Source organism: Ursus maritimus, unplaced genomic scaffold, assembly GCF_017311325.1.
Source record: "Ursus maritimus isolate PB19 unplaced genomic scaffold, ASM1731132v1 scaffold_24, whole genome shotgun sequence".
Taxonomy (NCBI): Eukaryota; Metazoa; Chordata; class Mammalia; order Carnivora; family Ursidae; genus Ursus; species Ursus maritimus.
The window spans coordinates 15,734,016-15,857,336 of NW_024424897.1; the positions used below are offsets into that span (position 1 = coordinate 15,734,016).

At 42.3% G+C, this 123,321-nt stretch overlaps 1 protein-coding gene and 1 non-coding gene across 4 annotated transcripts; one reads left to right on the top strand and one right to left on the bottom strand.

Moving 5' to 3' along the window:
• Positions 1–15,812: 15,812 nt before the first annotated feature.
• TLK2 (tousled like kinase 2) lies at positions 15,813–121,610 on the bottom strand. Of its 3 annotated transcripts, none has more exons than XM_040640431.1 (21): positions 121,475–121,610; positions 119,876–119,958; positions 81,281–81,352; positions 80,998–81,067; positions 79,960–80,003; positions 71,351–71,518; positions 57,632–57,727; positions 56,327–56,419; positions 51,001–51,111; positions 49,780–49,916; positions 44,635–44,787; positions 42,304–42,370; positions 40,940–41,037; positions 39,335–39,416; positions 35,229–35,320; positions 30,232–30,321; positions 26,563–26,732; positions 25,221–25,359; positions 20,847–20,958; positions 18,939–19,046; positions 15,813–16,913 (listed from the first exon to the last, which is right to left on the bottom strand). In XM_040640431.1, exons 1-21 carry the CDS (start codon positions 121,608–121,610, stop codon positions 16,740–16,742), a joined length of 2,295 nt encoding a protein of 764 aa, XP_040496365.1. In that variant the 3' UTR covers positions 15,813–16,739. The 3 variants fall into 3 exon arrangements, with proteins under 3 accessions (XP_040496365.1, XP_008691805.2, XP_008691807.2); XM_008693583.2 differs by lacking the exon at positions 121,475–121,610 and adding an exon at positions 79,131–79,226 and having other exon boundaries at positions 119,876–119,972; XM_008693585.2 differs by lacking the exons at positions 79,960–80,003; positions 80,998–81,067; positions 81,281–81,352; positions 121,475–121,610 and having other exon boundaries at positions 119,876–119,971.
• Positions 101,644–101,750, top strand: LOC121105114. Its single transcript, XR_005837544.1, has one exon. It is a non-coding gene; the product is annotated as a U6 spliceosomal RNA (small nuclear RNA).
• Positions 121,611–123,321: the final 1,711 nt, after the last annotated feature.

Below are 123,321 nucleotides of genomic sequence, written 5' to 3' on the forward strand. Positions count from 1 at the left end.
CACTGTCCTCCTAGAGGTGGTCCCAGAGAGAGAGAGAGAGAGAGAAAGAGAAGGCCCCTCCTCCGGGCCGGGGGAGGGGGGGCGCGGTTATCCCTGAGGGCAGAGTCTGGATCTTTGTCTCCCCTTAGCCCAGGTGAGCTTCAGGCAGTGACGGAGACTCCTGTGTCCTTCTCAGGATCCTGAGTCTCGGAAGGAGGGGCAGCAACGGCCACCACCACGGAGGAAAAAGGGAAGGGCATCCCCGGCAGAGGAAGTTGTATGCAAAGGCCGGGGGTGGGGCGGGGGCAGAGAAGGTTCAGAGGAGATGGGGCAGAGCACAGCGTGTTAAAGGAGGACCCCGGGGGAAGATGTGGGGGCCGGGGGAAGTGGGAAGAAGCTGAGGTTCCAAAGCCATCATCTAGCGACACAACCAGAGGAATGAAGGGGGGGGGGGTAGGGCAGGGCTGAGGTGAAGCAGACAGCATGGGTCCTGCCAAGCAGGATGGGAGGGGTCTCTGCACCGTCAAGGGGCCAGGAGAGGACAGGGAAGGGCAGGAAAGGAATGAACCCCCGGAGTTCTCCATCAGGTCACGTGTGACGTTGGGGGCCAACTCAATCTGTCCTCTAAGTGACTGGAGCTGGCTGACGCTGGCAGGTCCCCAGGGTCAGAGATGCCACGATGTGGCCTTCATCCAGCCTGGCTGTTTACGGACACCACCCCTAGCTGAGGAGGAACGGGATCTGCAGTGCCCAGGGTGAGATCCAAGAGCTGCGTCACCACGGCCACGGCCCACCCCACCCAGATTTATAGGATCCAGTCATGGGAAGCGGCCCCTCCCATCTCACGAAGGACCAAACAGGAAGGGACACTTCCTGTCGGCAATGCCCAGGCCCTCTGAGTCCAGGGACCCCCCACCGGAGGTGTAGGCGGCGGTGGGCTCAGAAGAAAGACCACCGTCATCCCGGCTGTCAGTGTGGCGCAGGCTCATCAAACCAAATGAATGAACCCAGGAATCCCTGCCCTTTGGGAAGCCGGGGGGCGGAGCTGGGGCTGGCTCCTCCTCCACCAGGCCCCTCAGTCAGCTGCTGCCGGATGCCTCCTCAGAGGGGGCACCTCAGATGCGCTAAGGACGCCTAGCGGGGCTTGGTCCCTGTGTCTTGGGCCCAGTGGGCCTGGGGGGAGAGACGACACCCTGACAGCCACGGTATAAACAGAGGGTTGCCCACTCTACCCGCTTCCTAGGGTTCCTTTGAGGACACACGGAGAGGATGTTCTAGAGGGCTTAGAGCTACTGGAGAGAGACCCATCAAGCAGGATTTTCCAGCCCTTCCTAACACATACCCTGGCAGTGTTGAACTCACAGAGACGCAGCGCGGTCTGGTACTGAAGAGTTTGGGCTCTGGAGCCACCCAAGAGTTCAAATCTTGCTTTACCACCCTCTGGTGGTGTTGGCAGTGTGGTCTTGAGCAAGTGACTTGACGTCTCGCATCTTCTGACTGCCAGTGTGTGAAATGGGTGGGAAGGGGCTCCCAGGTTGTGAGATACAAGCACCGCTGCCCGGAGAGCACCTGGCACGGCTTCCCGCACAGGGATAATGGCCACTGCTGTTACCACGTCATCCCTCCGCGGGGGGCAAGGGGGCTTAAATCAGTGGTGAATCCACACGAATCCTCCCCTGAGACTTTTACGGTATTTCTGAAATCATCTCATCGGCCCAGATCACTGCACCACGCAAACATCAGAAAGGCAAGATGTCTCTCATGTGAACGGAAGGGGACAAAGACCTGGGCTTCCTCTTCCCCTGCCTGCACCCCACCTTGTCCAGGTGATCGGGGGGGTGGGGGGGGGCAGCTCCCAGCACCAACCACAGCTCAGCCACCACCCCGGCCCTGGCAGCCCTGGCAGCCCACAGAAGACAAGACAGAGCAAGGAAGACTGGGTTTTGGGGATGGGGGGATAAGAAGGCTCTGAACTCCGTGAATCACCAGGGGCTGGGCCGGAAGTGCAGGCCATCTGTCTGGCTGGCTGACAGTGGCCTCAAGTACCTGCTGCCTGTCAAAAGGAACGCCTCCCTCCCTGTCCTCTAGACGGCAGTGCCCGTCCCCACAGGAAGATGTCCCAAGGTCTTTTTGCACCTCAACCTGGATACCTGATCCTCTTTCCAATCTGCACCTCAGTCCCCTGTTCAGTAACCCCAGAGGTTCCCCAGGGTTCCCACCACCAGTCAGCAAGTGGCTTTCCCGTTTTGGCCTCCCAGGCACCTGGCCAGCTTCCCTTTTCACTTGAGCTTCTCCTCCATCCCACTCAGGAACCCTCCCCACCAGCCCAGCAAGCTTCCACATCATTCCCAGACAGCCTAGTACACCTTCCCGATCTCCCTCTCTGCTCCCCTCCCTGCCTCTCAAAGCCTGGTCCACCCAGCCTCCCTCCAGAGAGCCCTGGTGACCTTTTGCCCCCCCCCAAACACACAGTTTCTCCTGCCTCCAACACAAGTTTTTTTTCTCTAAGGATGTGTCTTACAGTCTTCTGTACCTTCCACCCTCCCCAAGTCCTTGGTTCAGCCTTGCACAGTGAATGCCACAAAAACAACCCAACGCTGCACTTAACAAAAAGGTCTTCCAGCCACTCTTTGTGGGGCACCCTTTGGAGGTGGAGAAGAGATGGATGCTGCCGTCACACACCACCAAGGGGGGCCAACCTGCTGCCTCACCGCCCCCAACGTGGGGGTGTCGCCCTGCCCCCTACTCTCATCCCACGGGGCTTCCCTGCTGGTGGTCAGAGAGCCACCCGCAGACACCCTGAACCCCGGGGTAAGTTCTGCCCCAGCAGCACCGGCCTGCCAAGCCCAATCCCTCTCCCACAAGCATTTCCTGAACTGTTCAGATCCAGTAAACTGATACTACCAAATTCATCAGGTACAGGGGCTTGAGGAAGGAATTCAGCCTCAAGGAGCAGCACTCGGGGCAGAGGGAACAATGATGTGCCGGGGCGCACTGGCAGCAACTTCTCACTCGTGTTACTCAGCAGCCGCACCCCTAGCTTCCTCCCTGCCCATACCTACGCTTATGGGGGTGATCAATGCAATACCGCTGGGAGGGGGCTCCTCCGAGGCTGTGGGGGCTACAAGTCCTGAGACACAGCCCGAGGGGGGGCCAGGAGAGGGGGAGACCAGAAGGTAGAGGGGGCACTCCAGGCCTCCTCCCAGATGGGGCCTCTCACCACGCATTTCCAGCTCCCTCTGTCAAAAGCTCCATGGGGGAAAGGGCCGAGTCAGCACTCTAGCCATGACTCTCCCAGGGCCTGGCTTTAAAATGTGCTCCGGGGCTCTTGGAATGGCCATCCTCCTCCGGCCCTCCCGCCCTGCCTGTCTTCCCAGTTCCTTCACAGAGAAGACATAGGCAGGAGGGCGGGAGGCAGGGGGACCGCCCCTGGCAGGGGGACCACCGTGTGCCTTGACCTGCAGTGGGTAGGATGATACTGCCTGGTTTGCATCTAACATTCAACTCCAGGTGGGTCTGGAATTCGGCGGAGGAGGGGGTCTACATGAGAATATGGGTCCCTCCAGACCCCACCACTCCCATCCGCACAATCGGGCAAATACGTGTCTTGGTCCTCTACGTCACGCCAGGCGGGCCAACTGAGCGAGCATCGGCCATGGCTAGAGAGCCCGGACCCTCCAGGGGGCTGTTGGGGTTTTGCACAAAACTGGAAACACTGCACTGACTGTCCCCTTTCACTCACCCCCGTCCCCAAATTAAACATCCAGCAAGACGAAGCTGGGCCCAGCGCTGGGGCTGTAATAACGACACTCCCTGGCGCTTCCAGCTTGGAGTCCTGCAACCCCCCCCTCCGGAAGTGGATCTTTCCCCTTTGCTCTCAGCTTCTTGCTGAGGGGTCTGTCTGTCCCCACACGTCACTGTCACCCTCTGAAAGAGCAGCCGAAAGAGAAGGCACAACTTCAGTTTTTTTTGTTTCTTTGGCTGGATTTTTGCATCTTTAGCAGCTCTTTTGGGGCGCAAGTTCTGTCTACTCTGGAGGGGTGCCAGTTTGGTCAGAGCCACCCACACACCACCACCACCACCACACACACACACACACACACACACACACACACACAGCGCCCAGCTTGTCGCTGCATCCTGGGGGCACGAAATTGCCCCACAGAGCTCCCTTCAAACAGCGCGGCTGCCACATGCCACAAGCTGTCCTTGAAGGCCGAGTGTGGAAAATATAAACAGCCCCGAGATGCCAGGAAGGGCAAACAAGCCCAGACGAATAATTCGAAAACAGCAATAACGCACGGGTCCGGGGGCAAAGCAAGGAGGCTGGCCTGGAGGGAGATCCCGGACGCACCGAGCCTCCGGTTTCCCCGGACGCAGGTCTCCCGGCCCAGCGCAGCGCCGGCGCCGGGTGGTCCGCGGGTGGGGACAGGCGCGGGGGTCCTCCCGGAGCCCGCCCTCTTCAACCGACGCGGCTCGAGACCCCCGGGCTCCCCTCCCCCGCCGCCTGCCACATCTGGTTCCACTCAGGTCCTCCCCCACCTCCAGGCGCGCTCCTCCTCCCCTCTTCCCCCCACCCCGCTTCCAGAAAAGCGGAGACGATTTTTAAAAACCCAGTCACACACACACATACACGCACGCACGCACACACACGAACACGCACACGCGCTTCTGGAAAAAGAAAAAGGAGGGAAAAGTCGAGAGCGGCTCGGTCCCCAGCGCCCACCCCCCCGCCCGGCCCCCGAAGTTGGCCAAGTTGGCAGCGCCTTACCCGGGAGGGCGGCGGCGTCCCCGGGGGCGCCGGGGCGGCCGAGGTGCAGAGCCCCGAGGAGCAGGACGCAGCGCAGCAGGTGACGAGGCCAGGGCGCGGGGGCCGGCCGGCGGGGCCCCATGCCCGCAGCGCGGCGCTGAGGGGACGTGGGGACGGAGGGCGCACGGGCACGGCGCACGGTGGCAGCGCGGGCGCCGGGCTGTGATGACCGCCCGCGAGGGGCTCGCGTCTTCCTCCGGTCGGGACGAAGTGATGCCTCCCGGGGAGAAGAGGGGAGGAGGAGGGAAGGAGGCTGGCCGGGTGGAGGGAGGGCGGAGGGAGGAGCGCAGAACCCGGGAGGAGGGTTTGAGGGGCAGAGGGGAAGGGAAGCGGGCAGCGTGGGAGGGGAAGGGGAGGAGGCGCGGGCGAGCGCGGGGCCGGGGCCGGGGCCGGAGAGAGAGAGCGCCAAGGGGGAAAGAAAGGGGAGGCGGAGAGGAGGATCTGCGGGGTCGACTAGGACCCCGGCGTGCGCTCTTTCTCTCGCTCTCGGTCGCCCTCCCTCTCCCCGCCGCGCCTTCCCTCTCTTCTCAGTCCGGGCTTGGAGCCCCAGACGCTGCGTCACAACTCCCCGGCTGGCGCGGGCGGGGAAGCAACTGCAAAAGTTTCCGCAAACTTCACGGCGTGGCGGGACCAGGGCTGCGAGGCCCGGTGGGGCGGCGGCGCGCGGCCGACCCAGGCAGCCAGACCCCGGCCGCGGGCGTCCCCTCTATCCCGCCTTTCTGCGGCCGTCTGCAGCGGGCGAGCATCCGCTACCTTCACGCCTAGGGGACCCCTCCCCCGGTCCAGGGGCAGAGGGGCGGAGCCCAGGGCTCGGCCACCGGGGCGAAGATTGGGGGAGGGGGAGGCAGGGCCCCTGCCATGTGCCGAGCGCAAACACTTGCACGTCTTGTTGTAGCATTTCGTGACCCCGGGGTCAGCGTCCCTGGCGCAAGAGGGGTGCAGTGCTTTTGCTAGTTGGGGCTGTATCCAGAATCCAAGGGAAAATCTGTGCACTGAACGTCCCAGCAGACGGACATCCTCACTCTCACTAGCAACCAACCATACTGCTGGCCGGTCGCAAAGGACCAAATGGAAATTTCATAAAAGGGAAGACAATCCACAGTTATTCCGTTATTATGCAACAGGTCACCGCAGTGCAGAGCACTGGGTTTCGAGTCAGGACGTTGGAATCTAGCCCCAGCTCTACCTCTGATTGCCTGAGCGGCTCTAGAAAAGTCCTTGAGATCTCTGGGCTCAGAGCCCAATTGAGACATTTAGAGACCCTAAATACAAAGGAGATTCACGTTCTCCCACCACCAGCAATCAAATAAAAACACTATGAAACGGTAATAACTTTTATTGTTTCCTGTGCTGTCCAGCTCTGTGTTATTTTTGGAAATAACACTCAATTTTTTCCCCTTCCCTTTTAACTACTTTTGCCTTGGATAAATCTTTTCCCCATCTCTGCAATAAGGGTGTGGGGGCCAGAGATGCTCCTTTCGCTCTATCTTTACTGGGCTGAGATTCTTGGCAAATGTCAGTTCAGAGGCTGCAGGGCCCCACAGTGAGCACCCAGTGAAATCTGCTACAGCCCCCTGGAAAAGATTCCTACTATCCATGATTTGGCCCTAAAAAATGGTCAGCAGCCAGGCCAAGGAAGCCCCTGACACTGCACAGCTGGCTTGGGCAAGTCTGACAGAGCCAAGTCCCTTCTGGTGACTGTGGCCTCATTGCCCTTTGGGACACATCTTGGTGTGGCATGTCCCCGGATCCCAGGACTCTGCAGGTGACTGGCCATGCTGGGGCGGGCTCCCAGATCATTCTCTTGGCCTCTCCTTTCTCACAGTCCTGTTTTCTACAAGGGGTTTGAGACCTGGCCAGCTTCACTAAGTGCTCTTTTGCCCTCCTGAGAGCCCGAATCATAGGATGCTTCTTCTCGAAGTCATCTTATAGGCTCCCCCTGCTCACTTATCTCTGGCTGTGCTGGCCGCAGTCCTCACCAAGGGGCCCCCTTGCCTCTGAAAGGGAACTCAGGCAAGGCACCCAAGGAGCCCCCCAGGTTCTGCAGCAGGATCGGATCTCCCCTCCCCACCATTCCCTCCCACCAGCAGGGCAGAAGCCAACTACCTGACATCACCAGTGAATCACATGGGTCGAGTCCACTACTGTGCGGTCTGCACAACACACAGGGTCTGCAGCACACAGGAAGTGCTCTCTCATTTCTTCTTTCACCCGTTCAACAACCACCGACCCTGGGCTAGCTGCTGGGGAAGCAAAAATGAGCCAACACAGCCCTCCAAGAGTTTTATTTAGTGGGGAGAATCGACCCAATTTTTGCCATATTCCAGGCAGAGAAGACGGCCACTCAGCGGCTGCGGAGCACAAGTGCATTGCGCTCACAGGGACAGATGTCTGTCCAAGTCTCTGAGGCCCTATTCTAGTCTCTGCCGAGCGTGAGACTTCCTGCTCCAGCGTGTCAGGGTTACACGCTGTGTTCTGCTGACTGTCTGGGCCCCCATCTGCGGCCACCATCTGTCTTAGATCTTGAGCTCGCAGGGCAGAGAGCTGGGCCATGTCTGGGCCACTCTCCCTGGAGAATCCAGTCATCCCCCACTGCTTAAAGATCCTGCACACCATCAGCTGTCAACGGGACAGGGTCCAGGTCTGCGGGAGTGGCGGGTGTCCTGAGAGGGCTGGGACCCTTCACTAGCACCCAGGCCCTCATCTACTTCCACAGAAGGGCCACTGTCCTCTGTGCCTACGGCTTCCTCCCCATTCCTGTCAAAGCTCAGCTGAACAGCCACTTACTACTATGCGCCAGGCTTCGGGCGAGGTGCGGGGCACTTGGGGAAGTCTGTGACCTGGTCCAGGAGGTTTCTGCCAGGCTAGTAGCTGCTGTGGCGGAGTCGATACTGAGAAATGGCTTTCCTTCAGACACTGTTAGCAAGAGGCACTGTGGGTTTGCTGAGCTCGTAAAAACCAGTTTAGGGCAACAATTCTAACCCCGTTCTGAGAATTAAATGTTACTTATAAAGGGATGGCATAGCCCCTGGATAAAGATGCCCAAGGAATGTTCATCCCCTCCCCCGCTTCCCATCTTCCTTTGCCACTTGAACATCAGGGTCTCCCCCTTCCTTATCTCCCAGCCTGCCTGCCCCTCCACTTGCCCAGCACCCCACTGTCCATGAGAGCTGCACGCGTCAGTCTGATCAGGACTGCAACATTGGGCACTTTCCTTTGCTGGAGAGAACAATACAACCTCTCTCCCTGTCTTTTCATCTCATATTAAATGATATACAAAATTGGTATTCTGGAGCGGAACCAATCCGATAGAAGCAGCTCAGCGTTTACTCGGGCCGGCTCACAAATGCATGCCCGTAAATAGCGAAGCACGGAGCAATGGGATGAATCTAGGCCTGGGGGCTGCGGCTTCATTGGAATTCCCACGGTCGTTTCTCTCCACGTGTCCCTGCGCAAGTCGCTTCTCTTCGGAGGCCTGGGGCCCCGGGATGTGCAAGTTTTGGTGTCATTACTCACTGTGCTTCGGGCTCCTCTCGCTTTAGTCTCTTCTTCCCTAGTTCTGGAGCTCAGCAGCCTCTCCAGCCAGGGGGTGCCCAGGGTGGGTAGAGCCTGTGGACAGCCCCAGCAGGCCAGGCCTACAACAAAAACTTAGAACACAGCACAAGAAGAACGCAATTGGACGGCAATGGAGGATAGGAGGATAGAAAGATGTGGTCAGTCCTGACCCAGAGAAGGGGCTGTGCACCCAAAGGGGCATCTGAGATTTTCCTCACCCAGAACGTTTCCAAGCCAGGGGCTGACCTCTGCTGTTCCCACCATCTCTCCCCTCTCCCTGGGCTCCTCCCACAGCTCAAACTCTTGGGTCTCCACTCAGGCAATCTGCCCTTTGAGTCCATGTGGCCACCTGCGTGTCTGCAGCACAGAAGATCTCCGAAGGGATGGGCTGAAGAGAGAAGGAAGGAGGCAGGCTTGGGATTCAGACAGACCCAAGGTTCAAGGTTTGGCTCCTTTTTTGGAGATCACTGAGAAGGGGCACCCTGCTCCCCGGAGGGCCACTGAGTTTGAATCCACTTGCTTTCAGGCCAACACCTGTTGGCCAAGACCGTTCCTGTAAAGGGACTCCAAGTCCCAGCCTTTTCTTTCTTGAGGGGTTGAGGACAATCACCTCATGACCCCTCCAGGGAAAGCATGCTGTGCAGACTCCCTCGCCAGGAGCTGCGGACTGCCGGGTGGAGGAGTTGCCATAGATGGCCCACAGCCGTCGCCGGGGCCTTGTGGTAAGCTCAGAGCAGGCGGGCTCGGGACTGAGCCAAGTCCAGGCTGCGGGCTGCAGCACGGGCCACAAATCCAGTATCTCCAGGATCCTCGCTGGCTCCGGTTGCGACTTGGGAGGCTTTAGCAGGTCAGGAGCAAGCTGGCCAAGGGGGTCCAGAGAGGAGCCAAGGTTGGCCTGAGGTACCACAAGGCAGTAGGGCTGGCACTGAAGAACCAGTTGCAGTTGGATGGGACGTAGTTCCCAGAACCCTCGGCTGCCTCAACCGGCTGGTGCCAGGGCTGGGGGGAGAAGGATGCCACATCTTCCTGTCTGCTCTCAAGGGCCTCTCCCAACCTGAAGCTGCAGTTCCTCTGAGCCTATCCTTGCACTGACGGTGGGGCTGAGCCAGTGAGGCCTACCGTGGTCCAGGGCTCTGGCTTCCGCATCTCCCTCTTCAAAATGTCACCTAATGCTGTTCCCTGGTCCCTGACTCCCTCTCCCCAACTCAGGAAGGACAGGCAGAGGTTTTCTCAGTATTCGACCCTCCAAGAACAAGACGGGGCCCAGTCCCGGCCAACAGCCTTCTGCAGTTTTCGCTGATTCTGGCCTGGAGGCAGAACAGGTGGGAGGTGGCTCTGCAGATGCAGAACCCATCCCTTCCACCTGAGGGCCTGGTGGAATCGAGCCCCTGACCAGAACGGAAGCCAGGCGGCTGCATCCAGCTGGCCCGCCCTCCCACCCCGGCTCCAGGAGGGTAGTCCAAACTTCCAGAGCCCCGAGTGACACAGCAATAAGGGTGGGTAGTGCCCAGCATTTAAAAAATGAAATTAAACAGAAAATATCAGAGTATGTTGCACATGAGCTAAATTCTATTCTGTGACATATGTATTGGGTTGAGATGTTAAGTGTTCCTCACTGTGGGCTGCCATCAAACAAAAAAATATATATTTGGGGCGCCTGGATGGCTCAGTCAGTAGAGCATGCAACTCTAGATCTTGGGGTCATGAGTCTGAGCCCCATGTTAGGTGGAGAGATTACTTAAAATTTTTTAGTATTTATTTTTTGAGAGAGAGAGAGAGAGAGAACACGTGTGGGATCTGGGATGGGGGCAGAAGCAGAGAGCTTCTATATTCTGAAGCACGAAGCCCAACGAGGGGCTTGATCTCAGGACTCTGAGATCATGACCTGAGGCAACATTAAGAGTCAGACACTTGACCGACTGAGCCACCCAGGAGCCCCTTAAAATTATTATTTTTTTTAAATATTGCTGTTGAAGACCTGGAACCAGCTACGCAGGCTCCCCGGCTGGCCCTGCTCAGCTCTGATCTGCTGCTCAATCCCAACTTCCTCCTCGGGTCTCACATCTGAGGTCCTCACCACCACCAGTGCGGCCCTACCCCTTCCCCTCCTGGACTCCATGCTTCAACAGACCAAACTACTTTTCTTTCGACAGGCCCTAGGCTTACCGAGGGGCCGGTTCTCACGGTGCCAAGTAAGCACACACATGTGACAAGGCACGAGGTAAGGGAGACGTGTACAGAGTGATGTGACAGTCCAGCAACAGGCAGGCTGCAGGGGATACCTGAGCTGAGTTCTTAAAGACGGTCAGCCGGCCAAGGCAAGTGAACAGCATCCGCAAAGGCCCGGAGGTGTGAGAGTGTGGGCCTGCGGGGAGAGGTGTCAGAGGGGCAAACATGCACTATGCGAAAAGCACAGGAAGTGTGAAGGACCCTGTCTGGCAAACCCCCACCCCTGCTCATTCTCTTCAATTCTGCCAGCTTCCAAAGCCCATCTCAGCTTCATTTCCCCAACTCCTCAGGGACTCCGGCTTGCTCTTACAGAAGTTACCAGCTCCCAGCTTTCATTTATTACATTTAGCTTAATTATAACCTTCCTTAAAGCAGGAGCCGAGTCTGATGTACTTTCCCCTCCCACAGCACCTAGCCCAGCATATTCTGAAGAGAAGGCTCTCAGGGTGTTGCGAGTAGTGGCACGAGGCTTGCGGAACCGCCAGAGCAGCGCAGCGTGCGAGCACCCGCCTAACCACGCGGCACGTTCACAGCTGGGACCCGACGCAGTCCGCACGAGGGGCTCTCCTGCTACCTCGCTCTGGACCCACTTGTGTCTGGTTACTGTGGGACGAGGAGCAGGGGTGTCACGCAGTCAACGCGTTCTGAGTCTAGATGTAAAGAACCAATGGCTCCTGAAATTAGTTTGTGAGGAAAGACCCTCCTTTGCATGTTTTGCAGTGGCATGCCCTTCTGAGCACGGAGCCAGGCTGAAGGGCTCAGGTGTGGCTCTAGAACAGGTTCCTTCTAGAGCAGGCCAAGAGCCTCACCGGGGACCTTCTATATCCTGCAAACGTCTCTCCAGGGGCCCCTGTAACATGGAGGCAGCATGTAGAACACCCTCTGCCTTCTACTTTTTTCAGTTGTCAACAGCTTCACATCTCCCACCCCCTCCAAGCCTCACAGCAGCTTGAGGCGGCCAAGGCAGAGGGGGCCATTCCTGCCTGTCCGTCAGGACACCGAGGGACAGGAAGACAGAGCTGGCGAGGGCTGGGGTAGGGCGGGCCTTTCATTTCCTCATCTGTAAAGACGGCACGGTCAGATCGAAGTGAAGCTGTGCCCCCACCTCCCTACCGAAGTCCCCCTGGCCCGGGACTGCAGAGGCAAGGCGGGTCTCCAGCTGGTCTCCAGACTTCTAAGGCTAGCCGTGAGGGAGTCAGCTGGGAACCTCACCCACACGGCAGTCTGCCCAACGACGGCTCTGAGACTCCACCTCACAAAATTTTCAAGCTCGTAGTCCCTCCCCATTCGATCCTGCTCCACCTACCAGTTACCAAATCTCTCTGGGACTCAGTTTCCTCATCTGTAAAATCAGTGAGATTCCCCTACCTTGTCTACACTGAGGCTGTGAAGCAACGAAGCTGAAACTTCCCTCCGAAGCACCAGCTCTAGAGCCCCTTCCCGTTGCTGATACTGCGCCCCGTGCCCCACAGTGGCAGGTGCCCGGAGGCTACTGAGGGCTGAGGTTACCCCAGTTCTCTGGCTAGGCACTTCCCTCTAGACCAGCCAGCCAGCCAGTCGCTCTCTGACCCCTTCACACCATGGGGGTCTCCTGCCCAGTGCCACACACACACACACACACACCCCTTTGCTGACTCCAGCCTGTCTCGGGCCCCTGCCGAGCAACCCCAGCACAATAGGGCTCTTGTATTCCCTACCCCCACCAGGTCCCAGCCTCTGGCAGGTTCCCCCAACCCACCCGCAGAGCTCCACAGCAGCCAGAGTCCCTCACCACTCCCTCCTTAACCCTCTTCTCCCTGCAACCTCTCCGCTCTCTCCACCCTCACCCCTTCCAAAGAGCTGCAGTCCCAGGCTCTCCTCACCCCTGATTCAGGGTGCCAGGCTGTATTCACAAGCCCACCCAGGTCCGACCCAGGTCGCAGCTCCCTCCTGCAGCTGTGGACCCTTCAAGTAAAAGAAAAACGTGCTAAGTTAATTCACAATAAGGTACCGGTGAGTTGATATGTATTTTAAAGAAGGCCAAGGGTGAAAAGCTTTGCCCAAAGGAGTGAATGATTCTTGAACGTACTGGTAGATCCCAAGGCTCCCGTATAAGGGATGTGTGTTGTACGGGCACTCCCGAGGTTCCCCATAAAGGAGCGTACGCGTGACACTGGTCCTAAGACAGCCCAGAGCTTAAGACAGATTTTTATCCCTAACACAGAAAACAAAACCAAGTTGTCTCTGTTTCCAGCTGGGTGAGTTTTAGACAAGACCTGACCGCCACCCTCTCCACCTGCCCCACCCTGATAGTTAGGTCAGCAGGACTTGTGACCTCAGTGCTCAAGCCACCTGGGAGACAGACTGGGGGAGAGGGCGCTGAGAACGTGAATTTCTAACAAGTTCCAGGTGATGCTGATGCCGCTGGCCTGGGAACTACACTGGCCTAGAAGATGCTCCTCCCAGATTCAGCCAGAAGCAGTCGTGGATCCAGGTAAGAGGAGACTGCTGACCTCATAGGACAAAGGTTGATAGGGAATCTCAAGCCAAAGGGGAAGGCTCCTGTGAGGTCTGCATCACTTCCCCGGGGCCAAAGGATCTCCTGACCACCTGGCAAGTAGAAGGGCTCTGAATCTCCACCAGCAAACTTGGGGGGTTCAGGCCCAGCAATCCTATTTACTGGATCTTGTGATCTTTCTGTGAAGCACACGTTTTGATTCCTCTCTCATGTGCCAGGCACTTTATTATACCTACTATTTCCACTCCTTACAACCATGCAAGGAGCGATCCCTGAAGCTTGCAGAAGTAGATTCTGAGCCAGACCTACTTCTAAAGCCCAGGCTCTTAACTTCCAGGTGATTCTGCCTTAAGAAATGACAACAGAACAGCTAATTTTAGGAAGCAGAGACTCCCCATACCTCAACTAGTGTGTGCACCACGTCTCTCCCCCACTTACCCTGGGGCTGATTTCAATTACAGATAGAGCGAGCTTGGGCATGTAGAATGATGAGTAAGTGGGACGGGGGAGGGGCAGAGATTCTCAGAAAGCAAAACTCACCAAGGTGGGTCAAGCGAGGAGCTTACTTCTAGCTCTAGGATTCTGGGAGATGACTATGTTTAAAGAGAATTATTTTCTAAGTTAAGAAACACAGGAGCTCCTTGCTTGCTCATCTTCTCAGCTGAAGGCAAACCTGTCCACACAGCGCTAGAGGAAGGAGGGCGGCAAACCCTCTAAGGCAGGGAGCAGGTGTGCCCGGGTCAGCCACAGAAGTGGGGTGCACACGGCTCTCAAGAGCAAGTCTCCACGTAAAGCTGCCCATCGTCGGATGTAGAAGGCAGAGCCCAATTCCTGCTCATCAAAGACCTGTATTCCTTCCCTTCCTGGGGCCCAGAGCTTTCACCCCTGGATCGTGAGCTGACGGTTGGGCCTTCCCTATCCTGCTCCCTGCAGTCTTCCCACCCACAAGCATTAGTTATTGGCACATCGGAGGTACAAAATCAACACGCTGCCAACATGCCTTCAACGTCCACCGGGACGCAGTCAGCTGTAGGATTTCCCTACGTACCCGCCCCTAGATGCTCAGAGCCCCGTTTGAAGCTGAAGAACTAGAGTAAAATCAAGAGGCTGGGAGATTCACTTCTTAAAACTTATTTTAATATCCTGCCCCCCACCCCAAGTTGGGAAAGTCGAAAACAGTCTGGCTGGGTTTAATTACAAATTAATACACATTTTTTGTCATAGTGTAAAGTAAATCAATTGTGGCAATAAGGGATTGTCCTTGGAAAAAGTGAAACCCATATTAACAAAATATGTCATGGAAGAACCCCACTTAGTGATTTCATTGGCTACTTAAAAATCTAGAAGAGGTCAGCATTCTGCATGTTCTCTGAGGCTAGTCCATGTAGGGAAAGAGGCCTTGCCCAAACCCAAGCAAGCCCAGTCAGCTCCAACCAGGCCCTAGACCCAAGGGAAGCGAGGAGAGAGGGCATACCTTCTTCAGGATGAGGGCAGAAAAGGTAGATCAACAAAGTCCTGCGGCTCCACTTACAAGCCCGTGGGGAGGAGGAGGCAGGAAGTTAGAGGGAAGGCTTAAAGATGCAGCATTCTTTCAACCTTAAAAAAAGAAAAGTTTGGGGAAAAAAAAAAAAAGGTCTCGCAAGATCACTGAATAAGAGAACACAAGGAACAGGACTTAATACTCCGAGTCAGTCTCGACGCCTCCATCTCTTCACGTGTGCACACACCATCCCTCCAGGGCGCTCAGCCTGTGAGACCCTGAGGGACTCTCTGCTTAACAGCTTGAAAGTCACGGTTAAAAAGGTACCACGCACGTGTATTAACACTTGCGATAAAATGGAAATCTGGAAAAAAAATGTATCTGTGGTAACTTGGAAAGCTGGGGGCTCCGAGGGCTCCAGGGCTGACTTCCTCCCATTCAGAGTTCCGCAAGACAGTACCTACCCGACACTGTCTCTCCATCTGGGATCACTCCATCTTCCCCTAAGAGCACCTGGCACTGAGGGCTGTGGGGCAGGGCAGGGCCACAAAACCAACACAGGTGCCAGCAAAAGCATCACCAGTGACATTTCTCACGCGTGAGAGAAAGACTAGAGTCATGTGAGAGCTCTCTACCCTTCCTGACTTCCTTCCCCCTGCCCAGGGAGCTCGCACGCCTGAATGCTGCATCTTTAAATATTTCTGGCTGAGCCCTCTTGCCACATATGTCAGTAACATTCCAAGCTGGCTACCACATGCTCAGGCTCTGGCCTCCTCCCCTCTACTGTCGAGCGCTCTGCTGTTTGAAGGGCACGGTGGGGCCACGCATCTCCCATTTCAGCTCCATGTTCAGTTGATCACACATCTCAGAAATAACCAAATGTTTAAAAAAAAAAAAAAAGTTCCAAAAGAATGTTCATATTCAAAATACCTATCTCCCTGCAATTCTTTTTTAACTCCACTTGATCTACTGAAGTGAGTCAGACAAAGCCTGTGTGCACACGCACACACAGACGCACACACCAGCACACACCCACAAAACTGAGAGGGCTGGAGGTCGTTTCCTGCCAAAAGATCTAACAGAGGAAAGCTTATGAGCTGATCAAGTTTTAATATCGTGGTTAACAAGAAAGGTACACCAGTCAGCAAGCACAGAGACCGTGGGGAGGACCTCCCGCGTCCTCATTTGGCTCCCCGGCCCATTTTCTGCCTACCTCTGGAAGAGTTTTTGATAGTTACTACATTCAGAGAATCCAAGAGGACTGCATGGACAGATGAACCTTTATTTAAAAAAATAGCACTTCAAATAAATTAAAAGGGACAACCGTCAAGTGTTCAAATTGTGAAGGAAGAGTTGAAAACCTAGAGACTCCAAGCTGCGGGCTTCTAACCTCGTTCTTTGTCCGACGGCAAAGCCCCACACACCTCAGTCCTCCCACTTGACGCTTTCCCTGCTGAGTTGAGGGAAGCGATTGCAAACAGGAGACCAGACGGAGGAGAAAGCTGCATCTGACTGGAATGAACATTGCCACGTACTTGCTAATACGGGTTTCACTTTATGACCAAATGTATTCTTCCAAAAATAAAAAAAGGGGGGGGGAGGGAAGCTGCATGTTTTTAAAAATTGAAATTATTTAGGGATAAAACACTAACTCTAGTGCCTTTAACGGGCAATAGCAACTTTTTTCCTCCGAAGTCAAACACCATCCCCAGCTGAGCCTTTGTGCTACAAGCTTTTCAGGAGATGTTACCTAAACTTTATTAAAAGAAAAGAACAAGTTTAAATATAGACACTGGACTAGCCCAGTCTGTATTTTCAAGTCCACATTCTTCATCTGAAGCACTGCATCAGGGACCCCCCTGAGTCTGCATGTTTTCAAGTTCACAGTACATGGAACCAGTTTTTCTTTTTAATTTTTTCCTCACTCAGAGCAGCCACACGCAGTGGCCGTTGACGCCGGAACCTCGGGCGGGGCCTTTTCCTACGAGGCCTGGCCAGAGCTGCCCAAGGTTTCTCCTCAATGAGAATCGATGCTGTCATGCTCTATGGATGGGAAAAAAGCAAGAAAATAAAAGCACCTGGTACAGGTTTCATGAGATCCATTCGGATTCGCTATGTCCCCAACCCGCTGCTGAATGCCATTTGTCCACTCTGTGTGTGCTGAACAGTTCGCGGCCTAGGAGTGGGTCTCAATTCGAAGAACTGTTATTGGACGCCCCCGAGGTCGACGCGATAGCAGCTCCAGCAGGGCTACTCGTGGAGACTGACTTTCGGATGTGAGGCAGCAGGTAGGGGTCACAGGCCAGCTGCTGGACATCGATGCGGTCCTCCTTTCGGTAGGCTAAGCATCGTCGAATAAACGCCTGAAAGGAAAGGTTCTTGAAGAAGCTTGAGGCAGATAATCGTGGCGCTCCCAGAGGGAACCCTGAGGCTCTGTAGTGGCTGCCAGGGTCCAGGCCCGGAGCAAACGTCTTCTACAGAGCAGGGGCTCAGGGCCCTTTCCGGAAATCACCGGCACACCCCGACAGGACCAGGCAAGGAGACGCACGGGCAGCAGCACCTCTCTCTGGCCATGGACTACTTCCTGGAAGGAGGCAGCCAAGCCATTCCTGAGGGGCAATGGGGCATGACCTGACCTCCAGATACCCCTGCCCCAGAGCACAAAGACCAACACCAAAACCACTCTCTCTGCCTCGGCCGGCCTCCCCAGGCACGTGTACCTTACAGTCTTGCGTGTACAAACCATGGCCTCATGTGCACTTTCTACTTCCTGAGGAAGTGAAAACGGTGATGACAAGCCACCACCACAGGCAGGGTGAGGAGACCCACACTTACTAACACTACAGTGTGTCACAGAGTGGTAAATGCTTCCCCTGTGTATCTCATTCTTCCTCGAAATGATCAGGGACACACCTCAGTAGTAAAGGAAACCCTGAACAGGGCTTGTCTCCCCAAGAGTACCGCAGACATAGAATCATACCATGAGTTGGGTTTCATTCGGAATCCTAATTTACTACGAACATGGAAGTTTCCTTGTGCTAGGTACGAAGGCCTACACAGGCTCAGTTTCTACAATTCTTATCACAAAGGCCCTTAAACAGATGATCTGTCTTCTACTTCATAACCAGATAGTTCTATTTAATCAGAGTCTTGTAATTATTTTAAATAAATGAAATGATTTTTAAGAATCTAGAATGTCATTATTACCACCCTCAGGCCATACTTTATATTCGGGTGATGACAATGTCGCAATGTAGGTCCATCAACTGTAACAAACGTCCCACTCTGGTGCAGGATGCTGACTGCGGGGAAGGCTGTGCCTGTGTAGACACAGGGAATACCTGGAAACTCTTTACTTTCTGCTCAGTATTGCTGAGTCTAAAACTGCTCTAAAAAATATAGTCTAACAAAGTCTATTAAAAAAAAAACCACACACACCTAAAACATGAGATATAATGATTTTCTTTTTTCCGTGTTTAATTAATAAACAAAAGTATAGCAACAATCCTGGTTTTCCAAAATCAAAAACACCTATAGGTAGCTGCCTGATTCAAGTATTTGGAAGAGAAGAATAAATTCACAGAAATACACTTAATAATCCTTGGCCTTTAAAAACGAACCTTTCTTAGTGAGATGTGAAACAGGAGTTAAATGGGTTACCTCGGGTTGGCTAGGATAGTTACTGGTCAAGTAATTCCACCTTGCATTTTCTCTCTACACAGCCGCCAGGGCACGCTTTTGAAACAGCAATCAGATCACACAGCTGCCCTGAGCGTCTCCCATCTCAGTTCCCCAGCTGTCCTGCTGCCTCTCCTACTGACCACCCTCCCCTCTGCCCCGCCTGCTCCGCGGATCTCCTAAGCTTACACTTAACAGCTCAGCTTCACGCACTCCTCTGCGTAGAAGATTCTTCTCCCAAATCTACACACGGCTCCCACCTTCACACCATTCAAGACTGCTCAACAGGTCCCTCCATCACTGAGGCTGTCCCTGACCAGGCCATCAAAAAAGGAGTTCCCGCCCCTCCGTCTTCTTACTTGAATTTATTTTTCACCATCTGAGATGAATCTGTTGCTAGTTATTGTCGGTCTCACAGTTATTGACAATATCACAATAACTACAGTTATTGTCTGTAGTCCATTGCTACACACTCGCCATTCCCTCTCTACGACCTGGACAGTGCCTAGTACTCACCAGGCACCCTGAGTACCTGTTGTAGGAGGAGAGCGGGAGAACAGGGTGGGGGCTGGAGAAGTACACATTCCGAAGGTAGGAGGAGGAGGTTTTGAATGGTTCCTTTTATACTGATAATCCATCCACTATTACCCAGAGAAATAATACAGAAAGCAAAGCAGTCATTTCCTGCTGGCCAACGGGTCACAACTTACCTTTGCTTCTGGTGTTACTACTGGCTTTGGCGGGAACTGCACTTCAGTAGCTTTAAGAATAGTATTTTCTTGTAAAATGTCTTGCTGGGACTGGTTGTGGCCAAAAGGCTATCATACAAAAAAACGAAACAAACAAAGGTGGGCCTCTGGTTAAAATTAAAGAGAACACAATTCAAAACCATAGGGAAGGGAAAGAAGACATGCCTCAGTGAGAATTGCTAGAAAGAACTTTGGAGATGGTCTCCTCTCTCTTTTTATAGGTGAGGGGTGGAAAGGCTCAGAACTTAAGTAACATGCTCACAGGGCACCATCAAGGTTAAGGCAGAGCTGGGACTGGAAGCAGCATCTGCCATATCACAACACCTCTGTTCAGCTTTGCTTACAGCCAAGAAAAATAACATTCCAGCAGGAACCAGCAACTTCTTCTACTCTGATACCTGTAGGCTTAGTAATACATACATGCACCACCAGCAGACCCAAGACACAGGTAAAGAGAGATGGAAAAGGAAATAAAAGAGAAGGAGTAAGTACAAGGTGGGGGCGGGGGGAGAGCTGGGGCTATTTAAGGGCTTCATCTGTGCCCCAACGTGCCATTTTCTTTTCTTTTCTCGCCCCCCCCCCCAAGATTTTATTTATCTGAGAGCAAGCATGTGCACGCATAAGAGCACATGGTGGGGGGGGGCAGCGCAGAGGGGAGGGGGGGGGGGGGGGGCTCCACCTCATGACCCTGATATCATGACCTGAGCCAAAATCAAGAGTCAGACGCTTAACCGACTGCACCACCCAGGAACCCCAATTTTCTAATAAATTCTTAAAATATAAGTTCAAGTCTAGTGTCATCTCTACAGCACTTGTACATAAGCTCTACCAACACTATCAGCAGCACTTCCACATTATCAGAGAGTATAAACAATAATTAACTCCTCTGGGGGCGCCTGCCTGGCTCAGTCAGTAGAGCACGTAACTCTTGATTTCAGGGTTGTGGGTTCAAGCCCCATGTTGGGTGTAGAGATTACCTAAAAATAATAATAATTAACCCATACAGGCTGGTTCTGAATAGTTTCCCCATATTAGAGAGGTAAGATAAAGAAACAAAGACCAAGGAGAAGTTAAAGAAGAAGGTGAAATCTGAACAAAGAGCTTGGTCTGGGGATTGTAATAAAAATACTGAGAGTCCAGGGGAGTTGCAGAACTCCCAAATGGACTTATACCCACAACCTACACTGTCGGGACCACTGACAAACTTCAGTTATTTGTAAGACACTGACAGCAAAAATATAAGCATATACGCACTGGATCCTAGTATGTATGTTTATTAATAAGGCTCATAAGGAAAACACAAATGTGAAAATTCATTAGGTATAGTCTACTACCTAGGTTATTATGCGTCCAAATGATCTAGCACCTTGATCCAGAGGTAACAATGAATATGTCGTAACACCACACCTCCCCAGGGGTGTACAGAAAACAGAAAATAGAAAGCATGCTTTTATTAATAACAGCTTTAACTAATGGGGTGGCTGGGAATAAAGAGCCCTATAGCTATTTCAAGTTTCAGTTCTTGGGACCTTAAAGAATGGCTCCTGGGACGACTGTATACTTTAAATAAACTATTTCACATAATTCCTTGTATATATTATCAGAAACAAAACATATCCTGGATCTAATTGAAAACAACAAAAATGCATGTTTTCAATAGCCCAGTGGAATTCATTAAGTACTCTAGGGTTGAAAAGTTCTGCTTATGCATAAAGCTTTTATTACTGTCTGTATTTTCTTCAAACCACAACTTTCAGGATTCTATTCTGTATAACCAAATGATTAATTCCAAAATAACTGACACCATGCCAGTCTATACATGCGGCCCAAGACAGACATCAAGCCACCACATCTGACCTTCTTCCTTACCTTCCTTCCATAAAGACACTGGTAGAAGATCACACCCACTGACCAGACGTCAACTTTATTTGAGATCTTTGGTGGCTCTTTCCCAACCACAAAACACTCTGGTGGTAAATACCTGGGACAAAAGGAAAATAAAAATTCTTAGAAAAATGATTGTATAAATTAAGGACATGTACAAAAAGGCAAAGTAGAAGACCTTGTAAGAAATAAAAATATCTGAACTTTAACTGAAATTTTGCCAAAAATGCAACTTGGGCCTAGCCGGGGAAAGTCCGTGAGAAGACACTCTAACTTAAGGAGGCAGTCATGTCCTAAAAGCCTTAAAATACACTTCTCGACTCACTGAGAGAGAGGCAAATATTCCCCCAGCCCAGCATCCTTTCCCAGGGTTGTGCCCTAATACAAGTGTCACTCAACAATTTCCAAAAAGGAGAGACAACACAAAAGAGGTTCACTCCCTTTTACGAGAGCTGCAGCAACAAACATCAAAATGCAACCCAAAGTGGCGCGGGTTTGCTTTCGCACTGGCTAAGAAAGACGACTGTCTCTAGAATAACTATCTGTAAAGTCAAATGAATTCAGGACCCCATATGAATCTCTGAGGGGACAGGCTGTCTGCCTTCTTAAAGTAGCCTGCTTGCAAAATCTGGACTGGGAGTAACTACAACCTATAATAAATGGTGATATTACAGTCCAAATTATCAAAGGTATTTTACATCTCCCACTTGAAGAGTGACCAGGGGCTTACTGGAAGTCTAACAAGTAGGGGAGAAAAAGCCCAACAAACTAGTAGTTAGCACAATTCAATCCTCATCTGAATTCCTTCCCTCCCCACCCACCCCTGGCCTCTGAAAAAGACTAGCTGGGCAGCCAACCACACCAAATTGTATGGTGTGGAAGGTAAGCGCCTCTTGGCATTTAGGAAACCAGACAAATATGCTGCCACTCACTGCCTGGGGCCTTAGCCATGGCGCAGCTGGAAGGCAGCATTCTGAAGATAACAGATCGATTTCTGCAAATTTCATGCTGGTAAAAGCAATTCTGTGAAAAATTCTTTATTTTAGACCCTGCTGTGCTTCTGGTATAAAAATTTAAACTTACAACTTGAAGGGGGCCACAAGAGTTGAGAGGCAGAAAATATTTGATGATGGACTTTTTTCTTTTTTAAAAGAAGTTTAGTCTCACGTTCTTGTTTCTTATTTATTATTTTTAACAGACTTTTTGGGATGATTAAGACCACTGACTTACAATATTATTTCACAATGAAAACTGTTAGCCAAAACATACACTGAACTTATGAAGAGGGAAAAAAAGCAAAGAAACAAAAACACAGGAAAAAGAATAAAAAGAACAGCTCTCCCAAATGCCACTAAAACCTTCCTGAACCCGACTTTTCATGGTTCTTGATTCTTCAACATACACATTCTAAATATGATCTTGGATAAATAAAAAATAGAAATCTGATTCCAAAATGATCATTTTAATGTATTTATAACTCTCTTGTGGCGGTGGCAGAGAAAGACAGAAGTTGTTGAATTTATCCAATGCTGAATAAATATTCAGAGTACAAAAAACCTGAATTAAAAAAAAAAGACATTGCCACTGGATAGTACAAATCTGGAAAATCACTTTCTAGGTCTCAGTTGCCCATGTGTAAATGGAGAAATAAACTAGTTCTTCACTCAAATAATACTGAAAATAATAAGCACTCTAATTCCCTATCAAGGACTTCAGGAGAGAGAAGACAGTTCTTTGACACTGCGCTAAATTGTGTTTAAAAACCAAGTTGCATATCCTGTCACGATAAAAATCGTCATAGAGAAGATTCTCAAGGTCTAGTCTACAGGTCATTTATTTAGTAGTATTCAGGGTGCCTGACTGGCTCAGTCAGTGGAGCACGCGACTTCTTTTTTTTTTTTTTTTAAAGGAGGCTCCACTCGGGTGTGGAGCCTGATGCGGGGCTTGAACTCACAACCCTGAGATCAAGACCTGAGCTGAGATCAAGAGTCAGCCACTTAACCAACTGAGCCACCCAGGCGTTGCAAAGCACACGACTCTTGATCTCAGGGGTGTGCATTCGATCCCCATGTTGGGTGTAGAGATTACTTAAAATCTTAAAATAAAAGTAGTATTCAATGGAGAAGAATTCTACAAATACTGCAACAGCCAAAAATACTGCAAACAGTCACCTAGAATTTGTCGTGTCTTCCCGTCCTGTTTGTATCTCTGAGGACATCACAAGAGGATGACATAGGAGGAGGGTGATTATGACAATGCTTCTACCAACATGGAGACTTTGTAAACTTCACAGGAACCCACGGAATTAATTAACTTTTCTCAGTAGCCTCCCTCTCTACCTCACCTTTTATTATGAAACCAATCTTCAAATATAATCTGAAGTAGAAAGAACAGTAAAATGAACCCCCAAGTAACCATCACCCAGTTTCAATAAATATTAACATGGGGCCAATCTTTGTTCGGATACCTCTTCCCCCCTCCCCCAACAAATTACTTTGAAGCAAATTCCAAACATAATTTTTGTTTAAATTGCAACCACTAAATTTTTAATAGCTCAGCAAATATAGCAATAGGTAGCAACAAGAGAACTAATTTAAATGTTAAAAGGCTTCACTTTTTAAAAGAACAAGCTACCAAACAAAAAGCTAAAATCTAAGTTCTAGTGAATTTATACAGCAGAGGTATAGACCTGTTTCCAGAATTTTCAACAACAGATATTTTTGTATCATTTAGTGACAGGAACACTAACCCACAATAACCACCATAGTAAATAAACACTGTAAATGTAGCTTCTATTTTAAACCTAGAATCTCAAAGTTTTAATTTAGGGACTGATTTTCACTATAGGTACCTTCTAAAAAATAAGGAGCAATGAAAAGTAGAAATTTTGCGTACGTGGTGTTTTTCCCAGGATTTGATGGTTTCTCTAATATACATAACTTACATCTGATCAGATTGATGAGAATAGAGCTCTTCTCGTGGGTTGTGAACGAATTCCCCCTTCTCTGTCTGCTTCCAATCAACACCCTCATTCCCAGGCAGTCACTATTCTGCTAAAGCCCAGGGCCCTCCAGTCTCAAAGATAAGAGATCTGACCAACAGGGGCGCCTGGGTGGCACAGCGGTTAAGCGTCTGCCTTCGGCTCAGGGCATGATCCCGGCGTTATGGGATCGAGCCCCACATCAGGCTCCTCCGCTATGAGCCTGCTTCTTCCTCTCCCACTCCCCATGCTTGTGTTCCCTCTCTCGCTGGCTGTCTCTCTCTGTCGAATAAATAAATAAAATCTTTAAAAAAAAAAAAAAGAGATCTGACCAACAGACCCCGGTGTTTAACAGCATGTGTAACCCCTCCCTCAGGTGCTGCTGGAGGCTTTCTCCACGTTGGAATCACACGTCCAACATGCAGCTTTGTGTTACCACCTCAAAAGTGAAAAGCAAGCTCCATTAACACACCTTTACAATCACAAAGTTAAATGCTTAGGCTGTAGGTATCTTTTACGGTTCTTGCTGTCGAAAGGAATACTAGGCAGAAGTAGGAGAGGTCACAGAGCTAGCCGGGGTAGGGTGGTTGCAGGGAGATGGGTGACAACAGATGGAAGATATGTGGCCCAAAATCTTTTAGAGCATGGCTGAGGAGATGGATAAATTTCCTAGCCACGATGCTTTTCTCCTGTTTAGATTTCAAGGGATGCTGTGGTTCTTTTACATACTCATCTTTCACAACCCCTCAGTTCTCGACAGTCCCCCATCGTCAGGCAACTCCAGAGATGAATCCCTTATCCCATTAATGCATAAGAAGAGACCTGCAATGGGGCACCTGGGGGGCTCAGTCGGTTAAGCGTCTGACTCTTGATCTGGGCTCAGGTCGTGATCTCAGGATTGTGGGACTGAGCCCCGCGTCAGACTCCGCACAGGGTGTGGAGCCGCTTAAGATTCTCTCTCTTCCTCTCTCCCCCCATCTTCTCTCTCCCTCTCTCGGAAAAAGAAAAAGAGAGAGAGAGAGAGAGAGAGAGAGACCTGCATTTGTACCAAAAATAATTTAGGGCCATTCTTTAAATACGCATGAGCAATCTCATTCTCTTCCTACTCCATAGGGCGAGCCCTAGGAAGAAAGACACAACTCCAACGCCTGGCCATACATGACCTCTCTCAATGGTATCCAAAAAAGGAAAGAAAAATTAATTAAATAAAAAAAGTCAAACTGCTGGAAAGACAGTAATATTTGGGGAGGAAAGTCTACTTTGGTTTACAGCATTTTTGCCTAAGACAGGATGTAGACATTAATGATTAATTACCAACACTTCAGTATAGCACAGCCTTATCTCCGCCAGCCATCCTGGCAGATCTCCCGGATACCTACCAGTAAGTACCAGCACCTTGTGACGTTAGCTCCATGCCATCCACTGAATTGTAGCTATCGTCATCCATAATCTTGGAAAGACCAAAATCCGTGATTTTTATCTCTCCACATGCTGTACCATTTACTAAAAGAATATTACCTAAAGAGATGAAAACCTTCGTGAATAAAAAGAGACTTAATTAAGAGAAAAGTTCAAGGTAATAACAGACAAGAAGGGGACAATTGAACTCGAACTCTTGCACGTAATAGCAAACATCTAAATTCCTGGAATAAAATGGTCTGGACTCTGGATGCTGGAGGAGAGTCCTCAGCGCCTGGCTGCAAACTTCCATTTTCCAAGAATCACCTGCTAGATGTGCCAAAACCACCACTATGAGCAGTGGGAAAAAAATAGTAACTCGCCAAAGTAAAATATCACTTGGACAGTTGGTCAAAAATGGTGGGAAAGTTTCATCTGAACTTTCAGTAACGATCTCTAAACAACCCTGTTTAGAACAGTAGTTTCAGGACAAAAAAAACACAACAACCACCACCCAAAAAAACATACAAGGGAATCAAAGCTAGTACCACAGTGCCACCTACAGCTCGTACGCCGGGAGAATGTATTGGACCCCATCACACAATGGCCATCGTTTTAAAAATTACTTTGTTGTAATGAGTTTTTTAGTCATTTGAACTGTATTAGAACATTAAAGAATAGTAAATAGTGAGATTTAATATGCAGCTACCAGGAGAGGAAGGCAGAGTTAACAACTGTGCCCACCAGGCGGTAAATGGGAACCATCTCCCGAGCACCCAAGCCCAGGCGGCGCCAGCTGTCTGCAGGGAACAAACGCAGACTTCTGAACAACAGCCCACGATGCCGACAACAGAAAACAGAGGTAAGGAGTCTAACTGCCCTCTACTGCTCGCTGAGGTCTACCGTACAAAAAGATGAAGAACTGTTGGGGGTTTAATGAAATGGGAGGCACACCTGCAAAATAACTCGTTCATTTGGAGGCACTTATCAGAGAGACTTGGAGGAGAGGAATGGCTCCGTAGGGTGAGTAATGGGAAAACACAAAGCTGAGCCTGCCAGAGCAGTTCCTTCTAAATCGGGCTGACGTCATGACCTGCCCTGGCTCTAAAGACAAGGGCATTGTTTCTCCCGAGCATTTAATCCAACTCCCCATCTCAAGCCCAGGACTGCCGGGCCAGGACTCTGTTCGCACACCTGCCTGGGCACAGCCAGATGCTACTAGGCTTCCAGGCTCCCGCCACATTCTCTAACTTTGTAAAATTACAAGTCACTTTGAAGACCAGAGAAAAGCCATCAATACGGTCACCTAAAAGTTAGACATACCTGGTTTGAGGTCATAGTGTATGATGGGAGGTTTTATTTCATTTAAGTACTTTAAAGCATTCACAATCTGCATGATAATGGACCGGGCCTCTTTCTCCGACATTAATTTGTGCTGTTTCAGGTAGAAGTCCAGATCATTTCCCTCACAGTATTCTAATACTGTACAAAACCTAAAGACAAATATAAACCGACATTTGACTGTGGGAAAGAGCAAGCAGATTAAGACTTCTTACACCAGCCCCAGTGAAAACTTCAGGTAATTAGCTTCTTGCTCTGTTGTTCTTCATTCGTTAAAGTCCAGTTCTATTCTTTATTCAGTAGTAGCTACCCAAGTGGCTGACAGGAAGGAACTGCATTCTCCCCTGGTGAAGAGCCTTCACACCCTCCACGCTGGAATCTGTTGTGCTACAGTTCATCCATGACACACGTCTTAAGTCCAGACTATATGAACACCGACTAGAACTGTATATGTATGTAAGCTAGACACCTTTCCAGAAGGGTCTCCTACACATATCCCTGCCGTGCTCCAGTTCTAAACGAGCATACTGTGGTCAAGGACACAATTCTCAATGCAAACATTTCATATGACCCCGAGGGCTGACAGTAAGACAGAATCTATGGTTCGCCCAGGTCCCAAGAATTGGTTTCAGGTCATGTCTCATGGCACTTTGGCACAATACCGTACTATAATCTCTCCTTGCTAAACACAAGGTGTAAAAGAACTTTTAAAAGCACAGTATTGGGACGCCTGGGTGGCCCAGTTGGTTAAGGGTCTGCCTTCAGCTCAGGTTATGATCCCTTGCACCCCCCCCCCCCCCCCCCCGCTGGCTCCCTGCTCAGTGGGAAGCCTGATTCCTCCCTTCCCTCTGCCTGCTGCTCCCCCTGCTTGTGTGCTCTCCCTGTCAAACAAATGAATAAAATCTTTAAAATAAATAAATAAAAGCACAGTACCTGTGGTTCTAACAAATGTGTTATTACATAGTATGAGTTTCTTCCCTCCACTTGTATCAATACATCATATAGACCCAAATTTAAAACTACATACCATTTGTGGCATTAAGGGTCATGTGTCTATCTTCCAAGGCAGTTATAAACCAAAGTAAGGCTTCCTGAATTTGAGTATTCCTGAGAGATGAAGACCTTTTAAACTATCCTAAGCTGTGATAATGTGGGTGTTATCACTCAGGGTCTAGTCAGGAAATGAAGAACACCCGAGTATTTAAAAGAGAGGTTTTAATTCAGGGCACTGATCACATGGATGATGGAAGAGCTGAGAGGGTAAACTGGCCAGTGAGGCACCCCAGAGATCATCTAGACAGGAAGCCATTAGCACCCTCGGGCCAGAGGGCCAGATGGTGCAACCAGAACTGAGGGTTACCAAGACAGACTGGAGTCACAGTGGGGGGGGGGGGGGGGGGGTGGGTGTGGGTGTGGGTGTGTCTGTCTGTCTGTCTGTCTACCCCCACTATCTTGGTCTCCTGAGCGGCTGAACATAGCTGAACAACTGACTTGGGAGCCTGGTCAACAGCCTTCAAGGGTCTACTCACTGAAGACGCAGAGCAGGGGAAGGGTGAGGAGCAGACCTGAGCACAAACAGGCTCAGGACTAGCGTTATGGCCCCCTGGGCAGTCTGAGGCCTTCAGAAAGCACCGCAGTGAAAGGTGGACACACGCAGTCCTGTGGGATCCCTGAACTGAACAGCTTACATTTCTTATGAAACATACTCGGGCACGCTAGCACCCTATTTGAGGATAAATACCAAAAATTTATAGATTCTCTGATCTGAGACGCAGACTCTCATGCTTAGTCAATGTACTCTTTGACCCAAGTGCAAGCTTAAAATAAAATCTCACTTTAACACCCCAACAACTCTCAGATTTTCTAAAATGATGGTGAAAATTCACCATACACACAATAGGAGGAACAAAATAAACTTAAGAATAGCACACAACCAAGTCAATTCCTCAGATCAGTTAAAAGTGTATACACAATTCAAAATTGCAAATAATCCAAGTCCTATTTATTTTTGAGATCTTTTTTATACTTACATTTTGAGGGGTGGTGGTGGCCGGGGGTGTGGGGGTGGTCTACCTAGTATTCAAATAATTTACTCAAAGCAAAAAGGTAGGGCCACCCTGTGGAGACCTGTTCTCTACCTAGATATCATCCATGCTAACCACGCACTGACTACGCCAGGTTCGAGGGCCACCCTTCTGGAAAGAGTACATCCCTGAGCAGGTGGAAGAAGGGATCGTTCGCATTTCCAAAGGGAATTAAGGTCTCCCCCTTTTGGGAACATTTCTAAATGTGGGACGGTTCTCAGCATAGCAATCCCTGAGACAGCTGCTGTCTGGAATAGGCCAAAATGCCTAGAACCACCCTGCAAGGCGAAGAGGAACACCTGCTGGCCAGACCCTATGGTATGTTCTCCTGACTCAGTTCAGACCCCTACAGAGAAAACGTTTCCAAATGCTGAACTGTTTCTAAACCCCCGGAAAACCCAGAGGTAATGCAGTTCACCTATACCAGGTAATAAGACAATGCCTAAGAGTACTAGGGATCTCAGGCAAGTCCTTTAACTTCCCTGGTCCACAGATTTCCATCTATACAAGTGAGAAGGCTGAACTGAGATCCCTTTAAACCTCCAACCTCCTACATGCCTGTGAGGCTCTATTTCACATGCAGCATCGAGTTATGCCTTCATTTTTGCCACATTCATTCCCATTCTATGATAAAATCACATTGCTGGTCCTTCCTTGAAAGGCCCATCACTGTCCATCAGAATCTGCAGCTGGGGCAGAGACTCTCGGACAGTCCACACTCGGTGGTGCGTGTCAGAGGCAGCTGGCAGCAACTTGTGACAGTTACCAAGAGCTGAGAGTTAAATTTTCAGGAATTTTATAAGCTGGATATTAAGCCACCGGTAGGATGAATGGACAAACAAAAGGTGGTATATTCGTACAATGGAATATATTTGGTCATAAAAAGGAACGAAGTACTGATCCGTGCTACGCTAAGGATGACCCTGAAAACACATCTTGTTAAATGAAAGAAGCCAGTCATAAAAGTCCATATACTATGAGTAATTCAAATGAAAGTCTAGAATAGGAAATCTATAGAGACAAAAAAAAAGATTAGTGGCTGCTTAGGGCTGGGGGCAGGGCGGGGGGGGGATAGGGGAGTGATAGCAAAAAATATGGGGTTTCTTTTTGAGGTTAGTGAAAATGTTCTAAAAATGACTATGGCGATGACTGCACATATGTGTGAACATAGTACGAGCCGTGAATTGTATACAAGGGGTGAGCTATACGGTATTTAAATCCTATCTCAATAAAGCTGGATTTTTTTTTTTTAAGTTAGTAGAGTGAAACTAGACATGCTGAGAAATTCATTATCACAGAAACTGTCGAATACTATGAATTAGCCCTATCCGCTCCCCACCGAGCTGGTTGTTAAACGTTTACCAGCACACCATCACACATCCTGTGGCCAAGAGATGTACTGCTGGCCCCAATGTGAATTCACACAGGATCATCTGCCCAGAAATAAATGCACTTGGTTCCCTCAGAGGGTATTTCCTCGACCCAGATTGAAACTCTATTCCATGAGTAGTCAACACACCACAAGAAACCAGTAGCAACTGCTAAGCTAAAATGGCACAGCACTTACGAGTCAGTGTCCAGTGAAAAGTAATCATACAGCTTAACTATCCTGGGATGATCCAGTTCTTTGTGAATCCGGTATTCCCTACATGCATGCCTGTAAACAAAGTGGAAAATTAACATTTTGTATTTTGGACTGTCTTTCAGACCTCTTCAAGGATACTCCTACATATTCTCTCACTGCTCCCTGTTTCTGCCTGTGCATTCCAGTCAGGTCTGGCTGGCCCTTCTATCCTTCCTCATCCTGTTTTCTCTACTGGTGTCTACTAAGCGGTTGAGAAAATAGCAGGTGCTCAAATATTTGTTGAATGACTAGAAGCCAACCCTTTAGCAACCTTTTATCCCTTTCAAGTTCATTCTATCACAGTCTCACCTGTTTGATATTTATACCCACATATCAAAGCTTTAAAATTATACAGATAGCTTTTTCTCGCCCCTCAAAAGCTGATACTTCATATCTATAAATGTTTATATCCTGGGCTGCATCAAGGAGATCGATTTTGGCACATAAACTCCTTGGGTAAAAGGGTTACAGATTACAGAAGGCAATCAGCAGTGCTTTGTATTTGCTTTAAGGAGTCCTAGCTCCTCACAAAAAGAATTTAAAGGGCTATCAGCTTTACTTTCTTCTAAGAAAATGTGAAATTGATAAGAAATTATGGAACCCAGGGTGCCTGGGTGGCTCAGTCTGTTAAGCATCCAACTCTTGATTTCAGCTCAGATCATGATCTCAGGGTAGTGAGATCAAGCCCCATACTGGGCTCCACACACAGCGAAGAAGCTGCTTGGGATTCTCTCTCTCTCTCTGCCCCTCCCCCTCGGTGCATGCCTGCGTGCGTGTGTGCATGTGAATGCATTTTATCTCTCTCTCTCAAATAAGCAAATCTTTTAAAAAAGGAAATCACTGAACCCCAGTTTTCCTGGAATGAGAGTTTACATATACGTATTAACATTTTTTTTTAGTGCTTTTCCTATTTGAAATGATTTAATAAGATTAGGAACAAAAACAAACTATATAATCTCACGTATTCGTTGAATTTTAAAAGAATTACAGAGCAAGTTTATTCAATATAATTACCAATAATTTTTGAAGTATTTAATTCTTATTTAAAAAGAGAGCAACAGAAAATTTTTATTTTTTAAGTAAGCTACCACCATTTAGTTTGGGGCATTTTCTTATAAGGCAAGAGTCAGAAAAGAGAAACTTTCCAGAGTATGGTAAATAAAACTAAGTTGATGTTTTCTGAAATTGGTATATTCCAGTATATCAAAGATACACAGAAAGTACTCAACTAAAGAAAAGCTGAGGAGACAACCAGGGCAAGGAGGAGAGAGGAACAGGAATATAAAAGTAATTAAACATGTTTTTCCCTGATGGAAACTGTGCTTGACAAAGCTTATTTTTCAAGCTGCCACTTTTGGCGATTTTTTTGCTTCTTCTGACATTCATCATCTTTATGTCTTTCTGAAAAAGACTTGCCAGCACTTAGGCAGAGCAGTGTCAGGACACCCACTATACTGGGACCTGGAAACCTGGCCCTGAGTCCCAGCTCTGCGATGTCGCTTCTCTGGGCTTCCCCGTGGCTGCGCAGGACTGGAGGTTTCAAAGGCTGCTTCCTGGAAATCCAGGCCTCCAGAGACCCGGTGCAGACGCTGAGCAAATGTAGCTGTGGCCCAACCCCTCATCCCACCTAAGCAGCGTCACACCTGTCCTTTCCAAATATTAAGATTCCATGTAATATTTCATTCAGTAAAATTAAAGTGATGCTGTTAACAAAAACCCAGTTTAGAAAGCTAGGGACTAACTAGATAACCATTCAAGTCATTTCTTACACTAGCACACTAAAACTGTATACTTCTCTGCCATTGTTTTAACTTTTTAATTTTGTCATACATTTCAGAGCAGAGACCAATTTCTGTGTCAAGGTACAGAAAATACAGGAAACTAAAGGAGGCAAGCATTAAGAACCAAAGGAAGGGTCATTCGAAGTCCTGGTCAACCAAGGGCATTTGCTGTGATCGGTGAAAGCATTCCCTCCACATCATGTCGGGCTCTAAGCCCACTTCTCGTGCTTCATCAGGCAAGCCAATGGCTCTGCCGCGTCCCTCAGATGCTCAACTTTTAATTTAACCCAAGGGTTGAATGCACTGAATACAGAGCCCTGAATCAGAAACTGGAAGAAATGTATCCACTAAGGTGTCAGTTTTTTACTCTCTTGTAAGTGGATATATACTTAGACTTCCAAAATGATTCTGTCCTAAAAACTTACAAGAGTATCATACACAAGAGTATACTAATTCAGATACGATTATTTCTGTGGACAGCTTTATATGAAACGTTTCCTACTGTGGAGTTTTTAATATGTTATTTGGGGGAGTTAAATCTTGTAATACGAATGCTTTAATAATGCAAAAGTAAAATAATCGATTTGCTTTTTGTTTGTGAGGGAAGGAGAGGAAAGGAGGTGCAGAAGAGAACTCAAAATTAAACAAAACAACAACCTTTGAGATCTTCCTTTTTACCCAAATGTCTTGATTCCAGATGGGACTGGGAAGCCACTCCCACGACAGGAAAAGCAATCAAAGACATTACTATGCAGAAGAATAGTAGCATTTTCATATTTTATACTGTTACCACAACACTCAAGTGTACCTCTTTTTAGTTTAATACTGAATTTTTAAAGCACTCTCTAAAATCTGTTATGTGCTTGATATAAGCCTTCTTTAAGTTCAAAGGAGTTAATGACATTTTGCTAATTCACTATTATCTATATAGCCTGTTCTCATCAGTATGATTTCATATCAAGCAAAATCTTTCAAAGCAAGGTGGAGATACTTAAGAATTTCTCCCCAGGCGTGAATGGAAGTCACAAGAACTCTGCATACGCACTCCCCTGCAGATATGGCTCCACAGAAGATCCCTGGGTGCTATGATTCCCACCTCCAGTGAGGAAACAAAGGGGTAGGCACCACTGCGAGCCTGGAGCTGGACCAGTCAAGAGCTTAGAAAAATGAGACAACCTCTTCATTTGCTCTACGATTCTGCCTGGTAGAGGAATGTGAGATAGATCCCCCATCTCTCCCCGCTAGCACTTGAAACAGCTTGCCGAATGTGTCACGGAGGTACACGGTCCCGGCTGCAATCCCTCACTGTTGCAAAGGGCTAAGGCAAGCAGCACCCCCCGCCCTACAGTTACTACAGTGTTCCTTACCAGAGTTCTCTTTCGGGCCAGCCTAAAGGCTGGACACAGACCAGGCAAAGTATGGGTAAATCCCGGCACAGGAACCATTTTCTCAAGGCTGACCAAGGCTGGCCCCTCATGAAGTCAGAGTGGTCAACGCACACACGTAAGATAGAGAACAGGCTCCAAGGACAGCTCAAGAGCATTTTTAAAGAGAAGCACGTATAGTTCCAACAGCCTTATGCACTCTGAGAGTCTCAATATAATGGGGACATTTCCCATTTCTAACTGGTCAGAACGACATGTGGTTTCCTTCCCTGGAGTGCTCCTGGCATTCACTGTGGCATGCCATTCGTCCCCGCACGCCAAGTGACTGGAATGTACTTCTAATAACGTAACAGCGCCTCAGAAGCATCTGGACTGCAGCTGCCTGTCACGTACGATACACATGCAGGGTGCCACGCATCCAGTACACACCATCCCTTTGCCCACATCTGCTAAGCCCTATTTCTCTTAATGCCGTAGGAACCTCCGCTTCTCCAGTGCTGAGTGCCACTGCCAATCTGCATGGAAGAGGAAGAGGTCCCGGATCCCTGGTGAGTAATAGGTACACAGCAGGAGCTGTGTTGGTCCATGCCCCAAGAACCAGCTGATGATGCAGAAATGAGACTTAGGAGCCAATTACAAGGCTACTTCAAACTCCACTGCTTTTTTCCCCTCCAAAGTACTATTTATAAGAAAAAAAACAAAACTGCTTTTATAGAAAGGAGGTGGGTTGTTTATATCAAAAAAGGCTGTCTTGGGCGCCTGGGTGGCTCAGTCGGTTAAGTGTCTGCCTTTGGCTCAGGTCATGATCCCAGGGTCCTGGGACTGAGTCTCACATCGGGCTCCCTGCTCAGCAAGGAGCCTGCTTCTCTCTCTGCCTGCCACTCCCCCTGCTTGTGTTTGCTTGTTCTCCCTCTCTCTGTCAAATAGGGGAGGGCTGTCTTGTCTCTTCAGGGTTAGGGCATGTCTAACTCAGCGTCTGTACCTACAACAAGGAAACAACTAAGCCCAGGGAGGGATCCTAAAAGCAAATTAGGTATGTGTGGCCTCCAAACCAAATGAGCCATGAATTCCCACGTTCTGAAGCTTGGGGTGGGGGAAACAAGCAAAACCTGGTATTAGTAGATCCAAAAAATTCACACCTGTACATGTAATAATCATACCTTCTAAAGAAGTCACCCCCCCCTCCCAATACGGCGGAGGACGGCCACTGGTAGCATTCAGAAGACAGGCAAGCACAGTAAGCAGGACACTGAGCACGGAGAATTCTGAGAGGGGAAACTGTGAGGGGGAGGTGAGCACAGCACTGAGGAGCTGAAGGAGTCAAGTAAGCACCACTGAGGTACCCCAGGTGCCCCCCACTGTCTCCTCCATGATGAAATGACTGAAACAGCAGGAAAAAGTCCTGCCCAAAGCTCCCCAGGATCCCCAGGGCACTATCATCTGCTCTCCACAGACAGGCAAGATGGTTTCTGAGGCTTTGCTTGTTTATTGTAGCTAATGTTAGACACACAATGGAAAGGGAGGTTAAAGAGCATGGGTTTTTGATTGAGGGAAGTCTAGATTTAAATACCAGTTCAGCCATTTCTTAACTATTACTCGAATTCTGTTAAGTTCCAGTTTGCTCATCAGTAAGATGGAATAGTTACTCTCCTAGGACAGTCAGGACGAGTAAATGACACCAGCACAGCAACACACGCACCGCTGTTAACACAGGGCCCACACTGCAGCCGCCACCACTGAATTCTGACACATCAGACACCCTGGCGTCACTTACTTGTGGTAATTCTCCTTTTTCTCATCTCTCCAGTTTTTATTTAACTGGTGAATTTTCACAGCTACATATCTTTGTTCTGTTAGATCAAATGCCTACAAAGAAAAGGAATAAGTTATATTCTGGATAAAAGCTAACAAGAATTACAGGCAAGTAACCGATTTGAAGCTTCTGTTTAACACATGGATGTACTCAAAACCCAAAATGCATTATTAAATACAAATAGCCATGGATGACAACATATCACGTACTTGTTTCAGAGTTACAACCATCTTCTTAAAACTTGTGATCAGATAATTTAGAAGTCTCCAGACGCACTGGCACCAAGGGGCTTAGAAAACAACCCAGCACACACCACAAACAGCAAGCCAGCCTGTGCCTTACCAGTCCCTTCCAAACAGTTCTCTCTGCGGACATCACCCGCCCCCTCTGGGACCCTGCTCCCCCAGGCTGTATCTCACCCCTCTGCTGACATTGGGACTTGGCATGATTCACTAGTATTAAGTCTTGCTGCTTTTGAAATGCTGGGGACACAGACGACCTGCTCCAAGAGAAAGAACCCCTCCAGATACACCTTTTCACTATGTTTGTTTAGAAAATAACCTCGTAATTTTTTATATTGTGTTTATTAAAATACAAACAGAAACAAAAAATAGTTCCACCCATATATGATGGGTAAATAAAAAGCAGTTTTTGATCCCAACAATGTCTGAAATTAGTCACACCAGGTCACGTCTCTAGCACCGTCCAAAGAAAGGGACAGACTTTCCCCAAAGACCACCACAACTGCCAAGTCCTCCATCAGTGAGACAGTGGTGTATCATAGAGGGAAGAAGGGAAACAGGTGGGTTTTTGAGGATGCTGGGTGTAAATCACAATCTGATAAAGTGAGTAGTATTTTAATATAATAGGAAATTTCTCTTATACAAAAGAATTAATTGAGGGATTCCTTTAGAATGAATAGTTTTTCTTAGTTTTTCAAGTTCAGAGGAGAAACTTAATACTTCAGTTCTAACACTATGACCATCCATCTGCCAGGTTCCATGCTGTAGGAACAGATGAAGGTAACAGGCATAGGAAAAGTCCATGAATAGTGATGATTACTGTTCAACGGATCTTTAAAATGTAAGCTACCTCTAGGAAAGCACTAGATGCAAGAGAGGGCTGCTTATAAAAGAAATTTCCAATTTATACTAAATTTAAACCAATAGTTTTTAAAATATAAAAACCACACAATTCAAACAGAATATCTCACAGAAATGGAAATTCTTAGACTCTGAGTCCACCTGCAAGCTTGTGTAACGTCATGGCTTTACAGCAGAGGACCATTTCAAGCCAGTACGAGCCAGATCAAATAGCACCTAATTTCTAAGAGCAGTAATGATCCTACGAGTGTCTTTTTCTCTACCCACCACACCATATTTCTGAACCCAAGACACTGTGATCCACCACTCATGTAAGAAGGGCTTCTGGAGAGTGGAGAAGAGCAAAAGAACTACACAGAATGTACACAACATTGGAGGAAACATCTACATTTCCAGAATGTGAAAAGGTTTAAGGAACACACTAGGGAAAAAACAGGATGAAGAAATCACTAACTACCAACTTGGGAAGCACCAAGAATGAATTTTGAGGTTTTAAAAAAGGAGGTGTCTCACTTCTGGGTTTACAGACAAAAGAATTAAAAGCAAGGCCTCCAAGAGATATCTGCACACGCACGTTCAAAGCAGCACTATTCACAACAGACAAGAAGAGGAAGAAACTCCAATGTTCATTGCCAGATAAATGGATAAAGAAAATGAAGTATGTATGCATACAATGGAATATTATTCAGCCTTAAAAGAAGGAAATCCTATCACAAGCTTCAACATGCATGAATTCTGAGAACATTATGCTAAGTGAACTGAGCCAGTCACAAAAGACAAATACTGTGATTCCATTTATAAAGGTATCTGAAAGTAGTCCAATTCACAGAAAATGAAAGCAGAACAGTGGTTCACAGGGGCTGGGGGAGGGCAAGAGGAGAGCTGTTGATTAATGGGTAAAGTTTCAGTTTTCTAAGATAAGAAAGTTCTGAAGATCTGTTTCACGACAACATAAACACACCTAACACCACTGAACTGTACATTCAAAAACAGTTAATGATGGTAAATTCCGGGGTTTTTTCTTACCACAATTGAAAAAAAACGTCAAAAATAAAAAATAAACTAAGCATATGATTCAAGAATGAAAACAAAAACAAAGAAAAGTAAAAGGAAGGAAAGACTAATAGGAAAAGTTAATGAAAAGAAAAATCCAAATTAAACAGTAGACTTGATCAACAAAATAAAAAGTTGATTCTTAGAGGGGAAAAAAAACCCACTGACTAACCTTTCTGACCTATCAGTCGATATACAAAAATAAACATTTCATTTAAAAAAAGAGAGAGAAATAACTAAGGTATGGACGGTATTTTTAAATCAAGGTGAAATAAAAGATTTTCCAAAAAAATGAAATTATCAAGAGACTTAAAAAAGGAGAGAAAATATGAATAAATCAGTATTTGTAAAAGGAACTGAAAAGGTAGTCAAAATGTTTTCCTGTTCAATGACATCCACCCATGGGATTCTGAGTCTGCTCTAGCTTTCAAGGAGCCAATAATTCCTATGCAATGCATTCCAGGGCATGGGAAAAATATATATACATACAGGCACAACTTATTGTGGATAACTAGGACACAGAAGCTAGACAATGCTGCCCACACACAAAAGACAACTATGGGCCAGTCCCCCTTACAAACATAGATCACAAAATATACTAGAAAATCAAGCCCAAGAGTCCACTAAAAATAATATTCTCGTTCTGGAAGTGGATAGTGATGGCAGTTGCACATTATGAATATACTTAATGCAACTGAACTGTACACTTAAAATGGTTAAAATGGCAAATTTTATGTATATATCACCAGAGTAAAAAATGAACATTAAAAAAAGGAAAACTGTTGAATCATTATGTTGTATGTCTGAAACTAATATAACATTGTGTGCCAACTACACTTCGATGAAAAAATACACACACACACACACACACATATATAGGCACAACAGTTTTGGAAAATACAGTTATTTTTTTTATAACAATAAAAGGTGGGGGATAGGGGCGCCTGGGTGGCTCAGTCAGTTAAGCATCTGCCCTCAGCTCAGGGCACGATCCCAGGGGCCTGGGATCGAGTCCTGCGTCAGGCTCCCTGCTTAGCAGGGAGTCTGCTTCTCCCTCTGCCTCTGTCTTTGCCCCTGCTTGTGCTCTCTCTCTCAAATAAATAAAATCTTAAAAAAAAAAAAAAAAAAGGTGAGGGATAGAACTAGTTTTTACTGTTTTTATCTGAAATGAAAACTAATTATTTTGTCCAAAAGATTTCCCATACATAAATTCATAGGGCATAACGTAAATCCCAACAGTGAAGGCCGCACCTCAGAAGGAGGGACTTCGCAGGGCCATGTAGTAAAGACCATTTAATAAACGGATTCTGCAGATAAAAGCCCAGTGCCAGAAACACCCAGAAACTTAAGGAGGTCGTGACTGGTGAACATGTTATTGATCTGCAGCCCACCGGAGGCACAGCGGTCTGAACGTCACTGGCCCGGATGAAGCCAGGACACGCCTCCGGGACGCCAGAGCTACTCAGCACTCCGACTGAGAAGACGAGAACATTTTAAAAACAAAAAGCAGGTTTTCAGGTAAGAATTAACTTTAACACATCTATTTTGTTAAAAAAAAAATTATAGGATAAAAGTGACACATATTTATTTCTAACAAAGGTAAGTGAGGCAGGAGGTACAGAACCAGAATAAAAACCACCACCATTTCACTATCCAGAAAGGAGTCTTTTTCCTTCCTGGTTTTTTTTTTTTTTTTTTTTTTTTTTCAAATTGAAAATAGGGCAAACTACTGGATCCTGCCTTAGTCACGTAAGTTTACTGGAAGCAGTTCTTCCAAAGATACAGGTTCTAAAAGTTTCTGAATTTTAACAAATAGGTACAACCCACAATTACCATGATTCCTAACTTTCTCCAAGTTGGTGATAACCAAGATTCAATCCTTCGTCTCTGTGCCCAGTTTCTTACACTTACCTTGTAAACTTCACTGAAACCGCCTCTACCCAACAGATGTAACAACAAGTATCTGTCATTGAGCGTTGGGTGATCTTTAAATCTGGGGAAACAGAGAACACAGAATATCCTGAGTTTCAGGACTACACAATCTCCCGTAAATCTCTCACATGCTACACACATGGTTACAGCGGCTGCTGCTAGTTCGGCAACCACACGGACGCAGCGAGTGAACGCGAAGTGAGCCATCCGGGGCAGGGAGACCACATGACGACAACGGACAGCACTGGCTGTAGAGCCACAAGGCACAGGCCACAACTGGACCTGTGACCTTTGCTGACCTTCCTCCCCTTCTGAAAGGTAGCTGGGCAACTACCATCACCATCCACTTGCTGTAAGAGGATGGGGTACAGACTCCACCGGATCGGGGATTTTCAAACTGTGCTACCCACTCCCTCCAAAGTAGTCAAGAGTCACATGTTCCCACCATTCCAAAACGGATACGATAAAGTCCCAAGATATTTCACAGCGCCTTACAAATGGATTCGATTATTAAGGAAGTCACATGTCCTATGTGCATTCATGGTCTCTCTTTAAGACAGTTTCACGATGTAACTGTTTCCCCCAGAGGATTCCACCTTGTGTTGTTTTCTAACAATAAGATGAAGAAAGGAGAGATGCTGGCAAAAATAGTTTCACAAATATGTCTACCTAATTCCTGATCTTAAACAGCCCCACTATTAATCCTGAAACTATTCTAATTCTGAGAAACTGACATGCTTGTAGAGAAAGGCGACATGAGTGTGTGGCGGTTAGCTCTGGAGCTGTTGGGTCACATAGTTACAGGTCCCTGGTCAGGCTGAGTCTCACTGGGCCACTGCGAAGATGAGATGAGAGCATCAGGCACGTGGCACTGTGCCTGACACACGCAGAGAGCCCAGTCATGGGAACCGCTGCTGCCTGCCACTTCACAGGAAGAAAAGGCCACGGCTCACACTGGCCAGACAAAAATACAGAAGCTACAGCTATGTCCAAAAAAAATCACCTTTCGGAGTCAGAAAAACGTGGGAAGGAAGAGATTATGGACCGAACCTACTTCCCACTTTAATCTACTTCTCAGCTGCAATCCTCTGAAGGACTTATAAAAAAGGTGGGCATTCATCTACAATTAACGCACTGACCCTGAAAGTCTTGTTTAAAATCTCAACGCCCAAATGGCCCTTAAAGGTCATTCCAAAACCAGTGCCATCTCAACCCAGTAACCTTCCACGACACCACACTGTCACCCATGCTTCCATTCAGCAAGGCTCTGCAGGAATCTGAATATACAATGTATGCCAACCACTTACAACTGCAAAGCTATACTGTTTTAGTGACCTCTACTTGTGTAAAAGCACTGTAATACATGTATAGATACTATTTAACATATAAATCTTAATATATTTATATATATTTAACCTAAAGCAAATCATAGTTGTGTTCACAGACCGTATTATACCTTGCAATAGAGCTAAAATACACCGTGGAATCATTTACCCAATTTATAGTAAGCAGAAACCTCATTCTTGACCATTCATGTCAAAGTGTACAGTAGTTTCCAACCCAACATACCCCCAAGTTGCTTACTGTGAATTATCTTCATTATGTATCCTTTTTAGTTCCCTGATATGTAGATTTCTAACCCTTTCTAGCCTTTCCAGCTCTGCCTGGATCTCTGCTTCTTCCTAAAGTGAAAAGGAAAGAAATAGCTCAGAACACAGGACACTAACTTCTCAGAATCTCATTTCAAAACAGCAGACATTTCTCTTTTGAAAAACGAAGGGAAAATGTTTCTTTTGAATTGAAAAAGATTTTTTTAAGAGCTAGAATTTTAATCATAAAAAACAAGCCCACAGCAAATATTAAATAAAATTCAAACCATACAAAGAAATACAAGTAAGAAAAAAGCCCTCTGCTCCCCCATCCCTCCTCTCCACCATGCCCATTCCCCAGATGAAACTGCTGTTAAGTGTCTTGTGTAAATTTCCAGAAATGTTCTCTGTATTTACATATAAGCACACAATCATCTTCTTCTTCTTCTTTTTTTAACAAAAATCAGATTCTCTATCTGGTTCTGCTCTGTAAGTATGGATCATGCTTGGTGCCTTAAGTTCCACTGACTTAACAAGATCGGAGAACCCAGTGGGAAAGACAAACACACACCAACAGCAGTTTATTAAATGCTTATCGACCATCATGACCATAAGCAGCATCTACCAAAAATGTATGGGCTGCTAACTTTAGGAGATGAGCAATCTACATCCAAGAGGCCTCTGTGAACACTGTCAGTAAGAATTTTTATGTGGGTGCCTTTGTGTTACGATATGGCTGGTACAAGACCTTCTTTTCTTAGCCAGTTCAGATGAGAGGTAAGAGCTACTATGTGATTTAAAATATCCTAAGAGTTTTCATATCAAATCTGAACCATCTGCTAGTACTGTCTATTTAATTTTTACTATGAGGATAACTGCTTATGAAGCTTTATGACATATACAGAATTATCTATTGGAACATCATTGGTTGAAAAAGTGCCCCCATTGGGTGGCTGGAGTTGACTCAAAAACTGAAAGACATTCCATCATTAGAAATACAAGAGGGGCAGGGTGCCTGGGTGGCCAGCCGGTTTAGCCTCCACCTCCTGAGCCTCTCTGCCTCTTGATTTCGGCTCAGGTCATGATCTCAGGGTCCTGAGACTGAGCCCTGAGTCAGGCTCTGTGCTGAGCGGGGAGTCTGCTTGAGATTCTCTCACTCTCCCTCTCTCTCTGCTCCTCCCCCCGCTTGTGCTCTCTCTCTCTCTCTCTCTCGAACAAATAAATAAATAAAAATAAATACTGGATGTGAGAGTGAGCTTAACTAGCTCAAGATTTCTGCAGGTATGTCAAACCATGACATGTGCTCCAATACCACATGTAAAATAATTTCTCCAGACATATTTTTCTCTTTACACTTACCTTTTTAAGATGACCTAATCTGAGTTTGAAGATTTCTTCTTGTTCATGGTATTCTGCTAATGTTAACCTGGAAGATAATGGTAGAAATCCCAATAAATTATTTGAAATCGTAGCGTGCCTATTAAAAAGAGAAATGCCAAAGCACGTTATATGGTATATTCAGTCTCTCTGTTAAAATATCTAAAATTATCTTGCAATCCTTTGACAAGAGAAAACGTCTGTGATTTATCAGATATGACAAGAAAGGACTGCAAAGCCAGAAAAAATGAGAAAAATAAATGAGTTATATTTTTATGTTATTTATGAAATGAGTTTTGTCCATACAATCTCAGATGAAAATCCACTGGGAGAGGTAGACAAAAATTATATGCCTAAGTTTTTTTTTTTTTTTGAAGGGAAAAATAATAAGCCAATGGATTTGACGATTTCTGATAACTCTTAGACTTTGCTACTATAATAACAAGGAGAAGAATGACTTGGTGGAAGAGTCCAGGATTTGGAGTCTGAGGGTCTAGGGTTCAAAGTGCAACTGAGGCCACTGGCCATGTGATCTTGGACAAGCAACTTAAACTTAAGTCTTAGTTTCTTAAAAATGCAGCGAGTAATGATCCCCATCTAACGAAGCTGCTGTGCCCATTAAATGAGAATGTGAAATAATCCATAAACTGTAAAAAGGTATTTAAACACAATTCTCAGAGGGCTGACTTGATGGGTGATCACTTATTCTGTGTTCCACCTACCCCAACTGCACCCTTACATCTTAAGGATGAACATTTAAGAAGTGACAGCTCACTCCTCCAACCTCACTCTCTCCACACTCTAGAAGTAGACACATACACCTCAAAGCTTCTATCCTAAATAGCAGGAGAAAGAAACAGCTATTCTATCAACCAGGCAGGGCTACGAAATAGCCTCTGAGATCTGACTAAAATAAAATAAAAAGAATAACAAGAAGAAACGTATCCACTACGGCTGTTACACCTGTCTCTTTACAGTGACAGACATACTTACACCAATTAATCTATATCACACCAGTAAAAAAGGGAGAAATGAAAAATCATAGCTAGGGACTCTCCCTGCCTGAAATAGGTTCGATACCAGGAATGATAATGTGACTCACTCTAAGGCTCCAGAGGAATGTTTTTGGCTTCTGGCCAAAGGAATGAGCCAAGTCACAGATACTCTAATTAAAAACTGGACTGAAAGCCTTCTAGTCTGGATTTGACACAGGACTCCAGATGGCAACTGCTTACTGACACACTACTGGCCTGGACTGCATTCTAATTATTGTTCTCTGGCAAGGAAACAGCCTGTGCCTTCTATTACTCCTAAGCCAATGGTCTTATGCACTAGCATTTGATAATTTTCAAGTAATACTGGAGAGAGAGTCCCTTCACAAAATACGGGAGTGACAGCAAAAGAAGACAATGATCAGATTAATGTGTACAGCATTTGCCCAGAAAATCTTTCAAATCTGGGCTCCTACTTGGACTTTCTGAAAGGAAATGTTTTAAATTTAGAGTCTAGTTTTAAAATATTTATTTATAAGAATGAAGATGCTTCCCAAGCTTATTTACTGTGTGTATTTTTATCACTATACTAAGTGTAATTATTAGTTTATTCATCTGTTCATTTCCCCTAAATAAACCATTGAGCTTCTAGGGCTAGGGCTGTATCCTTTAGCTCTGTATCCCCAGTCTCCAGAACATTTAACACAGATTTATTAAATGAATGTCAAGGAAGAGGCTTCCCCGACACATCGGGTATGTATGGAGTGAGTACTGGCATTAAGCCATCCTTCTCACTGGAATGGGATGTCATGGGCTTTTAACAATGGTGTAGTACAAATATTATTATACTTGCGATGGCTCATGGGCTAGTATGTTTTTGAGAACTGATAAGAAAACATAAAGGCAAAAGAACATATTTTAAATAGGTAAGTAATGCACAGTAATATGTAGGTAATCCCCACGAGATGATACCAATGTGCCAGAACCCAGAACCACACATACGCAACTAGTGTATCATATGACTACTACGGTGACACCACATTTGTTACAAGAGTGGCCAAAGACCATGACATCAAGGTAAGCGACATTATTTCTCCCGCTCATTCGGAAATACCTAAATGAGATCAGGACTAAGAAAATGAATTAATCTTACATGGTTTTTATATATAAGTTGTGAATAAATCCATTAATGTAACTAAAAAGAAAGCTAATGCTCTGGAAATCCCCATAATGTATCATTTTGTCCAGTGGCACTCAACAGGACATCGGTATTTGGGGGGAGAGTGCAGTATCTCACAGTTCACGTTAATAGAGAACATACGTTTCATTTTCAGCTCCGTTGGTCTTGCTTTTCCTCTGTTTCTGCTCGTTGGTTGCTGGAGGGGCCTGTCCCATGGCAGGAGGTTTCCGCTTCGCTAACATTTTCCGTTGTCTTTCTATCTCTTCCCTCTGTGAATTTATCCTTTCCTGCTGCCTAGAGATAGAAAAGATGTTGCACAGAAGAAGGTCAAAAAATTGTAACATGGTTGCAGAATAAACACAAATATCTTGATGCCTATGTATTTGATAGACTTCAGAAAAAACAAGCCCCTTTAAATCAAGTAGAGATTTGATTTTAACTTCTAGTTGAAAAGTCAAATAACTGACGACAAAGGTTTTTTTTGGAATGAGTCTGTACTTTAAGACAGTAATTATGATCATTCTCAGACCAGGAAAGTTGGCAGGAACAATATTCAATTTCCATTGCAACCTTACTTTCTGACTCAAGGAAGAATTAATTTCTTTCTTTTTTCTTTTTCTTTCTTTCTTTCTTTCTTTTCTTTCTTTTTCTTTCTTTCTCTCTCTCTCTCTCTCTCTCTCTCTCTTTCTTTCTTTCTAGATTTGATTTATTTGTCAGAGAGAGAGCAAGAAAGTACAAGCAGGGGGAGCTGCAGAGGGAGAAAGAGAAGCAGGCTCCCCACTGAGCAAGAAGCCTGATGTGAGACTCATTATCCCAGGACCCTTAACTGACTGAGCCACTCAAGCGCCCCTCAACTAAGTTTTTCAAAAACAAGTACATTCAGAGATAGCACAATGAGGCCTTGCAACTTGTAAAAAACTCCTTAGGGAATGCGACATAAAATGAATTCATAAAAAAACATATATAAAGATTCTCCAGACATCGCTACACCATCATCATTAGAGGATTTCCTAATAAGTCTGAATTTTCTATAATAAACCCATTTGCAAATTAGGAGTCAGTAAAAATACCAGTATAAGAAAACCACTTTCTCTTGTGTATGCCTAACAGATATTAAGGTTTGGAGACCTGGCATACTAAAAATATACCAAGATTTGGGATTGACCATTTAAAAGACTAAAATCTTTAAATCACCTACCCTAGTTGAGAATCAAATGCTAGCTCCCTTCTCCTTCTCTACCATGCTTCTCCCACCTCCTTTTCTTGATCCACCTTCATTTCTGCAGAATAATGGAATCTAAGTTTTTAACCTATTTTCAAATGAAATCTATTCAACCCTCTTCCCTGAACACTTTAGTAGTCAGTCTCTTGACCTTCCCTACACTCAGTGTATTTTCCTTGGAAGAATGGCAACCAGAAAAACAAGACCATATTCCAGGGTAGATGCCCACAATTTATGCTCCCATATCTATAAGGACAATACTGTAAGCAAGAACATCCTTTTAACCAAAAAAAAAAGAAAAAAAGAAAAAATTAGCAGTGATCTATAGAGAGCTCCTGAATATCCCAGATAAGAATTTTTAAAGATTCCCCAAATTTCATGTTCTGTATCTACTGTAAAATGGTATGGACACCCAAGGGAGATCTGTCATTTATAGAATCAACCAAGAGTTATTTTTCATCATGGTTCATGTGACCAAGAATCAGATGGTTCTCAAGAAATCACTTTAAAATGGGATTCTGGGGGTGCCTGGGTGGCTCAGTCGATTAAGCATTAGACTCCTGATCTCAGCATCATGAGTTCAAGCCCCGCACTGGGCATGGAGCCTACCTAAAAGACAAAAAAAAACACCCCTGGGTTTCTATAATTCCTTATACACCAGAATAAATACCTGGACTACCATTACAATGCTAGGAAGTTTAATTTACTCCTGCTGAGAATTCATATCTTACATGACCACAATTTTGTATACAGGTCAAATCCCATTACTTTAATGTTATTTCAATATAAACAAAATCTTAATAAAGAATTTCTTCCCTGTCTGAGGAAAGCATCATAGGAACCTAACTGGAAAGTCAGGACCTTTGAGGAGTGCACTAACCACTCTGCATCTAGACTTTCCAGTCTGCTCTTCTAATCTGCAGATTCTGGACTTGAGCGGCGGCCCAGCCAGTTCTGCTCTCTGCAGACTAGCCAACTCCCACAACCCAAACCCCTCATCTATCCTGTCAATACTGTTTCTCCTGCCTAATGGTGATTTTGTGCAAATCAGTGGTTTTCATAAAGTGACAGACTTTTCATTTGTCTGAAGTCAAGGGCAGTTTCTTGACTTCAGCAACAAGGATCTCCTTTCTGTCCTGAATGGGGTTTCCTCCAATTCTAACCCAAAGTTTTACATATCTTCCTCTCCCTAGAGTTTACTTGTGTCACTAAATGTGTAAATGTATGATAGAATTTACCACCCCCCAAATTCTCTAATTGCCTAATATATTCTACATCCTTCACGTCATCTGTTTGAGCTTTGTGTTTCAGAAATCTTGACCCAAGGCCAGCATACACTTTGGCTCAGTATTTAATGGTGAAATTTACATCTGTTTAATAAAACATGAAAACCATACCCCTCATCAATAACAAATTTTTTATTGCCTTGCCACTGACTGAGACTTTAAGACTTACTCATATTAGAAAGAGTGTACTGAATAACCACAACATGTAACATAACTACAATCTCAGAATTACTTTTTCAACAGGTTCAAACATACTTGGAAAAGGAAAAAATTGCTAACCTGGCCAAAAGAGAATACAATTTTGGTATGCTTTCCTACTAGCTGTTAATCTCCTATTTTAGGGAATTAATAAAGATCACTTGGAAAGAGCAGAGAAACAAAGTAAAAACCAAAAAACTGCACTGAGGGTCCTGTTTAGACTGTATTTGATTATCTAATTTTTAAATGTTCTGAGGTTCGTCTCTTCCCATAAAACCTAACACTGCTACCTGGTGTTCAGCTACTTCACCCCCAAATTATGTATCATGGAGTTTGTTATACACAGAAAATAATCATTTATGAGGACATCAAATACAGCCTTTACAACTGAAGAATCTCAACTTCTGCATTAAAAATGAAAGGGAATTAATTTATTAAAGTGAAACTCTAGTAGACACTAGCCAGAAATAGTTTCCCAAGAAAAAGAGATGGCTGTTCTGTAATTTATATCACCTAAAACCATGAAAAAATGCTATCGACCTAGGAGGAACAATCCCTAGTTAAGGATCTCATTTAGACAGTCCCAACTGCTCTGATGGCTCTACAGCAAAGTCACCATTTTGTACTCTGTGTATGATTTCCAGAACCTTCTGGGCCTCGGGGGCTGCTTACAGAGTAAAAAGATAAAATATTGCTATCAGCTAAGACTGTGAGCACTTCTTTAAAAAAAGTAATTACATTTTATATCTCTATACAAACACACTATCATTTTCAGTCAAAGTCTTTAGACATTTTACAGACAGCCATCTAAAGAGTAACCACTGTCAAAAACTGGCAGCAGTCACTATCACATCTGGGACTCAATCGAAGCACTAGGTGGCTTTGGCCAGTACTGGGGGTATATCTTTGGGTGCCATTCTAATGAAACTGGATGGTGTGCCACTTTCAGGGCAATTTGCACGTCCTGGTCAGGGTGTCAAGCCTCCATGTGGCAGCCATTTCCACTGCCCTGGTGCATTTCTGCCCTCCCCAGCCACCTATGCTTAGCACTTCGAGTGGATGTCATTCTGAGCTTCTGGCACACGGCTTAACTCAAAAGGTTTTGTTTTTCCTCCTGGGTACTGTATCTTTGACTCAACAGCTAGCCTCTTACCACACCAAATTATACAAACTCAAGGTACGTGTGTGAGGCAAAGACATACCTAAGCCAAGTGGAGGGTAATAACTCACATGTAAAACAGTGGCTGCTCATGTGCAATCCAGAGGTTAGCATTATTAATAAGATCAATATCTGTACTTTATTTCAGGTATAAATTTGTTATTTTTTTATGTTTCATTACTATTAAAGGAGTCCCAACACTCTCCAATTACTGCTCAGTACGTTACTTCAGCAAGGAAAAAAGGAAAAGCAGTCTATGGAACCCTCCAACTCACAGTGACCTGCAGATCAAATGTTTGCAAGCCCACGATTAGAAACACAATGCCCTACCCCCAGTCTCAGATGGAAATAATCTAACAAAAAAAGATATACCAAAAGACACTATAACCTAAAGATATACATATTTTTTAAGTCCAAAACTAGTATTAGCTATTTACACAGTTGGAATTTTAGGATTTTTTTTTTTTTTTAAAGATTTTATTTATTTGACAGAGAGAAACACAGCGAGAGAGGGAACACAAGCAGGGGGAGTGGGAGAGGGAGAAGTAGGCTTCCCACTGAGCAGGGAGCCCGATGCGGGGCTCGATCCCAGGACCCTGGTATCATGACCTGAGCTGAAGGCAGACGCTTAACGACTAAGCCACCCAGGTGCCCGGAATTTTAGGATTTTAAATGTTAATTCCCTCCTTGAAGTAAATACTTAAATGTTTCAAACTGAAGTTATGATAAAGTGAAAGAGTGCTCAAGGTCCCAAGCTGCTGACAGACACACACTGTGGCTGGCTCCCAGCCTGACCACTGGCTCAGTCCCTGCCTTTAAGGGAGCCACTGTCTCAAATGACTGGACACCGTCTCCTTAAAAAGGGCCTCAGCGGCATATCCTACAGGGTTCTTCTAGGGTTTTACTTTGTTTTATACCTAACTCAGGACATTCTTTCTTAGGTCCTTGCCCATTTCATTTTTCTATATGCTAACTCCTCATGAAAATCCATTACATAATTCAAAAGATAAGTTCTAGATTTTTTCTTAACTTGAGCAATTGATTCTTTTCTTTTAAAAGATTTTATTTATTAATTTATTTGAGAGAGAGAGAAGCAGACTCCCCCCTAAGCAGGGAGCCCAAGGTGTGGCTCCATCCTGGGACTCCAGGATCATGACCTGAGCCAGAGGCAGATGCTTAACCGACTGAGCCACCCAGGCACCCCTAATTCTGATTCTTTTAAAGTTTAATGTAGAACTCATTTAGTATTTCTCTGATTACTTGTGTCATTTTTTTCCAGGACTTCACCTCATTCCCTACGTTTCTTTACATATGTAGGGACTAAAGCTGAAAGACTACCACAACTAGAATTTTTAATGACTACAATTACAGAAAACTTAGAGCAACTTTTCAACTTCAATTTACTCACTGCATTCACTTACTTGATAAGGTTCTGGAAAGCATAACCATCTGTCCATTGTTCAGTAAAAGAGGCCCCATGTCGAACAGTGGTAAAGTGGCCCAATCTCAAGCGGTCTTGCATGCTCTTATCTCTACACGCCATCTTCTCTTGTTTTGACTTAGGGGAAAGGACAAATAGAAAAGAACCTTATTCTCTGATGAGAATTCAGAGATATAGCATGGTGTTTACTTTCTGTACTTTACTGATCCAAGTTTAGTACAACTGGCTGACCCTACATGGTCTTCAGGAAGTACCCTAAAACTTTAAATATGTTCTCTGTATTAATGGAAAAAAGTGGTTTCCTGTCTATAAAATTGATGAATTAAAAGCTGAAACAACATTCTCCTCAGTATCTTCGACATCACTAAAATAACCTACTTCCCTTTTACCAATGCTCCCTGTCTTCTTAATGGCATTCCAAAGATTTCAGCAGAAGTAATCACCAATCTGTGGGAAACCTCTGGCTTATAATAATTTATTTCATTAGCAGCGCTGCTATATTCCAATAGAAGATTAATATGTACTAGGGCTATAATAAAACTTTCAAGAAATAGTTACTAATAACAATTAAAGTCAAGTCACAACTAATCAATTACTATAACAAAGGAAACATCAGCCAATTAAAGTAGTCGCACGTAAGTATATGTCAAACTTAATTTTTTTAAAGCACAAAAAGCACTTAATTATCACATTATTATATATGTAAGTTACTCCAAATACCGTCTCTAAAACGGAAGGGTAGCTATTGTTAAATGTCTGCGATAGTAATAGGATATGCACTTCAAATGACAGGATGAATGTAAGAATGTAGGAGAGAGACACTGCAAATAAATTCAAGTAGGCCACGCTGTCCCTGTCCAATCAACATCACACTCCAAGCAAGGCACGACCAGAAACAATGCCCCAAATGATCACTCTGGATGCTTGGACAAGTGTCCATGTAAGAAAGAATTCTGATGGTCAAATCATAAGACGTCTTCTCCTAAAAAGCCCTACTTTAACATATTTTCATCCCAGGTAAGGAGTAAGGAGCTACAGCAATGCCACACCCTGAGCATCTGGAGATGCAGGGTTCAGGCCACCACGACACTCACCTTTTCTTTTCTTTTCTTTTTTGGGCGGGAAACAAAGCAAAGTTTATTGAGCAATGGCAAAGTGACAGTACAAAGCCCCCAAGGAGGGAGGGGATCCCGACACTCACCTTTTCTATAAGGAGTTTCTTGCTCATTGTCACACACCGATTTAATCGTTCTTTGTACTTCTCTAGCATCTTTTGCTGCTCGTCAATCTGCCGCCTCAAATCGCAGTTGGCCTTCAAGGGAAAACGGTTTTTAAATTAGCTCCAAGGAAGATAGATTAATACAAAAGCAGCTTTCAGGGAGTCCAAACATAATTTCTTATTGCTCAATCAAAAGCAAAATTAAGGTTCAAAGAGCTAAGAGTAACTAGATTTAAAAAACAAATACTTTATTCCTTCAGTCTCTCTTCACAAACTTATCTATTGAGAAAAGCTGAATTGTTACTACAAGCGGGCATGTTTTTCTACTGACCATAGTTTACTCCTCTCAAAAGGCAGCTATAGGTAAATCTAGTCTCTCATATATAATAACTAAACTGACGCAAAATAAAAAACCTACAATTAACGAAATGTTTAAAATACATTCAGAAGGTGATTAAGCACTTTACAGCACTCACAGAATACTTACAAAGGAGAATTAAACACAAAAAATTACAGAATTTTTAAAAAACCACATAACATTCTTATGTTCAATTGCTCTTTGTTTTTCTATTCTTATTTCCACAGAGAAAGAGACATAAATTTACATAAATGTTTCTTACCAGAGAAGCCAGGCACACCCGTGCCCACATAAGACAGAACTAACAAACAAGATGAATACGAGGTCCTGGTTCTCAAGAATGCCAGAATGTAAATACACAGTTAATTCAGCTGTGGTCAGAAGGATGGGCTAAATACTTTGAAAAAGTCAAACCTCCTACAATAACAGAGAAGGGAAGAACCACTAACCCAAGGTCAATTTTGACTTGCAATTTTTAAACTTATTCTTGTATTAACAAAAGATCTCTACTCTTTCAGCAAATAAATGCTACTTTATAATAATGTGCTTGAGTTGTGAAAAAAGATTTGGTATTTCCCAATCAAATGATATAAGTGTTTCTGAAACATAAAAAGCACAAATGGAAGATGTAACAGCATACACAATTTTTGAGACTTAACAGCTTCGTTTTTAAAGTGACCAGTGTACAACAGCTTCCATCTCCAATTTCTACTCATATGTATAATTTCTATCAGTTCTTTGTATAGAGTTCTATGGACCATTATCAAAGGCAAAGTGCAAGTACATTGGGGTAAATGTGACTAATTCATAATAAAAAATCTATGGGGTGCCTGGCTGGCTCAGTTGGTAGAGTCTGCAATGTCTGATCTCAGGGTTGTGAGTTCGAGCCCCATGTTGGGTATGGAGATCACTTAAAAATAAAATCTAAAAAAAAAAAAAAAAAAACAGAAAAAGAAAAGAAACTGTAAGACAAAGACTATGTAATGTTTACATAAAATTCAATCTCCTTTTGGAAGGTGAGGATTCCCTTAAAATCCATAATCAAATGTATGGACTCAATCTCTGACAGCTTATTTAAACTTTTAAGAACTCTAGGGGTGCCTAGCTGGCTCAACCGGTAGAGCATACGCCAACTCCTGATCTTGGGGCTGTGAATTCAAGCCCCATGTTGGGCGTACAGCTTACTTAAAAAAAAAAAAATTAAATTTTAAGGGACACCTGGGTGGCTTAGTCGGTTGAGGGTCCAACTCCTGATTTCAGCTCAGGTCATGATCTCAGGGTCGTGAGATCAAGTCCCATCTCAGGCTCCACACTGGGCGTGGAGTGTGCTTAAGATTCTCTCTCTCCCCCCGCTTCCCTCTGCCCGCCCCCCCGCACCACCAGCACTGCTTGCACGCACTCTCTTTCTCTCTCCCTCTCTTAATTAAATAATACATTTTAAAAAAGATTTTAGTTATTTGAGAGAGAGAGAGAGAGAGAGAGGGAGGGAGAGCACAGAGGGAAAGTGAGAGGGAAAAGCAGACTCCCCGCTGAGCGGAAGCCCAAAGCGGGACTCAATCCCAGGACCCTGAGATCAAGACCTGAGCTAAAGGCAGATGCTTAGCTGACTGAGCCACCCAGCATACCAAAACACAAGAAAATTTTAAGAACTCTAAATTTTTGTGGTTCTCTAGCACTAACAACTTTGTATTCAGGTTTAAAACAGCACCTGCCTATAGCCTCCTGATGCAGCCTTATCCAACATCTCACCAAAATGGAAAAATCCAGCAAACCACCCATGCCTGCCTGAAAGGAGACATTAAGGAGCGTTCACTCCCTGCCCCTCCAGATCAGAAACACAAATTCTAATCAACTTGAAAAATATGGCAACTGCCTTTGGTGTCTTCCTTTCTGACGTCTCCATTCCCTTGGTATTGTTCTACAGCCAAAGAGAAGACTACAACCTTCAGAAAACAAGGGAGTAGAAAGTGGGTAATGGTGAGTAAAGGTAGCATACTGCTTCCCAGAAAATGAAAGCAGACAGTTTTTCAAATTCAAAAAGCATACTAAGTCAGGATTCAAGTTTTTCATATAATCCATCTTTTCAATCTTAAGAGTCAGGTGACGAAAGATGATGAGCCCATGATCCTTTTTCAGTCCAGCAGAGCTTCTCTGGACAAAACCCTGTCAGTACTGAAATTGGGCTAGGAGCTTTTTAAACCCACAATCTACCTAATTAAAATCTTGGCAATTTGGGGCGCCTGGGTGGCTCAGTTGTTAAGTGTCTGCCTTCGGCTCAGGGCGTAATCCCAGAGTCCTGGGATCGAGTCCCGCATTAGGGAGCATGCTTCTTCCTCTCCCACTCCCCCTGCTTGTGTTCCCTCTCTCACTGGCGCTCTCTCTGTCAAATAAATAAATAAAATCTTTAAAAAATAAATAAAATAAAATAAAAATAAAATCTTGGTAATGCAAGCAGCACCCATATGAACAAGAACAGGAATAAGAGCAACCCCAAGCAAGAACATATGCTAACAATGAAAGACAGAAGGTAGGTACTAACTATGCCTCTCCTCATTGAAAGATGGAGTAAAGGAAACAACCAAAGAACAGACTTAAGTAAAAAATACTTCTGAGTAAGGAAAAAGAACATCAGCTTGAGAACGATGAAAATGATCTCCCTAAAGAATCAAAACAACATTTCAGAATACAGCTTGTCATATTCCATAAAACACAAAAAGACATGGTGTCTATGAAATCAGAGCCAAAAACCATAAAGAATGTACAGCGTGGAGTAAGAAAATGAATTAGGTAAGGGGAAAAAAGCAAGTACACTAAAAATGTAAATAATAGAATCAAAATTGACATAAGATACAGTAAACAGCAGAAAATATAAGGAAGACAGACTAATGTTTAATGAGATTCAGAAAAGAAGGTCAATCATATTAAATAAGACTTGAAGTGATAGAAATAAAGGGAAGAGATCGGGGATTCAAACCAGAAACCAAGGAAGAGGCCAACGTAAGACAGAAAGAGGCAAAAACTAAGCATAACCACACATTTTCAGAATAAAAATTTAGAGACCCATGTATAGATGTACCCTGGCAAAATTTTCTGAAATATAAAATAAGGGGAGAGACCGCCTATAATCATCACAGAAAACAGATTACAGTGTTTGTTCCTTTGGTCACAGTCTTCTCAGAAATAGTAAATGCTAAAAAAAACAGAAAATGTAAAAGGTGCACACACATGTGTATGTATGTGTTACAATAAGGTGAGAGGAGAAGGCTAACAGGTTAGGACACAAAAAGAATACCTTTTATATGGGAAGGCAAGAGAAAGAATTCAGATGTACAAGGAAACAAAAAACTTAACACTGATATATCCTCCTTGAAAAATAATTACTTAAAATGTATTCCAGTCAACTGAAAGTAAGAAGACAAAAACTGTGATGAAAAAAATGTACTGCGAATAAGTTTAACATGTGTAACTAATTACTGTAAATTAGGTCATAAAACTATAATGTAAGACTTCTTCTTATCTAAAATATTAAAATAATGAATGATGATAGTCTAAAACATCAGATGTTACTCAGACCAGGCATATGGTTTAGATATGTGCTCAATTCCAGGTTTTATAGGAGGGAGTCAAATACACTACTTTTTATTATATTTTGATAATTACAGAAATAGAGGTAAAATCTTCTGGAGCGAGATAATCACAAATACAGTGACTTTTATTATCTTTATTAATAAACATTACTATTATTGTTAATAAACAAAATCCTTTCTTCAAACAGTCTTACCCAACAAGAAAGAAAACCTGCAGATCTGCACCCAGCTGTGTCATGGGAGCCCTGGAGGTTCCTCCAACAGAACCTTCAGGGCCCCATGGAGCCAGCTGGAAAACTACTGCATTAGTACAAATGATGATCACACCTACACCTTCTAAATCACTGCAGAAGATTAAATTGTTAATTAATTTTATTTAAGATCAGTAAGACTAATTTATACATGCACTTATATATGTGTGTGTGTGTGTGTGTGTGTGTGTGTGTGTGTGTGTGTGTATGCCGCAAATGGCTCGAAATTACTGAGGGAAATGTAACAAATGTTTTACTCGGTTAAAGGAATTACGGGTGTTGTATTTTTCAGTATTCTCTAAACTCATTATAAAGAACATATACTGCTTTTATAATAAAAAACAAAGATTTTTAGAGAATGGGTTAGTCAATATGCTAAACTGCATATTAAAAATTTATTTTTAAAATATCATGCTGTATTTCCTAGAAGTATCTTTTAAATTCCAGATTAGGGATTTTTGAAGTTTTTCTTGTAAGCACAAAAACCTTCAGACAAATACTTATAAAAGACACAAAATGCAAATGTAGGGCTGAAAAGTACCTGTGAAATAGTTTTAAAAATACAAGAATGTAATTTCTCTGGAATAAAAAAACAATATTTTATGTTGTTTCTCACAGTTCCAGATGAAACACAATACTCCATATATCTATTTCTCTAGTGTATATTTAAATATTAAAATCCTAAACATAAGATTTCCAATTTAAAGACAGAACTTAGAATATCGGTTTGGGGGCGCCTGGGTGGCACAGCGGTTAAGTGTCTGCCTTCGGCTCAGGACGTGATCCCGGCGTTATGGGATCGAGCCCCACATCAGGCTCCTCTGCTATGAGCCTGCTTCTTCCTCTCCCACTCCCCCTGCTTGTGTTCCCTCTCTCGCTGGCTGTCTCCATCTCTGTCAAATAAATAAATAAAATCTTTAAAAAAAAAAAAAAAAAAGAATATCGGTTTGATCCTAGTTCCTATTCAGATTCCCTCAGATTAAAGGAAAATATCCAAATGTTTATTATTTGTTATTTGGTGACAATAATTATGATAATATGTGCATAATCCAAATATACGTAGTATCAATCAGTGCTTGTCGTAAAATCTCTTACCACATTTTAATACTTACTCTTAACAAATCATCTATTCTTCCCTCCTTCTTTTCTAAGTCAGAATTCTTACTGTTTTCTAGTGCAGATATTTTTTCTATTGTGAGGTCAGACTATACAAAGAGAAAACAAATTAAGATTAGTCTCAAAATATTACATGTCATTATACTTTTCTCATTACTTTTCTGGGGGAAAAAAGTACTTGCAAACATAGATAGCCTGGAACCACATGGCTAAAGAAATTAAATCGCTTTCCTCATCCTATTTAAGCCTTATATTTTGCTACACCTGCACTTCAAATACATATTAACTCTGGTATCAAATACATGAATTCTCAAATGATTGTGCACTGAGCAATACAGAAACATACTACTCTAGAAATGAAACTAACTTTGAATAGAAAAGGAGTTCAGAGGAGAGAGGACCCAAATCTCTAAAGAACTAATACGCCACCTAGTGGAATCAAAGAACAATAAGAAGGGGAGAAATGGTTTTCTGAATCAAGTCTGTTCAACTATCCAAAAGCTCTCATTCAAATAAAATTAAAATCTGCTCCTGAAGGTTGTATAGCTCTTAAAATTAAAGAAATTCTCCTAGATTGCCAAGCATCTTGTCTTGAAGGCAACACGCTGCCAAGAGACTTCAAGAAAACACAGTGTACTATTTGGCTAGTTCAACACTACAGAACGGAGGATGTATCCACTATCCTTTTCAGATACTAACTTTGAATGTTCACAACATTCCCTAAGTTAAAGAGTTTCTGAAAACTCTTTAAGGAGGGAATTATGTTGGTGTGCCACATGTTAAAGGAGTCTAGCTAGGTCTCGTCAAATAAGGAGGTACAAGGAATAAATGAACTACTTTCATAAAGTAGGGAATTCACATTCACTGAAGTGCATTAGAAGCATTGCCCTACTAAGCATTTTGTATACATTGTCTGAGAGAACTAGATAACCAACCACATTTTACAGATAATTTGCATTCAAGAACTGAGGCCCAAAAAGATACTGTAAGTTGCAGAGCCAGGATTTCAACCCAGGCCTAGAGGTCTCCACAGTAAGTGCTCTTTCCTCACTCAATACCATGCTACAGTATAAGGATTTCTCTGCAACACACCAGATTGGTAAAGAAACACCTCAAAAAGTTAAAGCACCTTCCAAAAGACTTTAATACTCAAAATGCAAGCTCTGAGTATAATACACACAAATAATGAGGTAAAGTTGGAGAAATAAAAGAAAGACAAAAAGAGGACTCATAGATTTTGTATGTGGTTAGCAATTATTCCTAAGCACATCTTTGCCTCTGTATATTGATCACCGACCTACCTGGGTCTGTCTGTGCTGGATGGAGATCTGTTTTTGGGAGCTGCCGGAATGCTCTGTGTTGCCAGATCCCGTAGAGGATGGACTGTTTTGCTGAGCCTGTAATAAAGTATATCAACCAATCACTAGAAAGTTTTGCATCTTTCTCCACAGACATTTGTTTTGTTTTTTAGATTTTATTATTTTTCTAAAAGCATTGTCTATACCCAATGTGGGGGTCGAACTCACAAAACTGGGATCACGAGTCCCAACTGAGCCTGCCAGGCATCCCCCTCCACAAACATTTGTATGAATGCAAACAATTATATAAAACAAACTCCTTGGGATGAAAGTCAGAAGTCAGGGCCGTACAGCCAAGATGAAAGTAAAACAATTTAAATGAGAAGCAAGGTTTAACATGATAGCATGGATCATGTCCCTGTAAATAGTTTGAAGTATCAAATGTGCCCAAATGAATTTTTAAATACGTAAATTAGAGAAAATTAAAAATTATTCCTGTAATAACATGTTTTCTTTTCTTTTCACTTATATGGCAATATGCTCTTGTCAGAAAAGGCTGGTAAAGCATCCACTGCACAGGGGAGGCCTGGGACTCTGGGCAGAAAGAACTGTAACTACTATTCAGAATAATCTAAATCCATAAACATTATCCATGAACACAGTGGTCCAAAAATCCAGGATGATTTCGAATATTGTCACTTGCTGACTGTAACTCAGACGCAAGTGATAGGGCATTCTAAGACATTTTAAAATTAAAAGGCTTAAGTCTTAATACAATTTAACTATTTAGGAATACATAATCATACTCCCAAAAGTCCTTTTTACTTTTTTAACATTTTATTTATTTGAGAGAGTGAGAGAGAGATTGATGGGGATGGGGATGGAGGCAGAGGGAGAGGGACAAGCAGACTGCCTGCCTTAATGCGGAACCCCATGTGGGGCTTGATCCCAGGACCCCAAGATCATGACCTGAGCCGACGTCAGACACTTAACTGACTGTGCCACCCAGGCACATTGCCCCCAAAATCCTCTTAAAAACAAGAATGAACCTAACACGATACAACCCATCACAGACATAATCAGGAAATACTGGATATTCTGAGGATTATGGGCTAATGGCAATACACCTACTGCTACAATCTATCAGAGAATGTAGTGTTTCCACATGTGTGAATTTTCTGATACTTTCTATATATTCCTTAAACTATTTCTCTTATTCATTAACATAGGACCAATGTTGTGCCCACTACCTACTGAGTAACTACTGCCCACTAACTGCATCACTATGATGGTCACAGGCCAATCCTTATAAAACCCTATAAAGTAGTTATTATTATTTCCATTTATAGATAAAGAAAATGCAAATCAGAGTTATTAAGCAACTCTGCAGGGTCACAGAGCTAGTAAATGGGAGAATTAAGGGCTACCTGTATCCATAAGAACCACTCTCATGGGCCACAGCAGACTGACCAGCTCTCATTAACAATTAGGGATACTGTCCCAAGCAGGCTTGTACGTAGGGTAGGCAGTATTATCTGCATTTGCATTCATTCATTCAACAACTGCTCACTCCCTATGTCTAAGCACTATGTTAGGTGTTAGGGACACAATGACCAAGTTAAACAGACACAAAACCCACAGGCCCAGTCATTATTCTGCCTTAATAAAGTTCATAATCCTGGAGAAGATTTATTAAGCACTCAGTAAATATCTGTTGAAAGAAACTGTTAAATAAATAATCATATAATAAACACAAAACTCCAACTGGGGTAAGTGTCGTAAGAGTATACAACAGGGCACATAATCTAATCCAGCGTCAGGGATGAATTCCTCAGGGAAGGAGTAGTATCAGAGTTAAGATTTGAAGGAAATAAGCAGTCAAGAAGAGTAGGCCGTCGGATCATTCCTGGGAGCACATCGTGAACACAAAGAGAAGGGAGAAAACTGATGTGGGGATCAGAGAAGTAAAACGAGAAAGCATCTCACAGAGCCTGAACGTGCAGAGCCTGGAAGTGATTAAAGCCGTGAGCAGAGCCCGGTGTAGCGAAGGCCACAGCACTGAAAATGTTCTTTACTCTTTATGATGCAGCAAACCTTTTTGTTTACTTACTAGTTAATAAGGGTCATCATCATGAACCTCAAGTATTACACTGAACTACTAGCATTATCTCCTTCAGTTATCATTAGATTGCTCTTACAAGCCTCTCCTTTTAAAGTGTATTTCTAAGCAAATATGACTGTTACAACTATAATTATAATAACACCCAATAAGCTCATGGCTGGGGCACCTGGGTGGCTCAGTCCACTGGCATCCAAGTCTTGACTTCAGCTCGGGTCACGGTCTCAAGTTCGTGAGATTGAGATCCCACCCGACCCACTGACAGGGCTCTGCGCTCAGTGGGGAGTCTGCTTGGGATTCTCTCCCTCTTCCTCTTCCTCTCCCCCTCCCCTTAAAAAAAAGAATCACATGACTGACTAAAAGGCTATTCTATAATTTCTAGGTTTTGGTGTACACGCTTTGCTAAAATGCCTTCTTACATGTGCTCATTTCTGATCCTAAGTTCTCTTCCGGCAAATGGGGGGGCTAGAATGTAATTCAGTGGGGCGTTTCCAAATTAAAGCTTTCTGTAAAAACAGATGTACAAATAGCCCAATGATAAGTAAAAATGCAAAAAGTTAGCTGAGCAAGTGCGACACGGGTTAGGAGGTGGCAAATCCTCATAAAAATGAAAATAATACCTTCAAAAGGTAAAAGAACTACAGAAATATAAGGACCTATTATTGTGACAAGTGAGTCCACAGTAGAGAAAAATGCTCTAAGTCTGATCATTCATTCAATATTAACTGTGAGCCTCTGTGCCTGCTCCTGGTTAAACTCTAGAAATGCAAAACTGGAAAACAAAGAGTTTACAGTCTCCCCAATAAGAAGAGAAGTTGCTGGCCTCGCTAAGCAGGCCACTGTGGTTGTAAATTTAGTCCAACCCCTGCCTTGCAAAACACTCTCCCCAGATGTCTGTATTCCTTATTCCTATCATATAGGTAATATGGTTTCAAATTCATGACGGTAAGCTGGATCTCCAAAGTCCTACCGATATGCAAAGGTTGTTTTTTTTTTAGTAAGGGGGGGGATGAGAAGGGACAGAGAGAATCTTAAGCAGGCTCCAAGCCCAGCACAGAACCTGATGCGGGGCTCAATCTCACAACCCTGAGATCATGACCTGAGCTGAAATCAAGAGAGGGATGCTTAACTGACTGAGCCACCCAGACGCTCCTGATATGCAAATATATTTTTTAAATGAAATCATAACAGCACTAAGAAACAAGAGTCATGGATCAGAAATATTTTAAAACTTTAAATTTTAAGAAACATTCAAAAGTAGCTGGGTTCAAATCAACAGAAAAAGTGAAATAAAGTCATAGCTCAAAACATCACCAGTGAAACAGGCTGGGTCCTTTCAAGGGAGCTCCTGAAAACTTTACACTGAGACCTAACATTTGCAAAAACCAGGAGTATCCATGTGACAATTACCACACAATTTAAAACCTATAAGGTCCAGTAAAGGTCCCCTTTGATCCCCCCTTGCATACTGAGGGGACTGGATACTACTAACTTCTGACAGGACAGAGCACAAGAACAGATGTCTTAAACAAAACTGGAAAAAAAAAAGTAAATATTTAAAAATGAAAAATAAGTGGGTCCAGGGGAGGGATGGCTCCTGATGTGAATACTGTGGCTTGAGGGAAAAAAGCAAAGAAAGTACAATACCCCTACCGTCCACAAGTGATATAATGGAGAAAGAAATGGAATGTACTGCGAAGAGTAAAAGAGTTTACCCATCAAAACAAAGCCCTCCTTATTTTGATGCTTGTGGAGGAGCTGGTCTTTCTGCCCAGAGTCAACCGGACACTCAGACCTCAGTCAGCCCTCCCACCCTTTGGGGAGCAGCACGATGCTACTTGCACAGGAGAACACATGCCAACAACCTCTATTTACCACCCTAATTCATTCAACTAAAGCCAAACACACATTTTCAAGAAACCAACAGCACAAATGGGAAGATACAACATAAAAAGACAAAGATCCAAGAGAAAACAGGTAATTCAATTAAAACAACTTTAAAAATAAAAAGTTCAAAGAGGGCCAAAGGATACTACAGCTATGAAAATGAAAAAACAGCAAAGAATATGAAAAATAAACTTAACAAAGTAAGACAGATTAGCTAAATAATAAAATGAACACAGTTGAATACAGAATCGGTCATCTGGAAGACAATGTCAAGAAAACCTCCCAGAAGATAAAACAGAAAGTCAAACAAAGAAGGAGAGAAAAGTTAAGAAATGTGAACAACACAGAGGCTCCAAAACACAATCTATTAGGCTTTCCAGAGGAAAAGAACAGAGAAAAATAATCAAGGAACAGTAAAATAAAAATTTCTGAGGTAAAAAGTATGTTTTAAGAGTAAAAATGCCTAATACAGGACAAACAGCATCAATGGAGAAAAAAAAGAGTGGAGAGACTTCAAGAACAAAGATGATATACTACACGATCATCTCAATAGATACAGAAAAAGCATCCAGCACTCTTTCATTTTTTAATTCAAATTCAATTAATTAACATATAGTATATTATTAGTTTCAGAGGTAGAGTTCAGTGAATCATCAGTGTTATGTAACACCCAGTGCTTGTTACATCATGTGCCCTCCTTAATGTCCATCACCCAGTTACCCCATCCCCCTACCTCCCACCCCTCCAGCAACCCTGTTTGTTTCCTATAATTAAGAGTCTCTGATGGTTTGTCTCCCTCTCTGATTTCATCTTGTTTTATGTTTCCCTCCTTTCCCCTACGCTGTTTTGTTTCTTAAATTCTACACAAGTGAAATCATATAATTGTCTTTCTCTGACTGACTTATTTTGCTCAGCATAATACCCTCTAGTTCCATCCACATCCTTGCAAATGGCAAGATTTCTTTTTTTGATGGCTGAGTAATATTCCATCATATGTACGTACGTATGTATGTATGTATGTATGTATGTGTATACACACACACGTGTGCGCCCACATCTTCTTTACTGATTCATCTGTCAATGGATATCTGGGCTCTCCATAGTTCGGCTATTGTGGACATTGCTGCTATAAACACTGCGGTGCAGGTACCCCTTGGGATCATTAATTTGTGTCTTTGGGAAAAATCCCTACTAGTGCAATTGCTGGCTCGTAGGGTAGCTCTATTTGCAACTTTTTGAGGACCCTCCATACTGTTTTCTAGAGTAGCTGCACCAGCTTGCATTCCCACCAACAGTGTAAGAGGGTTCCCTTCCTCTGCAACCTTGCCAACATCCGTCATTTCCTGACTTGTTAATTTTAGTTATTCTGACTGGTGTGAGGTGGTATCTCATTGTGGTTTTGATTTTTATTTCCCTGATCCAGCACTCTTTCATGATAAAGACACTCAATAAACTTAGAATAAAAGGGAACTTTTTCAACCCAAAAAAGGCACCTCTGAAAAAACATACAGCTAACGTAACACTGTCAAAGATCACATGCCTTCCCCCTACAATCAGGAACAAGACAAGACAGGATATCCACTTGAACCACTTCTGTTCAACATTCTATCAGAGGGCAACTAGGCAAGAAAAAAAATAAAAGTCATCCAGATTGGAAAAGAAGAAGTAAAACTATCTCTATTCACAAATGACATGATCCTGTATACAGAAAATCCTACATGAAAATTATTAGAACTAAAACACAATCACAACAAGATTACAGGATGTAAGATCAACATATACAAATTAACTGTATTTCTCTAGCAATGGGCAATCTGAAAACAAAATAAAATTAGGAAAACTTGCAATAGCAACTAAAAGAATGCTTAGAAATAATTTTAACAGAAGGGCAAGATCTATACACTGAAAAAAGCAAACATTAAAAGAAAATAAAGTGACCTAAATAAATGGACAGTTATCTCATGTTCATGGAATATAAGACTTAGGAGGGCAATACTCCCCAAATTAATCAATAGATTCAGCACAACTGACATAAATCCCAGGTGGTTTGTTTGTGGAAACTGAAAAACTAATCCTAAATTCTTAGGGAAAGGCAAGGGATCCCACGGCCAAAACAATCCTGAAAAAGAACAAAGTTGAAGGAATCACATAGCCTCATTCCAAAACGTAAGTACTACAAAGCCACAATAATTAAGACTGTGATTCTGACATAAGCATAGGCATACAGACTGATAGAGTAGAATTGAGAGTCCAGAAATAAACCCCTTACATTTACGGTCAACTGATTTCTGGTAAGAGTGCCAAGACAATTCAATGGAGAAAGAACAGTCTTTTCACACAAATGGTGCTGGGACAACTGGATATCCACATGCAAAAGAATAAAGTTAGACCCCATTCCTGATACCATACATAAAAAAATAATACAAAATGGATCACAGACCTAAATATAAGCGCTAAAAGGACACTGAGAAGAAAGTACAGGAGTAGAGAGGTTCATGACCTTATGTTAGGTAAAGCCTTCTTAGCTACAACACTAAAAGCAAAAGCAGCCAAAGGAAAAAAAAATAGATAAACTGGACTTTTTCAAAATTAAACTCAAACCCTTACAACAATAAAAAGACAACCCAATTTAAAAATGGGCAAAGGATTTATATAGACATTTCTCCAAAGAAGATATACACACGGCCATAAACAAATGAAAAAAAATGCTCAATATCATTAGTATTCAGGAAATGCAAATCAAAACCACAATGAGCTATCCCTTCACACCCACTAGGATGGCCAGAATCAAAACAACAGACAACAAGTGTTGACAAGGATGTGGAGGACCCTCACACTGCTGCTGGGTGTGTAAAATGGTACACTTGCTCTAAAAAGCAGTTTGGCAGTGCCACAGAAATAGTTACCATATGACCCAACCCTACTCTTCAGTATATAAATAAAAGAATGACAATTTATGCCCACACAAAAACTTGGACATGAATGTTAACAGCAGTATTATTCATAATGACCAAAAAGTGGAAACAATGCAGATGTTCATCAACTGACGAAAGGGTAAAAAAAGCCTGTAACCAGCTAAACACCAGGACTGATTATATCTTTGGATATACATCCATGAAAACCCATGAGGCCAGAGTAATCAACGAAGAGGAAGTTATTTGTCACCATTTCATACAGCTATTACTCCTTACTTTAAAAATTAAAATTTTATTTATAAAACTAAAATTGGTAATTAAAAGGTAAGAAACTAAGCATTTAACCTGCCTTTCTAGAGGCACTATATGTCAATGTAGCCAAATAGGGCCAGATGATGAGAGGAAACTTCTATTTTACATAAGAATAGATACCAATAAACGGTAAGTGTGATAACGTTAATTCAACTATCTAGGAAAATGTTAGTATTTCTTAGAAAATGCCTGTTAAGTTATTCAGAGATAGGAGGGTCAGGATTTCTGAAATGTACTTTAAAATACTTCAGCATAAAACAATATAAAACAAAAGCACATTTTTAAAAAAATCAAAACTTTTAAGAACATCTTATATAATGTTAAAAGATGTAGCTTTCAGGGGCGCCTGGGTGGCTCAGTCATTAAGCGTCTGCCTCCGGCTCAGGTCATCATCCCGGAGTCTTGGGATCGAGTCCCACATGGGGCTCGCTGCTCAGCGGGAAGCCTGCCTCTCCCTCTCCCACTCCCCCTGCTTGTGTTCCCTCTCTCGCTGTGTCTCTCTCTGTCAAATAAATAAATTCTTAAAAAAAAAAATGTAGCTTTCAAGGAAATAATAAATTTGACATTAAGAAAAAAAAAAAAAGAAGATCCAAAGCCCCTGACAAGTAGAATTGTCTCAGTGGATCAAAACTGATCAACGAGGATGGGTTTTTCATGAATCCAGTAAGATCACTTGGGAGTTTTGCTCTGCCTAATATGAAACCATAATAAATGCTCCTTATGTGTTTGCAAGTTTTAGAATAATTTATAAAACAGAAAATTAGTTAAAATAAAATAAAATAAAATATATAGTTAAAATAAAAAAACCCAATATTACACACATACAATGTGACAAAAACTAAAAAACTGAAAGATAAGAAAGCAGCTGGATGATAGTTTGAGTATGTTAAACTCATCTCCTGTAACGGGGAGCAGAGAGATCTTACTTAAAGTTAATTAAATAAGAGGTACATTACTTGAAGTTAAAATGGTAAATCGGTAGAAAATCTAAAACTGTGAATAGTGGTTACATCTCTGTCTGACAGGTGCAAAGGAAAAGACTTTCACTCTTCTCCAACACTTTAATTTTTTGTGGGCCATATCCATGTACTATTTTTACAATTTAGCTCGGCGTGGAGCCTGCTGAAGATTCTCCCTCTGCCCCTCCTTACCCTCAAAAAGTGCCATATAAAATTATGTTAACAATATGATTTTAAACATTTAAAGTATCAAACTCAAAATATTCTGCCACCTGCTACTTTTATTTATCAACTCATATCGAGACATCTTTCACTGCTAGCATAAACAATTGACCCTGGAATAACAGGGGTTTGAACTGCCCAGGTGCACTTATATGTGCATTTTTTTTGGTAAGTACAGTATTGTAAATGTATTTTCTTCTATGATTTTCTTTTTTTAAAGATTTTATTTGAGAGAGAGAGAGAGAGAGAGAGAGAAGGTGCGGACGTGGGAGGGGAAGGGGCAAAGCCAGAGAGAGTGGGACGAGCAGACTCCCAGCTGAGTGCAGAGCTCGAAGCTGAGGTTGATCCCAGGATCCTGAGATCATGATCTGAGCTGAAGTCAGACACTTAACTGACTGAGCCACCCAGGCACCCCTCTCCTATGACTTTTTTTAAAGATTTTATTTTTATTTATTTGAGAGAGAGAGCACAAGTGGGGGGTAGGGGCAGAGGGAGAGGGAGAAGCAGACTCCCCAGTGAGCAGGGATCCTGATAGTGGGCTATTCCAGGACCCTGGGATCATGACCTGAGCCGAAGGCAGACGCTTCACCAACTGAGCCACCCAAGCGACCTCTCCTATGATTTTCTTAGTAACATTTTTTTTCTAGCTCACTTTAAGAATACCCATATACAATACAAGTAACATACAAAATATGGTTGACCAGCTGTTTGTGTTTTCAGTAAGGTTTCTGGTCAACAGAAGGCTATTAATAGTTAAGTTCTACGCAATCAAAAATTACACTGCATGATTTTTGACTGAACCGGAGGTGTTGGTGCCCCAACCCCCGTGTTGTTCAAGGGTCAGCTATAGATACCTTGGGGCACCTGGGTGGCTCAGTTGCTTAAGCATCTGCCTTCGGCTTAGGTCATGATCTCCCGGTTCTGGGATCCTGCCCTGTATCAGGCTTCCTGCTCAGTGGGGAGTCTGCTTCTCCTTCATTCTCTTACCAACACCCCTCCCCCCCCACCCCATGCAAACTCACTCTCTCTTAAATAAAATCTTAAAAAAAAAACCCAAAACCCTATATATACACCTATCTCACTACTTCTGTCAACTGTGTAGCATTCCTCTAGACCTTTATGAAGGATGCCTTTATCAATTCATGCAACACAGAATTGCCCCATTACCCCGGGCGTGTGTCAGGGTAGATCCTGTTCTGGCATTGGAGATACAAAAGTGAACAAAGCAAAGTCCTTGACCTGATGGAGTTTATATTCCAGTGGGGGAGGGGGGGAAGAGTCAGACAAAGAAGTAAATTATAGCAGGTCAGCTGGTGATAAGACTAAGGAGAAAAACAAAGTAGGACACAGCAGCTAGGCTCTGTGTGGGGTGGGCAGGGAGGAGTTGCTCTTTCCTACAGTTAACTACGGTATGCCTTTCTAATAGGGTAAACTGAGGTAGAGACTAGAGACTGAGAGGGAGCAGGGCATGCTTACTTACTATGGGGGAGAAGAATGTTAAGGCAACACCAAGTGCAAAGGGCCTGAGGTAAGAACATGCCAGGTACCTTTGAGAAGGCAAGGTAGCCAGTGTGGATGGAATCCGGTAGAGAAGGGAGAGGGTGGTAAGAGATGGTACAATGGGAAGAAACAGCCCATGCAAGGGCTTTATGTGCCATTTTCAGCACCTTTGAGCAGGTGTGACTGAATCACTCTGATCTGTTGAGAACAGATTAAAAGGAAACAAAGGCCGGAGAAAAGAATCCAGCTGGGAGGCTAGTACCATAACTTCAGCGGGAGACCATGGTTTAGCTGAAGTAGCAGTAGTGAAGGGATTAGAAGTGGTAGGATTCTGAACATATTCTCAACAGTAAGTAATTTGCTGATGGATTTGTAACGGGGATATAAAATAAAGAGAAGAGACAAGCATGACTCCATGGTTTTTAAACAATTTGAAGGAGAGTTGACCGTTACTGAGATGTGGAAGGCCTTGGAAGAAATGGGTTTGGAGCAGGGGGACAGAATAAAGAATTCAGTTTTGGACATACTAGATTTGATATGCTTATTAGACATAAAGAGGGGCGCCTGAGTGGATCTGTCAGCTAAGCCTCTGCCTTTGGCTCAGGTCAGGATCCCAGGTTCCTGGGATGGAACCCTACGTTGGTCTCTCTGCTCAGTGGGGGGCCTGCCTCTCCCTCTCTCTGCTGCTTCCCCTGCTTGTATGCCTACTATCTCTCTGTCAAATAAATAAAATAAAATAAAATAAAATAAAATAAAATAAAAAAGACAAAGAAAAGACTAGTGGCACCTGACTACATAGGTTTGGAATTCAGGGCAGGGTTCTGGGCTGGAGATACAAACTTGGAAAAGCTCTGCATATGGGTGATAATTAAAGCAAAGAAACTAAATGAGATTACGTAGAGAATAAAGGTAGACAAAAGTCTGAAGCCTGAGCCCTGGGGCACTCCACTGTTTCGTGGTCTGGGAAATGAGGAAGAACCAAAAGAATGGAAGCCAAGAGAAGAGCATGTGCTTGGAGAAGGGAGTCATCAACTGTGGCTTATGAATCACGCGGGACAGATAAGTTCTGAGAACGATCCCTGGGGTTAGCAGTGTGGAGGTCATAGATACCCTCATTCCAAGCTCCTCTGAAACAGTGGTGAAGGGAAAATGCTTCCAATTTCTGTAATTATAAACAATACAATAAACATCTTTGTATAGTTTTACTGGAATGGAGTTTCTGGACTCCAGGATACATATATTTAACACTCAGATACATTACCGACTTGTCCAAGTGACTGTACCAATTCAGAGTCAGTATAAAACTTGCATGTGTGTCTAAACTGTAACCTACACTGAGGATTATCAAACGTATCTGTCCTTGACACTTTGATAGGTCAAAAGTGTTACCTGGTTATGTTCGGCATTTCTCCATGGCTGACGGTAAGCATTTTTCATATTATTAGTCATTTGTCTTTTTCCCCTGTAAAACTGTCTGCTCATAGCCTTTGCCTATCTTTTTGGAAACTGCTTATCTTTATTGACTCACAGCATTTCCCTTTTGCCTTCTTCTTTCTCTGTATTACTAAGCTTATACCCTGGCTGGAACTACAGAGAAGCAAAGAGATTCAGAACTGTACCAAACCATTTAGGCCTTTCTTTTCATACTTTCTTTTCTTTTTTTTTTTTTTTAAGATTTTATTTATTTATGTGACAGAGAGACAACCAGCGAGAGAGGGAACACAGCAGGGGAGAGGGAGAGGAAGAAGCAGGCTCCCAGCCGAGGAGCCCGATGTGGGACTCGATCCCGGAACGCCGGGATCACGCCCTGAGCCGAAGGCAGATGCTTAACCGCTGTGCCACCCAGGTGCCCCTTTTCATACTCTTTCAATGACAGGACGATCATTTTCTTACTCTTCTCTGCCATCTCTCTTCTACATGAGAACAATCCGGCTGTAGCATCTGCAACTCCTCTGACAGCCTGAGTGTACTAGCTGATAGGACTGAGCAGGTGGTTATCCTGCTCAGTCACCCAACCCCAGCCTGCATGCCCATACCTTTTATGGAAGTCTTGCTCACATTAGGGGACTGAGTTTTGCTGATCAAAATCCTGTGTGCTTTTTTTTTTTTTTTTTAAGATTTTATTTATTTGAGACAGTGAGAGAGAGAGAGGGAGGGAGGGTGGGAGGGAGAGAGAGAAGCAGACTCCTTGCTGAGCAGGGAGCCCAATGTGGGGCTCAATCCCAGGACCCCAAGATCATGATCTGAGCCGAAGGCAGACACTTAACCGACTGAGCCACCCAGGCACCCCTCCTGTGTACTTAACCATATGCCTGTCATATAGTGGGCATTCAGTAAGTATTTGTGCAATGAACAAAGGGAACTCCCCTCAAGGGAAATGGAGATAGCTTTTAAGGCAATAAAAGAATATAAGGACAAATAAACCTCTGATTATCCAAGGTTTTGCCTGAGAAAGTTAGATCTGAGATGAAGATTTAATAGTCAGTGAATAGTAAACACACAATGTAATTCATACGTACACACACAGACAGACACGTTCTCTAGAACAATACTATAGAGAACCATGACATTCTCATACCAACTATGGCATACTGCTGTCAGGCCCACCCACAGGATTATATTGGTCAATTCTCCCATTTTATGTTGTGTTTCTTTTGCCACCCACGGATAAAATTATACTGCCTTCACACACAAAAAAATTCCTTTGATGATTAAAAAATTCTGTAAATTTAAAAGTTGTAATGTTTTCTTGAGGAAAAGCAATTAACTGTAAGAAAGTATTCCAAATGGTTCTCTATCTAATTATTTCAAAATTTTCATTTCCTTTCCTTAAGGCACCCACCATTCTCATGGCCTTTAATACACAACTGCATGTGGATTAATGACTCAGAATCCACAAAGCAAATAAAGAGGAAATTTAGGTTGTAAGTGAGGAAAATGGACCAGCAGAAGAGAAAAATATTTGGATCACTGGTGATATCAGCTCTGAAAGAGGCCCCTAAAAATGGAATAGGGAAATGGGGCTTTCTTTTGCTTCACACCATCCATAGTCGGGCACAGAAATAAAAAAAAAATAACTTTTGAGTCAAACTGCATTATAATTTGGCAAATACAGGTAGGGTCAAATTTTCATAGTACTCAAATTCTTGGTTCTTTAAGGAGAGAGAAAGAAGCAAGATGAAAACAGCCAACCAGTAGCCAAATATTCCTGGAAAAAGTAACTGTGAAGAGGTGAGAAAGGCAAGCATACAGGTCACCCAAATACCACAGAGGGAAAATGACTGGCAAACATGCTACAGAATGCCTGCCTACATGCTAAAATTTTACTGACCTGAATACTGCTTCAAATAAGTGATGCCTGGAGTTTGGAAGTTTTGTTTTTGTTTTTTTTTAATTAGACACGTACTTTGGCTGTAATGGAATTCGATCTGTACCTTCTTTACTTCTCTGTCAACCTAAAACCACATTTTCTTTCCCGATACGCTCAGACTTTTTTTTTTAAGTTTATTTGCTTCTTAAAAAAAAAAAAAAAGATTTTATTTATCTGAGAGAGCAAGAGAGCACGTAAGTATGGGGGGGGGGGACACAAGCAGACTCAGCACTGAGCTTCGAAGCCCAACATGGGCCTTGATCCCACGACCCAGAGATCATGACCTGAGCCAAAACCAAGAGTCGGATGCCCAACAACTGAGCCACCCAGGCGCTCCTGCTGTGCTCGGACTTTAGGAAAGCAGTCTCTCTCAGCCCCTTGTACCAAGGGAGCTACAGGGCAACAAGGATCTGCCATCCACTCAGCCACGGTACTCACCGAAACGAAAGTGAAGCAGAGGCCAGCTCCCCTCTGTGCCAGCTGCTCCGTGTCCAGCCGAGGTTTTGCGAGCATCACGGACATCAGGGTGGGCAGAGCAGACTGCTCCTCTGACACGTCCTTTGCAGCGCTGCCATCTAAGCCATAGAGGGGCTGTTCTACTCGCCGCTGGAAAACATTAAACAGAACACACAAATTACATGAGAAAGAAGACCTGAAACTGCCAAAACATATAACAGATTAAAACACAGTTATCGAAAATAAGAGTATTTTGAAAAACACCTTCTCTGAAAACGAATGTGGAAAGCATAACAACAGTATCACTGGACTGTAACCTATTTATAAATCTGAGTTAATATCTCACTCGAACTCTGTAAAATTACATTTTAATTGCTCTTTATTTGCATAACTGCATTTGCAGTTTACTTTGTAGACTTCAACAAATCAACTTCAAAATACCCTCAAACCTACAAAAGAAATGTTATTTCTATCCTGTAGGTAAATGAAGATTAAGACAGTTGTCCCCTAATTTACAGGCAGAGTTTCACTCTCAATTCTATCCTCACCACACTATACTTAGATGCAAAAATCAAAAATAAATACAAGCAAAACAAGCTCCATAGAACACTAAAAGAATAATATAACACAATTATGTATGGTTTATTCAAGAAATGTAAAAATGGTTCATTATTAGCAAATTTACTGATATAATTCATTACGTTAATGGTAGGGGAAGGAGAATCAAGATTCTTCCCTTTAGGTGCCAAAAAGGATTTGCACATTGTTGGGCAACTTTTAAAAAACAAGAACAAATAACATTGGAAGTATCCATCTTTAATACGATAGAGTATTTTTTCAGAAATCAACATAAATTAATGGTGCCGTACCACAGACACTTCCATCAAGGTTAGGAAAACTAGACGGGATAACATGCTAATATCACAAATATCTCAACATTATTATAGACGGTTTAGCCAATGTGATAAGGGGGGGAAAATGAGGCATAAACACTGGAAAATATTAAAGACTGGAAAGTGTCATTTTTGGATGATATAACTATTCACAAAGGAAACTAAGCAAAACAACAAGAGTTCAGTAAGATGGCTGAATTTAAAATAAATATACAAAAATCAATTGCTACCCCATAAACAAATAATTAGTATCAGAATATGTAATGGAAGAAAAAACAGATTCAAACTCTTCAAAAATCTATAAAATAGAAATAAGTTTAGAAATAAACTTAAGAAATATGAGCGTTACATATAAAGAAAAACCACAGCTTCACTGACAGGTGTAAAACATGACCTACACAGTGATACCACGCTCCTGCATTCAAATTTTATAGATGTCAAATCTTTCTAAAAGCCAATGCTTAAGGCTTTTTGTTTACTTTTGTTTTTCTTTTTTTTCTTTTTTTTCTGCAAGAGAGAGTGTTATGGTGGTGTAGCGATCACAGAGGTTAACTCTTGCTTTCTTTTGGGGGGTTGTTTTTGTGGAATTTCACACATTAATTCTGAGGTTCACTTGGAAAAATAATCAAGATTAGCCACATAAGTTTTGATAAAGAAGAGCAGGGAAACTTGACTAGTTATTCAAACATACTACAAAACAACATAACTCTATCAGTATAATACTGGTACATGAACAGACCAATCAATTAGTGGCACAGAATAAAAAACTCAAGAAACAGACCCATATAATACAGATATACAATTTGCAATTAAAGTGTATTTCAGATTAGTGGGAACTTTTTAAAAAGATGGCAGGATATTTGCATAGGTATTAGAAAAAAGGGAAAAGTAGACTGCTTCCTTATACATAAAAATCACAAGAAAATATAAACAAGTACTTTTATGACTTCCTAGTGGTGAAGGACTTTTTAAACATGACATTAAAAATGCAAACCACATAGGAACATCTTAGAATAACACAAAACCAGTAAGACATAAAGGAAAAACACTGATAAATTTGACTCCAAATTTTTTTTACCCAAATGGCAAAAGTCAACACAAAGTTTAAAGACAAAATTACAAACAGGCAAAAATGTTTACCATATAAATGACAATGAGTTAACAATCTTAAAAAATAATGTGTTCCTACTCATCAGGAAGAAAAAACCCAAATACTCCAATAAATCAATGGCAAAGAGCCTATATACGCATGAAAAGAGAAATCCAACAGGCCATTAAACTAATGAAAAGACGTTTAACATCACTAATGAAGAAATGCAAGGTAAAACAAGGTATTCTTCTCACTGACAAAGACTACTACACTAAACTTTAGTATTAAGAGGACAGTATGCAGAAACTGGGACCCACAAACTGCTGATAATCTGCTAGCAATTATGGGATGACATTTTAAAGTATATTCTTTGACTAGGAATTATAGTTTGGAAATTTATCCAAAGGAAAAGAAATGCCTAAGTACACATATATAAAAAAGGACATTCATCACAGCACTATTTATAGGATATAAAAATGTTTACAGGATATTGGTTAAATAAATAAGCAACAGAAATGAGGAAGTCAATTACATGAACATACATGTATACATTTATGCCCACTAAACTCTTTAATAATAGTTCTTCTGGAGAAGACTTTCTATTTTACCACTTCTGAATTGTTGGACTTTCATAGTCAGCATGTATTCCTTCATCAGGAAAAACTACTTAACATTTTCATTTTAGAAAATAAAAGTAAAATAAACCAAAATGATCCCGACAAAGGAATTTAACTTTTTAATCTGTAAGTAGAATCTACCTCCTTGAGACCAACACTCCTACCCCAACCAAATGCAATTATTTAAATTCAGGCTCCAAAGCACTCGTGATACCCAATCACAACAATATCTGCACTACTTGGGAGAGTGTATCTCTGAAGCTGCAATACTAAAATTAATCATTCTGTTATGTACTCAATAAATATTTGCCAAGGGCTGAAAGATTTTAGAGTATTTCTGGAAACACGGCAGGTTAGGATGTTTGAACTAAACTTCCCTTAGAAAATAATCATAAAAATAAGGCAAAATAGGGGGGAAAAGATATTCAAAGCACTGGAGAGTTGATAAAATAGTAGGGATCTGCCAGGGCAAAATCTAAGGGAAATTAGGAACACAAGACACATAAATGAAGCACCAAAGTCACGTTTGCCCTAAGGGTACCTGCTGATCCTGAATTTCCATTTCCAGGGTACATGGTGCCAAGCAGATAATCAAAGGCCAAACAAAGTCCAACTGGGGGCAGGGAGTTCAACTGGAAACCCTTCACACTTCAAGCTTCTAGGGCTTCCAAAGGATTACATTCTCAGGGAAAATGTAAACCAGAAGAAAAATTTCCTCCACCCTCAGGGAACTACAAGGAAGTTGCCTTGGCAATGCAGGAGGCAGGAGCTCCCCTGAGAAATGTTAACACAATCCAGATCAATACTGAATGGGTAGATGAAACAAACAAACAAAAGAAATCAAACAAACAAAATGCAAGCCACAAATTCAGTAGCTGAAAGTAGTACTGGATGGGTGAAATCTCTAGGCACTTGAAAAAGCAAATAAAAATTTTCCCTGGAGGAACACATCTTTGTCTTAGATCTCAAAGAAATTTCACAAACTATTTTTCAGGAACAATGAGCAGCACACAGTCAAAAAAAAAAAGAAAAAAAATACAAAGCATAAAAGAAATAAAGCCTGGAGCAACAGCTAGGAGTAACAAATAGATTCATACAAGAGACAACAAACAGATTCATAAAAGCTTCAAATGCCAGAATTATCAAATACAGATTACAAAACAAGGTCTACTAGACTACAAAAAATAATAAGAGAAGATGAGCTTGAAAATACCAGCAGGGAACATAAAATAACAAAAATTAAGAATTCAGTGGAGTTAACAGCAAGTTAGATACAACAAAACAGAGAATCTGGGAACTGAAAGGCAAGAAACTATCCAGAATGGAGCAGATGGAGACAAAAAGAAAATAGAAAAAAGAAGTTAAAAGGCAAGATGATAAGGTGAGATGGTCTAACATACAATTAATTGGAATTTCACAGGAAGAAGAAAAAGAAACAGGACAGAAATAATATTTGAAGAGACAATGGCTAATAATTATCCAGAACCGGTACAAGACCCAACAAGGAAGCCCAACAAATCACAAGCAAGAGCATTAAAAGAACGCATCATAGTGAAACTACAGAACACCACGGATAAAGATTTTTAAAGCAGCCAGGGGAAAAAAGGCACAGATACTTTCATAGAAATAAGAAGTAAATGAAAATTGTTTTTTTCAATAGTAATAATGGGAGCCAGAAGATGGTAATAATACATTCAACTGTTAAGGGCGGGGGGGGGAAAGCCAAACTAACATACACAGCAAAAACACCTTTCAAGAATAAAAGCAAAATAAAGTTATTTAAGCCAACAAAAACCTAGAAAGTTAACTCCCCAGCAGATACATATAAAAGAATACTAAAGGGGTACTTCAAGCAAAGGGAAAGTGACCCTAGGTGGAAGGTGTAAGATGCAAAAAGGAAAAAAGTACAAAGAAAGATGTAAATGAACACTGGCGGCATAAAATAATAATGTTGTATGAGGCTAAAAAAAAACAAAACGAAACAAAATACAAACATATACCACCACCACCAAGTTAGCAGCAAGTAAATGGAGTTAATGTTCTGATATCATCCTTTCTCTGAGAGGAGGATAAAGACACTCTTAACACCAAACCTAGGCACACTGAAGATACATGTGGCAATCTCTAAGAGAACATGGAACAGGACCTAGCTACGAGCAGAGGATGAGAATATGAAAGGATTCCCACCACCCCCCCAAAAAACCCAACCCAAATAAAGGCAAGAAATGAAAGAAAAAGGGACAGAGAATATGCAGGATAAGTGGAAAACACATTAAAAGATGGTGTATTTAAACCCAATATAATGATAATTAAATTAAATGCAAATAAAATAAATGCTAAAGCTAAAAAAATACTTCAGACTAAATAAAGAAAAAATTCAACAATATATTCTTCAGGTATATTAAAAACATAATAATGACAAGTTGATAGTATAAAAATGGAAATACCTATGCCATACAATGGTTCGGATATACTGAATATCAGATTTAATGCATTTAGAGCAAAAAGTATTGCAAGAGATGAAGAGAGTCACTTAATAATGTACAAAGCAAAAACATAAATACAAGAAGAAACAAACAACTCCCACAACCATGAGAGATACGAATACAGCTCTCTTAGTAACTGCTAGAACAAACAGCCCAAAACCAGAATACAGAAAATTTAAACACTGTGACTAAATGCCACGATTAACAAAATTGACTTAATGACAAAATGAAACTATTTTGTTCAGGGATGCATACATGGTCAAACTGTAAGAAATAGCAAATTATAATCACAAAAATTAGAACAGTGGTTGTTTCCAGGGTAGAGGGAGAGAGTTGTAATCAGAGAAGAGCACACAGGTTTCCAGGGTACTGGAAATATTTTACTTCTTGACCTAAGTAATGATTACATGCAGTTAACTTTATAATGATTTCCTGGAAACATTTTTTTGTGAAGGGCAGACAAATATTTCAGGCTTTTTAGGCCACATATCATGTCTGCGATATATTCTTCTTTGTCTCTACAACTCTAAAAATCTAAAAGTCGCTCTTAGCTTTCCAGCTGTGGGCTGCAGTTTACCAAACTCCTGCATTCAAAGGCTCGTGTTTTAGGTCCTTTTTTGTTTTCAACAAAAAATACAAAAGAACCACTTAGGGGAAAAAAGCTAAAGTAATTCTTTATCCATTGATTCTTCCTTTCAACAGTTCTGAACACCTACTGTTTGTGCCAAGCACTGTTTTGGGTATTAGAGATTGAAAACTGAGTAAGATATTATCTCTTCATGTCAAGACGAGGAAAAAGAAAAAAATATATATCTTTATGTAGTAAGTACTAAGAGATGGAAACAGCAATAAACAATAAAGCAAAGTCCCTGCTCTCATGGGATTAACATTCTAGTGGAAGAAGATGGGCAACATATTAACCATATAGTTAAAAATTATTAAATAAAAATATTAAAATTATACCACACACCAATGACCGTGAATGATCTACAACAACATACAACAATATGGATGCATCTCATAGAAGAAATGTTGAATGAAAGAAGCCAGACATAAGATTATATATTGTATGACTCCTTTCATACAAAGTACAAAAACAGAAAAAAACCCATCTATGCTGTTAGAAGTCAGGATAGTGCCTATCCCCAATGGCAGGGAGGAGGTAACAACTGGCAGAGAGCATAGGGGGTTTGCGGAAAGGGAGCTGGTAAAATTTCTTTCTTGTGTTGGAATATTTTAAACACTTTAATTGGCTTAAAAGTTAAGAAAAATAGGGGCACCTGGCCGGCTCAGTCAGTGGAGCACACGACTCTTGATTTCTGGGGTTGTAAGTTTGAGCCCCACTTTGGGTATAGAGGTTACTTAACAAAAATTTCTTTAACTGAATGACTGAATGAATAAATAAATAAATGTTAAGAAAAATAAAGACATAAGCCTCCTCGACAGTTACCTAAAAAACCTCAACCTAACCAGTTCTACACATCAAATATTTCTAACATGTTTAAATACAAGGATGACCAAATAACAGCCACATTTTCGAGTCGAATGCATTCTCCTAAGTGCTTTAATAACCGTAGTCACCCTAATGAATGCATGACTTTATGAGACAGAAGAGGGGAAGAGGCGCTTTCTCCGTACTTTAATGCAGAAGACTCAATCACTTCGGAAAAAAGCACTGCTACCCAACTCTGCTGAGGCAGCAGAGTCAAACAACGCTCCTAAAAAGAGACCTAGCACAAACACTGATCTCAGGGGGACCCCTTTTCTCCAAGATCCCAAAGCAATACCTGAGGCATCAGCGGCCAGGACACACTCTTGAGTATAAAGATCTTGTATGGTATCAAGAAATTATCTCAAGACACACAAATAAATTCACACGAAAATCCCGTATTTGCTAGCTAGCTCAGAGAGCGGCAATCTTGGCACCGGTGACATCTGGAGCAGGTAACCGTATTGTGGGGCCTGTTGTGTGTAAGATGTTTACCAGCGTTTCTGGCCTCTGCCTACTAGATGCCCACAGCTCCCTCTTCCGACCCTCTAGTTGTGATCAAAAATTACTCCAACACTGCCCCACGTCCCCTGAGGCAAAACTATCCCCAGTTGAGAACCACTAACTTCGCTAAAATGTTTTTTAGGACCTTCAATTCTCACTTAATGGAAGGAAATGGGGGGCGGGGGCACCTGGCTGGCTCAGTTAGTAGAGCCTGCGACTCTTGATCTCAGGGTTGTGACTTCAAGCCCCACATTGGGTGTAGAGATTATGTAAAAATTAAAAATCTTAAAAAAAAAAGGAAACAAATCTATATCTCAAATTTGTGTAACATTAGCTTCTCTACCACATCACTGAGAAAGCCTTGAAAATAAATCAAATGCCAGGAGCTGACCAATTTTTTTAAAAAACAGGATTCAATTAATAGGAACATGAAAGGTTGGCAAGGATAAAAACCTAGTATCTGAACTGGCTTAGAGATAACTTACACTGCGGAACAGGGTGAGCTCTTGTAAAACGTAAATTTATGGATACAGACTTGAATCTAAGTTCACAGGTAATAATATGAATGTTTCTCCTTAATGCCTCATTCCCCTTGGGTCATTAACGGAAGAGAAACTGCTTGAGTGTTCCTGGGCTGCTGGTCTCCTAGAACAGGCGTCAAGTTTCTCCGGGTGAATGCTTACCGGTAAGGGGTTGGATAAGGAATGTTGCGGTGAGGATCGTGCAACTGGTGGAACACTTCTGCCAGGGCTGGTTCCTGGCCCGCTTCCCCCAGCAAACTGGCCAACAGGGAAAAATGGATATGAATAATTCAAAACAGTACTATGCTTCAGATAAGGAGAGTAAAAGATTAACACACAAACAGGTCTTAATTATCTGGCCCCTTTAATAAGTCAATACATCTTAGGCTAAAGAGAAAATGCCACCATGTAAGTCAAATTCTGCTATCTTTTCAATGAGATTTTAAGAAGGAGCTCCAGCAGAAATGTACCAAGATATAAAGAAAACATGGCTAGAAAGCTGAAGGTACACATGGTTTTGAAAGGACATCAGAGAAGAATGTTTTCCCTTCTTGTCTCAAAATACCCGAAAGCAGGAATACAGTGGTACAGTGGATGTTAGCGTCTTCTTTAGGGACCACTAACGATGGGTCAGTGAGCTCGCTACATGTCCCACTGAACTAAAGGGAAGAGGACAGAAGAAGAGTCCAAGTCACTCCATTTCAATCTTTGTAAGACCCGAAACCTAGTCTGGCCAAGAGAAAAATCACCTCATTTGTGAATTTTTATATCATCACAGACAAGACACATCGTAAACAAATTTAAATTTCGGAAGTCAGCAGCAGTTCCCTCTAAATAGAGAGATGGGGCAGCATCAGATAGATGAAGATGGGGCAGAAGGGGGGGAGAGCGCGGTAAAGGCAAAATACTGATTTCTAAAGCCTTAAATGAACGCAAGGATTTAGTTTTTTAAAAACCACTATAGATTTTTTTTTCCAAAATTTTAACTTACCTCAAAGTAATCACTAATTTTATGTCCCCTAGGAGTGCCTTTCCCTGAAAATGAAACCAAAGTAAGTATAGTTTTTCCAATAACATATGTAAACCATTATTCACTAAAATGTACTATGTATTCAATAACTACATACATTATCATCAAGTGTTGGCCTAACTTTTAACAAGTAAGCCAATTTATCTGTATCGTAAGAACAGAGACAGTTTCCTCATCTAATAAAAGACTTAATAAGCAGTGAAAAGAAGATTTTTTCTGAGATTGCTTTCCTTTAAGATTTGCTAATCTTTCTTTTGTAATATACTAACAAAACCTATGCCACAACTGTGAATCAAAATAAAACTAATTTATAGTCCATGCCCTCAGTTAAGAGAACAAAGAATTTAAAACAAACATATCAGGACCGGAGGGTTTATTCTATATCACAAAAAAATCTGTAACCATGTCACTTTGGGAGAATTTTCCTCTCAAAAGTAAAAAATAATTTGTAGATAACAAACAAGAAAAATGCAAAAAAGACTATGACTTCCATTCCTCAGAGAGGGTAGGTGGACGAAGCAAACCATTTAGTCCCTCCTTAATTAATATGGATATCTGGCATCATAACCATCATATTTACAGATTTATCCCACTGGGTGCCAATGTTCAACTAAATAATTGCCAAAGAAGAAGAGGATGTAGAAAGGACAGCCATGTAAATAAAACCATTTCTGGTTACCTATTATTAACAAATCACTGAGCTAATGCAAGATATGGTTAAAAAGCCAATGTAACCTCTTTTCTGCTTAGTCTGAACAAAAACCTGTGGTGAGAAGATCGTTAACTTACAACAGGGAAAATGAGAGTCCCCAGAGAACTGACACTTGTGTCAGGTGTATATCAAGTGGCAAGTCTATAATAAACAGCCTAGTATTCCCTAAAGGCACACAAATCTCCCTTGTTAGGAATCCCTGTATCTGAACCGATTATTTACTGTGAGTCGGAAAATTCTAAGTACATAAGAATTTAGTATTTTTATTGGTGTGAAATTATTACTACCTTGGCTAGTTTCATATGGTTCAGCTTTTCTTTTCCGGTTTCGCTGGTCATTCTGTTTTTTCTCAGGAGTCTGTTAAATACCATATACATCACAATTAGCATTTTGTTACATTGTTCACATTATGAAAATTAGAGAGTATGTACAAAATACTGAACTTATAAGGAGATATAAGACACAGACAAGTCCTAAATCAGTGTGTCCTGGAGTTATGCAGTGCCATCTTTCAACCCAGACTGAAAGTCTGGGAATATGTGAAGTCTCACAGTGGTGGTGGCCTCTTACCTCTACTTCTTTATCACTCAAGGACCCCACGCTGCACAAGCTCTGGTTGGAAGACTCACTATTGAGTGGACCCTGGAAAGGAAAAAAAAAAAAAAAGGAATCAAAAGAAACTAATTTAAGATGACAGCAAAACTGAGGAAGAAGTCTGCTGATTTTGATGTGTAAGTCAGGTCAAAGAAATCAAGAATTAACTGTACACCTGCAAACCAACTTAAAAAGAACTCAATCAACTATAAGATGGCGCCCTCATGTTAAAATTCTCTAGGCTCAGTGGGCAGAGCATGCAACTCTTGATCTTAGGGGTGTGGGTTCAAGCCCCATGGTGGGTGTAGAGACTACTTGAGAATAAAATCTTAAAGGGGCGCCTGGGTGGCTCAGTCGGTTAAATGTCTGCCTTCAGCTCTGGTCATGATCTCAGGATCCTGGGATGGAGCCCCGAGTTGGGCTCCCTGCTCAGCAGGGAGTCTGCTTCTCCCTCTCCCTCGGCTGCTCCTCCTGCTCATATGCTCTCTCTCTCAAATAAATAGATAAAATCTTAAAAAAAAAAAAGTAAAAAAAGAGTAAAATCTTAAAAAAGAAAATTCTCTTGTTACTACTATTTTCCTTTCCTTCACCAACTCTGTAGTCATGTGCAAATTTTTCCTTCTAGAGTACTTCCATATGTAGTGAATTCATTTTTTAAGGAAAATAAGCAGGGGAAATCAATTCTCTTGGCCTCCTGTATCATAGAGGCATCATCTGAAAGTTGATATGTTAAGGGTTTCTTATGAAGAGTGGTCAGGAACCATAATGAAGGAAACACTTTTCTGAGTCATGCTTTAAGGAGACATGACCACTAGCTCAAAAAAACCAAGTTACAAGAGATTGACTCCTAGCCTCACAGTACAAGGAGCTCCTCAGTGAAATTGGTGAGAATTATTTTAAAAACCATTCAAAGCCTCCGGAAATGGTCCCTGAGGGGAAACAGTAAATGAAGAAAACAACTACTCAATAAAATCTACAAAAATTCGTACTGAAAAGTCAAAATCTGTGGTATTTGAACCAAGACCACTCTCATTCCTCCTCTCTCCAATCTCAGCAAGGTTCCAATACACATGGCTCCCTCTTCCCCAGCTCTCAGTCCAAGAGCTTTCTTCCTGCAAGGAGCAGAACTGTCCCCAGCCCCGTGCTGCTGATACTAAGTACCACGCAAGTACATCAAAAGCAGGGGCTCCCCTGTGTATACCCCCCCACTTGTGGAACAGAGGCTATACCTCAGGTGTGGCATACTGAGAACAGTGGGGCCCCATAGAGCTCTTCCGCCCAGCTCATCAGATGGTGGTAGTTCCACACCAGGAGAAGCAAGCTGCTGCATGCACCTCACTCCCACCCTACTCCCGTCTCCTACCCCCTCCAGCACTCAGCTCCCAGATCTAGAATGTCACTCACAAAAGATTGCCACTGTCCCCAGCCCCAGCTCCAGAACCCTGACTCAGATATTTTGCCTCAGGAAAAAGGCAAGAATACATGCCACCAAAGCTCTTCCCAAAAGACTTGACTTCATTCCCAAAAGAGCATGGATAAGTTTAACTCCAAGGGCATTCTCGAGAAAGTGGAAGTTACAGTAAAAGGCAACTGGAAGATCTGTGGAGGTAATGAGCGTACAGCTTAGACTGCAAGCCAGCTAGTTTGCAGAAGAGAGCCCAAGAGTTAAGACATTTGGGAGAAGTCCTCCTGGCGTCAGAACAAACAGCAAACACTGACCTCAGCAACTCTTCCTTCCAAGGAATCCCAATCTGATCTGATTAGTTTGTGGAGGAATCTAAGCCTCAGGGTATTGTTGAAAACAACAGAGCAATCTGGGCAATTAGTGGAATTTAACAGCTGGGTTGGTCAGGGAAAGAAAGCCCTGTTAGTACCAACCATCCCAGGGTGACTACAGTCTTAAAGCTGTGCCTCCCTAAAGCCACCACCAGAGGCTTGATGCTGGAGGAATGGAAAGAAACAACAGACTTTACTAAAATAATCCAGTCAATCACTAAACAAATAAACAAGCAAGTAGCAGTACAAGTCCCAAGATTGTGATGAAAAATCAGTACCCAGGTTAGTACAACATATCATCTAAAATGACCAGTTTCCAACAAAAAATCATGAGGTGTGCAAAGAAATAGAAATGTATGACCCACAAACCAGGAAAAAGAAAAAAGCAGGCAAAAGAAACTGCCTGTGAGTGTGACCAGATGTTGAATTTAACAGAAAAATATTTCAAAATAACCACTATAAATATGTTCACAGAGGCAAAGGAAGCCATAATTAAAGTAGTAAAGAAAGGTGTGAATGACAATGTTGCATCGAATAAAGTACATCAACAGAAACACAGAAATTACAAATATTTTTAAAAAGGAATTCTGGAGTTGAAAACCAGAATAACTGAAATAAAAAATGGGGGCGCCTGGGTGGCACAGTTGGTTGGGTGTTCGAGTCTTGGTTCTGGCTCAGGTTGTGATCTCAGGGTCCTGAGATCGAACCCCATATTGGGCTTTGCTCTCGGTGTGGAGTCTACTTGGGATTCTCTCTCCCTTCTCCTTTGCCCCTCCCACTCATGGGCCCGGGCGGGCATTCTCTCTCTCTCTCTCAAATAAATATATTTTTTAAAAAATGCACTAGAGAGGCTCAAGAGTAGAAATGAAGTGTCAGGAGAAATAGTTAGCAAATTTGAAGATAGATCAATAGAAGTTATGCAAGCTGAAAACCAGAGAGAAAACAGAAGGAAAAAAAACAGCTTTAGAGAAGCGTGGGAAACCGTTAAGTACATCACCATGCACATAATTGGAGTACAAGAGAGAGAGGAGAGCAGGAAAGGGGCAGAAAAAAAATACTCAAAGAAATAATGGCTGAAAACTTCTCAAATTTATTGAAAAGCAATAACGTACTCATCCAGGAAGCTTAATGAATTCCAAGCAGGATAAACACAAAACCACCCACAAACAGACACATAATAGGAAAAACGCTCAAAGGCAAAGACAGGAGAAAATCTTGGGCATCCCAATAAGATTAACAGCTGACTTCTGAGGAAAAACAATTTAAAAATGGGCAAAAGATCTGAACAGACATTTCTCCAAATGGACTACATACAAATGGTCAATAAGCACATGAAAAGAAGTTCAACATCATTAGCTAATGGGGAAACACAAATCAGAATCAAAATGAGACACTACTTCACACCTACGAGGATGGCTATATTAACAAAGACAGTAACAAAGTGCTGGCAGTGAGCACTAAGAAATGTATAGAATTGCTGAATCATTGTATTATATACCTGAAACTAATATAATACTGTGTGTTAATCATACTTGATTTAAAAAAAAAAGTGCCTGCAAGAAATGTGGAGAAATCAGACCCCTCATATATTGCTGGTGGGAACACAAAATGGTACAGCTGCTTTCAAATACAAGCAGTTCCTCAAACAATTAAACATAATTACTATATGACCCAGAATGCTACTCCTTGGTATATAATTAAGAGAAATGAATATACACAAAAACCTGGACATTAATGTATAGCAGCATTATTCACAAAAGCCAAAAGGTAGAAACAACCCAAATACCCAAATGATAAATGGATAAACAAAATATGGTACATCCCTACAATGGAATATTATTTAGCCATAAAAAAGAATCAAGTACTGGGGCGCCTGGGTGGCACAGCGGTTAAGCGTCTGCCTTCAGCTCAGGGCGTGATCCCTGCGTTATGGGATCGAGCCCCACATCAGGCTCCTCTGCTGTGAGCCTGCTTCTTCCTCTCCCATTACCCCTGCTTGTGTTCCCTCTCTCGCTGGCTGTCTCTCTCTCTGTCAAATAAATAAATAAAATCTTTAAAAAAAAAAAAAAGAATCAAGTACTGATACACGCTACAGTACAGATGAACCTTGAAAACATTTGCTAAGTAAAAAAAAGTCACAACAGACCACATATCAAATGATTCCATTCATATGAAAACCTAGACTAGGGAAAGCTAAGACAGAAAGTAAATTAAGTGGTTCCTTAGGGTCGAGGTGGGGGGGAAATGGGGGATGGGGGTGACAGCTAAAGAATATGGGGTTTTGAGGTGATAAAAATGTTCTAAAACTGTGTTGATGGTTGTATGTATCCATGAATATACTAAAAAAACAATGAACTGCAGATTTTAAAAGGGGTAAATTGTACAGTAAACGAATTATATCTCAATAAAGCTGTTAAAAAACAAGTTATTAGGCTTACTTCAGAAACAATTTGCATTCCTACTAGGGTGTATTAAGTATTCCTTTCACCTTATTCTTAAAGCACTACTTTTCAAGTATAATTAACACACGGTAACAGAGAGCTTCATAGTGAGACACTTGTGAAGCTGCAAAGAAAAATAATAAAGTGAGGGACACCTGGGTGGCTCAGCCGGTTAAGCGTCTGCGTTCGGCTCAGGTCATGATCTCAGGGTCCTGGGATCAAGCCTCGCACCTGGCTCCCTGCTTAGCGAGGAGCCTGCTTCTCCCTCTCCCTCTCCCTCTGCCACTCCCCCTGCTTATGCTCTGTCAAAAAATTAAATCTTAAAAAGAAAAATAATAAAGTGAAACTAGGGAGAAGAAATCAAATCATGTACTCCCAGTGATAAAACAACAAAAGTCTTAATCCTATAATGACAGAGTTCCACAATGTTCTGAATGAGAAAAAAGTTTTATTTACATAAGAATTCTACAATAATTTAAATTGAATATTCCTATGCCCAGATTTTAAAAATATTCTGTTCATGAATTACCTTTAGTGTAACCATTATGAAGCATTTTTTCCCTTGGAGAGTAATAAAACCATATACTGTATTTCAACTACACAGACAAGAGAGAACTGAAGAACCTGTTTGTTTTACTCACAATTACTGGTAAGGAAAAACTGCAGAGCGCACATAACAGTGAGGGCCACCGTAGTATCTGAAATGTCATGCAAGAGGCCCAAGGATCCTTATGGTTCCTTGGGTATGTTTGTCTAACCGAAAGAGAAAAGGATTAAGAATTACTAAGTCCTCCCTTTTACTGTCCTTTTCTGAAGCACAGCATCCCACATTATCATAAAATCATTAGATTAAATTTAATTAGCAGGGATAAATGACAAATATACCCTGTTCTAAAACAGCTTACTGTCTAGTAAGAGAGCTAACCAAAAGTTTTTAGGCAAACTGAATGTTACCTTTCAAAAATGTCACCCTCACTAAAAAACAAACAAAAATGGCAGGGGAAACTCAACTAAGTTAAAAGAGGATAAAGGTATGACTAAATTAAATGAACGACCTTTGCTCTGACCCTGAATATCAAAACAAGGCAAAACCAAACAGCTATAAAAGACATTACGGGACAAAGGCAGAAACTGAATATGGACTATATATTAGATAATCAAATGTTTTTACAAACTAGTCTATTATTATCAGTTCCTCAATTGCTGATTTTCCCATCTGATGCATCTTTGTAATAAGGTGTTTTGTAAGTTTTGTATGAGTTCATGCTCACTTTGGCAGCGTCTTCCACATTTCAGGGGTTAAGGAACAGTCCCAAAAGCAGTTTAATGTCTGCCTCTGCCAGTGGCCTGTAACATTCATTAGTTCCAAACACATTTATACATTAGTTGCCTTGCCCAAGATTTCCACACAAGGTTGAAGTTTTCCATTTCTTACAGGTGGCTTTTAAATTTTTTCTTTCTTTTTAAAGTAATCTCTACACCCAACATGCGACTCGAACTCATGACCCTGACATCAAGAGTCACATGTTCTACCGAATGAGCCAGTCAAGCACCCCATTTTCTTTTCCTTTCTTTTTTTTTAAAAGATTTTTTTTTTTTATTTATTGGACAGAGAGAGACACAGCAAGAGAGGGAACACCAGCAGGGGGACTGGGCGAGGGAGAAGCAGGCTTCCCACTGAGCAGGGAGACCGATGTGGGGCTAGATCCCAGGACCCTGGGATCATGACCTGAGCCGAAGGCACACACTTAACGACTGAGCCACCCAGGCGCCCCAAGCACCTCATTTTCCGCAGGTGGCTTTAAACAGCCACAATCCATATAAGTTGCTCACTTCTGTCCTACGTCCTGGGCCAGTGAGCAGTTTTAGCAGTCCTAGGTCATAGGCAAGGCTTGCCCCTTCCCAATTTCCAGCTTTACACAGATCCAGTTCAGGCCTCTGACTTCAATCATCATCCACAGGGGTAAATTAAACCCCAAGGCATAAAGGCTTATGGCCCATCAAGTTTAACTCCCATTCACCACGTAACATCATCATATCTTTGAAGCTCTAATAACTGGGACTCAATTTTTCTGATTTTTTCTTATACTGCTGATGTTCAGGAATTATGTAATTTTCATATATTTTATTAAATCAGTCACTTTACTGAATTATTCTTTCTAATCATCTGTTTGTTCCTTATTATAAATAATAAGTGTATACCTTCCTTTCTACAATTTATAGATCTTGTTTCACATTTTACTGCACTGAATAAAACAACACAAATAATAAGCCTAAAGAACACTGTTTTGTTCTTTTTCAACATAACTCTGCTAGTGCTTTACACCATTAAAGGCTGTAGTAATACCTCGGATAGCAAAACAATCCCGTAAAAGAACAAAGGTGGAGGTCTCGCACTTCCTGATTTCAACACTCACTACAAAACTGTAATAATCCAAACAAGATGGCACTGGCATAAAGACAGACATACAGACAAATGGAATAAAATTGAAAGCCCAGAAATAAACCGTTGCATATATGGTCAAATGGTTTTCTTTCCTCCCACCACAAATTTTTTCTTTGCAGATTTTTTTTTCAGTTTTACTGAGATATAACTGATACACAGCTATGTGTAAGTTTAAGGTGTCCTGCATAATGACTTTCAACCTTGATTTTCAACAAGGATGCCGAGACCATTCAATGATGAAAGGACAATCTTCTCAACAAATGGTGTCAGGAAAACTGGACATTCACATACAAAAGAATAAGCTGGACCCTACCTTATGCCACATACAGAAATTAACTCAAAATTGAGGACCCCGAAAACACAGGCAACAACAACAAAAAACAGACAAATTGGACTATACCAAAATTAAAAACCTCTGTGCACCAAAGAACATGATCAATAGAGTCAAGAGGTAACCCACAGAATCGGAAAAAATATTTGCAAATCATGTATCCTACGCTAAGGGGTTAATATCCAGACTATACAGAGAATTCCTACAAATCAATAAGAACACAACAAACAATCTGATTAAAAACTGGGTAGGGGCACCTGCTGGTTCAGTTGGTAGAGCTTGCTACTCTTGATCTTAGGGTCATGAGTTCCAACCTCACAATGGGGATAGAATTTATTTAAAAATTTAAAAAAAAATTTTTTTTTAGAAAAAAAGGACAAAGGACTTGAACAGACATTTCTCCAAAGAGACATAAAAGGGCCAAGAAGAACATGAAGAGATGCCACTAATCATTAGGGAAATGCAAATCAAAATTACAATGAAATACCATAGCACCCTGCACCCATTAGGATGGCTATTATCCAGAAAAGGGGGAAAGTAATAAGTGCTAGCAAGGATGTGGATAAATTGGAACCTTTGTGTGCTGTTAGTTAGAATGTAAAATGGCAAATTTTAGATGTATATTACCACAATTAAAGCTGTTTTTAAAAGCTGCATTGGGGCACCTGGGTGGCTCAGTAGGTTAAGTGTCTGACTCTTGGCTTCTGAACGGCTCGTATCTCAGGGTTATGGGATAGAGCACAGAGCCTGCATGAGATTCTCTCTCCCTCTGCCCCTCCCCCAGCTCACACGCGTGTGCACTCACGTTCTCTAATAAATAAATAAATCTTAAAAAAAAAACTGTATTGTTTTTTAAATTAGAAAGTTGGGATGGTTGTTGAGTTCATCCAAATGCTTTTTTAAGAGTTACTACTTATTTGCCATTGTAAGAATAATAACAGCCAACACTTACATAGCACTTGTACGGGCTGGGCATTCTATATTAGCACATTTAATTTTCACAACTGATAAAAACAGACCCACACAAATATGCCCAACTAATTTTTGACAAAAGCACAAAAACAATTTGATAGACTTTTCAACAAATTTGTGCTGGAGCAATTAGCCATCCACAGACAAAAATATGAACCTCAACTGAAATCTTATAACTTATTTAAAAAACTAACTCAAACGGGATCAAGAACTTAAAGGTAGGGGCACGTAGGCAGCTCAGTCGGTTAAGCACCTGCCTTCAGCTCAGGTGACGATCCCAGGGCCCTGGTACTGAGCCCGGTATCAGGCTTCCTGCTCAGTGGAGAGTGCTTCTCTCTCTCCCTCTGCCTCTTGCCCCTGCTCAGGCTCTCTCTCTCTCTCACTGTCTCAAATAAATAAATAAAATCTTAAAAAAGAACTTAAATGTAAAACAAAACCACAAGATGTTTAGGGGAAAAAATGGGAGAAAATCTTCACAACACAGGACTAGGTGAAGAGGTCTTAGACTTGACACCAAAACCTTGATCTATAAAACGAAAAGTTAACAAATGGAGCCTCCTCAAAATGAGAAACGTCTCCTCAGCAAAGACCTTGCAGGACAAAGAGAAAAATCACAGGCTAAAAGAAAATATCTGCTGACCACAGATCAGGCAAAGGGGTTAAAGTTAGACTATATAAGAAACTCAAAACTCAATAAAATTTTAATCCAATTAGAAAACTGGCAAAAAGACATGAACAGCCATTTCACTGACAAACACGTAAAGATGGGCTAATAAGCCTGAGAAAGATGTTCAATGTCATTAGCTGCTAGGGAAATACAAATTCAAACCACAATTAAAGGTCCTTATACACCTATCAGAATACTAAAATAAAATATGTGACAAGACTAAATGCTGGCAAGTACATAGAAAAACTGAATCGCTCATACATTGCTGGTGAGAATATAAAAAGGTACAGCCAACTGGAAAACTGTTTGGTAGTTTCTTTTAAAACTAAAAATGTACTGAACACATATCATATCCCAGGAACTGTATACTACTGGACATTTGTTCCAGAGAAGTAATGTTCATGTAAAAGCCTGTACACAAATGTTCATAATGATTTTATTCGTAACAGCCAAAACCTCAAAATCTATAAAGAACTTACCAAACTCAACACCTAAAAAACAAATAATCCAGTTAAGAAATGGGCAGGAAGGGAGAAGATATTTGCAAATGACATATCAGATAAAGGGTTAGTAAGCAAATCTATAAAGAACTTACAAAATCAACACCCATAAGAGCCAAAACCTGGAAAGAAACCAAATGCCCTTCAATGGGTAAGTGGTTAAACAAACTGTGGTATATCCACACCATGGAATACTACTCAGCAATAAAAAGGAGTGAACTATCTATACACCCAACAACTTGGATGGACTTCAAGGAAATTATGCCAAGTAAAAAAAGCCAATCCCTCTGGAGCACCTGGGTGGCTCAGTCGGTTAAGTGTCTGCCTTCAGCTCAGGTCATGGTCCCGGGGTCCTTGCTTTGAGCCCCACATTGGGCTCCCTGCTCATCAGGGGAGTCTGCTTCTCCCTCTCTCTCCCCCCACTCATACTCTCTCTCGCTCACTCTCTCAAATAAATAAAATCTTAAAAAAAAAAAAAAGCCTATCTCCAAAGAATATACACTGTATGATTCCATTTTTATAGTATATATGTAATATACATACACGTACTTCTTGAAATAATGAATTTATAGGGATGGAAACAGATTAGTGGTTGTCATGAGTTAGGATTTCAAGGAAGAGTAGGTGGGGGTGAATACAAAGGAGTAGCAAGAGAGCCTTGTGATGGAGCTGTTCTGCACCTTGATTGTGGTTACAAGCAGCTACACAAATGATAAAAGTACACAGATGTGCACAATCACATACACAAATGGTGGGTGTATTATGTGAAATCTGAATGAGTTGTGTGAACTTCACCAATGTCAATTTCCTGGTTTTATTACTGTACTATAACTATGCAAGACGGTTACACTGGGGGAGGAAGAGTACATGGAACCTCCCTATACAAATTTTCCAATTCCCTTTGTATCTGTAATTATTTTGAAATAAAAAGTTTTTGTGAGTTTTTTAAATGTATTATTTACTTGCTAGAGTTAAGTAATAATGATAAATGATACTTATGTAACAATTGCTACATAGGTAAAGCATCCTATATCACATTTAATCCTGGTAACAAACTGTTAATGGGCTCAACCGTGTCTACCTACAATTTACCCTGAAGCCCTAACCCCCAGTACATCAAAATATATTTGGAGATAAGAGCCTTTAAAAGAGGGGCGCCTGGGTGGCTCAGTCGTTGAGAGTCTGCCTTCGGCTCAGGGCGTGGCCCCCGAGTTCTGGGATCGAGCCCCACATCGGGCTCCTCCGCTGGGAGCCCGCTTCTTCCTCTCCCACTCCCCCTGCTTCTGTTCCCTCTCTCACTGGCTGTGTCTCTGTCAAATAAATAAATAAAATCTTAAAAAAAAAAAAAAGAGCCTTTAAAAGAAGTAATTAAGTTAAAATGGGATTGTTAGGGTAGGCCCTAATCCAATATGACTGACAGCCTTATAAAGAGGAAATTAGGACACAGAGACACCAGGCATCCACGCACACTGAGGAAAGATCATAACGAGGACACAGTGAGAAGGAACAAGGACACAGTGAGAAGGGAGCATCTGTGAGCCAAGGCGGGAAAGCCTCAGAAAAAACGCCAGCCCAGCTAACACCTTGATCTTGGACTTCCAGCCTCCAGAATAGTGAAAAATAAGTTTCTGTTCTTTAAACCACCCAGTCTATTAGGCAGCCCTGGCAAACTAACACACAACCTTATAAGACAGCTGCTATAACTACTCACATTTTTAGATTAAAAAACTATATATAAGAAAACTTAGTAAACTCCCCAAGGCGAGACAGCTGGTAAGAAGCAGAGACAGGAGTGGTACCTGGGTGGCTCAGTCAGTTAAGTGTTTGGCTCAGGTCATGATCCCAGGGTCCTGGGATAGAGCCCATCCCCCCCAATCTGGCTCCCTGCTCAGCGGGGAACCTGCTTCTCCCTCTCCCCGCCCCTCAAATAAATAAAATCTCTAAAAAATAAAAAAAAGAGACACAGAGCCAGGACCCAGACCTAAGCAATGTGGCTTCAAAATATGTACTACTAGCCTTCGAGCTATACTGACTCTAGATACATTAATCAATTTTTAAAATAACTTGTCTGGCATTTTTAGGATAAACTACCTAAAACATACAAAAAAAAAAAAAAGGAATTATCTCCTAGCCATGTGCTAATACTCTTATTTGAATTTAAACATCTATATATTCATAAATGAGATTAGGCTATACTTCTAATTCCTCATATTTGTCAGATTTTGCTACTGGAGTTTATTATTTCTATGTTATTATTTAACATGAAAAGTATTCTTTGAAAGATCAGGATAGACCACCAGTAACTAGGGAGTGGATTTTTGCCCTGCTTCAAAGAACAGGAGAGAGAGGAAAAGATCATTTTATAATCTTGATTCTTCCTTGGTTACAGGAATCTATCCTCATTTTTACATCTTATTTTGTCACATGAATTCCTGCTCTGAATGAAATTATTTACTCTACCGAGACTTTCGTATTAATAGGATATAACACATCCATTTCCAGTGTTTTCATTTTGTAGGTCCTCACTTTGTAGGTATCTTTTGTTACACCCAAGTTACTCCCTCAATTTTTCCTGTTGTTTCCCAATTTTCCAACTCTGGATTAATTCCTAGTCTTCTGTTTTGGAGTATATTTATTTCTTCTTGTATTTCTACTATTTTGTTCTCTTTGTTTCTTTTTTTAAGTTTTCCTGAAACCTTAAATTCTAACGGTAAATTCATACTCTTGTATGTTTGGTACGTCTTCATCCACATTAGATAAGTTTAATAACTACATCGTATTTTCATTTATTTTCCAAGTAAAACAGTCTGTCACTTGATATTTGATATATAACAGCTGTTTAAAAAAACATTTACTAACATCCAAGTCACTGGGGAGGGGAAACTGTCCATTCAAAGAGTCATCTCAGGCTCAAAGAGAAGCTAGAAAGAATTTTTTTTTTAACAATGTATGATAATAGGACTCCTCAGCGAAAGCCCCATTTTCTATGCCAACATTTAAACTACTTACCCTGTCTCTTGCTACTAATCATTTTTTCATAAGTAAAAAACCAAATGGACGGTTTAAAAAATAGACAATTTTCTTGTTTTAAAAGAAAGTATGGTTTCCAAAAACAAAATAAAACACATTTCTAATATATTTAAAAGGTACTTTGGCGGGGGGAGAGCTTAAAAAAGTACTTCCGTTACAAGACCATGAAAATTGAGGTTAAGATACAAAAGTCGACAACCAGCTTTTAGCACATGAATAAAGCCCATATAAACTAGAAAAACTTGTAGAAGTAGGGACCAAAGGTTAATCTTTTCACTCTAGTAAAAGTTTAAAACGTCAACATTTGTTGAGTTTCTAAAGTTTTCATTTCCTCCTTGGACTATATGGCATCTTAAAAGGAATTAGAAGTCCTTTCGAGACAAAAGAGAACAGCAGACAAAGTTACACTTGAGTGAGTACAGAGGAACACAGCTGATGACAGGGTCAAAATGGAGTAGTAAAGACACTCCATTAAAGGCTATACCTAATGTTAATTAAAATTAAGGGTCTCCAAAGGGGAACCCTCTTGCACTGTTGGTGAGAATGCAAACTGGTGTAGCCATGCTGGAAAACAGTTCGGAGGTTCCTCAAAAAGTTAAGAAACAGAACTACCCTACCACCTAGCAGGTGCACTACTAGCTACTGACCCAAAGGATACAAAAATGCAGATTCGAAGGAGTACATGCACCCCAATGTTTATAGCAGAATGAACCCAAGCGTCCATCAACTGATAAAAGAATAAAGAAGGTGCGGTGTGTGTACGTACACACACACACACACACACACACACACACGAATAGTACTCGGCCATCAAAAAGAATGAAATCTTGCCATCTGCAACCACGTGGATGGAACTAGAGGGTATTATGCTACGTGAAATTAGTCAGTCAGAAAAAGACAAATACCATATGATTTCACTCATGTGAAATTTAAGAAACAAAACATGAACACAGGGGGAGGGAAAGAAAAAAAAATGACAGCAGAAAGGGAGGCAAACCATAAGACTTCTTTTTTTTAAGATTTTATTTATTTATTTGACAGAGAGAGAGAGTGCGAGCACAAGCAGGGGGAGCAGGAGGGAGTCGGAGAAGCAGACTCCCGCACTGAGCAGGGAGCCAGACGTGGGGCTCAATCCCAGGACCCCGGGATCATGACCTGAGCTGAAGCAGATGCCTAACCAACTGAGCCACCCAGGGGCCCACATAAGAGACTCTTAACCCCAGGGAACAACCTGAGGGTTACTGGAGGATGGCCGGGGCGGGGGGGGGGCAGATGGGCGAAATGGGTGACGGGCATTAAGGAGAGCACTTGTTGCAACGAGCACTGGGTGTTGTATGTAAGTGACGAATCGCTAAATTCTACTCCTGAAATCAACACTAAACTATATGTTAACCAGCCTGAATTTAAATAAAAACTTGGAAGAAGGGGCGCCTGGGTGGCACAGCGGTTAAGCGTCTGCCTTCGGCTCAGGGCGTGATCCTGGCGTTATGGGATCGAGCCCCACATCAGGCTCCTCTGCTATGAGCCTGCTTCTTCCTCTCCCACTCCCCCTGCTGTGTTCCCTCTCTCGCTGGCTGTCTCTATCTCTGTGAAATAAATAAATAAAATCTTAAAAAAAAAAAAAAACTTGGAAGAAAAAAATAAAAAAATAAAAAATAAGGGTTTCCATACTTTTGTTTTTCAGTCATTAGTAGCACTACCTTTTCACATACCATAGCAGAGTCAAGGCAGCAGTCAGAATAGTCAGACTCCCAGAGACCTCGGGCACTGGCTAGTTAGTTGATCAGTGTTCCCAACAGTTAAGTAGATGGGAACTCTACAATTCTTACCTGAGCTGTATAAGCGAGAGTCTAGGTCAAGTGAACAAAAGCATAACTTCAATCATTAAAAACACAGAGCCAGGGCCCCTCAATCAATTCCAAGATTTGAGTTACTTTATAGACCCAGAACCAGTGAATGAGGGGGTCTCCTTGAGGAAGGATCCCCCATACCACCAAAAATTTACACCACTAATCTTTCTCCCCACAAGCTTTCCCCAAAAGGACTACCACTGCCTTTTACCAAGGTGACTCTGCATGGGGTAAAATGAAATAATCAAAGACTCTTTGACAATTACTGGATGCTGGCTCTGGCTCTGAACAGACACTAATTCCAGAAGACCCAAAACATCATTGTAGTTCACCAGTCAGAAGAGGGGCTTATAGATGTCACTGATCAGTGGAATTTTATTTCAGGCCCACCTAACAGTGGGTCATGAACACTGATGTGGTTATTTCCCCAGTTTCAGAATGCACAATTAGAATAAACATATTCAGCAACTGGCAAAATCACATTACTTCCAGAATGGTCCCAATTTAGCAGGGAGCACTGTACCCTTTTAACTTTTAAAGTCATCTTCAGCAACACTCTCAAGAAAAATTCTTTTTTTTTTTTAAGATTTTATTTATTTATTTAACAGAGAGAGAGGGCATGCACACAAGCAGGGGGAGCAGCAGAGAGAGAGGGAGAAGCAGGCTCCCCGCTGAGCAGGGAGCCCAATGCGGGGGGCTTGATTCCAGGACTCTGAGATCATGAGCTGAGCACTGAAGGCAGACACTTAACTGACTGAGCCACCCAGCCGCCGCCAAGAAAAATTCTTTTTAAAGAATAAAATCAACTCGATGTATTTACAAACTGGTGGCACCATTTCAATCTATTCCAATACAATCTTTAAAACTATAGGCTGAAGTAACTGAGGTAGCTCTTTTACTATAATAATCAATCTCGATTCCAAGTGAAGCTACCTAATCTCGAAAACCAGAAAAAACGTTCAACTGAATCAACTGGCTTAACTCTAATAATAACTGTAGCAAACATACTTGGGTGGCATAAGTACAGTGAAGTTCATTTTTTACTTCCATTTAATTATGATCAAAGTGGGGTGATTTTATTGTATATCTGAAACTAATACAATGTTGTATGTCAATTATATCTCATTTAAGAAAAAGCCTTCATTAAGCATACATTTATGATGAGCACTGAGTAATATACAGAACTGTTGAATCACTACACTGTATACGTAAAATTAAATATAACACTGTACGTTAACTATATTGTGGGATTAAAAACTTAATAATAAAAAAAAACCCAACCTCCTCCCAAACAAAAAATCAGATTAACTGAAAATTATAGTGAATATACCAGGTCAAACAACAACAAAGGCAGTCTTTAACCCCCCCCCCAAAAAAGTGATTTTAAATGAATGATAATTATGTTTTAGTAAGGAAACAAAAATATTACAATACACTGTCAAGAAAATCCTTAATATTAATGACTTTTAGTAATATTTTAGTCATGCCAAATCCTAACCATGTAATTTAATAATATCCATTTCCAGACAACAAGCAAGCTCAACAATAAGAAAAACAAGAAATCCTTTAACTGTCTTTTCTCCTAGAAACCTGCTTATAAAGTCCACATAATTCACTCAAGACCTGGTGCATATAACAAATAGAAAAAGAAAAAAAAGACCAGATAATAACGTGTCAGCAAGGATATGGAGAAAGTTTATCTCTCATGCACTGCTGGTAGGGATATAAAATGGTACAGCCACACTGGAAAGGCTGGCAGCACCTAAACTGGTTAAACTAATGACTGAAAAAAAAGATCCTTAGAGTTTTAGATTAGCTCCAGCCTTTAACAGAGTATCTCTTAACCATAAGATCCAGCAATTCCACCCATAGGAACACAGCCAAAAGAAATGAAAACGTAAGCGCACCCAGAAATACATACATGAATATTCATAGCACCATTATTCATAATAGCCAAAAAATGGGAAAAAACCCTAATGTCCATCAAACTGAAGAATGGATTAAAAAAATATGGCATATCCATACAGCGAAGTATTATTTGGCAATGAAAAAACAAAGTACTGATACATGCTCTAACACAAATGAACCCTGAAAGCTGAAAATGATGCTAAGTTAAAGAAGCCACTCACAAAGGGCCACGTACTGTATGATTCCACTGATGCGAAATGTTCAGAATATGCAAATCTATAGAGACAAACAGTGGACTGGTGGTTGACCAGAGCTAAGAGGGATGGGGATTTTGAGCGTGACATCTAAGGCGTAAAGGTTTCTCTTTGAGGTGATAAAATGTTCTAAAATTGATTGTGGTAACGGTTGGACAATTTTGCAAATAGACTGAGCCACTGAATGGTACACTTTAATTGATGAAGTGTTATGTTGTGTGAATCATATCTCAATAAAGCTGTTAACAAAAAAAAAAAGATCCAGCGCAATTCTGCTAGATACAGGAAGTCCTTACAACCGTGGGAGGGACCGCAACTGTGGTGGGCAGAGAGGAGCACCACACGTGCTCCCGCCCTCCACAGCTTCCTGATCGGCTATGGAAGGATGAGGTATCCCCCCGCTAATTTTCTTCTTTTTTTTTTTTTTAAAGATTTTATTTATTTATTCGACAGAGATAGAGACAGCCAGCGAGAGAGAGAACACAAGCAGGGGGAGTGGGAGAGGAAGAAGCAGGCTCATAGCAGAGGAGCCTGATGTGGGGCTCGATCCCATAACGCCAGGATCACGCCCTGAGCCGAAGGCAGACGCTTAACCGCTGTGCCACCCAGGCAACCCCTCCCCCGCTAATTTTCAAATCCTTTATCTCATTTCATATATTTTTTAGTTTTTAAAAAGATTTATTTATTTCAGAGAAAGAAGGCATGGACGAGCGGGGCAGGGGCAGAGGGAGAGAGACTCTTCAAGCAGACTTCCCACTCAGTCTAACGACTGTGAGATCACAACCTTACCTGAGCAAGAGTCAGACACTGAACCCACTGAGCCACCCAGGTGCCCCTTTTTTTTTTTTAAGTAGGCTCCATGCCCAGCGTGGGGCTTGAACTCATGACTCTGAGATCAAGCGTCCCATGCTCCACTGGCTGAACCAGCCAGGCACCCCCTCACATTTCTTTAAATAAGGGACAAAACACTGTCCTAACAGATGTGTTTATAGGACGACTGTTTAAAGAACATGTAGCCTCACCTAAATGGTAGATCTCAAAATCACCTGTTGCATGAAAAATAAACAAGTTGCAGAACACTAGTAAGATTCAATTTCTGTAAAAATTACATACCAAAATCAGTAATGTGTTTTCTATGCAGTTCTCATTATTACAAAAGTATGCATGTATTCCTTATATAACTAAAAATTAATCATTAAAAAACTAAACGTAAGGAAAAGGAGTATGACTTCAACATATGTAGAAGCAAAAATCATAGAGACTACTACATATTTCATTATAAAGCTTGCAATTTAGCTTCAGCCTTTCACCTTATGCTTAGAAACTCCTTCACAGATTAGAAACTACAAATTCAGGGGCGCCTGGGTGGCTCAGTCAGTTAAGCGTCTGCCTCTGGCTCAGGTCATGATCCCAGGGTCCTGGGATCGAGTACCACGTCCAGCTCCCTGCTCAGCGGGGAGTCTGCTCGTCTCTCTCCCTCTACCCTGTTCGTGCTCTCTCTCTCAAATAAATAAAATCTGAAAAAAATAAAAAATACAAATTCAGTATTTACAGATAGAAAGCAGAAGTTCTGTAGAAAATCCTGGGGGCACATTCACAGTAAAGACAACACAGAAGAAATGGTCGTAAGAACAAAAATATAAAGATCACTATAATCCAAATTTCCAATACCCAAGAAGTATATAACCCTGAAGAAAGTCTGATGATCAGTAAGTTTAAGTTTCTGGCTTTTACTGTTTTGAAAGGATCATTAATTAATCTGTAAGAAACAAACCTACTGCCATCTCCTACAAGAAACTGTAACAAAATTTCTATTGCAGAGCCCAATATACTGGTATATTGACTGTGGCACAACCTTTACCAAGTCAACTGCTCTTTTTGAGCCTCAATTTACTCATCTGTAAAAAGCCAGGTAGAAAGAAAGAAAGAAAGAAAGAAAGAAAGAAAGAGAGAAAGAAAAAAAGCCAGGCAGACAACCCCAATGCCCTCTCTGCCCCTTCAAAAGCTAGAATTTAACACAGTGATTTTAAGTTTATGTGACCTATGACTCTACCTCCTACATACACATCTTTGCCGTTCCCAGTTTCTACCTATCTGGTCTGGGAAAAGATAATTCAGAGATTTTCCACTAAGGCATGGCAATCTCATTTGCTCACCCACCAATTCCAATTTCAAAAATTACACTACTAAGCTATCATCAAGATGGTGGGTACACTGGGTATAACCCATGTAAATACCCTTAGCTAGGTCACTGTTACTTATACTCCTAAAGCACATTATTTCCTAAGGCACAGGATGGCTCATAGCTCAGAGTTAAGTACAGCCATTAAAAAATCTAGACAGTGACCTGGATTAAAGTGCACCAAAGCTACTGTAGAACTGGTGCCTTGGGGCACCTGGGTGGCTCAGCTGGTTAAGCGTCCAACCCTGGTCTCAGCTCAGGTCTCAATCTCAGGGTCATAAGTTAGAGTACCGCACTGGGCTCCACACTGGGTGTGGAGCCTACTTGAAACAAAAAGAAACAAATTAATGTCTTGACATATCAGCTGTGAGGAGTATCACAAATTACATCCCTGACTATTTTTTTAGGGTTATTTACTCTTAAAATGAGGAACAGATTCAAAGTTAGCACTGTAAAAATTAATCTCACTTACTGCATTTCCTAAATGGGAAAGAATGGGATGGCCTGGGAGTGTGACCAACAGAAAAATTATTGAGAACGGCTGGTACCAACAGTTTAAAATCAGATAGGTATGAGACTGAATCACTGAGCCACTGTATGAAACTAGACAAATCCCTTAAGCTATATGATATATGAGCTCTGGTCTTGTCGACTGTGATTAAGAAAAAAGACCCAGCTTAGGGCTATTGCAAGGATTAAATAAAATACTATTATATACTGGGGAGGGAGGAAAACAATGCCTGAAATACAGGTGGTGCTCAATGAAGATTAGTTACTGCTTTCCCCCTCTCTGGGAGTACAGGAGGATACTCAAGGTCCATCTTTAAAAGGAAACTTTAACCAACTAAACAAACCAGTTTTGTTTTTCGTTTTTTCCACATTGCTATCAGTTTTGCACAACTTAATGTTTATCCCAACAGCACTGTAAAAAGGACTCATCACTAGAAGGACAATCAAAGGTGCACATCCTTTTTTTTTTTTTTTTTTAAATCATGTTAAGTGTACTCTTTAATCCCTATCCTCTATTTCCCCCACCTCCTCACCCACCTCCCCTCTGGTAACCGTCAGTTTGTTCTCCATAGTTAAGATGTCTGTTTCTTGTTTTATCTCTTTTTCCTTTGCTCATTTGCTCTGTTTCTTAAATACCACATGAGTAAAATCATGTGGTATTTGTCTTTCTCTGACCGACTTATTTCAGTTAGCATTATACTCTCCAGCTCCATCCATGTTGTTACAAATGGCAAGATTTCATTCTTTTTTATGACTGAATTCTATTCTATCTATACACCACATCTTTATCCATTCATCTATTGATGGACACCTGGGCTATTTCCATAGTTTGGCTATTGTAAATAATGCTGCAATAAACAGAGGGGTGCATGTATCCCTTTGAATTAGTGTCTTTGTATTTTTCAGGTAAATACCCAGTAGTGCGATTTCCTGGATCATAGGGTAGTTCTATTTTTAATTTTTTTGAGGAAGCTCCATAATCTTTTCCACAATGGCTGTACCAATTTGCATTCCCACCAACAGTCTAGAGACCAAGCCAACCAGTTTTAATCACCCTATAAACTGTCAAGCTTATATTACAATAAAATGGTTTGCCCCACAAAGAGGTCAGATTATTCAACGCTGCAATATTTCAGATATAACTAAAAGGTAAAGACTTTGAACCATTCACCTAAATTAAAAATGCAGGGTGTGCCTGGCTGGCTCAGTTGGTAGAGCATATGACTCCTGATCTCGGGATCATGAGTTGAAGCCCGACATTGGGTGTAGAGCTTAATTCAGAAATGCCAAACCAGGGGTCCTGGATGGCTCAGTCAGTGGAGCATCCAACTCTTGATCTTGGGGTTGTGAGTTCGAGTCCCACACTGAGTGTAGAGATTACTTAAACAAATAAACATTCTATAATCCTTTGTACTTCAAAGCCCTCATCAATGAAATGAGCATTAAGGTAACTTCTAGTACAAGGAATTCTAGTGCTCGCTTCAGCAGCACATATACCAAAATCGGACCAATACAGAAAGGACTAGCATGGCCCCTGCACAAGCATGACATGAAAATTCATGAAGTGTTCCATATTTTTGTAAACTGACGGTTGCTGAAGGGAAGGAAGGTGGAGGGTGGGGTAACTGGGTGATGGACACTGGGAAGGGTATGTGTTGTAATGAACACTGGGTATTATGCAAGACTGATGAATCACAGACCTGTACCCCATACAAATAATACAGTATATGTTAATTAATTGAATTTCAATTTAAAAAATTTAAAAATAAATAAAAAATCAAGTGGGAAAAAACACAAGGAATTCTAACAAATATTCTCACTTTTGTGTTCTTGGGGAATGTTTTCATATTTCTATTACCTGATGCTACTACAAATGGTATTGCTTTTCAAATTTCAACTGCCAACTGTACACTGCGAGTATACAGAAATACAACGTATTTTCATAAATTGATCTTGAATCCTAGCTAAATTTAAACTCTAGCAGCTTTTTTTAATCAAAATTTGTGGGATGCAGCTAAAGCAGCGTTTTAAAAGAAGAACTTTCTGCCTGTGCAATCATGTCATTTATAAGGCATCTAAAAAATAAACATAGTTTTACTTTTTCTTTCCAATCTGTGAGCTTACTCCTTTTATTTGCCTTAATACACCAGCTAGGATCTTCAGAACAGGTTAAACAGAAGTTGTGAAATAAATATCCTTGACTTGTTCTGGACACTGGGTTGAAAGCATCCCATCTTTACCATTAAGCATGAGGTTCACCACAGGTTCTCCACAGACGCCTTTTATCAGATTGAGGGTTCCCTTTATCAGACCAAGAAATTCCCTACTATTCCTAGTTAGCTGAAAGTTTTTATCACAAATTAGTAAACTTTGTTTAAATGCTTTTCATGCATCTGTTACAAGGTCATTTGGCTTTTTTGCTTTATTTTATTAATATGGTGAATTACACTGACTTTAATGTTAAATTAACCTTGCAACTGGGATTAAACCAATTAGTCATGATGTATTATCCTTCATATGAGTGTGTGTGTGTGTGTGTGTGTGTATGTAGATTCAATTTGCTAATACTTTTTAATGATTCTGAGTATATATTCATGAGGAATATTGAGCTATACTTTTCTTTTTTCCTCATGTCTTTGCCTGGTTTGATATCAAGATAATACTGTCCTCGTAGTTTCTGAAATTTGTGGAAATTTTGTTACTATTTCTTCCTTAAATGTTTGATAGAATTCACCAATAAAGCCATGTGAGTCTAGACTTTTCTTTGTGGAAAGGCTTTTAACTACAAATCCAATTTTTAGAAATAAATACAGGGTTACTCAGATTTGCTTTCTATTTCATTTATTTCAGCTTTTTCTCTCTTTCCTTCTTAGTTTGCTCTTTTTCTAGTTCTGAAGGCAGAATCTTCTGAAGGCAGAATCTTAGACTCTTTTTTAATTTAAGATTTTATTTATTTATTTGACAAGAATGCGCACATACGGGGCGGGGGGCGGAGGTGGTGGCGGGTGGAGGGAGAAGCAGGCTCCCCGCTGATCAGGCAGCCTGATGAGGGACTCGATCCCAGGACCCTGGGGTCATGACCTGAGCTGAAGGCAGATGCAACTGACTGAGCCACCCAGGCACCCTAGAGTTTTCTTTGGAAGCTTTAAGTTTCCCTCTAAAATACTTTTTTAGCTGCATCCCACAAATTCTGATATACTATGTTTTCATTTTCATTTAGTTCAAAATACCTTCTAATTTCCCTTGTGAATTCTTTTTTTTTCCCTTATGAATTCTTCTTTGACCTACATTTATTTAGAAGTATGTTATTTAACTTTCAAATATTCGGCAAGTTTCCAGATATCTTTTTCTTTTTGATTTATTATTTAATTCCGTTGTAGTCAGAGTACTCCTTATAACTTAAATCCTTTTAAATTTGCTGAAACATGTTTTATAGTCCAGCATATAGTCCATTTTGATAAATATTACTTGTGCACTTGAAAAGAATGTGGGCATGGTACTCTATAAATGTCAATTAGGTACAGTCCACTGATAGTTATGTCCGATTTTTTTGCCTGCTTGTTCTATCCGTTATTGAAAGAGACTGTTGGAATCTCCAACTACAATATGGATTTGTCTGTTGCTCCTTTCAGCTGTCAGTTTCGCTTTGCTCTATCACTGGATGCGCACACATTCACGACTGTGGGGTCTTCCCAATGAACTGATCCCTTTTCATTATAAAATGTACTTTCTTACCCCTTGTAATATTTTCCTTGTTCTGAAGTCTCCTCTATCTAATACATAGTCACTCCCGCATTCTCAGTGTTTATATAGTATCTTTTTCTATCCTTTTAATTACAAAGATGCAGGTTAAAAATAAAGTGAGTTTCTTGTAGACAGCATACAGATGGGTCATATAACAGTGACCTAACCTGACACTCCCTTCTAAATGGAGTGCTAGACCATTAATGATTTATTCAATATCAATAAATTTGGATTTAAATCTGCCTTATTGTTAACTTTTTCCTTATGTGTCGCATCTTCTTGTTTCTTTTCCCTCTCTACTTTCCTTAAGACTGAGGTGTATTTTTCTTTAAGTATTCCATTTTATCTCCACTGAGGCATTATTAGCTATTACTTCTTTGTTGCATTATTATTTTAGTGGTATTTAACTTACCATAGTCTACCTTCAAATAACCAGAAAGAATATCATCTGAACTCAATAACATAGACCGGATCTTAGAAATTCACTGTAGGGGTGCCTGGGTGGCTCAGTCGGTTAAACACCTGCCTTCGGCTAAGGTCATCATCTCAAGGTCTGGGGATCCAGCTCTGTGTCTGGCTCCCTGGTCAGCAGGGGAGTCTGCTTCTCCCCCCGCCCACCCGCTCGTACTCTCTCTCTTGCTCACTCACTCTCTCAAATAAATAAATAAAATCTTCAGAAAGGGAGGGAGGGAGGGAAGGAATTCACAGTAATCAAAGGTTTTGTAGTAAAAGCAGAATCCCATCATAGCAAATGTCACTATTAAAAGTTCTAGGGGGCACCTGGCTGGCTCAATTGGAAAAGCCTGTGACTCTGGATCTCGGGGTTGTGAGTTTGAGCCCCATGCTGGGTGTAGAAATTACTTAAATAAATAAAAAACTTAAAAAAAAAAAAAAGTTCTACAAGGATACCCCGTAATAACTTTGTCCTAAGCTTCTACTTCAGAAATAAATAAAACTTTGGAGAACTAGTTAAAGTAAGTTATCTACCAGGGCACCTGGGTGGCTCAGTCGGTTGAGTGCCTGACTCTTTGGTTTTGGCTAAGGTCATGATCTCAGGGGCATGGGATCAAGCCCGCATCGGGGCTCCAGCTCCGTTCTCAGCACAGAGTCTGCTTGTCCCTCTTCCACTGCTCCTGCCACCCCCACTCTCAATCTCAAATAAATAAATAAATCTTTTTTAAAAATAAAAATAAGTTATCTACCACAAATAATTCTGTATAACGAATGCTCCACCAGTTCTGTTCCAGAATATGTCACAATTTTTAAAAATTTTCCTGAGTTCTATTAACAGCTAAGACCTTTTAATTTTGCTCCATGTGTCTAGCATGACATACATATTCACCTCACTTTTCCTCACATAAAATATTCCAAATCATCTCTAGAAAAATCCTCTTTCAAAATAAGCCACCAAATAACAATGCAGTATTAAAAAAGAGAGCTTTGGGGAGGCTGGATGGCTCAGTTGGTTAAGCATCTCCCTCTCAACCCCGCTCATGTGCGCTCTTTCTCTCAAATAAATAAAATCTTCTATAAATAAATAAATGAAATGCCAAACTGACTCGAGATTACCTAAAATTTTATCAATTCCATATAGATGAATTTCAAATCCTTGCAGTAAAACTCATCTCATACTTCTCAAAAGTGCTGATTAATAAAATTAAGAAAACAAAGTATTGCTTAATAAATTCACTTTAAAAGAAAAAAAAGACTTTTTCTTTTTTTAAGATTTTATTTATTTATTCGACAGAGAGAGACAGCCAGCGAGAGAGGGAACACAAGCAGCGAGAGTGGGAGAGGAAGAAGCAGGCTCATAGCGGAGGAGCCTGATGTGGGGCTCGATCCCATAACGCCGGGATCACGCCCTGAGCCGAAGGCAGACGCTTAACGGCTGCACCACCCAAGCGCCCCCAAAAAAAGACCTTTTAAAACATGGCCTCCCTGGGAGTAAAGGGAAGAATAATAAAAGTTTGGGAATTAGAGGCAAGTCTCCTACACAGTAACTCCCCATACAACATCTCTAGTAACTACTCACGCGCTCAAACACTTCCTGTAAAAGACAGTATGTGTTAATTTGAGGTAACTAATTGCTAGATAGCATTTTTTAACCCCACTGTGAGTCACAAAACTGTTTAAGAATGTATGAAAACCATGGAACTCTTTCCTTCCAAAAAAGATACATATAAACTTTACCTAAGACAGATCCGTAAGTATATACAAATTTTACCTACCACTTTATGAGAGTCAAGAACCCTAACACCTGTCCATGGACTCCCTTGCCATACCTGACCATGGAGAAACCAATGTTTTTATTCGTTGATACATATACGGACTGACTGATGGACAAATATAAAAATATGTTCCTCCTCTCTATGGAGAGGAATGTGCCTATAACTACCAAAATTACAAATGCACATATCTTTTGACCCAGCAATTCCACTTCTAGGGATGTATCCTGTAAGTATATATGAACATGTGTGAAATGTCATTATGCACAAGGCTATTCACTACAGCAGTGCTTATATCAACAAAATCCTGTTTTCTATTTAGATGTCCATCAACAGGAAACTGGTTAAATTATGGCTCAGCTGTACAATGGAATATTTAAGCAGCCTTTGGAAAAAAGGACAAGGAAGCTCTACATATACTACTATAAAACAATTTCTAAGATTTTAAGCACAAAAAGCAAAACATACAATACTGTATATAATATACTTGTCACTGTTGTTTTTTAAAAACGGAAGGGGCTAATATACCAATTTTTTGTGCGTGTGCGCACACACATATATGTAAAATATATAAATATATCACATATACATCAAATACATATGATTTGTACAACATATATCACCATATATATAAATAAAAGAAACTGCTACTAATAGCTAGCTGTCTCCAGGGACAGAAACCAGATGGACATGGGAAAGGTGTCAAGGAGATGTTTCACTGTGTATCTCTGAAATCTTTTGAATTTTGTACTAACCGAATATACCTCCTAATCAAAATTAATTCGTTAAAAAAGAACCTCTACCCTAGACCCTAAGCAGTTCTGTTAAGCTTCAAAACCAAGCTGATCTATACCATCATTCTGTGACTCATTCTGTAATAATATTTTATCAGAACATTTCTTAGGTTGTTTGCTTATAGTGTATCTTATGTGATCTTTCTGAGCAACAGAGAAAAGGTCTCATCTTCTCCACATACAATCTGACTCCTGAGCAAATGACGCTCCCTTCTCTTAGGCCCACGGTACTTCCGCATCTCTACAGCCCCCTCAGCTGTGCGCCCTACACACCTGGGTCTGCGTCTGCCTGATTCTAAAAGCCTCAAGAGTACACAGTGCGTCCTGCTGACCTCACCTAGACACAGTACAGCCTCAATAAAAGCTGGCTGAACTCAACTGCTGAAAAATTTGAATATTAGAATTTCAATATAGCTATTATATGTCTCTTTTCCTTCATCTTTTCCAGATTAGCATACAAGCAGGACACATGGTTTATAAGATACTGATGGAATATTCTGTGTCTTGGTTCTAGCTGGTCAATTGGAACGTTAACGCAGACTAGATAAGTTAGTTTTGGTTTGATGCTAGTAGCTTCTGCTAAATTTGAACATTAAATCTGTCTATTAGAGTTCATTAACAGAAGATATCCTGAACTGGAGGCACTATCTCCTGAGATCAGTGGCCCTTCAGATTACATTCTAATTCCACAATTAATCCTTAGCATTCCTCTGGAGTCAGGCAAACAGGAACTAAATTAACACCCACTCTCGCAGCAGCTTATGTGATAAGTCACGTATTTACTCTTCATAGACGCAGTTATCAGTCATACAGGTCGCGCCCATTCCAGCAGACACCAACATCTTGTTATCTTTATGAGGACAACACTAACAGTCTTCATAGGACTTAATATTTAAGGCAATACTGGTTAAAATAAAATCTAGGACACCAAATTTGGATAGCTTGCTATTATTATTCTAAAACTGGTTAAAATAAAAGGCTATTTATCCTATGTAACTCACCAAATTACATGACAGCTTAGTTCTTCTGCTTCCCAGGCCAATAGTACTATCTGCAAAAACTGGAGTTTGAGTATTATTACTAGTTCTTCTACAGATGTTAATGAAATTGCTAAGACTTTGAAGGCTTTTGCTGGATGTGAACTAAAAGAAAAATAATCACCATTTTTGGCTGCCCTCTGTCAATTATAACGGCTGAGAGGGTCAAACGCCAATAAAATAATGAAGTTTAATATGATCCAGCCATTCCACTTCTGCATATGTCCGCAAAAGAAATGAACGCAGGGACTCAGACATCTGTGCACCCATGTTCACAGCAGCAGTATTCACAGTAGCCAAAAGGAAGAAGCACCCCAAGTGGCCAATGACAGATAAATGGGTAAATAAAATGTGGTACACATAATGGAGTATTATTCAGCTTTAAAAACGAAGGAAATTCTGACAAGTGCTACAACGTGAACCAACCTTGAGGATACTATGCTAAGTGAAATAAGCCAATCACAAAAAGACAAATACTGTATGAATCCGCTTATATGAGATTTCTAAAGTAGTCAAATTCAGGGGCACCTGGGTGGCTCAGTAGGTTAAGCGCCTGGCTTTGGTTCAGGTCATGATTCTGGGGTCCTGGGACTGAGCCCTGCATCGGGCTCTCTGCTCAGTGGGGAGCCTGCTTCCACCTCTGCCTGCCCCTCCCCCTGCTTGCGCTCACATGCTCTCTCTCTGACAAATAAATAAATAGAATCTTAAAAAAAAAAAAAGGTTATGTTAAAAGAGTAAGATAGGATTACAATGCAAATTTCATTCTTAGCTCTATCCCAAATTGCACAGGAAATTATCAATTAAGTTGCTAAACCATCAAAACAACCAAAATTCTCTTTCACTGAGCATCTGACTATGAGCATTCCTCAGCACAAGGTCTATCTGTGAGGGGAATGATATCTCTTATATCTGACCGCTAATGTAGTGTAACTATTTCCATTGTTAAACAGTAAAGATAAGGGGCACCTAGTTGGCTTAGTCAGTGGAGTGTGCGACCCCAGGGTCGTGAGTTCGAGCCCCACAAGCTGCACAGAGTTTACTTAAAAAAAAAAAAATTTAAAGATAAGATTCTGGAAAATTAAAGTACTGGGAGTGGGAAGAAAGCAAAAACACTGGTACAGTCATGAGAACCTTGGAAAACAGGCAAAACTAATAAACCAAATGGAGAAGAGTCCCACTGGTACTCCAGATCCTCTAGCCTACTCTAATCTGCAAAGGAGTGTTCCTTGGGTAGAAAGCAAGAAAAGTCCATGAACAGTACACTTATCATGGTGCACCTGGCTGGCTCAGTTGGTAGAGCATTCGACTCCTGGTCTTGATGTTGTGAGTTTGAGCCCCCACGTTGGGGGTAGAGTTTACTTTAAAAAAAAAAAAAAAAGTGCATTTATCATGATGAGCACTGGGTAATGTGGAGAATTGCTGAATCGCTTTATTATTATACACCTCAAAGTAATATAACACTGTTAACTATGCCGCAAAAAGAACAGTCCAAATTATGAAACAAGATTTCCTATGAAAATCTCTTTGAGGGCAAAAAAGCTGACCGGGGGCAGGCAGGGGCTAAGACAACCCTACGATAAAGATCGGTGGCCCCACACTAAGCCAACAGACTACCCTCAAACGAACCAAAGAGAACAGAGAGATGGGAAGGTGAACCCCTCTGTAGGGCAGTCACCCAATACTCCAGGAATGATTTTATTTTTAGGATGTCTAAAGTCTGAGGAAGGAATATACAGGATTAGAGAAAGTAAAACTGGTAACTGTACTGTAAAAAAGTCAAAGGGAATAGCCTATGAAGCCTATGACATGGCTACCACAGTAGGAAGCAGATTCTACACCAATCCCTTCCCATCACATCTCGTAGCAGTTAGGGCCACAGGAAACCTACCACCAAGAGGCAGCCAGCAATTTGAGACGCAGACAAGGTAGAGAAGAACAAGACTGACCAAGTCAAATCACCCCTAGACTCAGGGTTGAAATACAAAATCACTGATAATATATATTCCCCTTCTCCTTGCCTTTTTAAAAAAGAGTTTTAGGGAATATTTCAATTCGGTCTTTATTTTTAACTAAAAACAAACAGAGAATAAGAAATAACACAAATGACTCTAATGGCCAGGAGTGATGACGATGACAACACCTCATATAGGAAGTAAGGAAGCAGATGAGAAGTGAAAACTCCCAAGGGAGAAACCTAGGCATGGACTCTTACCCTCTATCGCACAGGAGTTCATGCATACTTTGTAAGTGTTACACAGGAGGTTTGTATTACTGACTGTAAAAAAGTGAAATGAGGAATTACTGTACCAAAATCCATGAGAAGACAAAAACTCAGAAAGGTAAGCTCGGCACTCAAAAAAAAATTTATTTCTATTTGAGGGCATTTGCTGATTTAATTCCAAAGTAAAACTCTGAAACTGAGCTGTACTTTAGGAGGCCTGGGGGTGTAGGGAGAGAATGAAGTCAAAGCCCAGGCCCTCCCCAATGAGGGGAGTCTAGGAAATCCACCCCATACTTTAAACAAGCAGCACAGGCTACCTTTACAGGACAGGAGTGACCCAGAAACAAATCAGCCTTCATGGAAACTCAATGGATAGGTTTACGTAGATCAGACAAATTTAAAAAAATAAAGTGTAAGGTAGGTCAGAAGAAACTACCCAGCATTCAGCCCTGGGAAATAAAGACCAGAAATCCAAAAAACTGAGTAGAAGGCAGAGAAAATACAGTAAGGAGGTCTAATATGTTTAAACAGAGTGCAAAAAGGAGAAGACAGAGTAAGGAAGAGGCAACATATGAAGAGACAATGGCTGAGAATACTCTAGAATTGATTAAGACCAGCAATCCACAGATTCAAGAATCCCAACGAAACAGAATAAACAAAAGTAATTCAACAATTCACAAAAATCTGCACAGAGATGTTTATAGCAGCTCTCTTCATAAATGCTAAAACTTGAACACAACCACGATATTCTTCAAGAGGTGAACGGATAACAAACCGTGGTACATCTAGACAACGGAACATTACTCAGCACTAAAAAGAAATAGGCTAACAAGTTATGAAAAGCCATGGAGAAAATTTAAATTAAGTATTACAAAGTGAAAGAAGCCAGTCTGAAGGGCTACATACTGTGTGGTTCCAACTATATGACATTCCATAAACGACAGAACTATGACGACAGTAAAAAGATCAGTAGTTGCCAAGGCTTAGGGGAAGGAGGGATAAACAGCTGGAGCACAGAGGATTTCTCGAGCGGTAGAACTACTGTGTATGATACTATAACAGAGAAAGATCCTTATTCATTTGACCAAACCCACAGAATGTATAACACCAAGACTGAACCCTAATGTAAACTATGGACTTTGGGTGATAACGATGTGTCAATATAGATTCATCAATTGTGACAAATGTACCACTCTTGTGGGAGATGTTGATACTGTGGGAAGAGATGCATGTATGGGTCAGAGAGTATATGGAAAATCTAGGCACCTTCCACCCAATTTTGCCCTGCATCTAAAACTTCTCTAAAAACTAAAATCCATCTTTTTAAGTGTATGCTCAGGTTCCCAAAAAAATACTCAAATGTAAATAAATCACAGAAAAATAATGAAGAAAAAAAAGTAATCCAACCTACACATATCACCCATTCCCACTTTATAATACGGAAAATCTCAAAAATGGGCAAGGAAAAGATAGATTACGGTCAACAGAATGGCAATGAGACTAAAAATAAAAAGGGTATAATGGAAGCCAGCAGACAACAGTGAACACCGTAGTGAAAAAAAATAATAGCCAACCTAGAATTTTAAACCTAACAAAAATACCATTGAAGAATAGCACCTGGGTGGCTCAGTTGGTTAAGCACCCGACTCTTGATTTTAGGTCAGGTCATGATCTCAGGGTTGTCAGATGGAGCCCCACGTTGTACTCCATGCTGGGCGTGGAGCCTGCTTAAGATTCCCTCTCTCTCCCTCTGCCCCTCCCCCCCTTAAAAAAAAGAATAAAGAAAAAAACCCAGATATTTTAAAGCAGATGAAATGGGAAGTCAATCACAGGTAGACCCCCACTAGCAGAATTCCAAAGGATATATTTTAGGAATATAAATATTTATAATATCTTAGAAGAAAAAGTGCTCCAGATAAAACGTCAGAGACACAAAAAGGAATGAAGAACAAAGCGTAAACATGTAGATTAGGCTAAAGTAACACTGACTACATAAGCAGATTCAATAATAATGTGGAATCTTAAAAATACATATACGAATAATAGGTACATGAAATTTCTTGTATTTATCAAAACCTGTAAAATTGTGCAACGTGAAGTGTAAATCCTAATGTTAAACTATAGACTTTGGTTAATAATAACGTATCAATATTGGTTCTTCAGTTGTAACAAACCTACCACACTAATGTAAGATATTAATAGTGGGGAAAACTAGGGGTGCCTGGCTGGCTCAGTCCACAGAGCAAGTAACTCTTAATCTCAGGGTCACGAGTTCAAGCCCACATTGGGCATGGAGCTTCCTTAAGAAAAAAAAAATAGTGGACAGAAACTAGAGAGGCAGGGAGGAAGTATATGAGAACTTGGTACTATCTGCTCAATTTTCTATAAACCTAAAAATGGGATGTTAAAAATAAATAATAAGATAACACAAAAATTTGAAAGTAGGGGAAAGAAAAAGTATTACGTGCTTATTTCTTTATCTTCATAGCAGGAAATTAATCAATACATGAAAAAAAATCATTTCAAAAGAAGGTAAAAAAGGCATAAGAAAGATTTAAAAAGAAACACCAGGAAGATTTAAGCCGAAATATATCATCGCATTAAATATAAATGTACTAAATCTTCTAACTGAAAGACATGAATTTTGAGACTGGAGTAAAACTATAAGCTAGAGGAGACCATGTCTACATGGATGACAACTAACTCTACTTTCATCTTCACCATACTCCTTTCAACAAAAACTTATTCAACGTATACAACATGCTGAACATTTTAACAGTCAGAGATAAAGATATCATACATGTTCCCAAGGAGACTAATAGGGGAAACAAATATGTTATAATAAAAGGAGATTATCAAGTGTTAATAAAATAATGCAACTAGAATAGTGCAGGTATCTGAAAAAGCTATAAAGACGACACATCTATAGATTATGCTTTGAAGAATAAGCTGAAAGTTCATCAGGCAAATAAAAAAGGAAAGGTAAAGGAGAGAGTATGAGCCTGTTTGGTAACATTACAGGTTAGGAGATAGTCATGATTTAAGGGAGCGGAACACAGCAGAGGGAGAGAAGACAACTGGCAACGAAGTTGAAAAATGAGGAAAGGAGTTTTAGCTCTGTCCAACAGGAAATGGGAGCCTTTAAAGCAAGGGAGTAAAACAATAATGCTGGTATTTTTAGAAATCTATTTAAAAAAATTTTTTTTTTAATTTTAGAGAGAGAGTGCATGAGGGGGTGGGGGGGGGAGGCAGGAGAGAATCCTCAAGCACACTCCCACCTCAGCGCAGAGCTCCATAGGAGGCTCTATCCCACCACCCAAGTGATCATAACCTGAGCCAAAACCAAGAGTTAGAGACCTAACCTACTGAGCCACCCAGGGACCCCTATCTTTAGAAATCTAACTGGGGAGAGTTTACAGAAAGATAAATGGGATAGGAGAGACTGGCTACTACAGTTATGTATGAGGAAGGATTGAGAAAGTAGCAGGCAGGACAGAAAACTGCTTGTGAAATTTCAAAGAAAGAAGAGACATGAGTTGACACTTGACTACATGTGAAATGGGAGGAAAATTAAACAAATACTAAGTAAATGAAAAGGAGAAGACAACATAAAGCCAAACATAGTAAGAAATTTAACAGTGCCTTAAAATTCAAGTGTAAGTGTAGACTATTTCTCAGAATTTATGCTTACTGAGCACTGTCTAACTATGCATTAAATGTAAAACACCAAAACGTATATTTTTTTTTAATTACTAGATTGGTATGTACTAGATATCCATAACTGACACCTTTTTTTTTTTTTTTAGGGAGGGGGCAGAAGGAGAGGGAGAATTCTTTTAAGATTTGATTTATTTATTTTAAAGCGAGAGAGAGAGTGCAAGCACGGGCGGGGAGCAGAAGGAGAGGGAGAAACAGACTCCTTGTTGAGCAGAGAGCCTGACATGGGGCTCCATCCCAGGACCCTGAGATCATGACCTGAGCCAAAATCAAGAATCTGGCGTGTAACCAACTGAGCCACCCAGGCGCCCCCATAACTGACACCTTTTAACTGATGCAATTAACTAAATAACAGGAGAAAAAGTATCAGTTGGTTAAACATCTTTTCAGAAGTCAAATTTGATCATTTAAAATGATCATGTATCAGAAAAAAATAAAAATAAAAATAAATTTTTTTTTAAGATTTTATTTATTTATTTGACAGAGAAAGAGACAACCAGCGAGAGAGGAACACAAGCAGGGGGAGTGGGAGAGGAAGAAGCAGGCTCCCAGCAGAAGAGCCTGATGTGGGGCTCGATCCCATAACGCCGGGATCACGCCCTGAGCCGAAGGCAGACGCTTAACCGCTGTGCCACCCAGGCGCCCCAAAAATAAAATTTTTAAATAAAGTGATCATGGGGTCCCCCTGAGCCAAAATCAAGAATCTGGCGTGTAACCAACTGAGCCACCCAGGCGCCCCCATAACTGACACCTTTTAACTGATGCAATTAACTAAATAACAGGAGAAAAAGTATCAGTTGGTTAAACATCTTTTCAGAAGTCAAATTTGATCATTTAAAATGATCATGTATCAGAAAAAAATAAAAATAAATTTTTTTTTAAGATTTTATTTATTTATTTGACAGAGAAAGAGACAACCAGCGAGAGAGGAACACAAGCAGGGGGAGTGGGAGAGGAAGAAGCAGGCTCCCAGCAGAAGAGCCTGATGTGGGGCTCGATCCCATAACGCCGGGATCACGCCCTGAGCCGAAGGCAGACGCTTAACCGCTGTGCCACCCAGGCGCCCCAAAAATAAAATTTTTAAATAAAGTGATCATGGGGTCCCCGGGTGGCTCAGTCGGTTAAACATCTGACTCTTGATTTTGGCTCAGGTCACAACTCAGGGTCATAAGATGGAGCCCCATGTGGGGCTCTGCACTCAGCGCGGAGCCTGCTTGAGATTCTCTCTCCCTCCCCCTCTCCCGCTGCCTGTGTGTGCCTGCTTGCTCTCAAAATAAACAGGCAAAATCTTAAAAAAAAAAAAAAAAAAAAGTGATCATGTAACACAAATTTATAGAAGGTAGAAAAACAGATCATTTTTCTTTAAGACATCAAAAATCTACCATGTGATACCTTAAAAGCGTGTGGTCTTACTTCAGGCTCTATAAAGTGAAGGTTCTTGTGCCAAAACAGACTGTCCCACTTTCACGGCTTCTCATTTTGTTCTTCCTTTCAATACCGCCACATACTACATAATCCTTTTTATTCAATACAACTGAAACTAATGACATTAATAAAAACAGTAGGCTGCAATGAGGAATCTAAAAAAAAAAAAATTACACCTTACACATTTTCTTTGAACTTCAAACCTATAAATGTATATTCTGTTGCCAGTCTTTTGACGAAGGCCTTCTGAGTTACAGATCCACTGACTGTAGTTCCAGTCTCACGCAAACCGCACCCATAATGCACCATCTACAATTTCTGGTTTCAATTTCTTTAAAAGTGAAGCGAGACTTAAAAGATCTAAATGAAGAATTCTTCCAGATTACAAAAAAACAAAAAATTTGTAAACATTTATAGGTATCTCCTTATCGGCTCACTTTACAGTCTTTCCAAGGCAGTTAACTTAGTTTTCATAGAATCAACAAATCTTACATTTTAGAGTTATATTTCTTTGGCTTATGAAATTTTATATGAAATTATATAATTATAATACAAGTGCAAGTTGTCATAATGTGATTCTCTGTAAGTCTATAATTCAACCTGTTGGGCATCAGTATGTCTTACAAAAAGAGAACAGAATTTATTAAGACTAGCATCCCTGTTACAAAAGATTTAAATTCACGTATTACTTTTATTGTACTTGGAACAGTACCTGGCACATAGTAAGTACTATCTAAGTATTTGCTACTCTACTGGCATTAAAACTAAACTAGCTACAGGGGCGCCTGGCTGGCTCAATAGGAAGAGCATGTGACTCTTGACCTCAGGGTCATGAGTTTGAGCCCCACGGTGGGTACAGAGATTATTTAAATAAATAAATAAACAAACAAACAAATAAATAAATAAATAAACTAATCTAAAAAACAAAACAAACAAAAAAACTAGGGGCACCTGGATGGCTGTCAGTTAAGCGTCCAACTCTTGGTTTCAGCTCGGGTCATGATCTCAGGGTCTTGAGATCAAGCCGGCATCAGGGTCTACGCTCAGCAGCGAGTCTGCTTGAAGATTCTCTCCCTCTGCCCCTCTCCTGACTCTCACACGCTCTCTAAACAAACAAATAAATAAATCTTACCCAAAAAAACCCAAAAAAAAACACCCTACACTAAACTAAACTAAACTAGCTACAGATATAGTGCATGCAACGGTGGAATTCTCCCTACTTTACACAGTCCCTGGAGTCACAGAGACAACCTGCACGTAAATTGTCAAAATGGAGTTCCTGGCTGGCTCAGTCAGTCAGTGGAGCATGTGACTCTTGATCTTGGGGTTATGAGTTTGAGCCCCAAGTTGAGTACAGAGATTACTTAAAAAAATAAAATGTTAAAAAAGAGAGAGAGAGAACACTGAGTAGGGAATATACGCTGCAATAGGTCCTCACTGAAAACACAGGAATATGAGGTAGAGTCAGTTTCACAAAACTACAAGTGGATTATCCAGTGCTTAAGGGAGGAGACCTTAAAAAAAGAAGTAGGCTAGCTCACATATCAGGTCAACAAGAAATGAAAAAGTAGGTTCACAACCCAATTTAACCTCATCACCTCAAAAATGCTAAGAGGATGGTTACATGTCCTCCTAAACCGTGGCACTAGATAGAGAAGGAAAACAGCTGTATTTTCTCAGTGCACATTAGGCTACTTTCCTCCATCATTAACTCACTAATGACAGAAAACGCCGATCTCTTAAAAAAATCCATGCAGTGCATCCCAAGGCACAAAACAAATTCTTTTGGTTTACTGATTATAAATTAAATACGCTAAAAGAAACTGAATGCATGTAAATGCAACATGCAAGAAAACTTAAAATTTGAGAAAATCCTATATATCAGTAAAGAGCAACTGAAACACAAATGATAAATGTGTTGGCTTGACCATTTTGTTTTCACCTAAGTTTTGTGACGCAGATCTAATTAATCTGCAGGTGTAAAAAACTTGAAGCAACATGACAGAAGACCTACCAGCAACCGGAAGTTCAAACACCACAGCTACTTAAAACACTCTTGTCCACTAGGGAAGAATCCACAGTGGCACTAACTTTCTTCCTTCTATGGACATCAAAAAGCACTGAAAATGGTATGAATGGTTAGGAGAAACTCAAGAGACAGCCCCTGAGGGCTACACCAGTCCCACTAGATGGCACTATCACAGGGAAGTCACTCGGTTCTCCCATTTGGAGCAAAGGCTGAAAGCTCTCTTGATCTTTGCAAAACTGAAAACTATCAATTCAATGACATCCTCTTTGGGAAATCATGACCCATAATGAGGAATTCAAAGCTAGGAGGAGCAGTTTTTCTCAAAGCACCTTTTCTCCCAGTAGCATGGCCTCCTCCTCCCCAGTCCTATTTCAAATCAGTGGTCTGAGGGATACCATGTCTTGCAGGCAAAAAAAAACATACAAAATGGAGATTTTTTCCCTCTTCCTAACTCCAAACTACGGAAAAATTTACTTGCTTCCCCCCCCAAGTTTCTTTGCTATGGGGAAAAAAAAAAACCAATCTCTTGCTGGTCCTTGAACAACATTTTTTGTAATCAATATACTTACTATGACTAAAAACATCAAAATAACATACAATTAGTGACACTAAAGCATTTGGATATAAATAAACTTCTTTATATATAAAAGGAAAAATTTATTAAAAAGGCAGATTTAAGTCTTCCGACTCCTTAATTACATGATTTTAAGGTTGGGCCTGAGCAGCAAGATTCACAATGTCAATCACCGCCATCACTTGCGCCTACCCCACCAAAACTATACTCGGATATAGCTATCGATGACCTTAAACACTGAAGAAAAGAAAGGCATGCTGGGGCGCCTGGGTGGCACAACGGTTAAGCGTCTGCCTTCGGCTCAGGGGGTGATCCCAGCATTATGGGATCGAGCCCCACATCAGGCTCCTCCGCTATGAGCCTGCTTCTTCCTCTCCCACTTCCCCTGCTAGTGTTCCCTCTCTCGCTGGCTGTCTCTCTCTCTGTCAAATAAATAAAATCTTAAAAAAAAAAAAAAAAAAAGCATGCTAACAACAAAACCCAATGAATTTAAACAACATACAATTTGAATACAAACTTACTTTTATTCTGTAGGTGACCACTTGAACAGACAGATTTGGGTATGAACCTTCTGCTGAATTCCCAAATTAAAAGACACATCAAAGGTCATCTTATTAGGTAATCAACTGAATCAGAGATCAATTTAATACTCAAATATACTGCTCACTTTCAGCTGAAGCTACTTCTCCTAGATTAGAGAACTCACATTTATACATATAATATTTTTAATATAACAACAGCCAGTATAGCCACTCCAAAGTGCCACAAGTCAATTATTTAATCAAAGTGGCCAAAGAAACCAAGAACTAATGTGTAACGAATGTGTGCCCACACCACCCTGTCGCAGTTCTAATACAAATCTCACCAAGTATCATCTCCCTCTCACTTTCTCCACAACGGAGGTTTGGAGGCACTGAGCTGTCATTCCTGACACCCTGCACCATGCCTAGTATGCAGCAGGCACTCAATAGCTGTTGAATGAACAAAAAAACGATCAAGCTATTTTGGCTCACCAAAACTATGAGACCCCCTCAAAGCAGCCAGTTTTTCCAACTAAACCTTGCCAACACCTTCTCCTTTAAGAAGCTATTAACCAAAGCTTGAGACTAACATTTAGGTCACCATAAGAAATAAGATTTCTTGCAAAGCACAGAGAGAAATGTCTCGCATGAAGTCAAAGACCAAAATTCACAAGTCTCAAGCCCAACTAATTCAACAATCTCAGACTGGTGAAGCTTTTAAATAAAACATCACAAACATATTTTACGTATTGTATTAAAATCGTAAATATATTGCACTAAGACCATCTTATGAAAGCAGAGGGGTGAACTACATAAAGGGTGCATAGGAAGCCATAATGTTGCTCAGCTTAACCACCTGACCATTAATGGGGGCTTGATCTTACTTTATGCTCACCGAACAAAAATAGAGAGTGAATAAGAATGAAAAATAGGAGGAGGGAGAAGGCAGTTGGGGGGGGGGCAACCAGAAGGAATCTGTTGAACCACAGAGTGGGAGAACTGACAAACTTAACAGAAGCAGATTTTTCAAAACTCTAGCACACAACTACCCCAAAACACCCCCTGAAACAATGAATCTACGCCAGTATCTTTTCATTATCAAGTTTTTTTTTTAATGAATGAAGAGTTTTGACAAAATATGGCACAAAATCCAGATACACATCCCATCAGTATCCTTGCAACAAGACCCATGGGAAACCTCTCCCATATTAGAGGGAAAAGAGAAGCATATACTCTCACTTAGAATCCCTTCAATACTGTTTAGTTAGTGGAATGACTGGTAGGATCTAAAATTGCACTAGAACCATGAGCTGATCTCCCCTGCAACCTATCAGCATGGCCCACCCAAACTGATCTTGTTTTCTAAATGTATTTCAATTAGACTATGAACAGTGTTCATTATTAGCATTTTACTCACCTTACTAACACCAACTCCTGTAAACCTGGCCTCTAGTAATTCCTGCCGTCGAGGGTCCAGGCTATGCAATTCTTCCATCATTTCTACTGAAAAAGACAAAGTAAGTTGTAAGAACATAAAAGCTAAAACGTGAGGTACCAATTTTTAGATGTAACAAAATGCAGTAATTATTTCATTGAATGGTCACACACAGGTAAACCTCAAGTAAATACAGCATACGAGCGATAAACTACAATGGGCTGCATCAAACAGCAACACATTTAAAGTTAAAAGTGGCTCAGAAGTCCTCTTCCGAAGGCTAGTTATCCTTGTCTAGTTCTGATCTGATTTTAACAGCAAAAACCCTCAAACCCTTCATATAATCTCAGTAAAAGTTGAGCAAGGACTAACTTGCAAAACAACAACAAATTCCTTCTATTAACCTTCGAATTTAACTAAGTACTTTTGGGTATTTGTTTCCCAAACCCACAGGAACTAGTTCTTAAACTAAAAATACGAATCATTAATAATAATTTAAAAATAATGTAGCATGAATCAGAAGCTACAAATAACTTCAAATAACTCTATTATATAGCTCCTTTCTCTGAAGAGCTCACAGTAGCTCATGAAAAAAGGAATTAATTATTTTTAATTTAATAGAGAACCCATGGTAAAACCATCAACCAGCATTCACTCGGGAAATCAGTAGAGCTCCATAACCATCCCTTTACAAAATCTTTTTCTGACCACTCCCTGGAGCAGTAGGTTTCTCTAGACATCTGCTTTTAGCACTCCTTCCAAGCAGGGAAGGGCAGGAGGACACCATTTTTAAACTCCTTCCACGACCAATAAATGCACAGGCTACTTTCAGCAAATATGTCCATCCACTGCAAGAGATCAACTCTTGGAGAACCCACTGGAAACCTCTCTGATATTAAAAGTGGAACAGGAGCATACACCATTACACAGACCCCCTCTGAACATATCATTAAACAGCTATTGGAACGATTGGCATGATTTAAAAGTTCACTGAGGACGTGAATTAACATTCTCCTCTGCAATCTAACAGCTCCACGTTAGCTGCAACAACCCCTACCAGTCCTCCAGTTTCATTTCCCTTCCTGGATTGAGAGCCGGGGGCAAAGGGGAATGAAAGGGTGACAAATTAGTTTCACCCACCCAAACAAGTGCAGGTTAGCGAGGGAATAAGGAAATTCTCGAAAAGGCAGAAAGAGAAAGGCATCTTAAAAAAGAAAAGAAAGAAAGGAAAAGGGGGATTGAGAGGGAGTGCTTCCCTTAAGTGGCCTTCCTCGCGCCTCGCCCTGCCCTAATCAAGGCCGGAATGGCAGAGGGTGCAGCCTCCCTCAAACCCTAGGGTCTCTCGGAACATTTCCTAAACCTCCATCCCCAGGCCTGGTCCGGAAAATGACGCCCCAGCGGTTATTCCATTTAATGTCAACTCATGTTAAGGAAATCTCCACTCTGTCTCATTCCAGCGGGGCCTTGGACTGGGATCCTCCCTGCAGCCCTCCCTACAGCCGGGAAGCAGAACCGCTGGGGCCTGGTCCCGGCGCCCCTCGCCTCCCGCCGGCTCCAAACTTTCCCCAACTCCAGGCCCACCTGTCACGGAGGGAGGGCGGGCCGGCTCTCGGGGGCGCCCGGGAGGCTGCCGGGGCCTCCAGCTGCCGGGGCGTCCCCTTCGCCCTGGCGGCCGCCGGCCCCACTCCCAGGCCGGGGCCGCCTGGGCCTCCCCCATCTTCAGCCCGGCCCCTCGGCGACCCGCAGCCCTCAGGGAGCCCCTCCCGCCTCAGCGCCGAGGAGCTGCGGCCCGGCGCCGGCCCCCGAGTGGGCCCGGGCCGCAACCTCCTCAGCTGAGGGGGTCTCCCGGACGGTTAATGCCCCAGGCCCGGCGCCCTCCCCCGCCCGGGGCTCAGCCTCTCACCTGCCGCCGCCGCCGCTCCACGCTCCTCCCGGGAGGGGCCCCGACCCGACCCGGCCGCGGACCGCTCCGCTCTCCCCCTGGGCAGGCCCGGGGCGGAGCCGGGGCCTCTCCTGAGCGCCGCAACCCCCCGCCCGGGCAGCCGCCGCCGGCGCCGGGCTCCACGAGAGGGCGGGCGGGGGAGGGGGGCCGAGGAGGCCGCAGATCCCCGGGCTCGCGTACAGAGCCAGGCGCCTGACGCGGGCCCGGGCCCGGGCGGCCGCGGGGGGCGCGGGACCGGCCTCCTGGCGCCGGACAAAGGCCAAGGGAGGCGCAGGAGGGCCCAGGCCGGGCCGGGAGGTGGGGGCCCGCTCGGCTGGGGGCCACTCGGGTGCGGCGCGGAGGGCGGGGGGGTCGGAACCGCTGGTGCCCAGGACCCGCCTCCGGCCCCTTAATCCGGATCGGTTCGGTCCGGATTAGTAGTGATCGGTGTAAACACACTAGTGAAACCGCGTGTTTCCTCGCGAGATTTGCACGGCTGGGAGGCAGGGGGGGTCCTGGGGGGGGTGGGGGAAGAGCCGACAGTGGGGGAGGAGGGGGAGGGGACGAGGAAGGTGGGGGGGTCCCCGCTGCCCCGGCGCCCCGCCTCCTCCAATCAGCGGCCAGGCTGGCGGGCAGGGGTTAACCAGGGGACCCCGCGCCGGCGGAGGAGGCCGCCGCCTCGCCGGGTGGCTGAGGGCGGGCGCACGGGCGGCGCCGGCGACGGGCCGCCCCGAGCCCGACCCGGTGAGCCCCCGCCGCCGTCCGTGTGTGACCGGCCCCTACCCGCGGGACCGGCCCGGCCGAGGCGGTTGGGCCGGCGCCCTGGGCCGCGGACCGGCGCTGGAGGGGCCTCGCCGCCTGGGCCGGGCTCTCCCCGATCCGTCTCGCCGAACCCCGCGCCCGCCTAGTCCCTCATCTCCACGAGTTTGGGTGAGAAGTGGGCTTGCTCTGCCCGGGGATGGATTTTAGAGGAAGAAAGCCCGTGACCGGCGGACCCCGCCCGAACTTCCACGGAGACTCCCAGTTAGTGAGTTCGCTGTGCCCACCGCGTTGGCTTCTCGCACGCCCCGCCACTCTCCAAAGGGACCGTCCGGCTCCCCAAACCCACACCGGCCGCCTTGGAAAGCGGACAGCCACTTTCCCTCCACATACCTGGCTGGCAGAGGGCGCCTCTAGGGACAGAAGGTGCCCTGGGATCAAAGCTGAGCCCCCACTCCCGCCGGGATGCTGCCCTCCGGAAGGGGGGCGCTACCCCAAAGGGACACCCCGGGCACCCGGGGGGGGGGTCCATTTCAACCTCTGATAAAAAACACGTCCCTCCTGGGTACTTAGCGGGACCTGCGGGTAAGTACTAGAATGGAAAATACAGGCCTGCCCCTCACAGAATGTCTACTGAGGAATGAAAAATAGGAAGGGGTGAGCTCGTGCGCAGTAGCCCCAGCAGTAAGGAGGGCCTCCTGCCTGGGAAGAGGCTCCCACTCAGATCACCCAGCACCAAAGTTGGGGG

What these genes read in the sequence shown, in the direction of transcription:
- TLK2 (XM_040640431.1), bottom strand. Translation starts at nt 121,610, where the DNA reads ATGGGGGAGGCCCAGGCGGCCCCGGCCTGGGAGTGGGGCCGGCGGCCG. An exon ending in AACGGAGCTGAAAATGAAAC is followed by an intron (nt 42,371 to 44,634) that starts GTATGTTCTCTA and finishes ATTATCTTCCAG; the next exon opens with GTTAACATTAGCAGAATACC. An exon ending in GATTAGGTCATCTTAAAAAG is followed by an intron (nt 41,038 to 42,303) that starts GTAAGTGTAAAG and finishes TTTTCACTTTAG; the next exon opens with GAAGAAGCAGAGATCCAGGC.